This window comes from Oreochromis aureus, linkage group 19, assembly GCF_013358895.1.
Source record: "Oreochromis aureus strain Israel breed Guangdong linkage group 19, ZZ_aureus, whole genome shotgun sequence".
Lineage (NCBI taxonomy): Eukaryota > Metazoa > Chordata > Actinopteri > Cichliformes > Cichlidae > Oreochromis > Oreochromis aureus.
In genome coordinates, this window is record NC_052960.1 from 29,952,162 (window position 1) to 30,074,057 (window position 121,896).

Here is a 121,896-nt window from a genome sequence, read left to right on the forward strand (position 1 = left end):
TGAGTGCGGTGAGTAGTAGGGTTTTAAATGAATGTTTAAGGTGTGAAATATATTTCTTTTGTGATGTAAAATAGGATGTTTTAAAGTTTGAGAGTGCTTTTAATTCAAGAAACGCATGAGTGATGGTATGAGAGGTTGAGTTTCTTTTCTCTCAGTTCAAAAACACATAAGTATATACACTTGGTACACCCACTCAAGAAATTATTGTGTGACTGATGCTACAAAACTGACCTAAGGAATGGTGATGTGTGTGAAGAAGTGTTAATTGTCCTGATGTTTGAAAGAGCTCTATTTAAATGTGTGTGAGTGAAATGAAGGTGTATGGTTTTAGATCAAGATTTAGTAGAATTACTGATTGTTTGTAGACTGTGAAATTCAAAGGGAGACAGAGTCTGCAGAAACAGGAAATGTGTGTGTGTGTGTCTGGGACAGGAACTTTGCATGCCCATAAAAGGGAAACTCACTGTGACGCACCCAGAGAAGAGAGACAGACGAGTTAAACTCGAGGCAGATGAAGCAAATGAAGGTTTAAAAAAAAAAAAAAAAAAAGAAATGAAAAGAATATTAATTCTATGTTTTAGTGTGCCAATACAGGTGGACTTCTCTCAACATTGGAACCTTGAGTACAGCGACATAACAATAGATTAACAGAATTGGGAGAAAATGAGCCAGTCTTTGGCTCGAAATTGTCTTGTGTTTGATCTCTCACTTTGTCCCTGAAACTGAGAAGAAGCTCAAAGGACAGTCAATCTCCTGATGAAGACCGACAGAACATCGTGGACTCGAATACAGCAGGCAAAACGACAGTGCCCCTGATCCATTAACACTGATGACGACTGACGACCAGCAGAAGCACGTGAAGAAAAGCAAAGCTGTAATATGTGCTGTGAATTACAGGCTGGGCAGTTGAACAGTGGGATAAAGAATTGTGGAAGAGCACTGGACATTGAGTGTCATATTTGCCATGCTTGGAGTAATTTTGGAAGAGAAGACTGAAGAGAAGAATGGAGAAGAAAAAGAGAAGGAACAAACTGTGTTTGCTGGAGCTTTGAAGCCCGAACAGGACACTGTGAATGAAAACAGACCAGTGAGAGGTGAACCTGCACGAGTCTGACTGAGAGAATATAGGGTAGAATTGGATTGAAAATTGAAGCCGGAACTCATGATTGTTTAGTGATGTCCACCATATCACATTTAAAAGAGGTAAACATGAATTGAAAACACACATACACAAATTGTTATATGTGAGATTATCTTTGAAACGAATCAGAAGTGAGATAGTTTGAATCTAAAGCTCAGTGAAAAGATGCATAAATTAAATATGAATACATAAAAATGCAATGAAGAGCACAATATAGGATGCAATGAAGATGCAGCTTACACTCAATTAACATGAAATGTAACGAGAAGAACACGCTTATATTCATATTCATGAAATACGCATGACATCATTGGGATTTGTGACAGGAAAGAGAGAGAAGTGGGTCGTTTAAGCACTCGTGATAATAATGAAAATGTCTTAGTTTTGGTTATTTTCAGGAGCAAAGCAGACCTGGACCAATTCTCCAGATGTAGCAGTCGGAAGGAAATTATAGGTTAACAGCAATGGATAAGTTAAGGCAAGTTTCTGGTTGAATTGTTCACAGCATGATGTGTCCATGAACCTGAAAAGCAAGCCCCAACACCTGGCTGAAGACCAGGAGGGCTGTTATTTAAGGTGGGAAATCAAAGTTTGGGTTAGTAATTCGGGAAGGAGAAAACTGACTGTTTAAGTGGAGAATTGTCAAGGAGTCTGAAATACTGCAAAGCAACATATGCAAAGCCACACATACAAACAGAGAATGCACTAACCTTACAAAGACAAGCTCATGAAGATTAATGCATAGACATTGATTAAGAAACAGAGCGGTGACTGGGGAGGACTCATAGGCGAAATATATAATGGTAAAGTAACAGGATAATTGAGTACGGTGGGCTGGTCTGTTCAGAGGGTGCAGATTTGGACAGAAATTTATAATTTAGTGATGATACATTGTTGAAATCGGTTTATATCTTATGCTGAATGAAAACATGGCAGAGTGAGGAAGGGAGACATTGTGCAAACGGTATTTGATCTTTGACGAGGTCCAGGTTGTAGTGTCTGGGTGAACTTTGAGATTGTTTCAGATTTTGAGGCTGTTGTTTCTATTTCAAGAGAGGAGTTTGATTAAATATAGATATGTCTGAGAGGGGCCCGAAGTTTGTAGAGAGCACTCAGAAAAACCTGTCAGGTGATTTTTGTTTTGTACTTTGATGAGCTAATAATCAGCTCTCTTTTTCTCATTTTTGTTCTAAGCAGGCCTGGAAGAGAGTGAACTGACGGCGCTGACAAAATTACCGAGTACTGAAAAATCAGGTGGGCTTTCCAGATCATAATTGGCGGCGGAGGAGTCTCACCGGTGGAGACCTGATTGGTTGTGAGTCTCTCGTCTAAAAAGGATTGCAGCGATTCAATCCAGTCAAATGTATGGAGAACTATTTTCCTAAAAAGGAAAACGAAAATAAAACAAATGATTGAGCTCATTTTGGTGATGTGGAGCATCTGATGACGCGTGCAGAAGGCTGCAGTATCAGCAAAAATATCATGTGTGAAATGTATGTGAGTGAAATGTGAGTGACTGGACTAAGGTGGGGATGAATAAATATGGACAGACAATTTACCATGCCAGGAAGTGAAAGGGGATGGTTTCTTCTGTTTGTCTTGCTTTTTGCCATGAGCAGGACGAGTGGGAGACTTAAATCTGGGGATGTTGATTTTTGGAGTTGCTGATGTTTTGCTTTGAGAAGAATTTCTTTTTACTGGGGTTAGATTATGGGATTACATTATATTGTTGGGAGAATGCTAAAATGCTAAAATGGGACAAAAAAGCATAAAAAGCATAATATTTTAAAAAGTATAATAGTTAAAAATACCAAAAGTCATAGCGATCATTAGCAGAAATAGCAGAATAGTTTAAAATTTGAACGGTGAAAATCGGCTGAAAATTGTGGAAGTAGAAAAGTGCCAAAAAAGTACAAAAAAGTGGCAACTAGAATAATAATAATAATAATAATAATAAAGTATAAAGAATAAAGAGAAACAGGAACTCAATAGTGTGGATGCCTAAAGCATCCACACAATAAAGAATAAAGAGAAACAGGAACTCAATAGTGTGGATGCTTAAAGCATCCACACAATAATAATAAAGTATAAAGAATAAAGAGAAACAGGAACTCAATAGTGTGGATGCCTAAAGCATCCACACAATAACTAGAAAAATTTGCATTTCCTGCGAAAATGCAGTGTGGATGCTTTAAAGCTGAAGCTGTCTGCTGAAACTAGCTGAAAAAGCTGAAAAGTTGCAGAAATTGTAAAAACTTTGCAGAAGCAAAGGAACTTTGCTAAAATGCAGTAACTTAGCAGAACTGTAATATCTTAGAGGAAACATAATACTTGGCAGAAATACAATAGCATAGCAGAACTTAGCAGAAATATTGTAACTTACCAGAAACACGATAACTTCTCAAAAATACAAGAATTTAGGAGAAATAGTATAAGATAACAGAAAGAATATATTTAGCCAAACATTCTTGAACATTACAGAAATACTGTGATTTAGAAAAACAGTACAACATAGAAGAAATGCTGTGATTTACCAGAGACACTGTAATATACTATGAATATTGTAATTTTATATAAATACTATGTTTTAGCAAAAATACTCCAATTTAGCACAAATATTATAACATAGCAGAAATACTATTCTATAGCAGAAATGCTATATTTAGAAAGAAAAATATAATATAGTAGAAATACTATGATTTAGCAGAAATCCTACAATATAGCTTAACACTAGAATTACTGAGCCTTTTTCCCCTGGTGCAAGTCCCTACTACTAGATTTACTGGCCTGCGCAGATTTGCGTAAATTCCCCCCGACCTTAACACCTCTTGGCACCCCGCTGAGATTTTCACAGGTCGTCAGCTCCATTGTTCTCCTGCTTTTGTTGTGCAAACACACCTCCCCAACCCCCAACCATGAGAGATTCAAGTTTTTCCTTCCTGCAAGGCTGCTTTCCTTCCTTACCTGCCTGCATGCCTGTCCATAAACATATATACACAGAGTTGTACATATATTTATATATTTATATAGCCACACCTTATATAATATGCATAAAGTCTAGTTATACACACAGACACATCTATATCATATACACACACACACACATATATATATATATATATATATATATATATGTGTGTGTGTGTATATATGATATAGATGTGTCTGTGTGTATAACTATGTATGTGTGTGTATAACTATGTATATATATATATATATATATATATATATATATATATATATATATATATATATATATAAAAAATGTTTGTATAGTGCACTTTCTATACCGTGCTCTGTCCACTTTTTGCATTGTCATTCCACTTGTGGGACAAATAAATGCAGATTTGCTGTGTGTGTGTGTGTGTGTGTGTGTGTGTGTGCGCGCGCAACATTGGCATTTGTTTACTCAGATCCAAGGCAGGCCAAACCTCTGTGTTACAACCTAGATACAAAAGACAGACATTCACAATATATGGGTACACAAGTCTGTTTTATTTCAAAGTGTTTCAAACTTTACAGTGTTTGCAGACCCAGTGTCCATCATCCCTGCATTTGGCACAGGTGAATTTCTTACATGTTGCACAGGTAAATCTGCTGCGATTCCTGTTGCAGCTCTCTTGCACCTGGCACTGCGTTGTCTTTACAGTCCCTGGCACAGCAGCTGCAGCAGCCTGCCTCTGTGCTAAGATTTCCTTGTGCTGCATGAATCGGCAACGAAGTTGCTGAGCTAGAAGACGCAGAAACAATCTTCTTTGCCTGTCCACCCTGTACATGCCTTGTACAAAATGTAGGCATTCACTGCCGCCAGGTCCAGCATATTGTAGAAAACCGCTACTGGCCACCTGCGTGTTGCTGATCTTACAGAATACATCCGTGCCATTTGGTCCAACACGTCTACACCACACTGTAAAAGCAGAGCGAGAGAGTCATGAGTATATGTTTTTTTTATAGGCCTGTATAGCACACATCAGAAAACATTGTAGCACTGGTGTAAAATTGTACACACATTCACATACCTTCATGTGGTTGTAGTCTGTGATCGTGTTGGGTTTCCTCTTTCTGCAGTCACCGATCATCACGTCTTGGTGCATGGAACTTAGAACACACACAGTCTTGTTTTTTAGGTGCATAAATTGTCAAGGACACACTGCCACTTCTAAGCACTGAAGTGGAGAATACCTCTCGCTTTGCAGTATCTTTTGCAAGTTGAGGAAGTTCACGCGGACTTTATTCACCGTGCCCAGTAATGTTGTTTTGCGCTGCAGCAGTCTGTGCGACAGTGACAGTGAAGTAAAGAAATTGTCCGTTGTGACATTTCTTCCATCATCCAAAACGGCTCCATCAGTTTCATGACCACGTTCTCTGCCAGCCTCTCCTTCTGACGACTGGGGTCCTTTCCCAAGTAAGGAGATGCACTGCAGACATATTTGGTGTCCAAATCCGTGGCCATCCAGAACTTGATCCCAAATTTGTCTGGCTTGGTTGCAATATACTGGGTGAATGGACAACGAACCTTGGTAGGGAACAGCTGTTCATCTATGGTCATGTGTTCCCCTGGGTGAAACTCTTAGCACAGTTCTCGTTGAAGCGTGTCCAGATGTCGGAGATCGCTGCAAATTTGTCTGTTTTCACCCGTTCTGCCCGCGTGTCCCTGTCATCAAATCGAAGGTGTTGCATAATTGAAATGAATCTATCTCGGGCATTGTCTCTTTGATTAGTAGCACCAGAAAACTTTCTGACCAGCAATCCACAATGGCACCAACAGGACACATGATTGCTCTTACAAACAGGATTGAAATGAATGCCATAAGTTCATGAACTTAAAGCATAAAGTCTAGTTATACACACAGACACATCTATATCATATATATATATATATATATATGTATATATATATATATATATATATATATATATATATATATATATATATATATTCTGATTGAACTACCAGAAGGCAACATTGCAGACATAGAGGACAGTTACAAGTACCTGGGGATCCCACAGGCGAATGGGAACGATGAAGAGGCCGCTAGGAAAGCTGCAACCACCAAGTACCTGCAGAGGGTCAGGCAAGTCCTGAGGAGTCAGCTGAACGGTAAGAACAAGATCCGGGCCATCAACACCTCGCCCTGCCCGTGATCAGGTACCCTGCTGGGGTAATAGGCTGGCCAAAGGAGGAGATAGAAGCCACTGACATCAAGACAAGAAAGCTCCTTACCATGCATGGAGGGTTTCACCCCAAGTCTAGCACCCTGAGGTTGTACGCTAAGCGGAAGGAAGGGGCCGGGGACTGGTGAGTGTCAGCACCACAGTCCAGGATGAGACAAGAAACATCCACGAATACATCACGAAGATGGCCCCAACTGACAGCGTGCTCAGTGAATACCTCAGGCAACAGAAACCCAAGAAAGAGGAGGAAGGCGAGGAACCATCATGGAAGGACAGGCCCCTGCACGGTATGTACCACCGGCAGATAGAGGAGGTGGCTGATATCCAGAAATCCTACCAGTGGCTGGACAAAGCTGGACTGAAAGACAGCACAGAGGCACTAATCATGGCAGCACAAGAACAAGCTCTGAGTACAAGATCCATAGAGGCTGGGGTCTATCACACCAGGCAAGACCCCAGGTGCAGGCTGTGTAAAGATGCCCCAGAGACAATCCAGCACATAACAGCAGGGTGCAAGATGCTAGCAGGCAAGGCATACATGGAACGCCATAACCAAGTGGCTGGCATAGTGTACAGGAACATCTGTGCCGAGTATAACCTGGAAGTTCCGAGGTCAAAATGGGAGATGCCCCCAAGGGTGATGGAGAATGACCGAGCTAAGATCCTGTGGGACTTCCAGATGCAGACGGACAAAATGGTGGTGGCTAACCAACCGGACATAGTGGTGGTAGACAAACAGAAGAAGACGGCTGTAGTGATCAATGTAGCGGTTCCGAATGACAGCAATATCAGGAAGAAGGAACACGAGAAGCTGGAGAAATACCAAGGGCTCAGAGAAGAGCTCGAGAGGATGTGGAGGGTGAAGGTAACGGTGGTCCCCGTGGTAATCGGAGCACTAGGTGCGGTGACTCCCAAGCTAGGCGAGTGGCTCCAGCAGATCCCGGGAACAACATCGGAGATCTCTGTCCAGAAGAGCGCAGTCCTGGGAACAGCTAAGATACTGCATGGGACCCTCAAGCTCCCAGGCCTCTGGTAGAGGACCCGAGCTTGAAGGATAAACCGCCCGCAGGGGCGTGCTGGGTGTGTGTATATATATATGTGTGTATGTGTGTGTATGTATATATATATATACATACACACACACACACACACACACACGTAGATAGATAGATATCTGTGTGTGTGTGTGTATACATACACCAATATTTTTGAATACACGTGTCCATATTTATGTTTCCAGATTGTTTGTATAGTGCACTTTCTATACTGTGCTCTGTCCACTTTTTGCAATGACAATGCAGATTTTCCACTTGTGGGACAAATAAATGCAGATTTGCTGTGTGTGTGTGTGTGTGTGTGTGTGTGTGTGTGTGTGTGTGTGTGTGTTTGTGCAACATTGGCATTTGTTTACTTAGATCCAAGGCAGGCCAAACCTCTGTGTTACAACCTACATACAAAGACAGACATTCACAATATATGGGTACACAAGTCTGTTTTATTTCAAAGTCTTTCAAACTTTGAAGCGAACCTTGTAGGGAACAGCTGTTCCCTACCAAGCATTCTTGCAGCTGGCAACAACGGTCGTGCATTCAGTATAGTTGTGACTTCCGCAAAAATGTGGTCAAAATCTCATAAGTTGAAGCATTTCTACCAGGCATTTCTGAAAGTTGTAACACAGAGGTTTGGCCTGCCTTGGATCTGAGCAACTCTGAGTGAGCAAATGCAAATGTGCCAGGCCTCAAGGACAATGGGTGGTTTGCACAACAAAAGCTGTAGGAGAAACAAGCTGACGACCTGTGAAAATCTCAGCAGGGGTGCTTAACACCTCGGGACTTGCACCAGAAAATAAAAAAGCCAGTAATTCTAGGGGGTATTGGGTTTAGGGAAGTTACGCAAATTTGCGCAGGATAGTAAATCTAGTGATAAACGAAAAATAAGTCCAGCTAAGACACAGACCCTTGCCGAGCGATCGGGCGATTAAACAAATTTTAGCCACCTCACTATCAGCCAAGCCTGGGTGGTTTTTCACGAAGGGTCGCTAGCCGCGCTAGCTAGCTAAGCTAGCGGCGCTAGCTAGCTAGCTAGCCAGCCAGCCGGCTATCAGCAACACGTAAGAGAACTGTTGCTAAATAAACTACACCTAAACTCGGTTTATATCTGACCCAAATAGAGTGCAGGTCATAACTTCTTACCTGAAATTCAGTTCACCTCACGCTCCTGCCTTCGCTTTCCCTGATCCACGATTGACCTCCGCGTTAGCAAACACCGGACGATCGGCGGTAGCCTCACCGCCTTGTATGTCTCGTTCGCGGCATGTCCTTTCTGTCACACACGGTGGATAGCTGCCCTCTGTTGTAGCTCCACCACCAAACAACTCAGTTATTTTTTCCACATCGACCAGCATCATCGGCCCATATAAGCGAAAAATAAGTCCAGCTAAGACACAGACCCTTGCCGAGCGATCGGGCGATTAAACAAATTTTAGCCACCTCACTATCAGCCAAGCCTGGGTGGTTTTTCACGAAGGGCGCTAGCTAGCTAAGCTAGCGGCGCTAGCTAACTAACCGACTATCAGCAACACTTAAGAGAATTGTCGCTAATATGGGATGTCTTGATAAAACGAGCAGATATTTGAAGTTTACACACCTACATTCTCACCTGAAAATATGTTAAAAGTGTATTTTGTGACCTAGAAACACGAATAAAAGACATATAAAACGGTGGTGTCCGCCATTGTTTGACTCGGTAGAGGCATGCTATGAATTGTGGGATATGTAGTTTTCACCAAGCATGGCGCCCTTTAGGCCGTACTACTCCCGTATACCACTAGAGAGAGCCAACACACCACAAATGAAGTCTGTTTCTATGGTGCCAAAAGCAGAATCTTTCTCAGGAGCCTAGAAATTGGCCTAAATTTGCACTAAAATCTAAATATTTCAAAAACTATAAAAGTTATAAACACCAAAAGTCACACCATACTAGCCCAGCTCCAGCCGCACAAAATGATGTAACATATGTACCCCTATTGTCAAAACTGTTTGGCAGAGGAGCGCGGGAAAATTTTCACTAAAATATTAATATTTAAAAACTATAATAGTCATAAACACCAAAAGTCATAGCACACCATTCCAGATCCAGCCGCACAAAATGAGGTAACATATATGAAGCTTTTCTCAAAACTGCGGGCGTGATACGTGCGAAATTTAGGCGGAAGATGGAGAATAATAATAATAATAATAATAATAATAATAATAATAAGAATAATAAATCCGACGAATAGTAATATGTGTGCCTCTTGGCATAGGCACACATAATAATAAATCCGACGAATAGTAATATGTGTGCCTCTTGGCATAGGCACACATAACTAGAAAAATTTGCATTTCCTCGAAAATGCTGTGTGGATGCTTAACGCTGAAGCTGTCTGCTGAAAAGCTGAAAAAGATGAAAAGTTGCAAAAGTTGTATGGTGGTGAAAAAAACTTTGCCCTGAGCAGGATTCGAACCTGGCCCTCCTGGGAACAGGGCGGCTACTTATTTCACTGTGCCAAATTCACTCTCACAAGGTAAGAGATGGAGAGACTGACAATTATGGTGAAATGAGCAGAAGCTGCTGAGAATTGTGCTGAGAAGAGGTGAAAAGGCTGAAAATTTTGCAGAAAAGAGGTAAATCAGCAGAATTTCTGCAGAAAAGAGGCAGAACAAAAGAAAACTGAAAACAGGTTTTGCCATGACCGGGATTTGAACCTGGCCGTTCTCATCTCAAGGCAGCTGCTCATCTCACTGAACCAAACTCTTTCTCTCAAAAAAAGAGATGGAGAAACTGACAATTTTGCTAAATGAGCAGAAGCTGCTGAGAATTGTGCTGAGAAGAAGTGAAAAGGCTGAAAATTTTGCAGAGAAGAGGTGAATCAGCAGAATTTCTGCAGAAAAGAGGTAAAGAAGCAATAAGTTGCGCGGAGATATGACGAGAGAAGAAACTGCTTCATTTTAAGAGTTTGAAAACAAACGTAATTTATGGCTCAACAGTAAGATGACAGTAAAAACTGCTCCAACCGTGAGTGTCAGCAGTGTCTGAAGATGAATTGGCACAAGCCTCTCATCTTAACTTTGCTTTATTAAAATTATTGTGGCATGCAGATGAATCTTGCAAAGAAGCTCACAGGGAGAGATTGAGCCTGTATTTCCACCCCAAGCTGGTAGGGGAGTTTTTTTATTGAACATACTTGCTTGTGTCACAATGTGCTTCAAGGGTCAATAACAGCATAACAGAACTCACTTATGGTACTGCATTCTTCCTATAAAACAATAACTGTCAGTGACTTTGTACCGTAGTATAAACACAACATTCAAACAACAGTTAAAAGTAACGTAACCATAAACAATGAAACAAGAACATCTCAAATGCAGCACATGTCCCAAGGCATGATGGGAGAGAACTAGCTGTTCCCCAACACGCCACATTATTTATGATTTATGATTTGGCAGAAACACTGGGACTTGGTATAAATACTATGACTTACATGAAATACTTTGACTTAGCAGAAATTCTGTAATCTAGCAAAAAGCACTTCAGCATAGCAGAAATTCTATGATTGAGCAGAATTACTAGGATTTAGCACAAACACTATGATTTGTCTAAAAAAAACCCTTTATTTTGCAGTTATATTGTGATTTGGCAGAAATACTATGCTTTGGAACAAATACCAAGATTTGGCAGAAATACTATGAGCAGTAATAATATAACATAGCAGAAATACTGTTATTTTGTGGAAATACTATGCTTTGGCACAAATACCATGATTTGGCCAAAATACTATGATTTAGCAGAAATACTAAGATGTAGTAGAAGTACTTTGATTTAACAGAAATACTATTATGGAGGAGTAATACTTTAACATGGGAGAAATATTGATACAGACACACAAACATACACATACACAGAGCCTAAAGGGAACAGTGGCTGTTAAGAGTCTGGGCTTGGTATATCTAGGTCAGTTAAATTAGCTGCACCTGCTGTAATCAGCCCTTACACACACAGACACAGAGAGAGGTATAAGTTTTCTGCAGTGTATTTCTCACATTCACATTCAGGATTCCCCTCGAACCTCCTGGTCTCAAGGCAGCTACTCATCTCACTGAGCAAAACTCATTCTCACAAAAAAAGAGGTAGATAGACTGACAATTGTGCTGAAATTATCAGAAGCTGCTGAGAACTGTGCTGATAAGAGGCAAAAAGGATGAAAATTTTGCAGAAAAGAGGTGAATCAGCAGAATTTCTGCAGAAAAGAGGCAAAGAAGCAGAACGTTGCGCTGAAAAGAGGTGAATCAGCAGAGTTTCTGCTGAAAAGAGGTTTTTTTTCTGAAAACCGCCAAAAAGCTGGAATTTGTGCTGAAAAGGGGTGAAAAAATGAAAATTTTGCTGAAAAGGGTGAAGAAGCTAAAGTATACCAAATCAAAGTGTTTGTGCCAAAACATGGTATTGCTGCCATATTGTGGTATTTGCGCCACAAAAGTTACTACATTACAACATGAATACGGATTAAAGATGAAAGAAACTGGCAACAAATTCCTCCACTACAAACCAGTCTGATACCACTTCTTTGCAGTGTTTACTAAGGGACTACCCAAAGGCGCCACAAGAGGGCACTCCAACACAACAGATGACCTATGTACACTGATGCACTTAGTAACAGTCAGCCTCCTACTTAGCCACTACGTAATACAGCGATATTACAGTGTACAAATTCACATAAATTTGCAGGGGAACAAACAAAGCAGGAACAAGCCCAAAACAATCAAATAACTGTGCTGCCATAGCTATCGCTAACTAGCACATACGCTAAAAGTAACTAAAACCAATACACACAAGTAGCAGGGTAAACATCTTAAGCATGGAACATTAACTCACGTTTATGTGACACACACCATCCCCAACAAATACAGGATGGGCTATTTGCTCCCCTTCCCAGCAGCTCTCTCCTCAATCGTAACCACAGGAACGAAGGAAGACCATCTAGCTCAGAAGTCCCATGAATTCCCTCACTGCTCAGAGGCTGCTGGGTAATGTAGCTCACACTAACACAGGTTTTTCTACAAGCACAAATACTATAACATAGCAGAAATACTGTGATTTTGTTGAAATACTATGCTTTAGGACAAATACTATGATTTGGCAGAAATACTATGTTTTGGTACAAATGCTGTGCTTAGGCACAAATATTATGATTTGGCAGACACGATGATTTAGCAGAGATAATATGATTTGGCAGAAATACTAAACTTTGGCACAAATACTATAATTGAGTGCAAGTACTTTAAGATAACAGAAATACTATGATTTAGCAGAAATAAAATGTTTTTTTGCAGAAACACTGCAATTTCACTCAAATACTTTGAAATAGCCGTAATACTATGATTTGGCAGAACATAACAGAAATTCTATGACTTAGTACTAATACTATAACATAACAGAAATATTAATTGGGCACAAATACTATAATTTGGCACAAGTACCATGTTTTGGCAAAATCCCATAATTTGGCACAAATACTATGATTTGGCAGACACTATGATTTAGCAGAGATAATATCATTTGGCAGAAATACTAAACTTTGGCACAAATACTATAATTGAGTACTTTAAGATGAGAGAAATACTATGATTTTGCAGAAATACAATATTTTTTGCAGAAACACTGTAATTTCACTCAAATACTATGAAATAGCAGTAATTCTATGATTTGGCAGAAATACTGTACTTCGTACAAATACAATGCTTTGGTACAAATACTATATTTTGATTTAAATACTATGATTTGGCACGAGTAGTATGATTTAGTACAAATACTACGAATTGGCAGAAATACTGTGACCTAGTAGTAATACTATAACATAACAGATATACTATGATTTTGCAGACAGTCTATGTTTTTGCACAACTAGCACAATATGGCAGAAATACTATGATTTGGCACAAATACTATGTTTCAGTACAAATACTACGATTTGGCAATAATACTGGGTTTTAGCACAACTACTGAGATTTGGGTGAAATACTATGATTTAGAAGAAATACTATGACTTCGTACAAATACAATGTTGTGGTTCAAATAATATGATTTCCAAAAATACTATGATTTGGTACAAGTACCATGATTTAGTACAAATAATACAATTTCGGTCAAATACTATGAAATTGCAGTGATACTATGATTTTGAAGGAATACTATGATTTGGTAGAAATACTATGCCTTAGTAGTAATACTATAACATAGCAGATATAATGTGATTTTGCAGACATAGTATGTTTTGCACAAATACTACGATTTCGCTCAAATACTATGGAATTGCAGTAATACTATGATTTGGTAGGAATACTATGCCTTAGTAGTAATACTATAACATAACAGATATACTATGATTTTGCAGAAATTCTATGTTTTTGCACAAATACTACAACAACTACTACTACAAATACTACAAGAAATACTATGTTTGGGCAGTAATACTATTATTTGCTATAAATACTATTATTTGGCACATATACTATAATCAGCAGATATACTATAACATAACAGAAATTCTACGACTTAGTAGTAACACTAGAATATAACAGAAATTTTAACTGGGCACAAATAACATGATTTGGCACAAATACCATGATTTGGCAAAAGATACCATGATTTGGCACAAATATGATCATATTGCAGAAATACTATGATTGGGTACAAATACTATGATTTGGCACAAGTACTATGAATAAGTACAAATACTATGATTTGGCAGAAATACTATGATTTAGCAGAAATACTGTTTTAACATAAATAATATCTTTTCAAAGAAATTTCTGCTAAAGGTACTATTTCTGCTTTTTAGCAGAAATACTGTAATTTTGCATAAATACTATGATTTGGGATAAATACTATGATTTGGCAGATATACTATATTCAGCACATAAACTATAACATAACAGACATTCCTCCACTTAGTAGTAATCTCATAACATAAAATAAATATTATGGTTCTGCCCCAAAACCATGATTTGGGACAAATACCATGATTTTTCAAAAATACTATGATTTAGCAGAAATACTATGATTGAGCAGAAGTACTAAGATGTAGTAGAAGTACTTTGATTTAGCACAAATACTATTATGGAGGAGTAATACTTTAACATGGGAGAAATATTGATATACACACACACACACATAGAGCAAAGTGTACAGGGGCTGTTAAGAGTCTGGGCTTGGTATATCTAGGTCAGCTAAATTGGCTGCACCTGCTGTAATCAGCACTTACACACACAGACACAGAGACAGCTATGAGTTTTCTGCAGTGTATTTCTCACATTCAGGATTCCCCTCGAACAAATGGCCATAATTTCCTAACCGTAGGGGGCTAGAACGCTCATTCTGACACCGATTTGTTCAGAAGAGATGGGGAAAACTTCAGGCCTTCATAATTCAGAGATAAAATATAAATTATTGAAGATATATGACTTGTAATACACTGTAACTGAGTAGAGGCGAAGCAAAACTGCCTTGACTTGCCCTCAAACAACGTTTTGTAACTCTTAATCTATATGGAGCATCAAAATCATTCTTTCACCGTGAAACAGCAGGCTTTGGTGAACAGTCATGGAAATTTTCAGGTCTCTGTTGAAATCAATCAAAAGATATGACGAGAGAAAAAAAGTGCCTCATTTCCAGAGTTTGAAATCTGAACAGATCTGAGCGAGGGACAAATTTCCTACCCTCAAACAAGTGTAATTCATGGCCAAACGGTAATAGGTGAGGAAAAAATTCTTGAATTGTGAGCATCAGGGATGTCTGAAGATATATTAGCACAAGCGTCATGTCTCAACTTTGTTTCGTTAAGGAGATATGACGATTTGAAAATGCCTCTCATTAGAGAATTCCAGCGCTGATTTTGAAGAAACTCTCCATTGAGTTTCTGTGGAGAGTTTTGAGACTTTATGTTACTCTGAGGAGATTTGCAAAAATCTATAAGTCCCACAACAATGATAGTGACATTTTCTGAAAGCCAGCAAAAATACCTACGTTTTGATGTATAATTTGTGGGGGTTGAGTGGAAATTGAGCGAGTAGCAAGAAGTTGTTCAGACATGAAGAGAAAATTCAGAAAGGACGAGTGCACACTCTGAGTTAATTGCATAGCAACCATAACAACGCATGTATTTTCTGAAAAATCACAATTTTGCAACTGAAAACTTAAAGAGGTATAAAATTAAAACGGTAGAAGATCTGAAAAAGCTGAATCAGACAGGAATAGCCCAATAATCTGAGAACATTTTAAAGTTTGAATGGAGTTTCTAGGTGAAAGTATGACAAAGTAGTTAAGTTTCAAAGACAAGCAAGTTTTAGCAGAATTGTGGAAGTTTTCCATTCATTTCAATGGGACAAATTAAAGGAAAAAAGTGTAATATTTTAAAAAGTATAACAGTAATAAACGCCAAAAGTCATTGCCGGAAAGAGCAGAAAGAGCAGAACAGTATAGAGTTTGAACGGAGAAAATCGGCTGAAAACTGAGGAAGTAGTTAAGTGCCAAAAGACATAAAGACCTGGATGGCCGCTAACTTTCTGCTTCTTAATTCAGATAAAACTGAGGTTATTGTACTCGGCCCTGAAAATCTTAGAAATATGGTATCTAAGCAGATTCTTACTCTGGATGGCATTACCTTGGCCTCCAGTAACACTGTGAGAAACCTTGAGTCATTTTGACCAGGACATGTCCTTCAATGCACATATTAAACAAATATGTAAGACTGCTTTCTTCCATTTGCGCAACATCTCTAAAATTAGAAATATCCTGTCTCAGAGTGATGCTGAAAAACTAGTTCATGCATTCATTACTTCCAGGCTGGACTACTGTAATTCATTATTATCAGGAAGTCCTAAAACTCGCTGAGAAGCCTTCAGCTAATCCAAAATGCTGCAGCAAGAGTACTGACAGGGACTAGAAAGAGAGAGCATATTTCTCCTGTTTTGGCTTCCTTCATTGGCTTCCTGTTAAATCCAGAATTGAATTCAAAATCCTGCTCCTCACATACAAGGTCTTAAATAATCAGGCCCCATCTTATCTTAATGACCTTGTAGTACCATATCACCCTATTAGAGCACTTCGCTCTTGCACTGCAGGCCTACTTGTTGTTCCTAGAGTATTTAAAAGTAGAATGGGAGGAGAGCCTTCAGTTTTCAGGCCCCTCTTCTGTGGAACCAACTTCCAGTTTGGATTCGGAGACAGACACTATCTCTACTTTCAAGATTAGGCTTAAAACTTTCCTTTTGCTAAAGCATATAGTTAGGGCTGGACCAGGTGACCCTGAATCCTCCCTTAGTTATGCTGCAATAGACGTGAGCTGCCGGGGATTCCCATGATGCATTGAGTTTTTCCTTCCAGTCACCTTTCTCACTCACTATGTGCTAATAGACCTCTCTGCATCGAATCATATCTGTTATTAATCTCTGTCTCTTTCCACAGCATGTCTTTCATCCTGTTTTCCTTCTTTCACCCCAACCGGTCGCAGCAGATGGCCGCCCCTCCCTGAGCCTGGTTCTGCCGGAGGTTTCTTCCTGTTAAAGGGAGTTTTTCCTTCCCACTGTCGCCAAAGTGCTTGCTCATAGGGGTCATATGATTGTTGGGTTTTCTCTGTATTTATTATTGTGCTATCTACTGTACAATATAAAGCGCCTTGAGGCGACTTTTGTTGTGATTTGGCGCTATATAAATAAAATTGAATTGAATTGAATTGAATTGAAAAAAGTGTACGGAAGCAACTAGAAGAATAACTAGAAAAATTTGCATTTCCTGCGAAAATGCTGTGTGGATGCCTTAATGCTGAAGCTGTCTGCTCAAAAACTGAAAAAGATGAAAAGTTGCAAAAGTTGTATGGTGGTGAAAAAAAATGTTGCCTTGAGCAGGATTTGAACCTGGCCCTCTTAGTCTCAAGGCGGTAACTCATCTCACTGTGCCAAAGTCACTCAATTACGCAAACTCATTTTCACAAAGAAGAGGTGGAGAGACTGACAATTTTGCTGAAATGAGCAGAAGCTGCTGAGAATTGTGCTGGTAAGAGGAGAAAAGGCTGAAAATTTTGCAGAAAAGAGGTGAATCAGCAGAATTTCTGCTTAAAAGAGTTTTTCCTGAAAACAGCTGAGATTTGTGCTAATAAGAGGTGAAAAGGCTGAAAATTTTGCAGAAGAGGTGAACAAGCAGAATTTGGGCTGAAAAGAGGTGAAAATTCTGCTGAAAACAGTTCAGTCAGCAGAAGTTCTGCTGAAAAGTGTTCTGCAGAACTCTTTTCAGAATTCTGCTGAAAAGATGTTTTTGCTGAAAATAGCTGAAAAAGCTGGGAAACTGAAAATTTTGCTGAAAAGGGGTGAAAAAGCTGAAATTGAGTTAAAAAAGTTTCTCTGCGTAAAACAGGTTTCTGCTTAAAACAGCTAATAAGCTGAGATTTGTGCTGAAAACAGGTGTTCAAATCCCATGACCAGGATTTAAACCTGGCCCTTCTGGTCTCAAGGAAGCTACTCATCTCACTGAACTAAACTTGTTCCGACAAACACAAGAGATGGAGAAACTGACAATTTTGCTAAATGAGCAGAAGCTGCTGAGTTTTGTGCTGAGAAGATGTGAAAAGCTGAAAAATTTGCAGAAAAGAGGTGAATCAGCAGAATTTCTGCAGAAAAGATGGAAAGAAGAAGAACATTGCACTGAAAAGAGGTAAATCAGCAGAATTTCTGCTGAAAAGTTTTTTTTTTTTCTGAAAACAGCCCCAAAAATGGAATTTGTGCTGAAAAGGGGTGAAAAAAATGAAAATTTTGCTGAAAAGGGGTGAAGAAGGTAAAGTATACCAAATCAAAGTATTTGTGCCAAAACATAGTGTTTCTGCCATATTGTGGTATTTGTGCCACAAAAGTTACTACATTACAACATGAATACGGATTAAAGATGAAAGAAACTGGCACCAAATTCCTCCACTACAAACCAGTCTGATACCACTTCTTTGCAGTGTTCACATTTACTAAGGCACTACCCAAAAGGCGTCACAAGAGGGCACTCCAACACAAGAGATGACCTATGTACACTGATGCACTTAGTAACAGTCAGCCTCCTACTTAGACACTACGTAATACAGCGATATTACAGTGTACAAATTCACATAAATATGATTTGGCAGAAATACTAAACTTTGGCACAAATACTATAATTGAGTACAAGTACTCTAAGATAACAGAAATACTATGATTTAGCAGAAATACAATGTTTTTGCAGAAACACTGTAATTTCACTCAAATACTATGAGATAGCAGTAATACTATGATTTGGCAGAAATGCTACGTTTTAGTACAAATACTATGACAAAGCAGAAATACTATGACTTAGAAGTAATACTATCACAAAAGGGATTCCTCAAAATACTGTGAAATTGCAGTAATTCTATGATTTGGCAGAAATACGGTACTTCATACAAATACAATGCTTTGGTACAAATACTATATTTTGGTTTGAATACTATGATTTGCAACAAATACTATGATTTGGCACGAGTAGTATGATTTAGTACAAATAATACGAATTGGCAGAAATACTGTGACTTAGTAGTAATACTATCACATAACAGATATACTGTTATGTTGCAGACAGTCTATGTTTCGAACCTGGCCCTCCTGGGCTCAAGGCGGCTACTCATCTCACTGTGCCAAACTGACTCTCACAAGGAAGGAGATGGAGAGACTGACAATTATGGTGAAATGAGCAGAAGCTGCTGAGAATTGTGCTCATAAGAGGTAAAAGGGCTGAAAATTTTGCAGAAAAGAGGTAAATCAACAGAATTTCTGCAGAAAAGAGGAAAGAAGCAGAACATTGCGCTGAAAAGAGGTGAATGAGCAGAATTTCTGCTGAAAAGAGGCAGAACAACCTGGTTCTGCTCAAATTCACCAATCAGAGGTACTGCTTCTGTCTGCTTCATCAGGCTGTTTACTTGTATGTATTTCTGCCATGTGGTGTTGACAAGAATCTGAGGTCCATATTAGAAAAGCTGCTAAAATCATAAAACTTTGCAGAATTGTAATAAATTAGCAATATAAATTACAGGTCTGTGATAGTGTATAAATTTGTAGTGAAAAAAAAAAAACGTGGACCAAGGTGGGATTGAACCCACGACCTTTGAGCTGCAGAGCCGTGTCATTACTGATTGCGCCACCTGGAAAGGGGCGGCGGTCTGAAAGACAGATACTTGGGCAGTCAGAAATAGATCGCGGTGAGAGGCGAAAAACGCCGTTTTTTGGAGTTACAAAACGTCGTGTAACTCAAAAACTAGGAGGGCTAGCAGCATAATTCTTGTACTGGGTGAATCAGCGGACTTTGGTGTATTTTGACTGCGATTTTCATAGCTCGTTCTACCTCCGTCGCGGAGATATGACGAGAGAAGAAACGGCTTCATTTCCAGAGTTTGAAGACTGAGAGAAGGACAGATTTCCACCCCTCAAACAAACGTAATTCATTGCTCAACGGTAAGATAATTGTAAAACTGCTTCCACTGTGAGTGTCAGCAGTGTCTGAAGATATATTGGCACAAGCCTCATGTCCTAACTTTGCTTTGTTAAAGAGATATGGCGATTTTAAAATGCCTCCCGTTACAGAATTTCAGCTCTGAATTTCAAAACCTCCCCATAGACTTTGAATGGGGAGTATTGAGACCTTGTGTCACTCCGAGGCAAATTGCAAAAAAGTAAATCTCACAATAAAGATAGTGACATTGTCTGAAAGCCAGCAAAAATACCTACGTTTTGATGTATAATTTGTGGGGTTGAGTGGAAATTGAGTCAGTAGCAAGAAGTTGTTTAGACATGAAGAGAAAATTCAGAACGGACCAGCACTCACTCTGACTTAATTGCATAGCAACCATAGCAACGCATGTATTTTCTGAAAAATCACAATTTTGCAACTGAAAACTTAAAGAGGTATAAAATTAAAACGGTAGAAGATCTGAAAAAGCTGAATCATTCAGGAATAGCCCAATAGTCTGAGAACATTTTAAAGTTTGAATGGAGTTTCTAGGTGAAAGTATGACAAAGTAGTTAAGTTTCAAAAACAAGCAAGTTTGAGCAGAATTGTGGAAGTTTCCCATTCATTTCAATGGGACAAATTAAAGGAAAAAGTGTAATATTTTAAAAAGTATAACAGTAATAAACACCAAAAGTCATAGCCGGCATTAGCAGAAAGAGCAGAACAGTTTAGAGTTTGAACGGAGAAAATCGGCTGAAAACTGAGGGAGTAGATAAGTGCCAAAAAGTGTACGGAAGCAACTAGGGGAATAATAATAAAGAAGAAAGAGAAACAGGAAAACAATAGTGTGGAAGCCCTTTAGGGCATCCACACAATAAAGAGAAACAGGAACTCAATAGTGTGGAAGCCCTTTTAGGGCATCCACACAATAAAGAATAAAGAGAAACAGGAACTCAATAGTGTGGAAGCCCTTTGAGGGCATCCACACAACTAGAAAAATTTGCATTTCCTGCGAAAATGCTGTGTGGATGGCCTTAACGCTGAAGCTGTCTGCTGAAAATGACTGAAAAAGATGAAAAGCTGCAAAAATTGTATGGCAGTAAAGAAACTGAAAAATTATGCTGAAAACAAGTGAAAAACAGAAACTTTTGCTGAAAAGAGGTGAAAAGGCAAAGATTCTGTTTCAAAGGGGTACAGAAGTTCAAATTTGTACTGAAAAGAGGTGAAAAGGTTTCCTCTGAAATGAGCAGAAGATACTGAGATTTGTATTGATAAGAGGTGAAAGGCTGAAAATTCTGCATAAAATAGATGAATCAGCAGAATTTCTACTGAAAAAAAGAGGTAAAGAAGTAGAACGTTGCACTGAAAACAGGTGAATCAGCAGAATGTCTGCTAAAAAGAGATTTCTGTTGAAAACACCTGAAAAGATGGGATTTGTGCTGAAAAGGGGTGAAAACACTCACAATTCTGCTGAAACGGGGTGAAGAAGAGGTGTTAGGCTGTTGAGAAGAGTTAAATAAGTTGAACTGATATGTTTGAGTACAAATACAATGATTTGGCAATAATACTGCGTTTTAGCACAACTCCTGAGATTTGATTGAAATACTATGATTTAGAAGAAATATTATGACTTTGTACAAATACAATGTTTTGGCACAAATACTATGATTTGGCAGAAATACTATTATTTAGTAGAAATACTATGATTTACCAGAGTACAAGGTTTCTGCAAAAATACTATGATTTTGCAGAAATACTATGCATTAGTAGTAATACTATAACATCACAGATATATGATGATTTTGCAGACATTCTGGTTTTACACAAATACTATAATGTGGCAGTATACTATGTGTTAGCACAAATACTATGATTTGCTATAAATACTATGATTTGGCACATATACTATATTCAGCAGAGATACTATAACAAAACAGAAAGTCTATGACTTAGTAGTAATACTATAACATAATAGATATACTATGATTTTGCAGACAGTCTATGTTTTTGCACAACTAGCACAATGTGGCTGAAATACTGTGATTTGGCACAACTACTATGATTTAATACAAATACTCTTATTGGCAGAAATACTATGCCTTAGTAGTAATACTATAACATAACAGATATACTGTGATTTTGTTTTTTCACAAATACTACGATTTCGCTCAAATACTATGAAATTGCAGTAATACTATGATTTTGAAGAAATGCTATGATTTGGTAGAAATGCTATGGCTTAGTAGTAATACTATAACATAACAGAAATATTAATTGGGCACAAATACTATAATTTGGCACAAATACCATGTTTTGGGAAAATCCCATGATTTGGAACAAATACTATGATATAGCAGAAATACTATGATTGGGTACAAATACTATGATTGGACAGAAATACTATGTTTCAGTACAAATGACAGGAATACTATGATTTAGCAGAAATACTGTGTTTTCACATAAGTACTATTTTTTGGGTACTATTTCTGCCTTTTGGCAAAAATACTGTAATTTGGCATAAATACTATGATTTGGGGTAAATACTATGATTTGTCAGATATACTATATTCAGCATATATACTATAACATAACAGACATTCCTCCACTTAGTTTTAATACTTTAACATAACAGAAAAATTATGATTTGGCCCCAAAACCATGATTTGGCACAAATGCCATGATTTCGCAAAAATACTATGATTCAGCAGAATTACTAAGATGTAGTAGAAGTACTTTGATTTAGCAGAAATACTGTGATTGAGGAGTAATACTTTAACATGGGAGAAATATTGATACACATATACTATATTCAGCACATATACTTTAACAAATGATTTAAAAGAAATACTATGACTCCATACAAATACAATGGTTTGGCACAAATACTATGATTTGCTATAAATACTATGATTTGGCACAAATACTATATTCAGCAGATATACTATAAAGAACAGAACGTCTACGACTTAGTAGTTATGCTATAACATAACAGAAATGTTAACTGGGCACAAATACTATAATTTGGAACAAATACCATGTTTTGTCACAAATACCATGATTTGGCAAAAATACCATGATTTAGGCGCAAATACGATGATATGGCACAAATACAATGGTTTGGCACAAATACTATGATTTGCTATAAATACTATGATTTGGCACATATACTACATTCAGCAGATATAATATAACAGAACGGATCGTCTACGACTTAGTAGTTATGCTATAACATAACAGAAATGTTAACTGGGCACAAATACTATAATTTGGAACAAATACCATGTTTTGTCACAAATACCATGATTTGGCAAAAAACCATACCATGATTTGGCGCAAATACGATGATATGGCACAAATACAATGGTTTGGCACAAATACTATGATTTGCTATAAATACTATGATTTGGCACATATACTACATTCAGCAGATATAATATAACAGAACGGAACGTCTTTACTTAGTAGTTATGCTATAACATAACAGAAATATTAATTGGGCACAAATACTATAATTTGAAACAAATACCATGTTTTGTCACAAATACAATGATATGGCAGAAATACTATGATTGGGTACAAATACTATGATTTGGCAGAAAAACTGCTTTTAGCACAACTACTGAGATTTGATTGAAATACTATGATTTAGAAGAAATACTATGACTTCGTTACAAATATGATGCTTTGGTACAAATACTGTTTTGGTTTGAATACTATGATTTGCAACAAATACTATGATTTGGCACAAGTAATGTGATTTAGTACAAATACTACTGAATTGGCAGAAATACTGTGCCTTAGTAGTAATACTAAAACATTACAGAAATACTGTGATTTTGCAGACATAGTGCGTTGTTGCAAATATAGTACGATTTTGCTCAAATACTATGAAATTGCAGTAATACTATGATTTTGAAGGAATACTATGATTTGGCAGAAATACTATGCCTTAGTAGTAATACTATAACAACAGATATACTATGATTTCTTTGTTTTGCACAAATACCACAATATGGCAGAAATACTATGTTTTAGCACAAATACTATAATTTGGCACAAATACCATGATTTGGCAAAACCCATGATTTGGTACAAATACGATGATATGGCAGAAATACTATGATTGGGTACACATACTATGATTTGTGAGAAATACTGCGTTTTACCACAACTTGTGAGATTTGATTGAAATACTATTATTTAGAAGAAATACTATGACTCCATACAGATACTGAAGCTTTGACACAAATACTATGATTTAGTACAAATACTATGATTGGGCAGGAATACTATGATTGAGCAGAAGTACTAAGATGTAATAGAAGTACTTTGATTTAGCAGAAATACTATAATTGAGGAGTAATACTTTAACATAGGAGAAATATTGATACACATATACACAGAGTGTACAAATCAGTACAAATACTATGATTTAGCAGGAATACTATGTTTTAAAATAAATACTATTGCTTGGAAGAAATTTCTGCTAAAGGCACTATTTCTGCTTTTTAGCAGAAATACTGTAATTTAGCATAAATACTTTGATTTGGGATGAATACTATTATTTGGCAGATATACTATATTCAGCACATATACTATAACATAACAGAAATTCCTCCACCTAGTAGTAATACTATAACATAACAGAAATATTCTGATTTGGCACAAAAAAGCCATGAGTTGGCACAAATACCATGATTTGGCACAATTAGTATGATTGAGCAGAAGTACTAAGATGTAGTAGAAGTACTTTGAAGTACTATGATTGAGAAGCAATACTTTAACATAGGAGAAATATTGATACACACACACACACAGAGGCTAAAGTGAACAGTGGCTGTTAAGAGTCTGGGCCTGGTATATCTAGGTCAGTTAAATTAGCTGCACCTGCTGTAATCAGCCCTTACACACGCAGACACACAGAGAGAGGTATGAGTTTTCTTCAGTGCATTTCTCACATTCAGGATTCCCCTCGCACAAATGGCCATAATTTTCTAACCATAGGGGCTAGAACAGTCATTCTGACACCGTTTTGTTCAGAAGAGATGGGGGAATCTTCAGGTCTTCATAATTCAGAGATAAAATATAGATTATTGAAGATATATGACTTGTAACACACTGTAACTGAGTAGAGGCGAAGCAAAACTGCCTTGACTTGGCCTCAAACAACGTTTTGTAACTCTAAATCTATATGGAGCATCAAAATCATTCTTTCACTGTAAGAAACAGCAGGCTTTGGTGAATAGTCATGGAAATTTTCAGGGCTCTGTTGCAATCCATCAAAAGATATGATGAGAGAAAAAGTGTCTCATTTCCAGAGTTTGAAATCTGAAGAGATCTGAGCGAGGGACAAATTTCCTACTCTCAAACATATGCAATTCATGGCCAAACGGTAATAGGTGAGAAAAAAATTCTTGAATTGTGAGCATCAGGACTGTCTGAAGATATATTGGCACAAGCCTCATGTCTCAACTCTGTTTTGTTAAGGAGATATGACGATTTGAAAATGCCTCTCATTAGAGAAATCCAGCGGTGATTTTGAACAAGCTCTCCATTGACTTTCTATGGAGAGTTTAGAGACCTTGTGTTGGTCTGAGGAGATTTGCCAAAATTCTATAAATCCCACAACAATGATAGTGACATTTTCTGAAAGCCTGCAAAAATACCTACATTTTGATGTATAATTTGTGGGAGTTGAGTGGAAATTGAGCGAGTAGCAAGAAGTTGTTCGGACATGAAGAGAAAATTCAGAATGGACGAGTGTACACTCTGAGTTAATTGCATAGCAACCATAACAACGCATGTATTTTCTGAAAAATCACAATTTTGCAACTCAAAATTTAAAGAGGGATAAGATTAAAATGGTAGAAGATCTGAAAAAGCTGAATCATTCAGGAATAGTCCAATAATTTGAGAACATTTTAAAGTTTGAATGGAGTTCCTAGGTGAAAGTATAAGAAAGTAGTTAAGTTTCAAAAACAGGCAAGTTTTAGCAGAATTGTGGAAGTTTTCCATTCATTTCAATGGGACAAATTAAAGGAAAAAAGTGTAATATTTTAAAAAGTATAACAGTAATAAACACCAAAAGTCATAGCTGCAATAAGCAGAAAGAGCAGAACAGTTTAGAGTTTGAACGGAGAAAATCGGTCAAAAGCTGCTGAAGTAGTTCAGTGCCGAAAAACGTACGGAAGCAACTTGAAGATGAAGAAAAGATAAAGAATAAAGAGAAACAGGAACTCAATAGTGTGGAAGCCCTTGAGGGCATCCACACAACTAGAAAGGGAAAATTTCAGAAGAAATTTTATGTGTGCCTATGCCGCTGGTAATCAGTGTAGTTTGCCATTCATACAGCTACAGAGAGCAAAACTCAGCAGAGCAGCCATTCTCCACCATGAACTATGGTAAAAACAAACACCGCTCGCGCCTCACAGATGACAGCTTACAGTTTTGGGTAAAGATGAAGTGACTTCGTACAGCGCCGATTTGCAGACGCTGTGCACACAGGTTCATGAGCAGAAGTCCCATTGTACCACGGCAGATCCGACAATGTTTGCATGAACACGCTTTGAAGCATTACGTTATGGACCACTTTTCACACATGGTTGGTGTACCCAAACAGCCGGCTGTAGCTTTTCAACTCACAGCCCGACACACACCCAAAAACAGCCGAGAGAGCACAGACTACGCCCGAGGCGTGATTGCAGGTGCCGCTCAGGTGGGTCCACCTCCCCTGCAGCGGCACTGCAGACCACGCCCGCCACACACATGAAACACGTAAAATAAATATTTATGCACTTTTGCATTCACTTTTTGTTTTTGTTATTTTTACACAGTGTTCTGAATGATGAACAATGGTCTACAGCCAATCTTGTGTATTATTATACAAACTTTGGTTGTAAGATTCAGATAACTATTTAATAAAAGCTAAATATTATATATGAGAGTAAGAAAGAAAAGTATATCTTTGTGTCCACCTTTCTCTGTTAATGCCCTACCTGGCCCCCTGGCAAAAGCTTTGCTAGATCCGCCCCTGCACAGTTACCAGCTGTCAGCTACACAAAAAAAAGGAGCTTGGTGTATATTTGTCTCTCAGAAACAGTTCATAACTTCCTTCAACTCATTCATGTCACCTAAGGGTAAACCTGTTTCTCCATCACCTGTTCAGCTCTGATGATTCAGTAAGGACATCTGGTTTGGAACAGCCGTTTTTACAGCTGTGGCTGCAGCAAACATCAGCTGATACTAGAAATTAAAAGCAAATGAATTCTAACAACAGCTGATCAAGCTTAAACATGCTGCTGTTGTTTAGCGCGATAAACAAACAAGAGAGAAAAGCCGATCATTGATCAGTTTCATGACTGAAGTTTCAACAGGCGAGAGAATGACAGGGGAGGCTGTCATAAAGTTCAACATCGGTAACATCGGTAACTTAGCGCGCACACAGCTGTATACAAACTCCCTCGTGCTAGCTAGCACGCAGTACAAGTTATTGTAAGTGATTGAAAAAGTCAGCACAACGAAAATAAACTACACCTAAACTCGGTTTATATCTGACCCAAATAGAGTGCAGGTCATAACTTCTTACCTGAAATTCAGTTCACCTCACGCTCCTGCCTTCGCTTTCCCTGATCCACGATTGACCTCCGCGTTAGCAAACACCGGTCGATCGGCGGTAGCCTCACCGCCTTGTATGTCTCGTTCATGGTATGTCCTTTCTGTCACACACCGGTGGATAGCTGCCCTCTGTTGTAGCTCCACCACCAAACAACTCAGTTATTTTTTCCACATCGACATCAGCTGATACTAGAAATTAGAAGCAAATGAATTCTAACAACAGCTGATCAAGCTTAAACGCAGCTGTTGTTTAGGCGATAAACAAACAAGAGCGAAAAAGCCGATCATTGATCAGTTTCATGATTGAAGTTGCAACAGGCAGAGAATGACAGGGGAGGCTTCAGAACGACAGAATAAATCGTAATATTTTCTCTGAATGTGGCACGATTCCGTTTGTACGGCAACTCTACGAACGAACCCTTATGAATAAAATAAAGTCCAACGTCAGTAACTTAGCGCACACAGCTGTATACAAACTCCCGTCGTGCTAGCTAGCACGCAGTACGATTGTAAAAAGTCAGCACAATGAAAACAAACTACACCTAAACTCGGTTTATATCTGACCCAAATAGAGTGCAGTTCATAACTTCTTACCTGAAATTCAGTTCACCTCACGCTCCTGCCTTCGCTTTCCCTGATCCACGATTGACCTCCGCGTTAGCAAACACCGGTCGATCGGCGGTCGCGGCATGTCCTTTCTGTCATACACCGTGGATAGCTGCCCACTGTTGTAGCTCCGCGTTATAGCACCACCAAACAACTCAGTTATTTTTTCCACATCCAGCTGTAACTCCGATTCTGTGCGAGCATTTGCGAGAGACCAGGAGGTGAAACGACAGAGAGAGTCCCTCGCTATCCATTTGCAGCCAAGTGCGGCAGCTAGCTAGGTAGCCGGCTAGCTGTCAGGCAGGACCGAGGTCGTCAGAGCACTGTCGCTAAATATGGGATGTCTTGATAAAACAAGCAGATATTTGAAGTTTACACACCTACATTCTCGCCTGAAAATATCTTAAAAGTTTATTTTGTGACCTAGAAACACGAATAAAAAAGACATATAAAACGAAGTGGTGGCCGCCATTGTTCACTCTGTAGAGGCGTGCTATGAATTGTGGGATATGGAGTTTTCAACACAAGGATAAATCTTTTCGGCTGTACTACTCCCGGTATACCACTAGAGAGAGCCAAGACACCACAAATGAAGTCTGTTTATTTGGCGCCAAAAGATGAATTGGCCTAAATTTGTACTAAAATATTAATATTTAAAAACTATAAAAGTCATAAACACCAAAAGTCACAACATAATAGTCCAGCTCCAGCCGCACAAAATGATCTAACATATGTAATCCTAATGTCAAAACTGTTTGGCAGAGGAGCGCGGGAAAATTTTCACTAAAATATTAATATTTAAAAAACTATAAAATTCATAAACACCAAAAGTCATAGCACACCATTCCAGATCCGGCCGCACAAAATGAGGTAACATATATGAAGCTTGTCTCAAAACTGCGGGGCGTGATACGTGCCGAAATTTAGGCGGAAGATGGAGAATAATAATAATAACTAGAAAGCGAAAATTTCAGAAGAAATTTTATGTGTGCCTATGCCGCTGCTATTCAGTGTAGTTTGCCATTCATACAGCTACAGAGAGCAAAACTCAGAAGAGCACCCATTCTCCACCATGAACTATGGTAAAAACAAACACCGCTCACGCTTCACAGATAACAGCTTACAGTTTTGTGTAAAGATGAAGTTACTTCGTACAGCGCCGATTTGCAGACGCTGTGCACACAGGTTCATGAGCAGAAGTCCCATTGTACCACGGCAGATCCGACAATGTTTGCATGAACACGCTTTGAAGCATTACGTTATGGACCACTTTTCACACATGGTTGGTGTACCCAAACAGCCGGCTGTAGCTTTTCAACTCACAGCCCGACACACACCCAAAACAGCCGAGAGAGCACAGACTACGCCCGAGGGCGTGATTGCAGGTGCCGCTCAGGTGGGTCCACCTCCCCTGCAGCGGCACTGCAGACCACGCCCCGCCACACACATGAAACACGTAAAATAAATATTTATGCACTTTTGCATTCACTTTTTGTTTTTTGTTATTTTTACACAGTGTTCTGAATGATGAACAATGGTCTACAGCCAATCTTGTGTATTATTATACAAACTTTGGTTGTAAGATTCAGATAACTATTTAATAAAAGCTAAATATTTTATATGAGAGTAAGAAAGAAAAGTATATCTTTGTGTCCACCTTTCTCTGTTAATGCCCTACCTGGCCCCTGGCAAAAGCTTTGCTAGATCCGCCCCTGCACAGTTACCAGCTGTCAGCTACACAAAAAAAAGGAGCTTGGTGTATATTTGTCTGTCAGAAACAGTTCATAACTTCCTTCAACTCATTCATGTCACCTAAGGGTAAACCTGTTTCTCCATCACCAGTTCAGCTCTGATGATTCAGTAAGGACATCTCCTGATTTCATCTTCATGCTCCAGCAAACATCAGCTGATACTAGAAATTAAAATCAAAAGAATTCTAACAACAGCTGATCAAGCTTAAACGTGCTGCTGTTGTTTAGCGCGATAAACAAACAAGAGAGAAAAGCCGATCATTGATCAGTTTCATGACTGAAGTTTCAACAGGCGAGAGAATGACAGGGGAGGCTGTCATAAAGTTCAACATCGGTAACATCGGTAACTTAGCGCGCACACAGCTGTATACAAACTCCGTAGTGCTAGCTAGCACGCAGTACGAGTTATTGTAAGTGATTGAAAAAGTCAGCACAACGAAAATAAACTACACCTAAACTCGGTTTATATCTGACCCAAATAGAGTGCAGGTCATAACTTCTTACCTGAAATTCAGTTCACCTCACGCTCCTGCCTTCGCTTTCCCTGATCCACGATTGACCTCCGCATTAGCAAACACCGGTCGATCCGCGGTAGCCTCACCGCCTTGTATGTCTCGTCGCATGTCCTTTCTGTCACACACCGGTGGATAGCTGCCCTCTGTTGTAGCTCCACCACCAAACAACTCAGTTATTTTTTCCACATCGACCAGCATCATCGGCCCATATAAACGAAAAATAAGTCCAGCTAAGACACAGACCCTTGCCGAGCGATCTTGCGATTAAACAAATTTTAGCCACCTCACTATCAGCCAAGCCTGGGTGGTTTTTCACGAAGGGTCGCTAGCCGCGCTAGCTAGCTAAGCTAGCGGCGCTAAGCTAGCGGAGCTAGCTAGCTAGCCAGCCGGCTATCAGCAACACGTAAGAGAACTGTTGCTAAATAAACTACACCTAAACTCGGTTTATATCTGACCCAAATAGAGTGCGGGTCATAACTTCTTACCTGAAATTCAGTTCACCTCACGCTCCTGCCTTCGCTTTCCCTGATCCACGATTGACCTCCGCGTTAGCAAACACCGGTCGATCGGCGGTAGCCTCACCGCCTTGTATGTCTCGTTCGCGGTATGTCCTTTCTGTCACACACCGGTGGATAGCTGCCCTCTGTTGTAGCTCCACCACCAAACAACTCAGTTATTTTTTCCACATCGACCAGCATCATCGGCCCATATAAACGAAAAATAAGTCCAGCTAAGACACAGACCCTTGCCAAGCGATCGGGCGATTAAACAAATTTTAGCCACCTCACTATCAGCCAAGCCTGGGTGGTTTTTCACGAAGGCGCTAGCTAGCTAGCGCTAGCTAGCTAATAACCGACTATCAGCAACACTTAAGAGAATTGTCGCTAATATGGGATGTCTTGATAAAACGAGCAGATATTTGAAGTTTACACACCTACATTCTCGCCTGAAAATATCTTAAAAGTGTATTTTGTGACCTAGAAACACGAATAAAAGACATATAAAACGAAGTGGTGTCCGCCATTGTTTGACTCGGTAGAGGCATGCTATGAATTGTGGGATATGTAGTTTTCACCAAGCATGGCACCCTTTAGGCCGTACTACTCCCGGTATACCACTAGAGAGAGCCAACACACCACAAATGAAGTCTGTTTCTATGGTGCCAAAAGCAGAATCTTTCTCAGGAGCCTAGAAATTGGCCTAAATTTGCACTAAAATCTAAATATTTCAAAAACTATAAAAGTTATAAACACCAAAAGTCACACCATACTAGCCCAGCTCCAGCCGCACAAAATGATGTAACATATGTACCCCTATTGTCAAAACTGTTTGGCAGAGGAGCGCGGGAAAATTTTCACTAAAATATTAATATTTAAAAAACTATAATAGTCATAAACACCAAAAGTCATAGCACACCATTCCAGATCCAGCCGCACAAAATGAGGTAACATATATGAAGCTTTTCTCAAAACTGCGGGGCGTGATACGTGCCGAAATTTAGGCGGAAGATGGAGAATAATAATAATAAGAAGAAGAAGAATAATAAATCCGACGAATAGTAATATGTGTGCCTCTTGGCATAGGCACACATAATAAGAACTAGAAAGCGAAAATTTCAGAAGAAATTTTATGTGTGCCTATGCCGCTGCTAATCACTGTAGTTTGCCATTCATACGGCTACAGAGAGCAAAACTCAGAAGAGCAGCCATTCTCCACCATGAACTATGGTAAAAACAAACACCGCTCACGCTTCACAGATGACAGCTTACAGTTTTGTGTAAAGATGAAGTTACTTTGTACAGCGCCGATTTGCAGACGCTGTGCACACAGGTTCATGAGCAGAAGTCCCATTGTACCACGGCAGACCCGACAATGTTTGCATGAACACACTTTGAAGCATTACATTATAGACCACTTTTCACACATGCATTCACTTTTTGTTTTTGTTATTTTTTTACAGTGTTCTGAATTATGAACAATGGTCTACAGCCAATCCTGTGTATTATTATACAAACTTTGGTTGTGAGATTCAGATAACTATTTAATAAAAGCTAAATATTTTATATGAGAGTAAGAAAGAAAAGTATATCTTTGTGTCCACCTTTCTCTGTTAATGCCCTAGCTCCCCCAAAAAGCTTTGCTAGATCCGCCCCTGCACAGTTACCAGCTGTCAGCTACACAAAAAAGGAGCTTGGTCTTTGTCTCTCAGAAACAACTCATAACTTCCCTTCAACTCATTCATGTCACCTAAAGTGTAAACCTGTTTCTCCATCACCAGTTCAGCTCTGATGATTCAGTAAGGACATCTCCTGATTTCATCTTCATGCTCCAGCAAACATCAGCTGATACTAGAAATTAAAATCAAAAGAATTCTAACAACAGCTGATCAAGCTTAAACGTGCTGCTGTTGTTTAGCGCGATAAATAAGAGCGAACAGCCGATCATTGATCAGTTTCATGATTGACGTTTCAACACGCGAGAGAATGACAGGGGAGGCTTCGTAACGACAGAATAAATCATAATGTTTTCTCTGAATGTGGGACGATTCCGTTTGTACGGCACGCTCCTGCCTTCGGTTTCCAGCATCATCGGCCCATATAAACGAAAAATAAGTCCAGCTAAAACACATACTGTCGGCGAGCGACCGGGTGCTGACACGAGTTTCACCCGCCTCAATATAAGCCAAGCCTGGGTGCTTTTTCACGAAGGGTCGCTAGCGGCGCGAGCTAACTATGCTAGCGGCGCTAGCTAGCTAGCCGGCTATCAGCAACACATAAGAGAACTGCTGCTAAATAAACTACACCTAAACTCGGTTTATATCTGACCCAAATAGAGTGCAGGTCATAACTTCTTACCTGAAATTCAGTTCACCTCACGCTCCTGCCTTCGCTTTCCCTGATCCACGATTGACCTCCGCGTTAGCAAACACCGGTCGATCGGGCGGTCGCGGCATGTCCTTTCTGTCATACACGGTGGATAGCTGCCCACTGTTGTAGCTCCGCATTATAGCACCACCAAACAACTCAGTTATTTTTTCCACATCCAGCTGTAACTCCGATTCTGTGCGAGCATTTGCGAGAGACCGGGAGGTGAAAGGAGAGAGAGTCCCTCGCTGTCCATTTGCAGCCAAGTCGCGGCAGCTAGCTAGGTAGCCGGCTAGCTGTCAGGCAGGACCGAGGTCATCAGAGCACTGTCGCTAATAATGGGATGTCTTGATAAAACAAGCAGATATTTGAAGTTTACACACCTACATTCTCGCCTGAAAATATCTTAAAAGTTCATTTTGTGACCTAGAAACACTAATAAAAGACATATAAAACGAAGTGGTGGCCGCCATTGTTTAACTCGGCAGAGGTGTGCTATGAATTGTGGGATATGGAGTTTTCCACCAAGCATAGAAGCCATTGTGTTTACCGTAACTATTCAATGGTTCGCGCAACCTTAAAACCTCAATGGTTCGTGAAAGCAGCGAGGCTGTGCGCGCCATTGATATTGTCATCATTACGGTATCCAAATAAGGGTAGACAGGCTGTACCACTCCCGGCATACCACTAGAGAGAGCCAACACACCACAAATGAAGTTTGAAATTTGTTTCAATGGGACCAAAAGATGGCGCCAACACACCACAAATGAAGTCTGTTTATTTGGCGCCAAAAGATGAATTGGCCTAAATTTGCACTAAAATATTAATATTTAAAAACTATAAAAGTCATAAACACCAAAAGTCATGACATAATAGTCCAGCTCCAGCCGCACAAAATGATCTAACATATGTAACCCTAATGTCAAAACTGTTCGGCAGAGGAGCGCGGGAAAATTTTCACTAAAATATTAATATTTAAAAACTATAAAATTCATAAACACCAAAAGTCATAGCACACCATTCCAGATCCGGCCGCACAAAATGAGGTAACATATATGAAGCTTGTCTCAAAACTGCGGGCGAGATTCGCTGCAAAATTTCAGGCGGAAACTGGAGAATAATAATAATAACTAGAAAGCGAAAATTTCAGAAGAAATTTTATGTGTGCCTATGCCGCTGCTAATCACTGTAGTTTGCCATTCATACGGCTACAGAGAGCAAAACTCAGAAGAGCAGCCATTCTCCACCATGAACTATGGTAAAACAAACACCGCTCACGCTTCACAGATGACAGCTTACAGTTTTGTGTAAAGATGAAGTTACTTTGTACAGCGCCGATTTGCAGACGCTGTGCACACAGGTTCATGAGCAGAAGTCCCATTGTACCACGGCAGACCCGACAATGTTTGCATGAACACACTTTGAAGCATTACATTATAGACCACTTTTCACACATGCATTCACTTTTTGTTTTTGTTATTTTTACACAGTGTTCTGAATTATGAACAATGGTCTACAGCCAATCCTGTGTATTATTATACAAACTTTGGTTGTGAGATTCAGATAACTATTTAATAAAAGCTAAATATTTTATATGAGAGTAAGAAAGAAAAGTATATCTTTGTGTCCACCTTTCTCTGTTAATGCCCTAGCTCCCCCAAAAGCTTTGCTAGATCCGCCCCTGCACAGTTACCAGCTGTCAGCTACACAAAAAGGAGCTTGGTCTTTGTCTGTCAGAAACAACTCATAACTTCCTTCAACTCATTCATGTCACCTAAAGTGTAAACCTGTTTCTCCATCACCAGTTCAGCTCTGATGATTCAGTAAGGACATCCTGATTTCATCTTCATGCTCCAGCAAACATCAGCTGATACTAGAAATTAAAATCAAAAGAATTCTAACAACAGCTGATCAAGCTTAAACGTGCTGCTGTTGTTTAGCGCGATAAATAAGAGCGAACAGCCGATCATTGATCAGTTTCATGATTGACGTTTCAACACGCGAGAGAATGACAGGGGAGCTTCGTAACGACAGAATAAATCATAATGTTTTCTCTGAATGTGGGACGATTCCGTTTATGCACGGCACGCTCCTGCCTTCGGTTTCCAGCATCATCGGCCCATATAAACGAAAAATAAGTCCAGCTAAAACACATACTGTCGGGCGACGACCGGTGCTGACACGAGTTTCACCCGCCTCAATATAAGCCAAGCCTGGGTGCTTTTTCACGAAGGGTCGCTAGCGGCGCGAGCTAACTATGCTAGCGGCGCTAGCTAGCTAGCCGACTATCAGCAACACATAAGAGAACTGCTGCTAAATAAACTACACCTAAACTCGGTTTATATCTGACCCAAATAGAGTGCAGGTCATAACTTCTTACCTGAAATTCAGTTCACCTCACGCTCCTGCCTTCGCTTTCCCTGATCCACGATTGACCTCCGCGTTAGCAAACACCGGTCGATCGGCGGTCGCGGCATGTCCTTTCTGTCATACACCGTGGATAGCTGCCCACTGTTGTAGCTCCGCATTATAGCACCACCAAACAACTCAGTTATTTTTTCCACATCCAGCTGTAACTCCGATTCTGTGCGAGCATTTGCGAGAGACCGGGAGGTGAAAGGAGAGAGAGAGTCCCTCGCTGTCCATTTGCAGCCAAGTCGCGGCAGCTAGCTAGGTACCGGCTAGCTGTCAGGCAGGACCGAGGTCATCAGAGCACTGTCGCTAATAATGGGATGTCTTGATAAAACAAGCAGATATTTGAAGTTTACACACCTACATTCTCGCCTGAAAATATCTTAAAAGTTCATTTTGTGACCTAGAAACACTAATAAAAGACATATAAAACGAAGTGGTGGCCGCCATTGTTTAACTCGGCAGAGGTGTGCTATGAATTGTGGGATATGGAGTTTTCCACCAAGCATAGAAGCCATTGTGTTTACCGTAACTATTCAATGGTTCGCGCAACCTTAAAACCTCAATGGTTCGTGAAAGCAGCGAGGCTGTGCGCGCCATTGATATTGTCATCATTACGGTATCCAAATAAGGGTAGACAGGCTGTACCACTCCCGGCATACCACTAGAGAGAGCCAACACACCACAAATGAAGTTTGAAATTTGTTTCAATGGGACCAAAAGATGGCGCCAACACACCACAAATGAAGTCTGTTTATTTGGCGCCAAAAGATGAATTGGCCTAAATTTGCACTAAAATATTAATATTTAAAAACTATAAAAGTCATGAACACCAAAAGTCATGACATAATAGTCCAGCTCCAGCCGCACAAAATGATCTAACATATGTAACCCTAATGTCAAAACTGTTCGGCAGAGGAGCGCGGGAAAATTTTCACTAAAATATTAATATTTAAAAAACTATAAAATTCATAAACACCAAAAGTCATAGCACACCATTCCAGATCCGGCCGCACAAAATGAGGTAACATATATGAAGCTTGTCTCAAAACTGCGGGCGAGATTAACTGCAAAATTTCAGGCGGAAACTGGAGAATAATAATAATAATAATAATAATAAATCCGACGAATAATAATATGTGTGCCTCTTGGCATAGGCACACATAATAATAAATCCGAGGAATAGTAATATGTGTGCCTCTTGGCATAGGCACACATAATAAAGAATAAAGAGAAACAGGAACTCAATAGTGTGGAAGCCCTTTTAGGGCATCCACACAATAAAGAGAAACAGGAACTCAATAGTGTGGAAGCCCTTTGAGGGCATCCACACAACTAGAAAAATTTGCATTTCCTGCGAAAATGCTGTGTGGATGCCTTAACGCTGAAGCTGTCTGCTGAAAAGCTGAAAAAGATGAAAAGTTGCAAAAAGTTGTATGGTGGTGAAACAAAAACATGTCGCCCTGAGCAGGATTCGAACCTGGCCCTCCTGGTCTCAAGGCAGCTACTCATCTCACTGACCCAAACTCATTCTCTCAAAAAAGAGGAGGAGAGACCGACAATTCTGCTAAAATGAGCAGAAGCTGCTGAGAATTGTGCTGAGAAGAGGTGGAAAGGCTGAAAATTTTGCAGAAAAGAGGTAAATCAGCAGAATTTCTGCAGAAAAGAGGCAGAACAAAAGAGAAAACTGAAAACAGGTTTTGCCATGACCGGGATTTGAACCTGGCCCTTCTCGTCTCAAGACAGCTGCTCATTTTACTGAACCAAACTCTTTCTCTCAAAAACAACAGATGGAGAAACTGACAATTTTGCTAAATGAGCAGAAGCTGCTGAGAATTGTGCTGAGAAGTGAAAAGGCTGAAAATTTTGCAGAAAAGAGGTGAATCAGCAGAATTTCTGCAGAAAAGAGGTAAAGAAGCAATAAGTTGCGCTGAAAAGAGATGAATCAGCAGAATTTCTGCTCAAAGGCGGCTATTCATTTCCCTGAGCCAAAGTCATTCTTACAAATAAGAGGTGGAGAGACGGACAATTCTGCTGAAATGAGCAGAAGCTGCTGACAATTGTGCTGATAAGAGGTGAAAAGGCTGAAAATTTTCCAGAAAAGAGGTGAATCAGCAGAATTTCTGCTGAAAAGAGTTCTGCAGAACTCTTTTCAGAATTCTGCTGAAAAGAGGTTTTTGCTGAAAACAGCAGAAATAGCTGGGATTTGTGCTGAAAAGTGGTGAAAAAACTGAAAATTTTGCTGAAAAGGGGTGAAAAAGCTGAAATTGAGTTAAAAAAGTTTAACTGTTAAGTGAAAGAAATGTTGCCATAAGCGGGATTTGAACCCCGGCCTCCCAGTCTGAGAACGGATGCTCATCTCACTGAGCTAAAACACAGGTCATCCCGGCAAGGAAAATCAATGAGGCCACTGATAATATATGGCAAAATGGGCAAAAAATATTGCAAAAAAAATTCAATATCTCAAAAAGTATAGAAGTTATGAGCACCAAAAGTCATAGCAAACATTAGCAGAAAGAGCAGAATTTTTTAAAGTTTGAACTGAGAAAATCGGCTGAAAACTGAGGCAGTAGTTAAGCGGCAAAAAAAGCGTCGGAAACCCCAAGAATAATAAAGAACTAGAAAAATTTGCATTTCCTGCGAAAATGCTGTGTGGATGCCTTATTGCTGAAGCTGTCTGCTCAAAAACTGAAAAAGATGAAAAGTTGCAAAAAGTTGTATGGTGGTGAAAAAAAAAACCCATTGCCCTGAGCAGGATTCGAACCTGGCCCTCCTGGTCTTAAGGCAGCTACTCATCTCACTGAGCTAAACTCACTCTGACCAAAAAAAGGTGGAGAGACGGACAACTCTGCTGAAATGAGCAGAAGCTGCTGAGAATTGTGCTGATAAGAGGAGAAAAGGCTGAAAATTTTGCAGAAAAGAGGTGAATCAGCAGAATTTCTGCTGAAAAGAGGCAAAGAAGCAGAAAGTTGCGCTGAAAAGAGATGAATCAGCAGAATTTCTGCTCAAAAGAGTTTTTCCTGAAAACAGCTGAGACTTGTGCTAATAAGAGGTGAAAAGGCTGAAAATTTTGCAGAAGAGGTGAATAAGCAGAATTTGGGCTGAAAAGAGGTGAAAATTCTGCTGAAAAGAGTTCAATCAGCAGAATTTCTGCAGAAAAGAGTTCTGCAGAACTCTTTTCAGAATTCTGCTGAAAAGATGTTTTTGCTGAAAATAGCTGAAAAATCTGGGATTTGTGCTGAAAAGTGGTGAAAAAACTGAAAATTTTGCTGAAAAGGGGTAAAAAAGCTGAAATTGAGTTAAAAAAGTTTAACTGTTAACTGAAAGAAATGTTGCCATAAGCGGGATTTGAACCCGGGCCTCCCAGTCTGAGAACGGCAGCTCATCTCACTGAGCTAAAACATGGCTCAACCGGCAAGGAAAACTAGTGACCCCACTGATAATGTGCAAAATGGGCAAAAATATTGCAAAAAAAAATTCAATATCTCAAAAAGTATAGAAGTTATGAGCACCAAAAGTCATAGCAAACATTAGCAGAAAGAGCAGAATTTTTTAAAGTTTGAACTGAGAAAATCGGCTGAAAACTGAGGCAGTAGTTAAGCGGCAAAAAACGTACGGAAACCCCAAGAATAACTAGAAAAATTTGCATTTCCTGCGAAAATGCTGTGTGGATGCCTTATTGCTGAAGCTGTCTGCTCAAAAACTGAAAAAGATGAAAAGTTGCAAAAAGTTGTATGGTGGTGAAAAAAACAAAAATTGCCCTGAGCAGGATTCGAACCTGGCCCTCGTGGTCTCAAGGAAGCTACTCATCTCACTGAGCTAAACTCACTCTGACCAAGAAAAGGTGGAGAGACGGACAACTCTGCTGAAATGAGCAGAAGCTGCTGAGAATTGTGCTGATAAGAGGAGAAAAGGCTGAAAATTTTGCAGAAAAGAGGTGAATCAGCAGAATTTCTGCTGAAAAGAGGCAAAGAAGCAGAAAGTTGCGCTGAAAAGAGATGAATCAGCAGAATTTCTGCTCAAAACAGTTTTTCCTGAAAACAGCTGAGACTTGTGCTAATAAGAGGTGAAAAGGCTGAAAATTTTGCAGAAGAGGTGAATAAGCAGAATTTGGGCTGAAAAGAGGTGCAAATTCTGCTGAAAAGAGTTCAATCAGCAGAATTTCTGCTGAAAAGAGTTCTGCAGAACTCTTTTCAGAATTCTGCTGAAAAGAGTTTTTTTTGCTGAAAACAGCTGAAAAAGCTGGGATTTGTGCTGAAAAGTGGTGAAAAAACTGAAAATTTTGTTGAAAAGGGGTGGAAAAGCTGAAATTTGTGTTGAAAAGAGTTAAAAAAGTTTAACTGTTAACTGAAAGAAATGTTGCCATAAGCGGGATTTGAACCCGGGTCTCCCAGTCTGAGAACGGCTGCTTATCTCACTGAGCTAAAACACGGCTCAACCGGCAAGGGAAAACTAGTGAGGCCACTGATAATGTGCAAAATGGGCAAAAATATTGCAAAAAAAAATTCAATATCTCAAAAAGTATAGAAGTTATGAGCACCAAAAGTCAAAGCAAACATTAGCAGAAATAGCAGAATTTTTTAAAGTTTGAACTGAGAAAATCGGCTGAAAACTGAAGGAGTAGTTAGACGACAAAAAACGTACGGAAGCAACCAGAATAAAGTATAATAAAGAACTAGAAAAATTTGCATTTCCTGCGAAAATGCAGTGTGGATGCTGTAACGCTGAAGCTGTCTGCTTAAAATAGCTGAAAAAGCTGAAAAGTTGCAGAAATTGTAAAAACTTTGCAGAAGCAAAGGAACTTTGCTAAAATGTAGTAACTTAGCAGAAATGCAATATCTTAGAGGAAACATAATACTTGGCAGAAATACAATAGCATAGCGGAACTTAGCAGAAACATTGTAACTTATCAGAAACACGATAACTTCAAAAAATACAAGAATTTAGGAGAAATAGTATAAGATAACAGAAAGAATATATTTAGCCAAACATTCTTAAACATTACAGAAATACTATGATTTAGAAAAACAGTACAACATAGCAGAAATGCTGTGATTTACCAGAGACACTATAATATACTATGAATATTGTAATTTTAAATAAATACTATGTTTTAGCAAAAATACTCCAGTTTAGCACAAATATTATAACATAGCAGAAATACTACTCTATAGCAGAAATGCTATATTTAGAAAGAAAAATATAATATAGTAGAAATACTATGATTTAGCAGAAATCCTACAATATAGCTTAATATCAATGAATTACAACAGATACTATGATTGAGCAGAATAGTAATAACTTAAGTGAAAATATTGGAAAGGTAAAATGACAAGCTGAATAAAAGGAACATGGTTAAGTTCGCTCAAAACTAATTTTTGTTCACCTGTGAAAAATAAAATAAAAATACATTAAGAAAAAAAACAAATAACAATAGCCAACAGATACACACAAAATCAAATATGGATACACAAATGTACAGAGAGAGACACACACACCAGTCAACCAGTCTGAATATATATTTTTATCCAACAATGAGATGCTACCCTAAAAGGGTCTTTTGTGTGTGTGTCTTTCTCTCTCTCTCTCTCTCACACACACACACACACACACACACACACACACACACACACACACACACACACACACACACACACACACACAGCAGCAGCAGCAAGTGAACAGGGGCTGTTAACAGCATGTTTCTAGGTCAGTCAAACAGCTGTGAGCTTCTCAATTTGAATCCACCAATCAGAGAGGCTGTGTGCTTTTTCCCGCCAAAACTGGTGCACCAAGTGCAGGCTTTTACACATGCAGCACAGAGAGAGACAGGATTTTTGCAGTGTATTTATCATAGTCAGGATTCCCCTCAAACAAACAGCCATAAATTCCTAACCGTAGGGGGCTAGAACAGTCATTCTTAGACCGTTTTGTTCAGAAGACATGGGGAATCTTGAAATGTTGACCATTTAAAATAAAAATATGAAATATTATAGATATATGACATAGATGATTGGCTGGCTGGGAAGCCATGAAGGCCCCAATATGCAAATTTGAATGTGCCAGCCCTCAGATATGATTGGCTGGCTGGGAAGCCATGAAGGCAACAATATGCAAATTTTAATGTGCTAGCCCTCAGATATGATTGGTTGTCTTAGAAGCCATGAATGCCCCAATATGCAAATTTGAATGTGCCAGCCCTCAGATATGATTGGCTGGCTGGGAAGCCATGAATGCCCCAATATGCAAATTTTAATGTGCCAGCCCTCAGATATGATTGGCTGGCTGGGAAGCCATGAAGGCAACAATATGCAAATTTGAATGTGCAAGCCCTGAGATATATGATTGGTTGTCTTAGAAGCCATATAAAAAGCAGTAAAACTGTACTATGATTTGGTAGAAAAACTATAATTAATCAAAAATACTATATTTGGCAGAAATACTATTTTTTTTTGGCAGAAACACTATATTCAGCACAAATCTTATGAAATAGCAGAAATAGTATGATTTAGCAGAAATGCTGTATTTAGCACAAATCCCATAAAATAGCAGAAATAGTATGATTTAGCAGAGGTGCTTTATTTAGCACAAATACTGAAAAGCAGCAGAAATGCTATGACCTAGCCTAGCACAATAGTAATAACTTAAATAGAAAAATTGGAAAAGCAAAATGGACAGCTGAAAAATCCTGAACATGCTAAGGGTCCCTCAAATTTAATTGTTAAATGAAAAAAATCAGCAAAAAAAAAAGTATAACAGTCACACAATCACAAATATGTACACATATGGAAGCACACATGTACAGAGAGACACACACAGGATCAAATTCAGTCAACCAGTCTAAATATATTGAATTTAAATCATACAATAAGATGCTCCCATAAAACTCTCTCTCGCCTCTCTTTCTCTCTCTCTGTCACACACACACACACACACACACACACACACACACACACACACACACACACACACAAAAAAAATACTATGATTTTGCAGAAATACTATGCCTTAGTAGTAATACTATAACATCACAGATATATGATGATTTTGCAGACATTCTATGTTTTTGCACAAATACTACAATTTGGCAGTATAATATGTTTCAGCACAAATACTATGATTTGGCACATATACTATATTCAGCAGATACACTATAACAAAACAGAAAGTCTACGACTTAGTAGTAATACTATAACATAATAGATAGACTCTCTGCAAAATCATAGTATATGTTTTTGCACAACTAGCACAATATGGCAGAAATACTATGATTTGGCACAAGTACCATGATTTAGTACAAATACTACGAATTGGCAGAAATACTGTGACTTAGTACTAATACTTTAACATAACAGATATACTGTGATTTAGCAGACATAGTATGTTTTTGCACAGATACTACGATTTCACTCAAATACTATGAAATTGCAGTAATACTATGATTTTGAAGGAATACTTTGATTTGGTAGAAATACTATGCCTTAGTAGTAATACTATAACATAACAGATATACTATGATTTTGCAGACATAGTATGTTTTGCACAAATACTACAATTTGGCAAGAAATACTATGTTTGGGCACAAATACTATGATTTGCTATAAATACTATGATTTGGCACATATACTATAATCAGCAGATATATACTATAACATAACAGAAATTCTACGACTTAGTAGTAATACTATAACATAACAGATATACTGTGATTTTGCAGACATAGTATGTTTTTGCACAAATACTACAATTTGGCAAGAAATACTATGTTTGGGCACAAATACTATGATTTGCTATAAATACTATGATTTGGCACATATACTATAATCAGCAGATATACTATAACATAACAGAAATTCTACGACTTAGTAGTAATACTATAACATAACAGAAATTTTAATTGGGCAGAAATAATATGATTTGGCACAAATACCATGATTTGGCAAAAAATACCACCATGATTTGGCGCAAAATACAATGACATGGCAGAAATACTATGATTGGGTACAAATACTATGATTTGGCACAAATACTATGATTTAGCAGAAATAGTATGTTTTAACATAAATAATATCTTTTGACAGAAAGTTCTGCTAAAGGTACTATTTCTGCTTTTTAGCAGAAATACTGTAATTTTGCATAAATACTATGATTTGGGATAAATACTATGATTTCCCAGAATTACTATGATTGAGCAGAAGTACTAAGATGTAGTAGAAGTACTTTGATTTAGCAGAAATACTATTATGGAGGAGTTATACTTTAACATGGGAGAAATACTGATACACACACACATACACAGAGCGCAAAGGGAACAGTGGCTGTTAAGAGTCTGGGCTTGGTATATCTAGGTCAGCTAAATTAGCTGCACCTGCTCTAATCAGCACTTACACACACAGACAGAGAGAGCTCTGAGTTTTCTTTAGTGTATTTCTCACATTCAGGATTCCCCTCGAACAAATGGCCATAATTTCCTAACCGTAGGGGCTAGAACGCTCATTCTGACACCGTTTTGTTCAGAAGAGATGGGAAATCTCCAGGTCTTCATAATTCAGAGATAAAATATAAATTATTAAAGCTATATGACTTGTAACACACTGCAACTGAGAAGAGGCGAAGCAAAACTGCCTTGACTTGCCCTCAAACAACGTTGTGTAACTCTAAATCTATATGGAGCATCAAAATCATTCTTTCACCGTAAGAAACAGCAGGCTTTGGTGAACAGTCATGGAAATTTTCAGGGCTCTGTTGAAATCCATCAAAAAGATATGACGAGAGAAAAAAAAGTGCCTCATTTCCAGAGGTTGAAATCTGAAGAGATCTGAGCGAGAGACAAATTTCCTATCCTCAAACAAATGTAATTCATGGCCAAACGGTAATAGGTGAGGAAAATACTCTTGAATTGTGAGCATCAGGAGAGTCTGAAGATATATTGGCACAAGCGTCATGTCTCAACTTTGTTTCGTTAAGGAGATATGACGATTTGAAAATGCCTCTCATTAGAAAAATTCAGCGGTGATTTTGAACAAGCTCTCCATTGACTTTCTATGGAGAGTTTTCAGACCTTGTGTTGCTCTGAGGAGATTTGCAAAGAATCTGTAAATCCCACAAGAATGATAGTGACATTTTCTGAAAGCCAGCAAAAATACCTACGTTTTGATGTATAATTTGTGGGGTTGAGTGGAAATTGAGCGAGTAGCAAGAAGTTGTTCAGACATGAAGAGAAAATTCGAACAGACCAGCCCTCACTCTGAGTTAATTGCATAGCAACCATAGCAACGCATGTATTTTCTGAAAATCACAATTTTGCAACTGAAAACTTAAAGAGGCATAAAATTAAAACGGTAGAAGATCTGAAACAGCTGAATCACACAGGAATAGCCCAATAATCTGAGAACATTTTAAAGTTTGAATGGAGTTTCTAGGTGAAAGTATAAGGAAGTAGTTAAGTTTCAAAAACAAGCAAGTTTTAGCAGAATTGTGGAAGTTTCCCATTCATTTCAATGGGACAAATTAAAGGAAAAAGTGTAATATTTTAAAAGTATAACAGTAATAAACACCAAAAGTCATAGCACCCATAAGCAGAAAGAGCAGAACAGTATAGAGTTTGAACGGAGAAAATCGGCTGAAAACTGAGGGAGTAGATAAAGTCCAAAAAAGCGTGCGGAAGCAACTTGAAAAAGAAAAATAAAGAATAAAGAGAAACAGGAACTCAATAGTGTGGAAGCCCTTTGAGGGCATCCACACAATAAAGAGAAACAGGAACTCAATAGTGTGGAAGCCCTTTTAGGGCATCCACACAATAAAGAATAAAGAGAAACAGGAACTCAATAGTGTGGAAGCCCTTTTAGGGCATCCACACAATAAAGAATAAAGAGAAACAGGAACTCAATAGTGTGGAAGCCCTTTTAGGGCATCCACACAATAAAGAGAAACAGGAACTCAATAGTGTGGAAGCCCTTTTAGGGCATCCACACAATAAAGAACTAGAAAAATCTGCATTTCCTGCGAAAATGCTGTGTGGATGCCTTAACGCTGAAGCTGTCTGAAAGATTTGACAGATTTCCACCCCTCAAACAAACGTAATTCATTGCTTAACGGTAAGATAATTGTAAAAACTGCTTCCACTGTGAGTGTCAGGAGTGTCTGAAGATATATTGGCACAAGCCTCATGTCCTAACTTTGCTTTGTTAAAGAGATATGGCGATTTGAAAATGCCTCCTGTTACAGAATTTCAGCTCTGAATTTCAAAACCTCCCCATAGACTTTGAATGGGGAGTATCCAGACCATGTGTCACTTCGAGGCAAATTGCGAAAAAACGGTAAATCTCACAATAAAGATAGTAAAATTGTCTGAAAGCCAGCAAAAATACCTACGTTTTGATGTATAGTTTATGGGGGTTGAGTGAAAATTGAGTGAGCAGCAAGAAGTTTTTCGGACATGAAGAGAAGTTTCAGAAAGGACCAGTGCTCACTCTGAGTTAATTGCACAGAACTGTGGAAGTTTCCCATTCATTTCAATGGGACAAATTAAAGGAAAAAAGTGTAATATTTTAAAAAGTATAACAGTAATAAACACCAAAAGTCATAGCAGTCATTAGCAGAAAGAGCAGAACAGTTTAGAGTTTGAACGGAGAAAATCGGCTGAAAACTGAGGGGGTAGTTAATCGGCAAAGAACGGAGCAACTAGAGGAACTAGAAAAATTTGCATTTCCTGCGAAAATGCAGTGTGGATGCTTTAAAGCTGAAGCTGTCTGCTGAAACTAGCTGAAAAAGCTGAAAAGTTGCAGAAATTGTAAAAACTTTGCAGAAGCAAAGGAACTTTGCTAAAATGTAGTAACTTAGCAGAACTGTAATATCTTAGAGGAAACATAATACTTGGCAGAAATACAATAGCATAGCAGAACTTAGCAGAAATATTGTAACTTAGCAGAAACACGATAACTTCTCAAAAATACCAGAATTTAGGAGAAATAGTATAAGATAACAAAAGAATATATTTAGCCAAACATTCTTGAACATTACAGAAATACTATGATTTAGAAAAACAGTACAACATAGAAGAAATGCTGTGATTTACCAGAGACACTGTAATATACTATGAATATTGTAATTTTATATAAATACTATGTTTTAGCAAAAAATACTCCAGTTTAGCACAAATATTATAACATAGCAAAAATACTATTCTATAGCAGAAATGCTATATTTAGAAAGAAAAATATAATATAGTAGAAATACTATGATTTAGCAGAAATCCTACAATATAGCTTAATAACAATGATTTAGAACAGATACTATGATTGAGCAGAATAGTAATAACTTAAGTGAAAATATTGGGAAGGTAAAATGACAAGCTGAATAAAAGGAACATGGTTAAGTTTGCTCAAAACTCATTTTTGTTTACCTCTGAAAAATAAAATAAAAATACATTTAGGAAAAAAACAAATAAGAACAGCCAACAGATACATGCAAAATCAAATATGGATATACAAATCAACAGATACACACAAAATCAAATATGGATACAAAAATGTACAGAGAGAGACACACAGAATGGGTCTATGCCAGTCAACCAGTCTGAATATATTATATTTTTATCCAATAATGAGATGCTGCCCTAAAAGGGTCTGTGTGTGTGTGTGTGTGTGTGTGTGTGTGTGTGTGTCACACACACACACACACACACACACACACACACACACACACACACAGCAGCAGCAGCAGCAGAAAGTGAATAGGGGCTGTTAACAGCATGTTTCTAGGTCAGTCAAACAGCTGTGAGCTTCTCAATTTGAATCCACCAATCAGAGAGGCTGTGTGCTTTTTCCCGCCAAAACAGGTGCACCTGTTTTTACACACACGCAGCACAGAGACAGGATTTTTGCAGTCTATTTCTCATAGTCAGGATTCCCCTCAAACAAACAGCCATAAATTCCTAACCGTAGGGGCTAAAACGGTCATTCTTAGACCGTTTTGTTCAGAAGACATGGGGGAATCTTGAAATGTTGACAATTTAAAATAAAAATATGAAATATTATAGATATATGCCATGAAGGCCCCAATATGCAAATTTGAATGTGCCAGTCCTCAGATATGATTGGCTGGCTGGGAAGCCATGAAGGCAACAATATGCAAATTTGAATGTGCCAGCCCTCAGATATGATTGGTTGTCTTAGAAGCCATGAATGCCCCAATATGCAAATTTGAATGTGCCAGCCCTCAGATATGATTGGCTGGCTGGGAAGCCATGAAGGTAAAAATATGCAAATTTGAATGTGCAAGCCCTCAGATATGATTGGTCGTCTTAGAAGCCATATAAAAAGCAGTAAAACTATACTATGATTTGGTAGAAAAACTATAATTAATCAAAAATACTATATTTGGCAGAAATGCAATTTTTTTTTTTAGCATAAACACTATATTTAGCACAAATCTTATGAAATAGCAGAAATAGTATTATTTAGGAGAAATGCTGTATTTAGCACAAATATTGAAAAGCAGCAGAAATGCTATGACTTAGCACAATAGTAATAACTTAAATAGAAAAATTGGAAAAGCAAAATGAACAGCTGAAAAAATGCTGAACATGCTAAGGGTCCCTCAAATGTAATTGTTAAATGAAAAAAAAATCAGCAAAAAAAAGTATAACAGTCACACAATCACAAATATGGACACATATGGAAACACACAAGCACAGAGAGACACACACAGGATCAAATTCAGTCAACCAGTCTAAATATATTGAATTTAAATCATACAATAAGATGCTCCCATAAAAACTCTCTCTCGCCCTCTCTTTCTCTCTCTCTCTCACACACACACACACACACACACACACACACACACACACACACACACTAGCAGCAGCAGCAGCCAAACAGCCTGGGAGCTGCTGAATTTGAATCCACCAATCAGAGAGGCTGTGTACTTTTTCCCGCCAAAACAGGTGCACCTGTTTTTACACACGTGCAGCACAGAGACAGGATTTGTGCTGTCTACTTTTCATAGTGAGGATTCCCCTCAAACAAATGGCTATAATTTCCTAACCGTAGGGGCTAGAACAGTCATTCTTACACCGTTTTGTTCAGAAGAGATGGGGGAATCTTAAGGTGTTAACAATTTATCTTGAAAATATGAATTATTGAAGATATTTGACTTCTAATGCACCATAACTGAGTAGAGGCAAAGCAAAAACTGTCTTGACTTGCCCTCAAATAATACTTTCTAACTCTAAATCTATATGGAGTATCGATATAATTCTTTCACCGTAAGAGACAGCAGGCTTTGGTGAACAGTCATGGAAATTTTCAGGTCTGTGTGGAAATCCATCAAAGAGATATGACGAGAGAAAAAAGTGCCTCATTTCCAGAGTTTGAAATCTGAAGAAATCTGAGCGAGGGACGAATTTCCTACCCTCAAACAAACCCAATTCATGGCCAAATGGTAATAGGTGAGAAAGAAATTCTTGAATTGTGAGCGTCAGGAGTGTCTGAAGATATATTGGCACAAGCCTCATGTCTTAACTTCGCTGCGTTAAGGAGATATGACGATTTGAAAATGCCTCTCATTAGAGAAATCCAGCGGTGATTTTGAACAAGCTCTCCATTGACTTTCTATGGAGAGTTTTCAGACTTTGTGTTGGTCTGAGGAGATTTGCCAAAATTCTATTATACAGAAATACTGTAATCAGCACATATACTGTAACATGACAGAAATTCCTCCACTTAGTAGTAATACTATAACATAACACAAATATTATGATTTGGCACAAAAACCATGATTTGGCAAAATACTATGATTGAGCAGAAGTACTAAGATGTAGTAAAAGTACTTTGATTTAACAGAAATACAATTATAGAGGAGTAATACTTTAAAATGGGAGAAAATATTGATACACACACACATACACAGAGCCTAAAGGGAACAGTATTTGTGCCATGGAGTGTTAACAAGAATCTGAGGTCAATATTAGAAAAGCTGCTAAAATCATAAAAGTTTGCAGAATTGTAATAAATGATCAATATGAATTAGTGGTCTGTGATAGTGTATTAATTTGTAGGGAAAAAAACATGTTGACCAAGGTGGAATTGAACCCACGACCTTTGGGTTGCAGACCTGTGTCATTACAAACTGTGCCACTGGGAAAGAAAATGAGGGACTGGAAAACAGGGTGATGAGCAGTCAGAATTAGATCGCGGTGAGAGGCAAAGAGCGCCGTTTTTTGGAGTTACAAAATGTCATGTAACTCAAAAACTAGTGGGACTAGAAGCATAATTCTTGTACTGGGTGAATCAGCGGACTTTGGTGTACTTTGACTGTGATTTTCATTGCTCTTTGTACATCCGTCGCTGAGATATGACGAGAGAAGAAACGGCAGACCTCAGATATGATTGGCTGGCTGGGAAGCCGTGCAGGCCCTGATATGTAAATTTGAATATCTCAGTCCTCACAGAGGATTGGCTGCCTGGGGACCTGGCAGAAATATATAGTAATAGTATGATTAAGCATAAATACTACATTTAGCAGAAATACTGTATTAAGCACAAATCCTATAAAAAGCAAAAATACTATATTAAGCAATATAAATATCCTATAAAAATCCTATAAAAAGCAAAAATACTGTACTATGATTTGGTAGAAAAACTATAATTAATCAGAAATACTATATTTGGCAGAAATACTATATTTAGCACAAATCTTATAAAATAGCAGAAATAGTATGATTCAGCACAATAGTAATAACTTAAACAGAAAAATTGGAAAAGCAAAATGAACAGCTGAAAAAATGCTGAACATGCTAAGGATCCCTCAAATGTAATTGTTAAATGAAAAAAAAATCAGCAAAAAAAAGTATAACAGTCACACAATCACAAATATGGACACATATGGAAACACACAAGCACAGAGAGACACACACAAGCACAGAGAGACACACACAGGATCAAATTCAGTCAACCAGTCTAAATATATTGAATTTAAATCATACAATAAGATGCTCCCATAAAAACTCTCTCTCGCCCTCTCTTTCTCTCTCTCTCTGTCACACACACACACACACACACACACACACAGGGAGAGACAAGCAAGTTTCTAGGTCAGTCAAGCAGCCTGGGAGCTGCTAAATTTGAATCCACCAATCAGAGAGGCTGTGTACTTTTTCCCGCCAAAACAGGTGCAGCCGTTTTTACACACTCAGCACAGAGAGAGACAGGATTTCTGCAGTGTATTTCTCATAGTGAGGATTCCTCTCAAACAAATGGCCATAATTTCCTAACCGTAGGAGCTAGAACGGTCATTCTTACACCGTTTTGTTCAGAAGAGATGGGGGAATCTTAAAGTGTTAACAATTTATCATTAAAATATGAATTATTAAAGATATTTGACTTGTAATGCACCATAACTGAGTAGAGGCGAAGCAAAAACTGCCTTGACCTGCCCTCAAACAACGCTTTGTAACTCTAAATCTATTTGGAGTATCGATATAATTCTTTCACCGTAAGAGACAGCAGGCTTTGGTGAACAGTCATGGAAATTTTCAGGTCTTTGTGGAAATCTATCAAAAGATATGACGAGAGAAAAAAAAGTGGTTCATTTCCAGAGTTTGAAAGCTGAAGAAATCTGAGCGAGGGACAAATTTCCTACCCTCAAACAAACGTAATTCATGGCCAAATGGTAATAGGTGAGAAAAAAAATCGTACACTGTGAGCGTCAGGAGTGTCTGAAGATATATTGGCACAAGCCTCATGTCTTAACGTCGCTTTGTTAGGGAGATATGACGATTCGAATATGCCTCTCATTACAGAAATCCAGCGGTGATTTTGAACAAACTCTCCATTGACTTTCTATGGAGAGTTTCCAGACTTTGTGTTGGTCTGAGGAGATTTGCCAAAATTCTATAAATCCCACAACAATGATAGTAACATTTTCTGAAAGCCAGCAAAAATACCTACGTTTTGATGTATAAATTGTGGAAGTGGAGTGAAGATTGAGCAAGTAGCAAGAAGTTGTTCGGACATGAAGAAGACTGCAAAACTTTCAGTGGCACACTGAAAGCCAAGTGCATAGCAACCATAACAACGCATGTATTTTGTGAAAAATCACAAAATGAAACTCAAAACTTAAAGAGGGATAAGATGAAAACGGTAACAGATATGAAAAAGCTGAATCATTCATGAATAGCCCAATAATTTGTGAACATTTTAAAATTTGAATGGTTGTTCTAGGCGAAAGTATGAGAAAGTAGTTAAGTTTCAAAAACAAGCAAGTTTTAGCAGAATTGTGGAAGTTTCCCATTCATTTCAATGGGACAAATTAAAGGAAAAAAGCTTAATATTTTAAAAAGTATAATAGTTAAAAATACCAAAAGTCATAGCGATCATTAGCAGAAATAGCAGAATAGTTTAAAATTTGAACGGTGAAAATCGGCTGAAAATTGTGGAAGTAGTTAAGTGCCAAAAAAAGTACAAAAGTGGCAACTAGAATAATAAAGTAGGATAATAATAATAAAGAATAAAGAGAAACAGGAAAACAATAGTGTGGATGCCATGAGGCATCCACACAATAAAGAGAAACAGGAACTCAATAGTGTGGAAGCCCTTTGAGGGCATCCACACAATAAAGAGAAACAGGAAAACAATAGTGTGGAAGCCCTTGAGGGCATCCACACAAGCTCTCCATTGACTTTCTATGGAGAGTTTTGAGACTTTGTGTTGGTCTGAGGAGATTTGCCAAAATTCTATAAATCCCACAACAATGATAGTGACATTTTCTGAAAGCCTGCAAAAATACCTACATTTTGATGTATAATTTGTGGGAGTTGAGTGGAAATTGAGCGAGTAGCAAGAAGTTGTTCGGACATGAAGAGAAAATTCAGAATGGACGAGTGTACACTCTGAGTTAATTGCATAGCAACCATAACAACGCATGTATTTTCTGAAAAATCACAATTTTGCAACTCAAAACTTAAAGAGGGATAAGATTAAAATGGTAGAAGATCTGAAAAAGCTGAATCAGACAGGAATAGTTCAATAATTTGAGAACATTTTAAAGTTTGAATGGAGTTCCTAGGTGAAAGTATAAGAAAGTAGTTAAGTTTCAAAAACAAGCAAGTTTTAGCAGAATTGTGGAAGTTTTCCATTCATTTCAATGGGACAAATTAAAGGAAAAAGTGTAATATTTTAAAAGTATAATAGTAATAAATACCAAAAGTCATAGCTGGAATTAGCAGAAAGGGCAGAACAGTTTAGAGTTTGAACGGTGAAAATCGGCTAAAAACTGAGGCAGTAGTTAAGTGCCGAAAAATGTACGGAAGCAACTTGCAGTTGAAGAATAATAAAGATAAAGAATAAAGAGAAACAGGAACTCAATAGTGTGGAAGCCCTTGAGGCCATCCACACAATAAAGAGAAACAGGAACTCAATAGTGTGGATGCCTTTGAAGGCATCCACACAATAAAGAGAAACAGGAACTCAATAGTGTGGAAGCCCTTGAGGGCATCCACACAATAAAGAGAAACAGGATCTCAATATTGTGGAAGCCCTTTTAGGGCATCCACACAATAAAGAATAAAGAGAAACAGGAACTCAATAGTGTGGAAGCCCTTTTAGGGCATCCACACAATAAAGAATAAAGAGAAACAGGAACTCAATAGTGTGGCATCCACACAGTAATAATACTAATACTAATAATAATAATAATAATAATAATAATAATAATAATATGGCATAGGCACACTTAATAAATCCGCCGAATAGTAATAAGTGTGCCTCTTGGCATAGGCACACTTAATAATAATAAATCCGACTAATAGTAATAAGTGTGCCTCTTGGCATAGGCACACTTAATAAATCCGTGGAATCGTAATAAGTGTGCCTCTTGGCATAGGCACACTTAACAATAATAATAATAATAATGATAAATCCGACGAATAGTAATAAGTGTGCCTCTTGGCATAGGCACACTTAATAAAACAGGTAGCTGCTTCAGTGTTTCTGTCAATTTGTGCAGATCTTGACTCATCAGTAATGTTTGTAGGGTGAGTGCATTTTTAAAACAATTTGTGCAAACTGCACTACAAGGTGGAATATTTGCAAAATCATGACTACCTCATGATATTTTGTCTCAAAAAATAACCCTATGAATATGTCAGTACCATTAGGATGAAATTACTGTGTCACCAACATTTTAATGTTAGACATATAATTTTAACAGCCTCTGTAAACTAATATCCTGGCTTGCCTGAGGCTGCCGTTTTCTCTGACAGTTTCAATCAAAATTAGAAATGCTACTCTGAGACTGAGATAACTAATAGTAATAAGTGTGCCTCTTGGCATATGCACACTTAAATAATAAATCCGACGAATAGTAATAAGTGTGCCTATGCCAAGAGGCACACTTAATAATAAATCCTGTTGTGCAGTTAGTTTCCAAAACACGTTATTCATGGTTACATACAATTTTAGACTGATGTGGGCCAAAGCCTAGCATAGCCTGTAACGTTATTATGATGGACACATTTTATGAGTGAACTTGACTTTAAGTGACTTACAGGTTTCTTTGAAAAATACTTTCTTATATCCAGGTTCTTCCTTTTTGCTGCCATCCTCCTCTCCTCCTTGCAGGTCCTCACAGCGCAGGCTTGTCGCTGCTAAAACTAAACAGGCTCCCTGAAAGGCACAGCCAATCACATTGGCCATATTTGTCACATGAGGTAGGACTCCAGTAGAGAACGTAATTTAACTCTTTCTGCACTGCTAGGTGAATGAGACGTTGACAGATCGTTTTTTTTTTCTTTCTATCGGTTTTGTTTTTCTTTACTCGAAGAGATCAAATTATTGGTGGGAACAATTCAATAATCGCTGGATATTGGTGGGGACATGTCCCTTCTGTCCATGCTAAATCTACGCCCTTGGGGTTGCCCATCTCTGCGTCAGAGTACCAAGTTTAGCTGACTCAAGTACACCAAAGAATTATCATCTGCATAAACTATAAAGTTCAGTTCAGTTCAGTTTTATTTAAGTAGCACCAAATGACAACAATCGTCAGACAGAAGACAGCCAGAGATGAATAATTATTCTCTGAAACCAATAGATAGATTCCTTGGCTGTGTTTGGAATCACTGTTTTCCTTCTCTCTCCCCAACCGGTCACAGCAGATGGCCCCGCCCCTCCCTGAGCCTGGTTCTGCCGGAGGTTTCTTCCTCTTAAAAGGTTTTTCCTTCCCACTGTCGCCAAAGTGCTTGCTCATAGGGGGTCATTTGATTGTTGTTTTTTTCTGTATGTATTATTGTAGGGTCTACCTTATGATATAAAGCACTTTGAGGCGACTGCTGTGATTTGCTGTATAAATAAATTTAAATTGAACCATTTCATCTTCATCATCCTATTAAATAGCAGCAGATTTTTTATCAAGAGCATTTTTCGATTCATCCTTCCTTCAGTTATTTGAAGCATGCCAGTGCTGTATGCTGAACATGTGCCTGACACCATGATGCTCCCACTTGCAGTGCCTTTCGGTTGAGTGCATTATTTATTGTTTTCTTTGAAACAACTGTACCTGCTGATTCCAGGTCTTCCTGTAACTCTGCATAAGTGGTCCTTGGCTCTTGGACAACTCTTTTAATAATTCTCTTCACTCCTCTGTCTGAAATGTTGCATGGAGCAGCTGGTCGTAGTCAGTTTATCGTGAAATTGTTCTTTCCACTTCTGGATCATAGACCCAACAGTGTTCACTGGAACCTTCAGTGGTTTAGAAATTATTCGGTGACCAGTGCTATCAGTATGGCTTGCAACAATAAGGTTGTGAAGGTCTCAAGAGAGCTCAGTGGTTTTAGCCATCATGAGATGTTTCTTGTGTGACACTTTGATAATGAGCAGTGATGGGACGTACTGCGCTGAGGCTTCTGTTTCTTAAAGTCGTTCAAGTGTTGGTGTGATTTATAAAAGTATAAAAGCATTCATGCAGAGTCACCATCACTCCAGTCACAAGGTCTGACCAGCAGGGGGGGTTGGTGTGCACCTTAGGCCTCGAGAAATGAACCTTTTTCTGAACCACTTGGATGGCCTTATGGGTTTATGAGGTTTCATCTGCCTATCACTAGTAATGAGGTACCTTTTTATAGGCTATCAGTTATATATATATATATACATATACATATACATATATATATACACACACATATATATATATACACACACACACATATATATACACACACACATATATATATATACATATATATACACACACACATATATATATATACATATATATACACACACACATATATATATATACAAAAACAAAAAAAACACCCAGCACGCCCCTACGGGCGGTTTATCCTTCAAGCTCGGGTCCTCTACCAGAGGCCTGGGAGCTTGAGGGTCCTGCGCAGTATCTTAGCTGTTCCCAGGACTGCGCTCTTCTGGACAGAGATCTCCGATGTTGTTCCCGGGATCTGCTGGAGCCACTCGCCTAGCTTGGGAGTCACCGCACCTAGTGCTCTAATTACCACGGGGACCACCGTCACCTTCACCCTCCACATCCTCTCGAGCTCTTCTCTGAGCCCTTGGTATTTCTCCAGCTTCTCGTGTTCCTTCTTCCTGATATTGCTGTCATTCGAACCGCTACATCGATCACTACGGCCGTCTTCTTCTGTTTGTCTACCACCACTATGTCCGGTTGGTTAGCCACCACCATTTTGTCCGTCTGCATCTGGAAGTCCCACAGGATCTTAGCTCGGTCATTCTCCACCACCCTTGGGGGCATCTCCCATTTGACCTCGGGACTTCCAGGTTATACTCGGCACAGATGTTCCTGTACACTATGCCGGCCACTTGGTTATGGCGCTCCATGTATGCCTTGCCTGCTAGCATCTTGCACCCTGCTGTTATGTGCTGGATTGTCTCTGGGGCATCTTTACACAGCCTGCACCTGGGGTCTTGCCTGGTGTGATAGACCCCAGCCTCTATGGATCTTGTACTCAGAGCTTGTTCTTGTGCTGCCATGATTAGTGCCTCTGTGCTGTCTTTCAGTCCAGCTTTGTCCAGCCACTGGTAGGATTTCTGGATATCAGCCACCTCCTCTATCTGCCGGTGGTACATACCGTGCAGGGGCCTGTCCTTCCATGATGGTTCCTCGCCTTCCTCCTCTTTCTTGGGTTTCTGCTGCCTGAGGTATTCACTGAGCACGCTGTCAGTTGGGGCCATCTTCGTGATGTATTCGTGGATGTTTCTTGTCTCATCCTGGACTGTGGTGCTGACACTCACCAGTCCCCGCCCCCTTCCTTCCGCTTAGCATACAGCCTCAGGGTGCTGGACTTGGGGTGAAACCCTCCATGCATGGTAAGGAGCTTTCTTGTCTTTATGTCAGTGGCTTCTATCTCCTCCTTTGGCCAGCCTATTACCCCAGCAGGGTACCTGATCACGGGCAGGGCGTGGGTGTTGATGGCCCGGATCTTGTTCTTACCGTTCAGCTGACTCCTCAGGACTTGCCTGACCCTCTGCAGGTACTTGGTGGTTGCAGCTTTCCTAGCGCCCTCTTCATGGTTCCCATTTGCTTGCGGGATCCCCAGGTACTTGTAACTGTCCTCTATGTCTGCAATGTTGCCTTCTGGTAGTTCAATCCCCTCAGTTCTGACTACCTTCCCTCTTTTTGTTACCATCCGACTACACTTCTCCAGTCCGAACGACATTCCAATGTCATTGCTGTATAGCCTGGTAGTGTGTATCAGTGAATCGATGTCTCGTTCACTCTTGGCATACAGCTTGGTGTCATCCATGTACAGGAGGTGGCTGACAAGCGCTCCGTTTCGTAGTCGGTATCCGTAGCCAGTCTTGTTAATGATCTCACTGAGGGGTTCAGGCCTATGCAGAACAGCAGTGGGGACAGAGCATCTCCTTGGTAGATCCCGCACTTGATGGTGACTTGTGCTATGGGCTTGGGTTGGCCTCTAGTGTTGTACGCCACATCCCCATTGAGTTCCTGATGAAGGCTCTTAGGGTCCTGTTGATCTTGTACAATTCTAGGCATTCCAGTATCCAGCTGTGGGGCATTGAGTCATAGGCCTTCTTGTAATCAATCCAGGCAGTGCACAGGTTGGTCAGTCTGGTCTTGCAGTCTCGGCTGACCGTTCTGTCTACCAGTAGCTGGTGTTTTGCGCCTCTGGTATTCTTGCCAATCCCTTTCTGTGCCCCGCTCATGTATTGACCCATGTGCCTGTTCATCTTAGCCGATATGATGCCTGACAGGAGCTTCCATGTAGTACTGAGGCAGGTTATTGGTCGGTAGTTGGATGGGACCGGTCCCTTCTTGGGGTCCTTGGGGATCAGGACCGTCCGACCTTGATTAGCCATTCCGGTGTCTCTCGTTAACTAGCAGCTGGTTCATTTGTGCTGCCAGACGCTCGTGGAGTGCATATATACATATATATATATATATATATATGTGTATGTGTGTGTGTGTGTGTGTGTGTGTGTGTAAGGCTTTTTCAAATAAACAGTTCATGTAAGAGCACAACTGTTTTATTGACAAAGTTAAAGACAAAAAGTCAAAAGGATTAATCACCCATGTAACTGTCACTGTATATCAGCAGAAACATTAACTCAGTTTGTGTGAAAAGCAGAATCTGTGCAGGTCTGAGATCAGCAGCTTTCTGAAACACCAGAGTGTACTCAGCTGCATGAAGAGCACATGAGATTTTCTCTGACAGCATTAAATAAAACCAGGTGGAAGGTCAAACGTCTTCAGTTGTATGTTGAACTAAAAGTTTAATCTGTAATTCTTTCACCTGTGAAAAGCACAGGACCTACTGGAGGATGTCAGATCCTCAGGCCACACTCATGAGGTCGTTTTCTGATTGTTTGGTAGGAGAGACGGGAGGACCATTCCTGTTTTGGGGCTCGTCTCATTGTTGCTCCTTTAGTGCAACGGTTGTTAATTTAACACCAAAGCAGCTGGAACGGATTAACACCTCTCCTACTTAACTGACCAGGTCAATATACCAGCAGTTCAACTAACTTGATAAACACTTTATAAGTGTACCATTTATTTATTATTATATGAAAATTAATGGCAAAATTAAAACAAACAAACAAACTTAATACTGTTCAACAAATCATGCCCAGCATCTTACATGTCATCATTACAAGGCTTTGAATGGATGACTGAATGACTTGGAATGAATACTTTGAGTAATATCAGAATCAGAATCGCATTTATTGGCCAAGTATATCTCACCTCATGTTGTGCATTTTCATCATTTTTCTAATCAGCCTACCTCTCTGACCGGTCTCCCCAATGTTTGTGTAAAGTATGTTTGGTCGCAGGGTTCTTTTGTGAGCATGCGCCAACCAGCATGCTGCCTGCTGTAACCCATAATTTTCTTTCGGGATTAATAAAGTGGCTACATTCATCTTTAGTGTTAAACAAGCTGAAGTCCAGTTCCTACACCTCAGTTTTCCCCCAGGTTCCCTTGAGAACGCTCTTCACAGCTACCTCACACAGGACACAATGTAGACATGTGCTACACGTTTTAAACAGCGATTTTGGAATAAACTTATGTATCTTTATATGTATCCCATTTCTTCTGCTCAAGAGAATATTTTAGTATGGAGATGATTTCGGTTGGGGACTGAAATGACTGGCCCAGAGCAGAAACCTTTAAAAACTTTATTAGAAACAGAGAGCACTCATTGTGCACACAGTTCCAGCATGGCTTCTGTTCTTGGGAGGAAATGTGTTTTCGCCCCTCCCCCCCATCATTTACAGTCAATGCTCTCTTTAAAAGCCACTGGAAAACAGTTAAAAAAACAAAAGAAAGAAAAAAGCTTCATAATATAACAGTACAAACAGTCTTCTCTTAAAAATATTAGAAATTATTCTTTACAGGCATGTAAAATGTAGTTCTGAAATACAGGGTGCGACTTTTTCTTTACTCAGAGCTTTTTATGTACACGCGCACGCGCACACACACACACACACACACACACAAGAGTCAAGGACTTGAAATCAGCCTGTCTGAGCTGAATGCAGACAGCAACTCAGAAGAGACCAGAGATGAAGTGCAACAGAACCCTCCAGAACAATGCCACCATCGAGCTTAGAGACCCAACACATGGAAGAACAAAAATTATAACCTAAAATTAATAATTTAATGAAGTAGTGAGGAGTTATCAGGGCTCAACCCCCCCCCCCCCCAAGAAACCAAAATCATGTTCACCAGCATCATGTTTAGAATTTGTTCAGATACTTCACCATCAGATCATAAACATATTTTAAGACAACTGAAGTCAAAATTCTGAATCCATAAAATTGTCTGTAGGAAAACTTTGTGACAATAGTTACAAAGGTAAGTACTTACATTTAAATCCCATTTGAACTTGTGTGCAAAAACGTGACCAATAAGTCTGACTTGATGCCAAAAGATTGATGGAGTCACCCTTTGGTGCAAACGTGTGACTAAGTAACTTAAGTGAATGTTTAAATCGGACAATTTTATTAGAGAATTCTGAGATCAGCTGTTTGAAGCTCAGATTTCAGAAGTCAAAGTCACAACTACCCACAACCCCCCACGTTCACTGTGCAAAGGAAGAAAATGTTCAGTGAAATTAACTCCAACTTTTTACTGGTTGATGGAAAACAATTCAGCTGAATTTTAGATTTTTTTTTTTTTTTTTTTTTTAAACTCTAAAGATGGATCACATTTAATGTTATTATTGAAATCAAAGCTACAATACTGAATCACAAGTATGGCAGTTTGAGTAAAACTAAAAATCCAAATGTTAAAACAAAAAACTGGTCTTTTAACATAAAATGGAATTTATAACTTATGAGAATCTCAGCTGTGAGAAATCAAACCCAAAACTTTACATCATAATTTCACTTTAAATAAAAAGAACTGAACAATGTTTATGACTGGCATTTTCACTCACTGTGAACAAGTTTAAACAGAAAGTCTAAATGTTTTTGAAAGAAACAAAGTGAAAATCTTTGAGATTTGCTGGTAAATATTTGGACTCCCCTGGTCTATTTTCTTGGCAGTAATGATCTTCCATACAATTCCAAAACTGACCTGCTAAACTTCAAACTCAAAAATAACTGAAGGAGCTGAAGAGTTGAAGTATTTTACACACACACAAAAAAAAAAAGCTCTTCAACAAATATCTTCTTTTTTCTTCTGCTGTAAAAATCAAAACATTTTTCTGTTTTTAACCAAAATAAAAGCTCTAATTCCATTTAAAAGAGACCAAAAACACTCACAGTAGAAAGTGAGGACAGTTTTTCTAGAGAACATATGAAATAGAGATGTGTGCATAATCAACAGCTTCACGAATCTGTTCCAGCTTAAATAATTCCTATAAACCCGTGACCTCTGACCCCTGCAACCAGACCAAACAGGGGAGGGGGGGAAAAAAGCACTAGAACAAAGTGGAGGGAGGGAAATAAAATAAAACAAAAACCAACCAAAGAAGGAGCTCTGTGGTGGCTAACAGAAAGTTTCTCATGTTTCCTTAAACAGGAATCGAGTCCATAGGTGTGGGGACGGCGCCCGTGGGCCATAACTGATGGAGTGACGAGATTCCAACAGTACGAGTCGACACTCACAGGAACAAAGTGGATGGAGTTTTGTAAAGTTTTTGTCTTATCGTGCCCTCAGAGGAGACACTGGGTGGAATCCGTGGTAAGAGGGAACAAGCTGGATAAATAGGCTTGGGTGGGCGTGTCATCACCTGCACTCCACAACCACAGTGTTCTGAGTGGGCGAGGCCGATGACGGACTCATACCAGTGTCTGAGGAACCTGATGAGGTGGATGCCATTGTGTTGGTAACTGAGACAGAAGGACAGAGACAGACAGAAAGACACCTTTTAGTAATGTAACCCTGATAAGCACATCACAGCGAATGGATTCATCAATGAAAAGCAAAATTATTCAAGACTGGAAACTGAAAGTCTTTTCTAAGAAACTACATATTTCAAACAAAAATTGGGGCTAAAAAAGTTCATCTTTGAACAGCTGTACGGGAAAAGCGTCTCAAGAATGAGAAAATACTGGAGCGTCCAGCACTAACCCTCAGCCTCCTAGTAAATCCACCACGGTACTTCAAAATACGATGTCGCCTTGTTCTCAAGTTTACTGCATTCACCAGAGTTTCTGAAAACTTGACTTCTAACTCAATTTAAAAGCTTCACCACGGGGATCTGAACTCATCCGAGATCTTTAGTAGATGCACGTATAGTATAAATGTGACAATCCTAGGTGAGTTTGCTTTTGAGTTACAGCATTTACAAGATCTTTAGAAAACGTGACTTTGAGGTCAAACTCAGATTCGAACCATCCACTTTTTTCAGCAGCTGAACCTACGGTTTCAATTTCGAACTCCTACATCACTTGGTTCTCAAGATATCTAGTTCACAAACTTGTGTCTGGCCTCCAGTGGGACGATGACAACACCCCACGAACACGGAGTAAAAACCTATCCATCCATTCTCTTCCACTTCTCCTTTTCAGGGTCGCTGGAGCCCATCCCAGCTAGCATAGGGCAAGAGGCTGGGTACATCCTGGACAGTTCGCCAGTCTGTCGCAAGCACGGGGAGAACATGCAAACTCCACATGGGCAGGAAAACAAGATTACATTAGCCATATAGCTCCACTGAGTCACATTCAGTGATGACTATATCAAGTGCACCCTGCTGTGCCCACCACTGAATTTCTGACTTCCGTAAAGGAGTCACTGGAAATGGAATGGCTCTCCTCGACTAGTCTAACAGACCTTTTCCACTTAGGTCGGCTCTATTTGGTGGTAGTACCTGGTACCAGGTACTCTTTCTGTACCTACTCAGCTGGGATTCCAAGTGATCCGAGGTGATTCAAAAATGTGATGTCATGCCACCGATTGGCTAGTCGGTGGCATCACTCGATAAGTCATGAGAGCATCTCCTTCACAAAAACCAAAACTGCCATTTTTAAAGACCTGGCAATGAGAGAAATGGCTACACATAAGAACCAACACTGAAACCGAGTCAAGCAAAGTAGGTACTGGTGTAAAAGAGCTCTAAGCAAAAAGGAAGCAGATGATGGTCAGCATTTGCCTGCAGGCCCCCTCCTACCTTCTCTTTCCTTCTTTTTTAGTCTTTTCCTGCGTCTGTCAATAGAAGCAACCTCAGACTTCAGGGTCATGTAGTACTTTCTGATCTCTTGTAGCTTTTCCTGGAGGAACGAGATCCTTTCTGTGCTTGACATGCTGTCCAGCTCATCTGAGGAAAAGTCAAAGTGGACACAGATCAGATTAAATCTCGATTTTAAAAAGAAAAAGAGGTCCAACAATTTAAAATTGTTTAGAATCTCTCAGAGCATCCTTCAGCATCAACATGAGGTTAAAGTTCAGGTGGAAGCACTCTGTTGTGTTTACGTTGTGCCGTGAAACATAAGTTTGCCCACAGTGGCCTATAGCTGTGTCATTTGACATGTTTGAATTGTCAGTTCATGAACTGACAATTCAGTTCAAAAGTGACACTGCAGTGTCACTTTTTAAACACAGGGCGCGTGTGTGTGTTCGTACCAAGTTGGAAGGTCCACTTGTAGGTGCGTTGAGGGGTGGAGAAGCTCTGTTTGTCTTGTTTGTGAGAAGACGGAGATGAAAAGCTGGGCCGAGACTTCTGAGACTTTGACAGAGACGAGAGACGAGACTGGTCCTCACTGTCACTACTGTGACCTGGAAACAGTTTACAACAGTTTGTAATGCAGTGGATTCACAGTTCTACTGTTAATCGGTTGGGTCACATTAACTCAGCAATGAAATGGCTACAAAAAACAACGACGTGCTCCCAAAGTGTGACGAAAAGCCACAAACAGAGGGCAGGTATATCGCCGACTCGCCTTTATTGTAGCGTTCGTGTTGCATGCAAGTACGTCGCAGCACACTCAGACATGTTGCTATGACAGCGACCACGCACATCAGGAGGTACTGAAGTGTAATGGAAAACCAGTCGATCTGAGTAGGCACTCATGGAACGAGGCTCACGTTTGAGCGGTTAACCATGGATCTGATTGATTATGTATGGAGCTCAGAAAATTAGAATAGTGGAAGAAAAAGTCTTTTTTGGTAACTTAAGGTAAAAGGTCAAATTTCATACGCTATATTAAATATACAGTGAGTAAAATATTTGATTTTTTATATTTATGATAATTTATAAGCTCATGAAAATCAGAAATGACAAAGTATTAAAAACATTTCTTTGATTAATCAAAAGGACTTAAAATACAGAAATGTTCACTGAGACTTAGTACTTGGTTGGAGCTTAATAATAAATGACTACATAAATATGATGTGGAATCATTCTGTGGTTTTAGGGAGCTTATGGCACTGCTGAGGTGTTACTGCAGCACAGGTAGCACCAACACTACAACTTCCAACGGGGTCACTGTAGATGATAAACTTTGACAGTTGTGCTTTTACAATAATAAATATGTGTATGTTACATTTTTGTGTCCAGTCAATTAAAAAGTCAATTAAGTCAATTAAACAATAAAATAAAATAGGAAATTAGCAGTTCAGTCTGTTTCACACCGAGTGTTTTAAGCACAGCTAGTGCCTAAAATTAGCCAAAATTCATTTCTACCTTTTCATAATGTTCTTACTTCGTAATATTTAATTTATGCTATTTCCTACGTCATTTGTTGTGCCCTTTATTAGTTTAATGTCTATTTTAACTTCATGACCTGTAAATGAAGTGACCTTTAATTTTAGTGGTTTCATTAGTTGTGGTTAAATGATTAGTGTTACATACTTGTTCTGCCAAATCTAAAAACTGTTCACAAAATCTGACCTTAATATGAACATAAATTCAATTTAATTTCAATTCAATTCAGTCAGAGATTTGAACTTGTCTGAGACTGTTAGTAGATGCACTGATGTATCAATTTGAAATTCCGAAGTGACATTTTTCTGAAGTTATTGCGTTCACAGAGGCAGCGTGGGTGTCCACTGTACCCCATCAGCCTTTCACAGCTGGTGCTAAAAACTTAAAAAATAAATGAAATACTAGAGACCACCAGTGTTACTCCTCAGCCTCCTAGTAAATGCAGCCGTGGTATCAAACTCCTACTTCAGTAGGAAGTAGGGTACTCCATGACCTGAATGTGCTTCTTTAGTTGTATTGGGATATTGTGATGCTGGAACTGAAACCATCCATGACCCATCTTCAGTGCTGCGGCTGAGGGAAAGAGGTTCTTGTATATGATCCACTGGCCCCTAAGTACAATTGTCCTGTTCCCTTAGCAAAAATACAGCCGCCAAAGCGCGTTTCCATCCCCAGTTTGCCCAGTGTGAAGAAATGGATTCTGTGGACAGTCTTATACATACTACTAGTTGAGTATCCAATTGACTGATTGTGGTCTGTGTGCCCATGTTCTGTAGGAATTTGGCTAGGTTGTAGTGGATTCAAATACTTATTTCACTCAACGACATGCTAATCAGTTTATAAATTTTGTGACATGTTTTCTATTCTCTCTCTGCATTGGAATAAAAACACTCACACACTGTTCACTTCTTTGGAAGTGAGCAAACAGAGGATGAAATGATCATAACGCAACTTTAAGAGTTCAGAATAACAGCAAGATTGGACATTTCTAAATTAAACAGAGCAAACTTCATCTGGTTCAACCTGCAGAACAAGTCTTCATTTGATATTTACAGTGCAGAACCACAACTGACCTGCTCCGTTCTTCTCCACCCTCCCAGGTGTTTGTGGTCGTTTCTGGTTCCGTTTTTGTTTCTTGGCTGACGGGCTGGAGTTACAGTCAGTCAGCCTCTTCTGACCTGAAGGGTCAGAAGTCATATCTTACTTGTGATACAATCCAACTGATAAGGTCGCATTTCTGTCTGTTGTACCATTGTGCTCTTACCTCTGTCTTTATTTTCCTGCAACGAGAGAGAGGTGGAGGACGAGGAAGCACTGCCATCAAAACCAGGGCTCGAGTCTCTCTCCTGCTCACCCTTTACCACACACCCCTCCTCCTCAGTGTCACACTTACGTAGTTGGTGCACCTCGATGGGAGTGACTTCTGGCAGAAAGGGCCTGGCCTGAGGCTGAGGGAAATGAGGCGTATGAGGGGAGGGGAGGGAGGAATGGATGAGGTGGGGCAGTGGAGGGGGGGCTTGTTGCGACTCATTGACTATAGGGAAGTGATGATCCAAGGAGGGGATGGGCTTCTCCTTCTCATCTGTATCATCCAGGTCCACCTCATGGCAGACCAGTGATTCTGGATCGATCTGTGGTTCCAGCTCCTCTGTATACGCCGGCTCCTGGGTTTCCAGAACAAGCGAAGCTGTCCCAGAAGGCATGACTGGTACCTTTGTGGCTCCACCTGTAAGATGCTCCTTTGACACCTCTTTCTGTGGCTCTTCTGCTGGGTGAGGCTGTTCCTCTGCTATCACCACTCCCTCACTGCTCTTCTCTGAGTGGAGTGGTAAGGGGAGAGCTTTTGGGGAAGCTCCTGCAACCATTTTGGTGGTCTCCTCCTGCCTTCTGTCAGGACGGGGTTTCTTTTCTGCTGTCTTTTGGTCTCCTGCCTTACGCTTGAGTGCCACGCTGCTTCTTTCCTCTGCCTCCTCCTCCATCTCCTCTGCTTCCTCCTCTTCAGTGGCAGAGTCAGTGTCCGAGTCAGCAGTAGACGCCTCAGGCAGGAGGTGTGGGGTGGGGAGACAGTGGAGCACTACCATTGGCTCATCTTGCCTCTTAAAGACGCTGTGAGAAGAAGGTGATAACGCTGGTGCCTGAGAGCGGCTGGCAGTGGATGCAGGGCTGGGGTTGGAGAGGGGGGCTCTAGGGGGTGTTTCAGAGCCTGCCTCCCTGATGTTGCTCCTACGACCTTTCACTCTTGGCGAGGATGCAGGAGTAGTACAGTTGTCCTCATCGGTGGAGGAAGGCAGAGAGGAGGGCACCTGCTGCTCCCTTTCAGGAGGAAGAGGTGGTGGGGTCCTGCTCAGACACATCTCAGGAAGTAATTCTTGCCTTAGAGACATTTTGTTTTCGTCTTGGACAGACGCCGTCTTTGTGACTGGTGACATTTTGTTTTCTTTGTCCAGATCAGCTGGCAGCACTGCAGCTTCCTTTGCAGGATTCTCCCCCTGCTCTGCCTCCTTCCTCTCTGATTGGTTTAATTCTTCATGAGCGTTCTCCTCAGGCATACTGGGACACAAGGCTAAGGCAGCATCCGGGAGCTGAACTGCTGCTGCACAAGTTGCTGTATTGCTGTTAGGAGATGCCATGACATTAGCTAACCCACTTGCTTGCTGCTCCTCTTCTGCTTCCTCTGCCTTGGAAGGTGAGACTTCAGCTCTGCCTTGCCATGGCGATATTTTTTTGTCAGAAGGGTCTTCTGATTCACTTTCATCTGAGGAGTTCCCAGAATCCTCTGCAGGATGGGCATTGGTTGGTTAGTTAGTAATTACTGAATGGATCAATTACTATAAACAGAGCTGTTCTCACCGTTGGATGCTCTGTCTGAGTCGTACATGCCAGAAGTCCTTCTGGTTCTTTTCTGGGGAGTGTCTGCAGAGAGAATCACACATTAGACACAGAGACAGACACCTCACTGTGATGGTCAATTCAAACCGGACAAATACAGCTTTTCCTGACACGTTGGATGTGTGGCATCTTGTGACATGAACATACACTATTGCCAAAAGTATTCACTCACCCATTGTACCACTATAGACCTACAAACCTCATGAGGCCTTCAGATTAGCTCAAGGACAGTGCTTAGAGACAGCGCTCCATGGAATAGGTTTCTCCATATCACCAGGTGCAGTGGTGTATCTGACGCCACTGCATGATGAACTGGGCCTTTAGTTCCAGTCAAAGGAATTCTTGATACTTTGGGATACCAAGTCATTTTAGATAGTTTCATGCCCCCAGCTTTGTAAGAACCGTTTGGGTATGGACAAAGCATGCTCATGAGGACATGCATGAGCAGGTTTGGTGTGGAAGAGCGTCACTAGCCTGCAAAGTCCTGATCTCAACCCACCAGAAGACCACTGGGACGAATTAAAGTGGAGACAGCGTGGCGAGCCTTCTTGTCCAACATCAGTGCGCTACCTCATAAATGTACACTACTGGTCAAAAGTTTTGAACACACCAATTTTCTAGTTATTTATTATAATTCATGTCGTTCCAGTCCAATGAATGTCTTCAAATGGTACAAAGGTAAGTGGTGAACTGCCACAGGTTAAAAAAAGAAAAAGCTAAGGTTACCCAAAACTGAAAAATAATGTACTTTTCAGAATAATAAAAAAAAAAAAAAGGCCTTTTTCAGGGAACACAGCATGGGTTAACAATTTAAACTGTTCTGCAGCAATGGACGTTGATCAAGCCTTGAAAACTGGTGCTACTAATTCCTACAGCTGTCCCAACTTTTATGGATTACTTCCCCCTCTATCTGCATAAAAGCAGTGTTGGATCACACTGTGGTACCATACCCTCATCAGCATTAGTCGAACAGTGTTGTACTGCAGAAAGTAGTGTGATGGTACAAACATGGTGAGAAAAAGGCAATTAACAATGGAAGAGAGACAGACCATGATAACACTTATAAATGTAGGTCTGTCCTACAGAGACATTGTAAAGAAAGTCAAAGTGTCAGTGAGTACAGTTTCCTTCTGCTCTCAGAAACAAACTGTGACAGGAAGAGGTCTGCAGACCCAAAGACACGACTGAATCAGAGGACAAGTTTCTGAGAGTTAACAGGTCGTGTGATGGCGGCTCACAGGACAACAGCTTCAAGCAGCTTAATAGTGGTCGTAGTAAGCAAGTCTCAGTTTCAACTATGAGGAGAAGACTTCAAGCTGCAGGTTTGACAGGACGAGTTGCAGCGAGAAAGCCAGGCAAGACAAAGAGGCTTGTCTGTGCCATGAAACACCGACACTGGACTACTGAAGACTGGAAGAAGGTATTACGGACTGATGAATCAAATGTGAAATCTTCAGTTCATCTCAAAGGAGCTTTGTACACCGTCGAGTAGGTGAAAGGATGTGGCATCCAACTGTCAAACATGGAGGAGGAAGGGTGATGGTCTGGGGCTGTTTTGCTGGATCCAGGGTCGGTGGCTTGTAGAGTGGGAGGCACCGTGAACCAAAACAGCTACCACAGCATTCTGCAGCGCCATGCAATAAGACATTAAGCTGCATAATTTTCAATTACAAAAAAAAAAGAAAAAAAAGAGAGAAATTGGGGTTTTCTAAAACTTTTGCCTGGTAATGTCCTTCTGGGAGAATGGTCAAAAACTCCCATAAACACATTCCTAAATATTGTGAAAAGCATTCCCAGAAGACTTGAAGCTGTTATAGCTGCAAAGGATGGGCCAACATCATATCAGACCCTATGGACCAAGAACTGGATGTCACTCAAGTTCATATGCTGGTGAAACCAGATGAGGGAACACTTTTGGCAATAAAGTGCACTACTGAGCGGATTTCTTTGGTATGGGCATGCTCTGTACAGCTTACTGTCTCCGTTGGCCATACTGGAAGTGTCAGTCCTGCTGCTTCTGCAATTGGATCGTCCTTCGCTACTTGAAGTTTTGCTACGCCCAGTGGAGCTGTTGGGTGTAGTCCTGATCTGAGGACGACCACGTTTCCCTACAGTTGGCCTGACAGCCGCCATCACTGCTGGCTTCTCTTCTTCCTTATCGAGCTCGTCTTTGTCTTTGGTCTGTTGAGTGGAAAGAAAACAGTGCGATGACAATAAAAAGGATCTTTGTCCTTATGATCTCCGTTCATCTCAGAGTGAAGCTCATCAGGCTTTGGTCAGAGAGTCAAGGTAATTCGACATCACAGGACACCTGTGCACCAAACAAAACCTCTCAGCTTTAACACTCCAGGCAGTCACACAGAAACATTCAGCTTTTATTCATCACATGAACCAATGGTTACTTTTCACCTGTATTTAATGAAGAAAGCTTTTGATCACATTGAAACTCCATAATTATCCATCCTTCAATTTCTGACATGGCATCTCACCTTCACCTTCTTCTTCTGCCTCTTCTTTGTTGCTTTTTCTACAGGCCATATAATTCGGTCAGCCTTCACCCACTCATCATACCTGTGCATCAGATACACTTGTAAGGACACACTCAAATACCACCAGGTCACACCATCACCTAACATCCCTAAGCACCTGTGACACCAACTTTATTTTATATTTTTTCAGAGTTTAACTGTGGAGCATCTCTGCAAACATAAAATATTCTAAAAGTCTAAACAACAATAAACAAGAAAAAAAAAAAAAGCAATTTCATGGCCACCACAAGATCATTCAGCAACACCATGTAAACCACTCAAAAAACTATATGGCAGCACGTGGCTGTGAGAGCAGCATCAGTGTGCTGGGAGAGATTAGTGAAATGGAGACTGTGCTCAGTGTGCTTTTCTACTCTTTTATTCCTAACGTGTGTTAAAACAATGAGGTGACTGCTAAATGTCACAGATACTGGCCAAAGAGCTTGAAAAGCTCAACTGCAATGTCAACACTGTCTCCATGGAGACAACAGGAGAAGCGATACACCACCTGTTCCAGGTAAATATTTGTTAAAGTTGTACAAAAAACACCTGAGGCATTTCCTGCATTTTTAGGTAAATAGTTTTATATGATTTTGTTTTTCGCAACATTTTTACACGACTTTTCGAAATTTTAAATTTACATTTCAAGTTATGAAAATGATTCATTAAACATGTTCGAGGTTTTCACAGTGAACAAAAAGCTTTTCCTACTCTGATTTTTGTTTGGTTTTAGGTCAACTATATTAATGTAATATGTAAAAATGGAAAAAAATAACTAAAGTCAGAGATGTGAGGGTGTGCTTAAAAAAACAAAGGAAAGGCACCATACGTGGCAAAGAGCTTTTAAAGGTGAAATAAAGTCAAAAACAACTGTCCTACACTGGTAGTATTCATATGCAGTACATATGTAGTATTCACTGTACACAGGCACCGCGTGTCTGACAGACTGACCTGACATTCCAGCCGTAATAGTGAACCAGGTAGAACTGTTCACCATTGTCATTGTCAGTCTTCTTGATGTGGGCCTCATAAATCTTCTGAGTCTTTCCTCTTCCGTACTTCACCCTGACCTTTGTTCCAGTTACAGTGTCTCCATCTTCTTCATTCTCACTCCTGACACACACACACACACACACACACACACACACACACACACAATATCAGCAGCCAACATCAGTACATGCCTGTATTGTATTATTAAGACTACTTTTAGCCCTTTTCCACTACCACCTACTTGGCTTAGCTTGACTCAGTTTTTAGGGTTTTCCATTAGGTGGTGTTGCCTGATACTAGGTATTGTTTTAGTGTCTGTTAGGTCGGGGTTCCAAGTGAGGTCAGTCAATCCAAAAATGCTTTTCAACAGACTACATGTCACTGACTGGCCAGTCAATAGCATCACTTGATGTGTCGACGGCATCAGAAAAATCAAAACCAATTTTGAAACCCAGAAACGAGGGAAAAAAAAAAAAAAAATAACACTGTGGTCCCCGAGTCTGACAAAAACATACAAATGATGTCAGGGGCCGTGGTGCTGTAATGAGCCCACGCACACTGAGCTGACAGAGTCAGGTCAGCAGTGGAAAAGAGGCTTTTGTTACTGTGTAACATTATAATAAAAGAAAACGTATTGTATGAGCTTATATGATTGAAATTAATGAACATATCTTGAATATAATAGAATCAATATAAGAATACTGTGATGCCATAACGTACAACAACAGAAGTTTAGCTTCTGTTAATATAAAAACAGTCTGAACATAATAGCATATTTAAATCATTTCAGATAAAACTCTCTCCTTCACATTTTTCACATTTCTGCATCAGTACAAACGATATTTTTCTTTTTTAATTCAAGTGTAACTTTTGTAATTATGTTTTTACACCAACTTCATTTTCACCTCATCTTTTTTACTCATACCCATGTTTTGGTTCCTATTATTCATTATTTTTTGTTTTTACCTGTCTCCTCTCCTCCTCTCCCCCTCCTCCTCTTCTTCATCGTCCTCATCCTCCTCGTCATCGTCAGAGCCTCTCTCAGAGTCATCATTTCTTCTGTTGCTGCGTCTCCTCACCTCCCTCTGCTGCTCCTCGCGGTTCTCTCCTTCTCCTGGTCCTCCTCTCTTATCCAGCTTGGAGGAGGTCTCTCTCTCTGCTTTCACCCGACTCCCCACGCACCTCCTCCTCCCCTGAGAAGAGACGGGGGGAGAAAACATTTCATGTGCTGAAATACTGCTTTGTTAGCTCAGTGTGAGCTTATGCAGCACACACTGATTTGAGGTGTCAGCATTTCTGTTGGTGTTGAAGAAATCTCTCACTCTTGGGGATGACTGTCTCTCCTTCACGTCTTCCTTCTCGCTTTCACTCTCTGACTCCACCTCCTCCTGTTTGTCAACAACTGTCTCCACCTTCACCGTTGGTGTAGAGGACTCTGTTAACGCTGCCCCTGCTGCCTTTTGACTGGCTGGTGTGGCAGGAGGGCGGGGGTTGTTGTGATGGATGGTTCTGAAAGTAATGGCTGCAGAGCGGCAGTACTCCTCAAACCCATAAAGGTACCTGACGACACAAATAAAGGGTCAGTGGTCTGTGTGGCATGAGTTTTGTACCTTCCTGTTGTGTTCGGGTCAAATCTGACCGATTTACAAATTAAAAAACTCATAAATATTGTGTTTTACATCCGATTGCCTCGAGGCCTTAGGTCATCCTCCACACTATGCACTTGAACATATAACAGTGATGAGCACCTCTTTCGTTGAATTTTGAGTGTTTTAATCAACTTTGTCACATCTGTGGTGTTCCCGGTCAAAGGTGACCACCATAGGAAATGAATGGGAATCCAACCCGCACACCCCCCTTTGGCCTCTGACCCCCTGAATGACCCATTGACTCACCCACTGAACTGAATTTGGTGATTAAAAATGTTTCTTATGTTAATTTAAGAGCTGTTAAAACTGACTGGTCAATTTTGACCGGGAACACTAAAGTAAGGGGGTGGGGGGTGAACACAACCGGAGGGTAGAGCGGGGCGATAGAACGATAACGATATGTATTGCGAAATAACTTTTTCTCGATAGAAAAATGAAACTATTGCGATAGGCCTCATCTCTCTCTCTCTTCCTGTCTTAAAAAAAAAAAGAAAAAGAAAAAAAGAACAGCCAATCCAAATTAAGTAGCGCATAGCCGAACCAATCACAGCGTCACGTCACGTGACTTGTTACGTACAGCACAAGTGCCAAGCTGCACATGTGTATTTGTTTGGGAAGCAGCCAGCCGCCGTGCCGGCCGGGTAATGGAGGAGATGAGTTTGCCCGCTAGAGAAAAATCAACCGAGAGCTTGGGTGAGCAGGTTACCGAAGAGAACACAGATGACGGTTCCAATGCCGGAGAGATTGTCGAAAGGAAGGGCCAGAGAAGTTCCGTAGACTAAAAGCGCTAATTCGTCATCGAAAACAACCAGGAGAATCCCTGCGAAGCAACAACAGTCAATTGAGTCGGCTTTCTCCAGCATCTTACCATATGACAAAAAAGCTAAGAGACATAGCGACATAACGAATGCCATAGCCTACCGTCTTGCTAAAGACATGCTACCAATAAACACGGTCGAAAATGAAGGATTCAAGCAGCTAATTGAGGTAATAGCTAAGCTATACAACAAGGAGAGATTGAGAATTTCCTTTTAGTTCTCAGTTTATTTGATATTGACAAAAGTTAGTTTGTTTTACAGAAGAACAGACAAAATTGACTAAGATTTATTTTTAGAATTAATATTTTGTTTCTAAGTGGAATTGACAATTAAGTAGTCCGTTTTGTTTTTTCTATTTTGAAACTTAAATGATTTAGCGGCTGCCTTTTGTGTAGTTTGCAATATTTGCCTTTATTTATCTGAAACTGAAGTCTCATGTTCTTTAAGTACATCTACCCTGTTGAACTTATGATGGGAAATAAATATTTAAATCAAAACAAGCTGCTGACCATTTCACATTTTACTTGTGAGCAGCATTTAAATCTTACAAATATAGTTATTTGGCTTATATCGTGATATATATCGTTATCGCCTGAAATGAAAAAAACATATCGTGATATGAAAAAAATCTTATATCGCCCAGCTCTACCGGAGGGTTAAACAGCCTTCCTCCGAGATAAGACTTTGCTACAAACACCCACACGACAGAGTTTTAGCTGTCATACTGACGGCCTCACATTTAACTATAATACTTTTACTAGGGACTGAAGCACTGAGAGTGAAACCTCGTATCTGTGTGCTTATTGCTGTAAGAAAAATCCGATACAACGCTGTGTCGTACAGCAGCGAGGAGCTCAACAGGGTTTATCGCACAGCGTAACTTCTGACTGACTTGCACTCGTGCTCATAAGAGAAGAGGACGCCGTCTTTCAGAATGCATGAACCTAGTTGGTTCATTCTCTGTCCACAGTTGCCTGTAAAATTATTTGAAATCCAGCAGCAACACAGTAAGGGCAATGTGTCTCACACACTTGGTTTTTCACAGGACCGCATCTCAACATGTCTGTGAAGGTTCTCAGTCATCCAACTCATCACAGTCTAAGGAGCACGGAACGAGAAGTGTCTGGACTTCTTTAAGGCTACATCCAGACTAATGCGTTTTGGTTCATGGAAAACGCGGCGTTTTGGAAACGCTCTCGAAAACACATACATTTGAAAACGGTGCTTTCGCGTCGCAGTGTGAACAGCGAAAACAGACTTTTTGAAAATGATGACGCATGTTAGTCATGTGATGCAGTCATGTGACCAATTAAACTAAGACTGCAAAACTAAGACCAATTAAACTAAGTGTGGACGTAGCTTAAGTTTCCTGGCTGACTGTGGCCCACACCTTTTTTCACACCTTAGCTCGTGATTAGGTAGAGGATCAATAGGGGGTCCACGACCCTCCAGGGGAGACTCTCATATGGCTTAAAATCTGGGACTCTCTGAGAACTCCGAACTCCTTAGAGCAGCACTCGTGCTAATATCACTTTGATAAATCAGCCCATGGATTCCCAATCTCTTCATGTTGTTTCGAAATGGCCTTAAACCCCCTCCCTGATTCATGAGCAGCATCAATCAATCCTCTAGACACTGCTGATGCTTTTACCTCCTTGGCATTATATTAAAACATACCTGAAGGCTGCAGACCAGCAAACTGCCCAAACTGCTTGTTTTACACATGCGTCACACTTACAGGGGATCAATTAACATGTAGTGCATTTGGTTAGCAGCACCTGGCTGCTACTTACCCTCTTAATTCTTAACACACTGTATATGTTAAACACCTTCTGCATATGATGATGTCACTTGTCACATGCTCTTCATGTGGCCATATTCACCTAACTTTATGATCTGCTAAGGACCAGCTAATTTTTTCCATCATGTTCTGATTAGGGATGGGTATCGTTTAGGTTTTATCCAATGCCGGTGCCAAACCGGTACTTTTGAAACGGTGCCGGTGCTTAAATGGTGCTCAAACTGGTGCTTAAAGAATGGAGAATACAAACTTTGTCCAAAAACCTCTCATGTTCAGCTGTTTTTTTTGTAAAAAGATAACAATGTTAGCCTTTTCTGCAGCTATAGGGCATATATGGTCTCACTCTTGGCTGGAAGCAGTGCTTAAAGAATGGAAAAAACACAAACTTTGTCCAAAAACCTCTCATGTTTAACTGTTTTCTACTTTTTCTTTGGTCATTTTAGCCTTTTTGGCCAGGGTGAAGGGAGTATCTGCCATCAAACAAGAAGACAGCCGCATGTAACTACTATGGTGTTTGCTAGTTCACCTTACATGCATTAATGTAATAATGTGGTTAGCCTACTCAATGTAAATTACACACGAACAACGTGAAGCTACTCGCCCAGAGGAGAACGGCTGCTGCTGCCATCATCATCCTCATCATTTCTGCTACGCTGACAGGGCTAGGGGCCAGGACTCTACTCTTCGGGTTTTAGGGGGATGTTGCTAACTCCGGGTCCGATAACAGGCACCACACCCGCAGTAGATGTGCCGGTGTGAGGTCTTGCAGCAAGCTATCAAATACTGTGCATTTCTCGGCTTTTAACAAAATGCTATACGTCGCCAGGTTTCTCATCAGATTCGAGGTGTTACCTCCTTTGCACAGTATCAGCTTAAAGCACTTGTTGCAGGCTGCTGAGTTTGCATCTTTTGCTGTGAAGTACAGCCAGACTTTTGACCGCTTCGCCTTGGGTGTTTTTAATCTGTAGCTCCGCTCAAAAAGAACGTACGTACCTGGGCCCGCCTACTATCCTTGCAAAGGTAAAATGATTGGCTAGAATCCAAAGTGTATGACATCTCAGGAAAAAAAAAAAAGCACCGAAAAAAAGCACCGAAATGTGCGCTGCTTTTAGGTCTGGTTACTACCGTTTATGTCAGAACCGGTACCCATCCCTAGTTCTGATATGATACTGTCACCTCAATAAATCAGCCCATGGATTCCTAATCTGATCCATCTTTACATGGTCAGATACAGAGTCAGCACAGCAGTATAATTTACAGAGAGGAAATATTAGAAAAATATCAAGAGGTTAAACACACAACACTGCCTGAAAGGCACACAGATGCTGCAAGTATGTAAAAACCTTGTATGTGAGAAAAAGGATTTTAAAGTCTTAAATAATCAGGCCGCATCGTAAAGATCTCACAGTACCATATCACCTCGAGCCCTGGGTCAAACCTGAAGTTGCCTTGTTAAGTGCCCAGTTCAGTGTAATGCTGAACAGTGCATCAAATGCAGACCTCGACCCAGATCCAAACAGAATCAGAACCAAAAAGTGAAAATTGCTTTCTGAGCAACTTATTGTTCTTACTTTTTGTAGGCAGTCTTGACATTGTACGACGCAGCAGAGTTGAGGACAGGGATGCCCAGATCTATGTAAACCTGCTTCCACACTGTACCAGACTCGATCTGAAACACATGAGGCAGAGTCACGTCACAGCTAGGCCCACACTCCTTCATGTTCATCAGCTGGACACACAGTGGAACTAATCAGGCACTAAAACAGCCAAGAGGACCATCAGGAGCTCAGTCCAGTACACAAAACCTCTCTCTGGAACAGCACTCACATGACCCCACACTCACATCAGTCATACGATCTACAGTGATGTGCACTGGTAGATGTATGTGTGTCACTGGCTTGACCTTCTCACCTTGTGGCAGCCTCCCAGGTGATAGACCAACCTGTAGAGCTTGAAGAGGTTAAGGTCTTTGTAACCCAACACTGGAGGCTTGTTGATGGGAGTCCCTGAAAGAACCAGAGACTGTTAGAGCCAAACATCACAGTTTTAGTATTTACAAGGAAACAAGACTAAAGACTAAATCAAAACTGACAAAATGTTTAATAGGTGAGCCAAAAAAAACCAAAAAATTATTAGAATTATTAGTTTGTTTTTTTAAAGAAACCTTATGATCACACCCAAGTAAGTGAAAAAGAAAGCACAAGGTTTGTTTTATCAGGACAACATAAAAACATATCAGGTTCAGATAAACACAACATTATTTAACAAAAATGAAGCCAAAATGGCGAAACAGTGCGTTTTAGTCAGTGAACACAAATCAGTAGGTCAGTACTCTCACTGCTGCATTTTGGATCAACTAAAGGCATTTCAGGGAGGTTTCAGGATGATGTGACAATAATGAATTACAATAATCAGGCCTAGACAGAATAAATGCACAAACTAGTTTTTAAAGCATCATCTTGAGACAGGATGTTTCCAAGTTTTAAGACATTTCTGCTTGAAGTGACAGCGTTTTAAGTAATGGTTTAATTACTGCCACCTTAAAGGCCTGTGGGATATGGCCCAATAACAGAAAGACACTGCTCATATTTAACATTAAGCATTCATTAATGGTTGGATTTCTTTGGGCAGTCGTGTAGGAACTGGCTCTAACAGACATGCTGAAAGTTTAGAAGAATTAATCATTGAAGGCAAGTATATGGACTGGTTCTTACACAGTGCTGAGCACTCAAAGCACTTAACACAACATGCCTCCTTCACCCATTCATACAAGTGCTGTCTGTGTACATGTCACACTCCAGTGAACGTATCAGAGAGCGTTCAGCATCTCGTCCAAGGATATGGTGGCATGCAGACTGAGCAGGCAGGGATTGAACCACCAACTTTCCAATTAGCAGATGACCTAACTTTTCTAAGCTACAGCTAGACCAATCAGAGAGAAACAGTCTAAATGAATATCAGCAACACTAAAAGTAGCTGTATGTGATGATTCCTTTATGGAAGGATTTTCCTGGCTAAACTACTGCAGCTATTTCCTTCCTTGTTTCACTTTATAGTAATGCTGAAAAGCTGTTTCCAATCAGATGCTTTATAGATGGTCCTGAATCAAAATCTGATGGTACTATTCAGCATTCATCACTGGCTGAAATACAGCCCCAAACCACGTGTTTACTGATGGCTACAGATAGGGCTGCTCAATTAATCGAATTTTAATCTCGATTACGATCTGGATTTTCAACGATCATTAAAAATGACTGAGCCGATTATTAGCACCTCCCTCGTGCTTTACTCTCGCGCTGCTCCGTGTGGCAAATCGAGCGCACCTCTCTGCGTTTCGAACACGCGTCACAACAATTAAGAGGACCCGAGGGAAGCTCGGAAAGCTAAGCAGAAGTTATTTGGAGAGGAGAGGATAATGGCTGCTGAAGAAAGAATGCCGTTGGTTGAAAAGAGGTAAAAGCGACTTCAGTGGTGTGGAAACCAATGTTCCTCTAAGCTGCGCCGTGCGCAATTGCACACTGTTGGCACGGTCTCTGCGCACAGAAAATCTGCGTTGCGCACAAAAAAAATCTAACCTGAATTGAAATTAAAATTAAAACTTTAACAATCCTGTTTTGCAGTGTTAGTCAGTGACTGGCTGCTCCTGTGTGGGATTAGAACGATGCCACCTTATCCTATAGTCCAGCCAATGATGCGATTCACATTCGTATATACGCAGCCAATCAACGTCGCTGACAGGCTATGACAGCGTCCTTATGTGCCGACACCGGTGTTTTAGCTAGCAAAGCGGCGTGGCTGATGTGCAGTGAAGCCACGTTAATGACAACGTGTCCAACCATTGGAGATGTGAGCAGAACAGACGGAACAACTGATGGAAAAAGTGTGGACTTTATACCAGTTTTTAAATTGTGTTGATCGGCCACGTAAAACCAGAGTTATGATAAAAATATCTGCAATGTTTGGTTTTCTTCCTGAATACTATTGTTGTTTATATTTACTGCGGGAAGAAACGGTAAAAACGGCGTTTTATAAGGAAAACGCTGGAAAGCACTCTCCGCCTGTGAGCAAAAACAAAACCAAAAAACCCCCCTCCCTTTCCTATTGGTCGAAAAAAGTACCGTGTTGACCAATCAAAAATGATATAACAGCGTGGCATCTAGTTGTTAAGAAACGGGGGAAGTTTTAGGAGTGATGGTGTTCTGAGATGTGAGAGATTTGAGGCGTTTAGCGCAAATCTTGTGTAGTTAGTGTGTAGTTAGTGTGTAGTGTAGTCAATAGTTTTGTTGTGTGTGTCAGAACAATGAGGCGGCTGCTGAATGTTACAGGTGTTACAGCAGTGATACATCTCCTGTTGTCAGGCCTGCAGGTATCAGGCTGTTGTTCTCCTTTATCTCATAGTGGACAGAAATTATCTTTTGGAGTGGCACAAATAATTTGTGTGGCATCAGATTTGATGCAGAACAGCTGATTGTTCTGTAAATAGTTTGAAATGTTTATTTAAAAAAACCTTGGCTGCATTAAAAAAAAAATAGCTGCAAAAACTTTGTTGTTTGCCAAACTGAGTTACTTTTTGAAGTAGTAACTATATAATTAATTGCCCAACATTGGTCATTATATACTGTATTTTGCAGACAGAGTTACAGACTCTCTCCCAGACCACAGACTCATGATACAAGTCAGAGCTTTATGAAAAAAAAGAAAAGAAAGTTTTGTTTTCAAAATTGGAGTTCAAGTTATTTTTACTTCCAATAGTGTTAACATACTACACAGGTCATGAACAGGATTTTTTACATTTTCATTGTAAGTGGGCTAAAGCAGTTAATTAAAAGTAGTCTAACATAAATGTAAATGCTGTAATTTGATTATTTTAATAAACCATGTAACTTGGATGGATTCGACGCTGGCGTGACCACAGCGCACACGTCTGATGTCGCTCACAGTGGTCCAAGGGACGCTCAGGGAGTTTGTGTGTTCGCTCAGACACATGAAATATTTGAGGAACATTGGTGGAAACATTATGGGTTCGCAGAGTCAGGCGTGGATCAAATATTGTGCAGTATTTTGAAGTTCACTAAACATAGATGTTTACATTTTCATTTATTTTTATATTGCAAACATTTGCACTGTAATCAGTATTTGCACACTATTTTATATTATTTTTTGACAATCTTTAAAGCCATTATTCAATACATTGTTATTGTTAATAAATATCGTCAAATAATCGAGATCTCAATTTCAGTGAAAATAATCGTGATTATCATTTTTGCCATAATTGAGCAGCCCTAGCTACAGACATTCACTGTTGCAACTCTCTCCTGACTTTGTCTTGTGAACCATAACCTTCAAATTCAGATTGATTCAATTTGTATTTATTTACCTTGAGGTGACTATTTTTAAGGTAAAGACCCTACAGTAATACAGAAAAACCCCAGCTCCGATTGGTTGAGAGTGAGGTGAGAAAACCTGTGGCCACCAATTTCCAGTTCAGGCTTCATGTAACGAACAGTAGATGGATCACCTGAAGGGCCAGATGCATCTCTCAGGTCTTTTTTTTTTTTTTTTTTTTTTTTTAAAAAAGGCCTCGCACCACACCATACCAAGGTATGCTAACTTTAAGAGAATTGGCTCTCGGGGAATCCCCTGATTGGTGCAAAAATACAGTTTTAAGCCTGACAAACTGGGTTAATTTCGGTTTAACTAAAAGAACGTTTATGCAACAGAATCGAATAACCCTAAAGATACAATTTAAAACTGTTTCTTTGCGAAGTTGTTCCAGTTCAGACATAACATCAGTTCATCTCTTGAGTTTGGTGCATTTTTTTATGCTTGACAGATTCATAGGTCAGCGTTAAGCAGCTCAACAAAATAAATGGGTACATGAATAGGCCAGCCAATAGTAAAATAGTAGTTTCAATATTGATTTTGATAAGACTAAAGTCTTCCACTGTCTCACCTCTGTCCTCCATGAATTTGTAGAGCTGCTGCAGGAAGTGGTCTCTCTCTTCTGGATCTGGCTCCTCCTCTGGCTGGATGGACAGATGTAGACAGACATGGAGAGTCAATAACAGCACATTAAGGTTTTGAATGAAACGACCCTCATCTGTGTGACAGCATCAAACTCACCTCTTCTTTTATACGTTTCCTTTTCTTCTCCTCTTCATCATCCTGCTCCTCTTCACTCTCCTTCTCCTCTTCATTATCCTCATCTTCACTGGAGGACGAGTCCAGGATCTGGCTCATATCCATTTTCCACAAATCTGGAATTTCCTTGCTGCTCAGGAACATCTGGGCTCCTTCTACACCTGCAGAGAGGGAACAGGGGAAGACAAAGAAGAGGAAAGGAAGAGGTAGAGAAAGGACAAGACGAAGAGGACAAACAGCAAAAAAAACAAACAACAGAAGATGAAAAAGGAATTTAATGGGTAGAAATGTGGTTAAAGAGGTAGACGGGTGGGAAAAAGGGAGACAGAAAGAAGAGAGGAGGGAGAAGAGGTGGAAATATATTACAAACTGTCAGAATGAATAATATTAATTATTATTAATTACAAAATTAAAAATGCTTGCAGCTGTCATTGCCACCTGTCAGCCTCCTAGACGAAACACCTATGGTATTAATTTAAAAAATACTGTTGTCTTGTTCTCAAGGCAGAGCATTCACAAACTTGTCAGAAACTTGACCTCTGACCTTTAGGTCAAGGTCACCAAGGCTCAACCTTGTCTGTTATCTGTTTGAAGCTCCTATGTCACCTCGTTCGGACAACAGTTTCCCACTAGCCTTTTACAGCTGAGGGGTGAAAAGCAGACTGAGATAAGGATGCAGATGAATCTGGTAGCTTTAAGCTGTAACTACTCACCTCTTCTGTCGGAGAACTCAGAGATGCTAATGGCACTAATGAGGTGGACGTGTCTCCTGGCCACAGTGTAACTTAAAGAATCAAAAAGAAGGACCAAGAAGAGACGAGTTGAGACAAAGTTCATGGTGAAAGAGTTTCTGAGCTCATGATTTCAAACATTATTTTTAAAGATGAGTGTTTGGGTGTATAAAACTATATGAATGGAGCTCGGGTCAGATTCATATTAGTTGCTAAGTATATAAAATAGGTCTAGACATGTCACATGCCTACTGATGTTACATCAGCAGAAATTTGAAATTTTGTTATTCGGACCGAGTAGGCAATCTGAATAACAACACTTTCCCCTTCCTTGACTTTCCCTGCTCATTCGGACTGAGAAGGCAGGGCACCACTGCTCTGGTTGGCACGCTTTCTTCACGAGGTCATCTAGCCAGAGGGCCCATCTGTGTGCTGTGTGCATGTTCTTCCTGTGTCTGCGTGGGTTCTCTCCACATACTCCAACTTTCTCCAACAGTCCAGAGACATGCAGTTAGTGGGGTTAGGGTAACTGGTGATTATAAATCGCCCATAGATGTGAGTGTGAGTGCAAATGGTTGTCTGGTTGTTGGCCCTGCAAGAGACTGGCAACCTACCCTGCCTCTTGCACTATGACAGCTGGGATAGGCTCCAGCCCCACACGACCCTAAAAATCGGATAAGTGGAAGAGGATGGATGGATGGATGGATGGAAGAAGTCATGGAAATGGAGTAACCAGACACAGCTTATATGGGATGCAGAACCAGATTTGTGTTCGGCAAGAATTACATGACCTCACAGACTTCATGTGAACCTTGACTTGTGACCATGACTCAATAAATATCAAAGTGGACTCACAACTTGCCGTTGCAGAATGACCTGACCAGACACTGATCCTTCTTCACCACCAGCTCATCATTACAGCTGGGAGACACCACCTGCAGACAGACACACCTGATTGATGGCTTTGCATATCACATACAGAGATTCTACGGAGATTTCATTTGTGTCAGTCCAAGTCCACACAGGAAGCAGTGAGGGATTCTGGGTCGTCTGTAACAAGAGTTTATCGTTGCTCATCAGACTGATTGTCCTATATTCTGTCTGTGTGATTACAGCCAGTAGAAAACGGCGGTGAGATTTGAAAACCTACATGGCAGCAACATGACTCTCACACACATGCACACAAAAGTGACAGCCTCTGACAGACACACACATCCTTTCATGCAATCTGATTTGTTCCTCCCTTAAAGTGCAAATGAAACACTAAATGTATAAAAGGCAATAACCAAACAACAAAGGACCACTGACTGTTTAAGTGACAGTATATCAGTATATCCTTATTTTTAACATTAACCCTCTGGGGTCCCGGGTATAATTGGCCGTTTTTGACTACTTATGATTTTACCTCTATATTTCACCTTTAAAATATGTTTTTCTTGCCTTGTTTGGTATCATTATTTTCAGCACAACCTCAAATATCTGAAATTTGAGTTATTTTTTCATTTTGGTATACTATATTAGCACAGTTGATCTAAATTCAGACAAAAAATTCAAAATCCGAGTAGAAAAAAGTTATATTTTTTACTATAAAACCCACAAACATGTTTAACGAATCATTTTCATAACTTGAAATGCAAATAGAAATTGTACATTTCTAAAAATTATGCACAAGTTTTGCAAACAACAAAGTTATATGGTACTATTTACCTAAAAATGCAGCCAAGGCCTCAGGCGTTTTTTTATATAACCATTTAAATCTATTTACAGAACAATCAGGTGTGCTGCATCAAATAAGAAGGCACACAAATTATTTGTGCCAGTTCAAAAAATGTAGTTTGTGTTCAGTATAAGACAGAGGAGAACACCACAGGCCTAAACCCTGCAGGTCTGACAGTAGAAGGTGGATCAGTCCAGTTTTCCATGTGGGAACAGCGTTTACACTGGAATCTGCCTTTGACAGCTTTTTTAGAGCAAATATGAAATTTAGCAGTCTAACTGACACACAAAACAAGACAATAACTACACAACACACTAACTATAGCCTCCAAACACGCTAAACGTCACTAATGTCTCACATATGAAAACTCGCTCTCTCTCTTTCTTTCGCTTGCCCGCTTTCCGTCGCGGGTGTCACTCCTAAAAACGTCCCCTTCTCCCTAAACAACCAAGTGCCACATGTTGCCATATCATTTTTTTTTTTTTTGAATTGGCTGACATGGTAAACTCTAACACCAATAGGGAAGGGGTATTTTTTGTTATTCTTTTTTCACTCGCAAAGGGAGAGTGTGCTAGCGCTGTCTGTAGAAAACGCCATTTTTACCGTTCTTCCCGCTGTAAACACCACTGTTTTGTTCAGAAAAAAACATCGCGTGTATTTTTTATCGTAACTCTGGTTTAACGTGGCCCATCAACACAATTCAAAAACTGGTATGTAGTTTGGAGTCCGCACTTTCGACCCAAGTTGAAATGGAGACTCTGACGTGCTGCATCTTGTAGCTGTGTCGTCTTAAATTGGTCATGTGGTTTTGATGTGCCGGCGCGTCCAGCGACCCCAGAGGGTTAAACTCATTGCTGCAGCATAGAAGCGATCCCCTTAAATTGACTTCATTTCGGTCTCCTTATATTCCCCTGAGTTACTGCCTCTGTTACTAGTTGGCTAACATAAACTAGTGTAAATCTATAGATGGCAACCAACCAACCAGGTGATGTCATGTTTCGTACTGACAGAAGATGGCGCAAAACATGTTTTAAAACTTCTTTCTTAAATCCAGCTACAGAGAAAGTGTTACATCTGTCAGGTTTTAAGCGCAGAGCTCCGTGGTTTAAGTTAGCCTTCATACAGTTAATGTTTCACGTCCACTTTAAAACAGGTTTGCCAGTATTTTCCATGAACTGATATTTGTTTTATGTGAAAGACATGCAAAAGATTTAACAACAATCTATATTTCACATGTGGTGATGCTAATGTGTTGCAGTTTATAACACTTTAGACAAGTTAAATTTGGAAACCAATTAAATTATTTAGCTGATTGTGGATTTGCTTTTTTCTTGTTTCTTGATTCTTTGTTCTGTTTATTATTAAGAGCACACTGATTTGTGCCATTATATACAACTGTAATACATTTAAAAATATTCCTAATATTTTGTCAGGGTGCATGAAAGCATGAAATTCCCAATAAAAATAAAGATGTGCTGAGAGAGCAAAACAAACAAAACAAAACCCACTTTGTGGCCAAAGAGGAAGAAATAAGATCAAACGAGAACGATGAACATTTTAAATAATGGACAAAGTAATAAAACCTTCAGTCTAACTTACTGTGTGGACAGTCTTAATCTTCACACTCCATCATTTAATCTACTCTATTCTTGTGCTGTTCAGTAATCCTGTCTTTCAACACTTAATATCCTCACACCTCAGCTGACCTTCTGACAGCAACTAAACTGAGTCCAGGGCTCGCAAAATCGCTAGCCCGACGTGCCGGGGCTAGCGATTTTTCCAGTCGGGCTACCAAAATCTATCTCAGCCCTGCCCGTCGGGCTATCATAGGAAGGGAAAATATATGTCAATGCTTTTGCATTCTTTCGAAAATGTAGCTGAGTAATTATGTCATTGGCATCGATGAGCCGCTGCCAATATGTGACATATTGAAATCGCGTTTGAATTTGTGCTTGTTTTTTGCTTTCACTTTGCGATCGCGCGAACGGTGTATAGAGAGCGGCAGCACTGATTGGTGAGTGACGATTAATTGCGCACCAATTCTTCTGACATCGTCTTATCACTCATTAACTACTATTCAAACGTGACAAGTGAAATCTCCCACAGCAAGCTTAAAACATGTGAGAGGTTGATTGCGCAGAGAATCGCTGACCGTTATGTAAGTACATGTGTAAAAGCAGCAGGATTTACGCCGGTATTTTAGTTCTGCTGAGCCAAATAAGACAGGTCAGGGTGAAGAAGGGGCAGCCAATGAAAAGCCGACCACAAAACGGAAAAGTTATGACAAATCAGACTACGAGGCAAAAAGAAGGCGCAGCTTTTTTGGTTTCATGGACAAAAGAATTTCTGTGGCTGGAATATGACGAGATAAATAACATGATATTCTGCCAGGTGTGTCGAGAGTTTCATTTCATTTGAGTCGACAAGCGTCTTTGTTACTGGGACCAGTAATTTTAAGAAAGACCCCATCAGAACCCATGAGAAATGCAAGAAATGTATTATTGCTCAGTCTGCAATATCTTTCCCAGAACAAACAGCAATTGCAAAAAACATACTAAAAATAAACCAAGCACAACAAGAAGTCCTGAAAAATCTTTCAAAAGCGTACTATGTTGCAAAGAGTGAACTACCATTGTCAAAATGTAGCAGTCTTTGCAAACTTCAAAAAGCAAATGGCCTCGATCTTGGTTCCCCTTACCTCTTACCCGTGACTTCAGTGGAAATTTCAGATTCAGGATCTGACACAGACTGATTCATGTTCTACACAGTTCTTACAAGTTCATAGAAATTTCTGTTCAATTAGAACCAAGTATTTGAGTTGATGATTGTGATTTTTATACAGTTGTTGTGATTTGTATTTTAACAACTTTCTGATTAATTTTTGTTTCCGTTACAATATTATACTTTAATGTATAATATTGTAAAGGAAACAAAACATTAAAAAATTGCTCTCTTTTTTATTTGGGCTACTTAAAAATTTTTTGGGCTACCAAAAATTGAAGAGTGCCTGCCCGAAGGGCTACCAGAGATTTTGAAATTTTGCGAGCCTTGGAGTCTTCCCACTTCAATAAGGTAACGTGGATGTTTCACCTGCAGTGGTTAGTGATCACATACATGAGGCAGTTATAGCACTACCCCCACTTTATACAGTAACTGTGTGAGTTTACCAGAGCCAAGAACCAGGTGCTCGACTCTTCGTCGTTTTCAATGCTGCAGACTTGTCCCAGCAGCTCGTCATTTAGCCTCCTCCTGTCATCATCCTCATCTTCACTAGATGAAGACTCATTGTCTTCATCGGCCCTGAGACACAAACGCAAAAATCAGAACTTGTTCTGCAGCTGGTTTCACAAAGACCATTTCAAATGTCCAACAGAGGGAGATGACACATCAACACTCACACAGCCTGAGAAGAACGCCGTCCACCGCGGTTTGACTTCTTGCCGATGACTGGAGTGCCAAAATGTTCCGGGTTTGTCAACGGCAGCTGATCCAGAGTCTGCAAGACAGTGTTGAGAGCATCAAATACATTCAGGTGTTTTTAGGGTTATGAAGACCTTGGCAAAGTGATCCCATCCTGAGAGGACTCACCTCACTCTCTGCAAAATGCCTCTCTCCCTTCAGACAGAGAGATGTTCGACGGAGAGTCTTCTCATCACCATCGTCAAACACTGAAAGACACACACAGTTTGTAAACCTAATCGACACCACCAATTTCAATGTTCACTGAAATTGCCTGACATGTTTGACATGTAAAGTCAAATGTCTACAGTTTGCATTCGATTCACAAGCATCCGGCTGGAAGACTACAGATACCCGAGTGTTCAGCTCAACAGCAGAACTGGTAAAGCTGCTGACAGAGCTTATTCTGTAGCTTTCTGAAGTGTGACATGTGATTTGTTGCTTTAATACTGCAGATACTAAGAATTATCATATGATGAATAAAGACAGATGTTAGGTCTTCCAGTTCTCCCCTGCTCAGACTGGCAGTGAACTCAAGACTCAGTTTATACAAACCTTGTAACACTACAAAATGTTCAAACTTGAGTCACCAAGGGAGCAGCACTTTGAAATAATCAAGTAACATAGCTGCTTATAAAGATTATAATCCCTGTGGGTAAGAATAGAACTAGTTCTAAAATATAATCCAGACCTTAGATCACTGTGTGTCTGCACTGCTTTGATAACGTAACAGATTCATGTTGTGGCAACCTGTGAACGCTTTGTTATATGATGATGTGTGAGGAACATGAGGAAACACCAGACTCACCCACAGTGTAGAGGCTGGCATCGGTCAGTTTACTGATGACAGCCTCACTGCATATACCTTCACTGGTCTTCACCTCCACTGTGGAGCCCACCTGAAGCACAGAAACACCAAATTCAGGCCGCCGCCGCCGATGACTACGACTACTACTACAACAACAACTCCTTTATCGGCAGTTTGACTGTGTTTATTTCAAGTCATCAGGGCTCACAAGGACACTTTCTACATATGCCGGGTTCTGATCAAGTGATATTTTCATTCATCACGATGGTCGTTTCAGACAAAGTGAGACAGGGCAGGCTATACATTTCTCCACAGGGAAAGAGGCACTTAGCTAGATCCAAAAAAAAAATGTAATCAATGGCAACTGAAGACAAGATGATTTTCTTTAAAAACAAACAACGTATTATTCATAAAGCACTCCAGAGCCACAGTCAGTTTTTTAATGAAATCAGCATCCTCCACCTTCTGGATCAGTATACTGTCAGGATGATTGAACACGACTGAACTAACACTTCAGGTCTACTGCTTCTTATAAACCAAGAAAATACACAAGAACTCTGATTTGTGATCAGAACTATAAAAACCCATCATAGGCATGAATATCATAGTAATTTTGGGCTTTTCATGATTTCTTAAACTGGTTTCCAGGTTGGAATGACGGTACCGTATACAGCTTTATTTCAATTTAAATAGATCCAAATCACAACAGCAGTTGCCTCAAGACACTTTATTCTGTAAGCTAGAGACTGCACAATAATACAGAGAAAACTCCAACAATCAAACGACCCCCTTTGAGTAAGCGCTTGACAACAGTGGGAAGGGAAAACTCTTAACAGGAAGAACCTTTTGTCAGAACTAGGTTCAGGTGAAGTGCAGCCATGTTGGAGGTGATAGGAGAGACAGGACAAAACACTGTGGAACAGTATCGTGGACATCATGTTATTAAGATTTTTGGGCCAAGTCAGGTTTGTCTGAATGTCGAAGCAGGAATTTAGAGATTATCTACATCTTTGTGTCCTTAACATACGAAAAAGACTCCCTATTCATGTGAACAAGCTGAGTCTGAAATCTTTGTTACTTAAAAACAAACAAACAAACAAACAAACAAACAAACAAACAAACAAACAAACGAAAGAACTGGGTGCTCAAGTTTTATTTCAGTGAGTTGGATCTCCACCAGATGCTTTTGGTAGCCATTAAACCTCTGGGATACTCTGGCCAATACTTGACCACTGGCAGAAAGAGTTCATTTCAGTTGGAAATTTCCTGTAATGGACTCTGTGAGGAAACCAACTGGGTTTATTGTGTAGTTCAGAAATAGGGCTGATGTTGGGGCATGGAGAGGCCATTCCAGAAGCTCTGATGTGTATCTGAGATGGCTGCAGCTGCACATTTCAATGGACGGCTTCTGTCGTGGCTGACAGGTTCTCAGTCAGTGGTGATGAAAAACAGTCTCTCTGCTGTTCCAGCAGATTCCAGTTCATGGCAGGCTTGAGATTTGCTTGTTCTTAAAAATCCTACCAATTTCCTATCGTCGTGGGTTTTCTTTGGGACCTTGTGAAAGTGGTGAAAAACATGTACTTATGTGGAGCTGTTTGAGCGGACCATCTTGGAATCTGCAGTTGTTGAGAAACGGCTCCAAGACATCTTTCCAACTGGTGTTAATCTCTCCTTAGAGCTGCACTGTGCTCCTTGGACATTTACCAGTTGGTAAATGGTAAATGGACTGATGCTTTTCTATTCTGAAAAGAGTACACAATCTGCCTCATTCACACAACCACTTTTTTCTGTGCTCTTTCTACACAACGTTCACAAACATTCATACTCCAAAGGATGCATCGGCGAGCAGCTTGGGTATCTCGCCCAAGGATATTCGGCATGCAGACTGCAGCAGATGGGGGTCGAACCACCAGCCCATCGATTGGTAGGCAACCTGCTCTACTACCACCCCTAGTAATCATATTATTCATATAACCCAAAAAGTTGATTCTGTTCAACTTTGACGTTTTCACTGGGATAAATGTTTCGCCACTCATCCAAGTGATGACTTCAGTCTCCAGACTGAAATTTTAGCAAGAGGGGGACGTTTTGGGAGTGACGGTGGAAAGAGAGCGCAAGCGAGCGAGAGAAAGAGTTTTGATGTGAGAGATTTGTGATGTTGTGGTGCTTGAACTGTATAGTTAGTGTGTAGTTTTTTTGTGTGTCAAAACAATGAGGACACTGCTGAATGTCACAGTTGCTGCCAAAGGCACCAAAGGCAGACTGCAGTGTAAACACAGTCTCCAGGTGGAAAACAGGAGCGACACACCTTCACGCCTGCAGGTATCAGGCAGTGATGTGCTCTTCTGTCTTATAGTGGACAAACACTTTTTGGAGCAGCACAAATAATTTGTGTGGTCTCCTATTTGATGCAGAACACCTGATTGTTGTGTAAATTGTTTTAAATGGTTATTTTAAAAAATGTGCACAGTTTTTTTTTTTTTTAACTTACAATTTCTATTTGCATTTCAAGTTATGAAAGTGATTGGTTAAACATGTTTGTGGCTTTTACAGTAAAAGAAAATTACAACTTTAAACTCTGATTTTATGTTTTTTTCTGGTTTTAGATCAAGTGTGTTAATATTGTCAGAATGAAACAACTGTAAATTCAGACATGTGAGGCTGTGCTGAGAAGAATGATACCAAACAAGGCGAGGTAAACAGTTTTTAAAAGTCAAATAAAGAAGTAACATCCAAAGTAGCCAAAAACAGCAGTTTTACCCTGGAGCCCAGAGGGTTAAGAGTTCAAGTGAATAAGTATCAGAATAAGTTAACAGTTCATCTGCATAATTTAATACTATTTCTGAAGGCTTACTGCTGATTCTTTCACTGTGTAATAAAAGCCTGGTGGATGGAGCAGGTTTTTTTCCTCTGCATGTCAGAGTTTTTTGATTAGGTGCTTTGATGAAGGACTCCCCCTTAGCTTTTGCCCAGATTTTAATAGTGATCACAGGAACAGCGCTGCTCTTTTGGATACTAGAAACATGTTTTCTTTCACTCAGCACCTCAGTAACTGCACCTTTGCTCTTTACAGTGTGTGAAAACAACTCCGGCTCCATGTTAAACTTACAAGCATAACCATCCCTGCTCCTGGTGTGCTGTCGTTCTTCTTGTTGAAAAGCTGTTGCGAAACCTTTTACTCACTGCTCCTAAATGCATTTCTATAGCAGATCTGTTTTTAGTTGCAAATGTGGGTGAAACCATTTCCATCGTTTAATATATCTGCGCGCTACAGGGCCGTGTGTTAAATGAAGCATCAAAGCAAAGAAGTTGCGTCGATGACTTTTTATAATCGAATTACTCGATGAATCGTTGCAGCCGTAAATTAAACCATTACTTTACCAGGTTACCAAAGTAGCTCTACAGGGTTCCGTACTAAGACCATTTCTGTTTACATTATAGATGCTTCATGTAGACTGTATCATTTAAAGGCACAGGATGCACTTTCATTGCTATGCATGACACCCAGCTTCAACTATCCATGGACCATCTGTATCTATGACAGCCAGATCTCAGACTGGCACTTTGTTTTCAGACTGCGGTGGTTCCTTTGTGGTTCCTAGAGTATTTAAAAGTGGAACGGTAGGCAGAGCCTTCGGGGCCCTCTTTTTGGAACCAGTTTGGATTTGACAGACAGTCTTTTTACTTTTGAGATTAGGCTTAAAACTTTATTTAAAAAGCATTTTTTGATTAAGGTGTCCTTGAATCCTCCCTTACGCTGTAATCCATGGTTTTCATGAGAGCTAATGGGACACACCAATCTAGTGGGCAAAAACAGTACTGCAGTCCTTCTTCCTCCCGCCATCCTCCGACTGTCTTCGCGTTAGCCAAACTACCAGAAGGTTGCTCTACTATATGATCCACTAAGCCACAGGTGTCGAACTCCAGGCCTCGAGGGCCGGTGTCCTGCAGGTTTTAGATGCGTCCTTGATCAAACGCAGCTGATTAAAATGGCTAAATGACCTCCTCAACATGTCTTGAAGTTCTCCAGAGGCCTGGTAATGAACTAATCTTTTGAATCAGGTGTGTTGACTCAGGGTGAGAACTAAAACCTGCAGGACACCGGCCCTTGAGGCCTGGAGTTCAACACCCCTGCACTAAGCAATGTTTATTTACAGCTACAGGGCATAGAGTATGGCATTGACCTTTGAACCCTGCCTTACAGGCCAAACTGTACCAATCCCTGCTTCTTCACAGCAACTGCGGCTCTCAGTTACCACTCATTTAACCTGATATTAAAAAGATTTGGTCGACTTTATTGTTATGACACATGAGCTTTTATGCTGAGGCAACAGTGCTAACCACGGCACCACTATTCAATCATGGGCTGAGATTTTCCACACACTAGTGCAGGGGTGTCAAACTCAATTGCACAGGGGGCCAAAACTCAAGGCACACTTTAGGTCGCGGGCCAAACAAGATAAACATTTATTGAACACACTAAAACAATGTTTTTTTTAAACATAAATATGAATAAAAACAGACAGGAATATTATTCCAGATTAAATAAACTTAAAAAAAAAACACTTTAACTTTAAATATTTTGCTCCTCATAAAAATATATCCTGTCAAAATTAAGCAAGTTAGAAATATGAACATGCTGCCAAAAACCCCAGAAAAAATAAATGAAAGCAAACACAAGGTTGGAGCCGCATGTAAAGAGCTGGGGCATTGCTTCAGGAATGGAACTAATAAACTGTGCGGGCCATTCAGTGTCGTACTTTCCCTTGAGTGTATCCTTACACTGCAGCTCCATCTGAATCTGCACAGGTGCAGTTCAGCAAAGTCCGCTGACTTGGTTCAACATTACTTGGCAACAGGGAAAGTGAGGCAGGTTGCACTGGTGCATTTGTGACAGCTTCACTTGAAATGCCTTCACTGCATCATACATGCCATGTCCATGAACTGACAGATTTCCTTGCTGAGCTCAAAAACTCGATTGAGAACTTTTATCACAACTCAACCAACGGACCTCTGTATGATAAGGAATGTCGGCAAACTCTGAATCTATTTCCCACATAAAAGACTGAAATTGACGGTGATTTAAACTTTTAGCTCAGATAAAATTTACGGTTTATGCGTTACGGTGATCATTACATGCTCCAGTTTTAGGACTTTACCACACAGCCTTTCCTGGTGTATGATGCAGTGATATGCTGTTAACTCACCGGTACAGTTCTCCTCCTGCATCTTTACTTGCATCCTGCTGACTAGTCCGCTTTTTCACCGCACACAACACCGGCGCTCCATCTGTTTGTCCCAACAAGTTTGTCCCAGGGCAGTTTCATGTCGGTTACACTTTGACATACGTTTTAAAAATGTCTTTTCCTGTCGTTGTCCCGTACATCGATTTAATGTTCAATATTTCCTCTCCACGGATGAAGATGGCCAGCTGTGCAATGTCCATCATGTCTATACTTTCATCCACAGCAAGAGAGCATGCAATAAAGTTTTTGCTTCTTTCACACAACTGTGTTCTTAAATCAGTGGCCATCTCACAAACCCGATCAGCAATCGTATTTCTCCTCAGGCTCATATTTGCCAAAATCTGCGTTTCGTCTGGACACAAGGCGTCGCACAGCTTCATCATGCAGCTCTTCAGAGTGGTACCGGGCTGATTTGACTGTCTCCTCTGCTACAATAAAACTTGCTTTCACAACAGCTTCACTTTGTGATTTTGCTCTGATGAAAAAGTCTGCTGAAATGTCAGATTCTTCTTTAGACTTCTACTTTCTTTAGTTTCTGCTCTGCATTTAGGTTTTCAGCTAATCCCGACGTTTTGCCTCTAGTGCGGTCTTAAATTAAATTCCTTAATTACAGCCACATTAGCTCCACTAATAAGACACACGGGTTTACCAGCAATGTCTGTAAACATATATTCAGTCACCCATCGGTGCTGAAAGGCTCTGCTTTCAGAATCAACTTTTCTCTCCACTATTGTGAGCGGCTAGCTTCGCAATAACAGAAGTTTGACTTGATTGACTCGGGAATGTTCCCAGTTAGCCTAGCGTTCAGCAAGGAGGCTGCAGCGCTGCATTATGGGATCTGTAGTTTGTATATTATTAGCGCCTCATATCGCCGGGCCATGCATAACAATAATAGTACATCTATATAAAATGACCTCGCGGGCCGGATATAAATGTACGCCGGGCCGGATGTGGCCCGCGGGCCTTGACTTTGACACATGTGCACTAGTGTATTCTGTATTCTGTATTCTGACTTAGTCTTTGTTAAATATTGACACAGTATAAAGTATCATGTTGTTAGTCATCTGAGGTTGCATTAGCATAATTTTAAGACCCATTAGGTGTAGATCAGGGGACTCAAACTTAAATGAGCTGTGGGCCACTGCTGGCACCGTCATCTCACTGGAGCACCACTTTAGTGCTCAAGTAGTACAAAAACAAACCAACAAGAAAACACCCACAAATATTTCTTAAAATGTAGTTTTAGGAAAAAGTCACTTCAAGAGCCAAACTGCATTAGATTTCTCCACATCAATATACAGGCCGCAAGTGGCCCCTGGGCCACGAGTTTGAGACCCCTGGTCTAGATTGTTTTTCATTATGTCCTGATATCGAGGAATCTTTTTTCCCCCCGGCTCATTGTTGATATCTGATCCAGCTTTCTGGGTCAGTATTACGCTAATATTGAATTAGATCATACTGCTGCCACCACACATTTTAGCCCATGGCCATCTGCACAACAGTAATCAGGTAGCTTTACGTTTAATCAGTGTGGTTTAATTGTGAACATTAAATTAAAAAGGACTTAAGCAAATCTGAAAAGTCAAAATTACCAGTAGCAATAAACGTCATGATCATCTTACCCTCAGAGATCCTTTGACCTGGTCGTCTTGCACTACCTGGGAAGTACTTTCACCTTTTAGAGTCACCTGAAGACACAGAAAGAGACGAAGAATACTGATGATTTCTGAACAGAGATGAAGAAACAATGATGCCACAAGACTTTCCCCCTATATGTTAAAAATAAATAAACTAGGATAAGATGAGCTGAAGCACCCTGTTCTTTATGTCCCTAACAAGAAATCTGAAGCTGGAGCACGTGCACAGATGTTTGAATAAAAGGAAGATTTAGCAAAAAAAACAACAACAAACTGTCTATTGGCATCACCACTCAGGCAATATTGTCATGTCAGCATTGACATAGGAAGAGAAGAGAAGTGAAAACTGGAAGCAGACTTTGCAGAGTGTTTTTTAGCAAAGTTTTTTCCACAGAGTCAAGTTTTCAAACTGCTGCAACATCACATCTATACATCTTTTAGCTTCTGTACTGGAACATCATTAACCTCCTAAGACCCGAACTCTTCCATGGCATGCATTTTTAATTTCTCTTTGATATTTGGGCATATTGGGACCCGATGAATGTAAAAACAAAGAATTACCAGATTTTTTTTTTTTTTACCTAATTTTTGTTTCTAAGAAAAATGAGAGCCACATATGAGGATATTCGTTTAAAATTTCGATAGAACAGTAGCAGTATAATGTCCTCGTAAGTGGATATCAGGCGCTTGTAGAGTAAAATTGAGTATTTTGGTCTAAATAACCCAAAATGTGATGTCCACATATGTGGACGCCAGGTCCTAGGAGGTTAAAAGGGCAGTAAAACTGACACGGTCACACACTCGCATCCTCAACCGGGCTGTGGTGGTCGCGGTGCACACACCAGGCTACAAAAGTCGAGAGGTGCACAACTAGCCAGCAGCTGCGACATGGTTTTTGGTGTGCAGTGAGTAAAAGTAAAGACTCCTTTATTGTTGCCGTCCTTACATTTCAGCAGACTAGCATGAATGCATTGTTACATGTTTTCACTCTACAGAATAAACTAGCAAATATAATAATATTGCAAATGTAATAAAATACAGAAAATAGTAAAGTAACAAATATAAAAATACAGTTCTGCTAAAAGGATATTACATTTGTTCGTAGCCATGGACTGTGAGTGATAATGAATACTGATCCACGATATGCTAGTGTTTTGCACTGTGATGTAATATCACATACAGGAGCATTGTAAGGACGTCATACTGCATGTCACACAGGGATTTTGCAGGTAGGGGCTGGTGAGTGAAGCTCACCAGGTCCATTCACCTACGTTAGCCCTCAGTGTTCTGACGGCCTGGCTGTACCTGATGCCAGAGGTCACGGCTTTAACCAGGTGCTGTCCAGGGTGAGACAGTCGGCAGCAACAGCAACTTTCTCAGCTCAAGGACGGGAACAGGGAACTGGTTCTTCTAAGTGTACTTGGGACAAATTCTTGTAGAGAACTTGTTCTCCTTATAACTTTGCTACAATCAGCAATTAGTACTTAGTTCATGTTAATAACTGACAAAAGTTTTTTGGGCAACATAACATTCTTTCCATCTCCCTAATATAGAGTATCACTTAATGATTTCTATTATTACATCAATGTGTTAACTGTTTAAACTGGACATGTCCTCTGATGATAGGACAAACTCAGATCTCTTAGCTGACAGCCACAGACGCATTATGGGATGTTTAACCTTGAGATGAAAGCCTGCATGCAAAAGAGTGGATCGATATACGCCTAACGAGTAAAACATCTGCCACATTTGAATGAAATAGTTAAGCAGTGAGTTAATAAGATAACTTCCTAAATGAATGGTTGTAGCCTCGTTCTAAAGTAAATAAAAGACCTGGTGTGTAGGCCCAACAGGTTGATGTTCAAGTAATATACTGCTGGAAATCCTGGTCTAATGTTAGAATAAACTCCAGGAAGAGCTGCTGTCAATAATCATCCAGGCTCAAAAATACAAGAATGGTATCAAAATAAAAACTAGCAGTGAGTAAGCTGTGTGTGACGTTCACAAACAGGGACAGGATTCGAGAACTGGTTTTTCAGTAATCATCCCAACTTTGATCACAACAAAGAGGGGAAAAGCCTCCAACAGTGAAACATTTGACCTCACAGCAGGCAGTTACTTTGCACAAATGAAATGTTTATTTTTTGTACAACTTCTTACTTTCACTTCCTGCATTTTTAAACTAGTATCTGTACTTTCTACAGATATTTGTAGAACAGGCTTGTTACTTAAGGTTTAATGAATTTGCAGAGAGTTATTTTTCACGTTACTGCGTGCCATCAAACTGATTTGAGCCTAAACGGTAACGCATGAAAGGCGATCCTGTTCACATACTAAGACCTATTTTATCCAGGCCGCATCTTGAAACGGTAATCCATGCTTTTATTTCATGTCGTCTAGATTACTCTAATGCACTGTATTGTGGAGTTAGTCAGCATCTTCTCTCTCGTCTGCAGCTGGTCCAGAATTCTGCTGCACGACTTTTAACCAAAACTCGTAAAAGAGAGCACATAACTCCCATCCTGGCTTCACTCCATTGGCTGCCTGTATACCTTAGAGTTCATTTTAAAATCCTCATGTTTGTGTTTAAATGGTCTTGCCCCAACTTACCTCTCTGAGCTTCTGCATCCTTACTCACCCCCCAGGTCTCTCAGGTCAGCTGACAAGCTGCTCCTGGAGGTACCCAGGTCCAAGAGGAAGCTCAGAGGGGACAGGGCCTTCTCGATTGCTGCTCCTAATCTGTGGAACAATCTGCCCCAGCACATTAGAGAGGCCCCTTCACTGTCCACTTTTAAAACATGTCTTAAAACCCATTTTTACTCCTTGGCATGTGACACAGTCTGACCCTGATTTTATTGATTTGTTTTGATCTAATGTGCTGATTTTATTGTTTTAAATGTAATTCTCATCATCATTTTTTATACTATTTTATTATTGTTTTTGCTATTTGTGCTAATTTTATTTATTTTAATGTCATTTTAATAATCATTTTTATATATATATTTTATTTATATTATTATTTTTCTTATTTTTTAACATGTTCAATGTATCATTTTGGCATGTCAAGTGTACAGCACTTTGTGTTCAGCTGGGGGCTGATCTGAAAGTGCTATATAAATAAATTGCTTGCTTGCTCCAGGGGATGTCACATGAATCGTGATGACGTGTAACAGTCAGTAATCAAGTCGGCCGATGTTTTTCTTTTTGGTTGGCAGAACCGGAGCGACTGCAGGTGTCAGTGAGCACTTCAGCATCTTGCTATCGCTACAACAGAGGGGCGGGCATAAAGGGAGTAATTTTTTGTTTAGGTGGGGGGTAATGTCAAATGCAATGTTTTTAATCAGCAAACACACAAACTGTTTGTGTCTGCAGTTTGTCTCACGGTGTGTTGCTAGCGAAAGGTCCAACTGCTGTACTTCAGAGATAGAGGTGTGTACATCCACAAAGAGCAGTAAACCTCAGAGCAGCAGTAGCCCAGATCAGATCAGCCGATCACAGTCTGCACGCTTAGAAAAATCTACTGGAGATCTCAATAGAAATGACTGATTCCCACACTGAGCCACTACAGCCCATTATAGGGTACCCCCACCTGCTGAATCCCACTTTAACAATTGACTGTGCTCATTTTCTTATGCAGGAGCAAAGTCACCCTCTGCAATGTGGGACAAGAAAATTTAAAAAAAATCTATTTTTGTTCTTTTTCTTCTGATTGAAGCAGAGTATTAAAAATGAGACTAACCGTTTGTATTCATCTTCTAATATTATTTTATCATTGCATTAAGGCACGTAGCTCAGTTAGCTTTGCACAAAACTAGCTAGTAGAAACGTCATCCAAAGACCCACTCTTTACTTTCTTACATTTCAGAGCCTGTACTTTTAATCTTTTACTTCCACTTCCACTTTTACCGGAATATTTTTTAACACTAGTATCTGTACTTCTACTCGAGTACAGAATGTCTGTAAGGAATCAAAGCAATAACAGAATCTGAATTTCTTCTTATCAATCCCCATCCCTACCTACAAGACTTGTGGGTTTGTTGTGGCACAGTGTGTGAGAGACGTACCAGCACACTGTTGCAGTATTTGCTATAGGGGAAGAGCAAAGTTACTTTAGTCAGCAGTAACTGTGCTGTATAAAAGACGTGGGCACAGCCACTGTGATGTCACCGCAACTAAAGCGGATATAAAGAAATTCTGCATTTGCTCCACTTTTATAAACTGGTGGTTATATCCACTTTCTACATTCAGTCTGTGGCTTTAATGTGTTACATCTAAACAAACTTTACAACAGCAGGTGCCCAGGTATACTGAGACTCACACAGCTGCTGGCAACAGATGATACCGGCAGTACATCTTTGTCAGGTGACATCAGCCTGGTGACTGCTATCAACCAGATGATGTTTAATACTGGAAGCTGTCGTACACTTCTTAAGCTCTGATTAATTACTTAAACGACACAATGACAGGGAAAAGCCCTTACAACAGAAACAAAACGTTTAAAGTTGTTATAGTCATTGGCCAAATTGGTGCATCCCTAACACTGAAAGGCTGCGATCTGATTTCTTCACAGAGCTATGGGACACATTGTTTACCATGAAGTAAGTAGTGGAACATATTCACAACACAGGACTAGATTCATATCCAGGTTTTGAAGGAACTGTGGTAAGTAGGCCACTGTTAAGCAGAATTGAAAGCTTAATTAATTAAAAACTATTCCTTTGAAAAATCAGTCCACCCCGTTTGTGTCTGACATGTACTCGGGGTCAGAAAGCACAGTGACCCAATGATATTAAGTGGGAAACACTGACAGACCAGACTGTGGTCCTTTATAATTCCTGATGCTCATGAGGATGAAATTTCTGCTAATCTTACCTTGACTTTCACCATGCGCTTAACAGTCTTGATCTTGGCCTCACAGAAGGCTCCTCGGTACTTGGCACTGACATCTGTCCCCACTGTCAGGTAGGCAGGCTCATCTGCTGCCTGAAATGCCAATACAAACATACACATAAGCAGCAGCTCTCAAGACTTTGAGTTGCATTTGTGAAGTTTGTGTGATGGTTTCACTTTGTCAGTCTGTCATTTGTCAAAAGCCTGGAGAGCACATCCTTGAGTCCTGGGTCTAATTCCAGTTTTAGGAAAATGGATCCTTTAAAAACTGATTACTGACGTACCTGTTTACACAATGAAAATGGCAACCAGTTCCTGACCATTTGTGTGAAGTGGTTTGTCATCTCGACCCTTACCAGCTTACCTTTTTCTAAACATCAGCTGCTGCCTACATGTTATTTTGTCTCATTTGTGTTGACACTTTTCATCTAACTCTTGATGTAATCAGTTTGGTTCAGAAATGTTTCTTCCAAGAAACCCAAACCTCAGATAACTTTCCTACCAGATACATAATGCGAGTGAATGTAATTAGCTTTTTATTAATGGCAATAACAGCAAATCAAACTAATCAATCTAAAAACCAGAATAAGACATGTACTGATTAGGTGTTTCAGTCTGTCTGTCTAAATATGCAGCCGGTCACCAAACACCTAGTTATATAGTGCTACTTGTCATAGCTCCTGATCCTTATCATGTAGTTTTACAGGAATAATAATGTTGTTGCATCTGATTTAAATCAATCATATTTTTAGGTTAAAAAAAAACAACAAAACAAATCCCCCACCAAAAAACTCAAAGGGATGAGTGGTCTTTGGAATATTAAAAAAGGGTCTTTAAATAATTTGCAAATCAGAGACAGTGTTGTAATTAAAGCAGTGGAAATGCGTTTACATTGTACAGCAATTGTCGGAATCCTGCTTAGGACTATAAACATTTGGCTCATCACTATAACACCACAGCACAGATCTGCCATGTAAAAACGATAAACCGACACAGGAGTCGGAACTGGAAAAGCACAGTTTAAGTCATCTGTGTCTGGTTCCATCTGGGTCTCTGAGCAGGGTTCAGACATGGTGCTTAGACCGAGAACACCATCTTCAGTTTGTGTCGCAGGTCAAACACTCACCTTCATTTCTTCTCGGCTATTTGAGGGAGTCCAGCTCGAAAGATTTGGGATCACTGAAAGACAAACAATGAGCCGACAGATGAGGTTAAAGCTTGCGGTGGCACTGAGGACAAACAGGGCATAAAGAGTCAAACAGACCAGTCCAGTTTGAAAATCACGCTAAGCTAACCGACTAGCCACTCACTTGTGTTAGCTCAGGCATTCTTTTCTAGCTCGGTCAACCCACTCCCTCCCTCCCCTCAAATCTGCCTACTCGTATCAGTTCAAATATGTGGCCCAAACAGCTCGCAAAAATTTAGCTAGTAACCTTTACTTCCAGTGAACACCGGGTCCCCGGTTTGAAGAAGCGTCGCTGGTAGCTCGGTGATGGGCACGGTGCGTGAGCGGGGCCGGAGAGGGGCGCCTCTTCCCGCTCCGCTCCCAGCCCCTGTGAGTCACGTCGCCATCACAGCTTGTCATGTCAGCTAGCTGGGCTAACTTTATCACATCCACACCAAATCCGCTTAATAGCGACCAGCTGCTACCACACAACCGAATGCCAAGACGAACGAAGTCCAAACAGCAGGCGAACGGGACAAGCTGCTCTTCGCTTCGTAGCTACGTCTAGCTAGTTGGCTAACTAGCGACTCAACTAGCTAGTTACGGAGATTTAAACGGTCCGCTAGCAAATGAGCAGCATAGCTAGAGTCCACTCTAGGTCCCACTTGGTTACGAGGTCAAACTAAGTTTTTACTAAACAGTGTGAATCAGTGACACTAGACGTAACGAGAACTGCTGTAGATTTATTTATTTAATAAACGGTTCCTCCACAAAGGCGCCGGAGCTTCACATTTCTTCAGTGCAAAAACAACCCGACTGCCATTCAATTCAGACAGCCCCGACGAATAGCGAGCAAACGGACATCTCCCGGTCTCTCCGCTGACGTCTAGCTGCCCTCGGCCTACCGACAGTTTAAACTGTTCAAAGTTTTAGCTTTGTTCTAGTCAAAATATGAAGGTTTTATACTTACATTCACGGACACAGCAGCTTCCCCTCTCGCTCGGGCTGCAAAGCAATATACGAACAACAAGCTGTTGAGCCTCAAGCTCCGTTTCCTGAGAACACGATTGGCTGTGGTGACAGCAGTGGTCGCAACACAGAAATTTGATTGGTGGATCGATTTCTCAATTTCAATAGGACAGTCTTCACGCGGTATCGCTATGGGCTTATACAAACGCGGCGCCACTAGGGAAATGACGGCACCTGCAGGCCAGTGGTGTAATCAGAAGCGAGTTCAATAGAAAAAAATACACAGGGCGATCACAATTGGCCGTCCACGCTTTGTTCCTCGCTGTAGCGCGTCTCTATTGGCGGAGCGGTCTTCCTCGTCTGTAGCGATATAACAGGAAGCCTTGCCGTGCTGGATTTCTGAGCACCATATTCAATTTACAGTTCATACTACTTATTTGTCGACTGGGCTGACCAGAAAAATAACACGCACGATTTTGTCAGATATAAAGTTTACACGGATTTTTACATAACCACAAACAGCGGGCGCTGGTGTTTGATCGCTTTGTATTGCCGGTAACAGCGAATCGAAACAACCGGGAAAAGGCGCTTTATGACGTACTTACGTGTCCTTCTGTTGTTATATGCAGTGTTTTCACATGTACGCGGAAATCAAAGAGACCGTCTCCTGCCCCCTTCTAATTCGCTGGTAACTCATGACTTGAGAACATACAGTGCACACTTTATTAAATGTGATTTGGTTCCACATCTGAGACGTCACTGTGTGAACCACGCTCTACAGCCTTTGGCACTGACAGCTTTACTGGATAGATGAGCTGCAAAGACAAAACGGTAGGCGTTTGTTTGGAGTACCGACGCCACAGGAAGACAGCACAATCATGTCATGGTGGTCACAGAGAAAGTGACGCTGTCATAGGTCCAACTATACCAAATCATAAGCCACTAAACAGCAAACACGTACAAATACTAAACAGTTTGTTATGATTTGTTAAAAACACCCCAAAGATATTAAAACATCTCATTTTACCTGCTAATCATATTTTGCATTCATTCTTCATTAGTTTAGAAAGTGAAATATTTTTGTTCAAAATGATCTCACTTTGTGATGAAGGTCTTGTATAAACCTACTATAAAACCACTAGTTAATAATATTCATGTGGTTGGAGCTCTGCATGCAAACAAGTTTGTTTTCCGTTGTTGTTTTTCGTGTTTAACCAATCAGCTGACTGAAACACTGAAAACTGTTTGCTCTGTAGCAAAAAAGTATATTTGAAAGGTGGAATATGGCAGTATTAAAGATTTACAATCACTGTTCATCAACACTCTCCCCCCCAAAAAAAGTAGTGTGAACTTTCATTCAACTTTTATTTTTAAAGCTGAAATTCAAACCAAAAACAAGACAATAGATGTGAAAGATTATCAACTATAAAACCAACAAAAGAAACAGATGCGCCGGTAAGCAGAGGATGAGTTTACATGTTGTCTTCATCCGAGTCGTCCTCTTCTTCCAGAGAATCCTGAAACACAAAAAGCAGTCACCTGAATGTACTGCCCACCACAGGAAAGTAGAACAACTATGGAAATACGTTCTCTACTAAAGTCAGACATGAATATCAAAGTCGTAAAAATGAAGGCTGGTTCCAAAAGAGTCGATCCTTACACATTCGCACGTTATTAGGTACAAGTTCACGGCGTGTCTCTACCTCCATACAAAAAACTGTTTTGGTCTGTAAGGATCATTTCTCCCTTCCTAACAAGTGTGTGGGAATACATTTACTGTAGAACTCACACATTTAGGCTTTAATAAGAATGCAGCTTCTTCAACTGTTAGATTTTCACAATGGTTAAAATGAAGCCCTCCACAGTCTGACAACTAATATCTGCTGTGAGATCCAGCTGTCCGAGACGTTTGTGGCCAGACGCCAACGGGCGACATGACAGCAGCGTCACAGTGGCTACATCTGTTTGTCTTGTATCGTCTCTATCTGCTACAAAGGATTATCACCCACCTTGGCATATTTCTCTGCTTCCTCTCTGACATCTTTGGGTACCAACTCGTGTCGTCCATTTGTGACTGTAAGAGAAGATATGTCACCAGGGCAACCAAAGTACTAATGAAGAATTACTTAGAGTTTTTTGCCAGTTTGTCAACATTATTCTGCATGTTATGCTTCTTTATTTGTCTGTCTCATTAGTTTAATGTGGCCGCATGCAGCTCATGGATTGGTCAGACAGCCAAGAGGCAGTGACATCACAGGAACTCAGTCCAGTGAGCGAAACCTTCTGGATTGTCATCATCCCTACGCGATGAAGGGCGTCAGCTGACATCACTGTTAAGTCTAGAAGCTTCACACTAAAAGTAGAGACAGACAAATGAGTGGACAAGAAGAGCACTGATGGTGCTTACCTTCTCCAACCCAGCTGAGCTCCAGCTCAAAAGCCTTATCCTTAACCTCATCGTGGACAATGTAGATTCTGCAAACATCAAAATACAACAGACTTTAGGCAAAATACAGATACACCACGTGTGCAATGTACTTTAGACTTGCACTTTACACAGTTCACTTGCAATTTTTCTGCATTACATGACATGGGAGTTTTAGTTCCCATTTTCCACACACACACACACACACACACACACACACACACACACACACACACACACACACACACACACACACCTCTCTTACAGGTGACACAGTTCAGGAGTTCAGAAAAAATGAATTTGGAAGTTGCTCACTCACATTTTGGCGACCTCTTTAACCAGTTCTCTGCATGTCATGTCCTTCATCTGAGACACACACACACACAAACACATACACACACACACAAAAACACACACACAGAGGGAAAAAGCAAAGATAGTATCAGGCACACTGATCTAGATTAGGAGACTAATATTAACTATTAATCTGATTTTTTCTTTTACAATACAATTTTCCCAGAAATATCAGAAATGTAATTGAAAATGTTTTTTTAACTAAACATGTAAAAATGCCTTTAAACATTCCTAAAATGTCAGTGAAGTATGTGCAGAAAATGTTTTTTACATTTTAAAAGAAAAAAATAAGCAATTAAAATATGCAGATCTCAGAATTGCAAAGAAGAGGTTGAAAATAGACATTTCTTTAATAATTATGTTGGAAAATGTGTCCCCCCCAAAAAAAAAAAAAAAAAAAAAATGATGCCAGAAAAACTTTTTTTTTTTTTTTTTTTAAATATACTGGTGGTGCCAGTGCTACACTTCAACTCCCAGTAGATGCAGCTATGGAAGAAATGTGAAAATCCCAGGTGATTTCAGAAAAGCTGACCTCTGACCTTGCAATGACAGTCACCAGGATTCGAACCTGTCTGAGATTTTTTTGGTGTTCTCACCCTGACCTTGAGGTCAAGGTCACTCGACACATACCTCATCAGCCTTTTATGGCTGCGGTTAAAAAGGTCAATATCAAAATTACATCTTGAAACTACTTGAAATTGTTTTTACATGAACCTCAAACATTATTAAATTGAACCTTTTGACTTTTTTTTAAACCGAGTCACAGTTGAGTTCAGGATCAGCTGCTTTACAGACACTGATGCCACCAGCTCACATGTATTAAGGTGACACGTCTTCATTAACAGACGATCTTTCTTATCTTATTAAAGATTTGTGCTGAAGCTAAAGTTGTGGTTATTTAACAGATGAAGAACTGGATCTAGAATAAGAGTGCTAACAGAACTAAACTGGACTCATGTGAATGTTGCAGGTTCAGACTCACCTGCAGTTTTTCAATCTCAGTCTTGGCAGCTTGTTTTGCCTTTCCGATGGCACATCCCCAGTAACCCTGCACACAAACACACACACAGATGCACACACAGTGTTGTTACTGCTGCTTTAGCCAAGGTTCTACCTGGGTTCCCACCATATACAGATGTGAGAGCAAACTCACGTATGAGATGCCGGACGGGTCGACCATGTACAGCTGGGGACCGTCGTCTTTGTCGTATGAGCCAAGGATGAAACTGAAAGAGAAACAACCAGAACACAGACATGAAAGCATCGATTTATTACTGTGCTCCTAGAGTGAAGGAGGGGGACCGTGAATAATAATAATAATAATAATAACAATAACAATAATAATAACAATAACAATAACAATAATGATGATGATGATGATGATGATGATGATGATGATGATGATAACAACAATAATACATTTCATTTATTATGTTCCTGAACCTACAGCTTCCTGTCCACTCCATTCAAACTCACTTTTTTTTTTTTTTAAATGTCAGAAAGTCTTTTCTTTTGGTTGGCTGATGTATACAACAAAGAGAAAAATACCTCCCACATAAAACTAGAATCCTTTATACATTTTGGGTAACCCTGTGATTTCCGGAAAGACTAACTGCATTAGAGTTTTTAAAATGGATATTTTGTTGCTTTAACCATTACAATGTGAACATCCATATATTCAAGAGAAGGCAGACATCTCAACGGCACATACGTCCAAAATTAGGTAAGACACCAGAACAACTTAGACCAGGGCTCTCAAAGTCGTGGCCCAGGGGCCACTTGCGGCCTGTATATTGACGTGAAGAAATCTAACGCAGTTTGTCCCTTGAAGTGACTTTTTCTGTTACTGAGGATTTGTTGTGTTAGTTCAGTGACAGAGTCACACACTAATGTGTACACTTGATTTTGTTACATACGAACACAATGACAGCAGAAGTGCTGCCACGTGTCTGTCCAGAAGGAGAGGACCAATCATTTAAGTTTGAGACCCCTGACTTAGATGAATAAACACCAAAGGAAAAAATAAGAAAATCCACTTCTGGAGCAAGTTGTCCGTTTAAATCACCTCCAACTGTTTGATAAAGGCTTGTATGTGAAATATACGCTGCTCCCCCTATATGTTTCCTCACCCTGATGGCCTGGAGAAATTCTCTCGACTCTCAAAGATATACTTAAGAATGAGAGAATCCTTCACAATGGGAAAGAATTCCAGGTCAAGTGTGAAAATGGAAATAAGGAAAACATACATTTCCATAAGGAGAGGCTCTCTCTGTCACTGATCTACGTCACAATCCTCATCTTTTATTGACATGCACATCCACACAGGTAACCAACTAATGCATGACTGTGTGCTGTACACAGCACAACACTAATATGACAACACTGATCGTTTACTCTGAACACAACACTGAGCTGTGGTCCTGAACACATGACTTTGAGCTTTGACAATGAAAAGAACACAGACCTGAACTTGAAACAATTACAACTTTGAATCCGTCAGGCCTAAATCAGTTTTTCCATTTAGAACAAAAGTTGTGGATTTGTGGGCGTGTCCCTGAGTTTAAGGTAAATACAGCAAAGGGAATAATCTGACAGTCAACAGGAAGTGACATCATAGAAGTCCCCCCCCCCCTCGGGTACGTACTTGAGTCAGTCATCGCTGTGATATGTGTAGTTAATTTGGATCATTTTTTAAAATAATACATATGATAATTATTATTATAATATTTGTACAATACTTTACATCACCTGAGCTGTAAATGAAGTTTGACTGTTGACGGCTCGAACATTAGAAGAATACAATATGAAAAGGAGTCATTAAATGCAACAGCGGTCTTTTCTAGTAAGAGGGTTTAATCAGGAGCCGTAGGATGACAGCAAAGCTCAGGAGCGTGTAGCGACATAAAGGGTACCAAGCTAAACTTTAATGCTATCTGATGTGACTGTGTGAATGATGAGACTGAACCGTCTTTTTGACAAAATGACTCCGGCTCAACAGGAAGGGAGGAGTCAGACAGAAGCTCAGGGTTTATTTAAAAATGCTGAAGGAACAGAAGACGTGACGGCAGCTCCGCTCCATGTTTTCATAATGTTAACATAATTACTGAAACTCACCTGCAGCCAAACGGCCTCACAGCGCTGTACAACGTATAGGCATGGACATACATGGCCACTCTGTCTGAGAGGTGCTGCAAGGAGAGGAAATACCATTAGATTAAAACCATTCAGATCCCCATTCTGTGGCCCCAGACACAAACAAACAAACACGTGGTATTTGCTAAAATGATTTTATATGATCGATCAACCAACTGACCAGCTGTTTTAGATGAGAGGCATTGTAAGAAATCCTGCAACTATACTAAGAAAAAATGATACCATATATGCAAAGGCAAAGTCCCTAATAGCAGCTTAAAAAGAAGGAAGTTAGAACTGTAGCAAATTTGAATGGGTTCCTTCGTTTTACAGACGTTCACTGGGTGAAAATGTCTCGTTGATGCCAAAAGGTCATTTCAACCAAGCTATGTAGAAGAACATGTCTGAATACACAGCACATTCAGCTACAGCAGATGAGTTAAAGCTGCACAAGCCCACACCAGATGCCACTCCTGTCAGCTAAGAACAGGAAGCTGGGGCTCCAATCAAATCAAAATGGCCAATAGGAGGGAAGTGTTGCCTGGTGAAGTGTGAACATATGTTTCACTTTAATTTATGCTTCTCTCATGTACGCGCTTATTACTTGTTGTGATTCGATGTCCCAACACTGATTTCCTAGCTCAGCTGATCAGTAGCTATTAGGGGACAACTTTTTTTGTCCAACTGAAAACTCCATGTGCTTGACAACAATCTGGAGGCAGAGCATTTATAAGTTTGATTTTGTATTTCCTCAGCTGGTTCCTATAATACAGAACAAGAAATTTAGAACACAGAAGAACTGACAAAGACTTTTTAAGCTTCCAGGGACTGCTGTTTAACGCATCGATCCATGGCAAATACATTGTTCCTCCAAGCATCCATGCTAGTAACATAGCTGTATGGGTATGTCACATGATACAGCAGAGGAGCAGTTTTTAGTTTTTTTTCTTGTACAACCTGGAGTTTCAGACATTTGGCTGCAGAGCCACATGTGACTCTTTGCCCATCTTCAGTGGCTCCCTGTGGCTTTACCAAAATAACTAGACAAATATGAATACGGCTTATCATGTAACATTTGAAATGTTTATCCGTCACTGTTGCAACTCTTTACATTATCTTACTTTAAAACGGAATAAGCTATGATTCCAAAGATCCTGTTTTATTAGTAACATATAGTTACTATTTATTTTACAGCTGGAATTTCATGAATAACACTTTATTTTATTATTATTACAATGACAATACAAAATTAAAATACCTGATCATAGAGAAAAAAAAAAAGGTAACAAAAAACAACAGGAAGCTGATGCATTACCTTCAGAGGAATGTCGTGTCCGTAGTTTGATCTGAAGTTAGAAGCTTCTTCTCTGGCAACTTCAGCGAGTGAGCGAGCATCAGCTAATAGGCCAGCTACTGCCTGTTGAGAGAGAAGCTTTACTTACACATATTCATGTCACAATAAGTCTGTGAACACACAAAATAAAATGTTTCACAAACAGAATGTGGGGACCATTTCAGAAAGTGATATCCTGCAATTTCCAGGTACAAACATCTCTAAGTGAGACGGTGAGCTGCAGATGGAGTGGGTCAGAAGAAACAGCGTTTCGATCTCATCAAAAGCTTCAGTATGTTCAGCATCTTCAATATCCAAAAGATCATTTGGAACGCAGACTGGAGCAGCTAGGGATCGAACCACCTTCAGATTAGTAGATGAACTGCTCCACCTCCTGAGCTCCAGCTACGCCATTTATCCATCTATCACAACTGGTCCAAGGAAGGAACAGGGGGACAGGAAAGGCTGGCCTCTGTTTCAATCCAACAAGCGAGCTATTGTAGCTCAAACTGCAGAAACAGTTCATGCTGGTTCTGATACATGCCGAGCACATCCACTGCTCAAAGTACCGGCCATGGGCATGTGAGCATCAGAACCGGACCACGGTTTCTTTTACACCACATGGCTGGCTGGGATCGTGGCACCAGGACACACTACGAGAAAAAGGCAAGCTGGCACAGGCAGTGTGACGCTTTGGGCAACGTTATGCTGGGGAACTTTGGGTTCTACCCTCTACAGCACCTTTTCCACTACTAACTACTCAAATCAACTCACCATGGCTCGCCACGACTCGGATCAACTGGTTTTCCATTACAATCAATTACCACCTAATGTGCATGGTCGTTGTCATAGCAATGCATGCCCCGTGATATAATTAACGCTACAACAAAGGTTGATATCGAGGCAAGAATATAGCTGCTGCTCGGTCACACAACAAAAACCATCAAGCTGGTGCTGCTGCCACCACAGACACCAAGTTAGCCAAGACAGCTGAAAGCTTATCACTCTGTGCCAAAGGTTGTCTTCTTAGTCTGATCTATGAGGCAATGTCGCTTTTGACACTATCCACAAAAAAAAAAAAAAAGAAAAAAAAAGATGAGCATGAGGACAGTTTCTTTTGAGCACCGATGTACACATTTATGTAGCACAGCTGAATAGACCTGAAATATGTTTGACGGCTTGTGTGGTTACCATGCCAATGTGTCTGTCGATGTTAAAGATCCGTTTGTTGGAGCCCTCCTCGTACAGTTTAGACAGGACTAGCTTCTCCACCCCGAACACCACCCCGTCCTTACAGCGGATTCCAATGGCTGTGCTGAACATCACAACATGGAGACATACATACTTGAAAATTTGATCATGACATGTCTGGAAACTAATCAGAACTATTAGCACCATTAGCACTCTGGGTTAAAAAGTCAGTTGGTTAACAACACTGTAGAAAAACAAATTTTTCTTCATATTTACCCACCACATCACATTCAGTGGGGTCTGGTTTTAGTTTAAAAAACATGGAGACTCTGACCTGCTGTTCTCTACAGCCTTCATGGCATACTCCACCTGAAACACTCGACCATCTGGAGAGAAGGTTGAGGCCGACAGGTCATACTGCAAGACAAAGCAGAAATAGCAGCTTCCAATATTAAACTAACAACTGATATTAGTAGCTGGAAAGAACAGGTGTATAATCAAACTCACACTTTCATGTGGCCTTAAAGTTTTAATTAATTTTAAAAAAAGAGGGATGACTGACTTGTAGTCTAAAATCATTTGCACATCATTTGCCCAACTTGTGTTTTGGGTAAACATGTGCAAAATATATTCAGGGACTGTATTCCTGAACCTCTGAGGACTACACCCAGACTTAGCTTGGTGTGTTGGTAGAATTCAGTAAACTAAAGTATATTTCATTCTTTGTGTGAACTGGACTACTTATATTCGCTTTCACCTCAGGTGTACCAAACACCTAATTGGTACCCTGCTCTCTGACAGTTCCAAGGTAAATGTTTATGTTTTAAAAAAATAAAGTTTGTTTTAGAAAGCCTTTGTTAAATAAAATGAACCCCAGTGATAAACTAAATAAAAAGTTACTCTTCTCATGGAGAGAATTTAGCTGGCACGCAATTCTGAGTCATTCTAAATCCAGTTTGATGGAGGCTAACATCTAAACACATAAATATCGTGAATTCCTGTAATTACAGTGATAAAACGAATAATTAATGCCACAGTAGAAAGCTTTTTTAATTCTTATAAATTGTTAAATTGACTAAAAATCCTGAATCGGGACTAAATTAAACTACTTTCAATTTCAGTTTAGCTTCTGTTAGCAGGCCTCGTTGTGACTCAGCAGGCTAACACTCTAGCTAGCTGCAGACTGAACTGAATGAACATAATTTTAACTATAAAAGCAGAATATTTTCCGGAAAACAGGACTAAAGGCAGACTCATAAACAGAGTGTACGTAAGTTAACGCTTCTTCTCAAAAAGCACTTAAACACTCACCCCAGTCCCGATAGAGCTCATTTTAATACCGACTGTAAATCCTATGCATAGGTCCCATAAAGCGCTCCCAAACCACTCTTCCGGTGCCTCCTCACGCGTTTCACACAAACTTCCGGGGACAGACTTCAAAATAAAAGCTTAACTTACATTAAATATAGTTTATAAAGCACCACGGTTAGGTGTATTTAAAAAATAAATGTCTGACAGATGATAGCTAGATATGGCATGACGCTGTAGTGATTCATAGACTCAAGATGAAATAGTGAAAATAAATAAGTAAGCATTTCTGGAGGATTTTAAATATATTTAAAATAGTGTAAAATACATGTGGCTTTAAATATAATTTTTAACAAACGATTATCTTATATTACAACAAACTCAGAAGAAGATTTTTATTTACCATCTAATTTTTGTAAATCATAAGATAAGATAAAATGCTTTGAAGGGGATTTTCTCTTTCAAAGAAACAATTCTATAATCATCCATCCATTCATTCTAGTCTTCTGTGGTCTTTTAAAAAAAAAACCTTTTTAAGAATTGTTTGGGAATTTGGTCATTCCTAAAAAATTTTCTATCGCTCTCATAAGTTTCTTTTGGTTTTTGTCAACCAAATCTCTTTGACTTTGGACCTCATATTAAGAGTTTAGTTCAGTGAAAAATTATCAAATGCAAGTTCAACAGTTGGACTAAACTCCAAGTCTGTATTTTAAATACATTTCGGCTTGTATTGGGCTGAAGCAAAAACAGCTGAATTTTTGCTTCAGCATTGCTACATTTATTTTTGTTTCAACATATCTGAAAAATTCAGGATCTGCCATGATTAGTGCCTCTGTTCTGCCTTTCAGTCCAGGTTTCTCCAGTAGGATTTCTTAATATCGACCACTTCATCTATCTGATGACATGTACAGGAGGATGCACAGGCGCCTGTACATGTTGTGCAGGGACCTGTCCTTCATGATGGTTCCTCTTCTTGCTCCCCTCTTTCCTGGGTTTCTACTGCCTGAGATATTCACCTACAGTAATAGTTGCGGCCATCTATCTGATGTACTCATTGATCTGCTGTTTCATGGATTCTGGCCACCTTCCGCCCACTTAGCGTATGGTTCAAGGGTGCTGGATTTGGGGTGGAACCCTCCAAGCATGGTAAGGAGCCTTCTTGTCTTGATGTGAGTGACTTCTGTCACCTCCTTTGGCCAGCTTATTCTCCCAGCAGGGTACCTGACGATCAGCAGGGTGCAGATGATTGCTCAGATCTTGTTCTTCCCATTAAGACATGTATCTGACCTCCAGAAATCCTACCAGTGATTGGACAAAGCTGGACTGAAAGACAGGCAAGACAAGACACAGGATCCATACAGGCTGGGGTCTACCACACCAGGTAAGACAACAGGTGCAGGCTGTGCAAAGGTACCTTTGAAACAATCCAGCAGGAGGGTGCAAGATGCTAGCAGGCAGGGCATACATGGAATGCCATAAACGTGAGCATGGAAGTCCCGAGGTCAAAATGGGACACACCCTTTTTATTTCATTTATATTATAATGGATACAAATATTACGTCTAGCCAATAAAAACAAATTGTTCAGAGATTATTTGTAAGAAAACTGTAAAGTTTTATTGAGTCTCAGTACGATCAGGGTGGATTACAGACCTGCTGAAGTTTAAACAACTAAAATGTTGTGAATTTTATAATCATCTTTTATTATTTTTCTGTTTCCATCTTGAATCAGCAGAAGCAGCTTTGGTCACACAAGATTGAAAAACATTCGTATACAGTTCATTAAAAAATAGGGATAAGAACAGAAACGGTTTTCATTTGGTGACTTAACTTTTTCTTATCAATGACCCATGAGGAGCCACCGATCAACGTTAAGGCAAACAGAAGCTCCGCTTTCGATTAGAGTGACAAACGTCTGATAAGTGAACAAAGAATCTACGATAAGTGATGAAGATCGTTAGCGTTCATTAGTCAACTAATACAAACATGTACAAGTTTGTGGTTTTTTTTCTATAGTGAATTTACACTTTAACAGGAACAGAGAACTGGACTCAAAACGCCGTCACACAGTAGTAGCAGCGCCACAGGAAGTCGATACACATTAAAATTCCCCCTGGACACAGAAGCGCCACCAAAATAAACAGAACCGAAGAGGCAGAAAATGCAAACAGCAAAACAACAGGTGAGGCCATGTGTGGCACAAAAATAAAACCGAGCACACACACTTGTCTTTTACTGACTACTTTTGTCTGTTTTTGAGTCTTTGAACTTTCAAATAAAGTCAAAAGATGAATCTTGTTTCCAGATACTTTAAAACACTGATAGAAGTTCAATGAAGAGCTACTAACCGGACACTGTGGTTGACTGAGGATGACGGTTTTTTAGAGCAAATTTAAAAAAAAAAAAAAAAAAAAAAAAAACTAATAGGAGTGCAGTGCATCACAATAGAAACCAACAGTAATACAGCTCGATACAATCAGCATCTGCATTCACCAACGAAAGGTTTAACCAAAGGGAATAAAGGCTGTTTAAAATTTGACTTTAGCATGTCACTTTTTAGAAATGTTGTCAATTTTGTTTTTAACTCCCTCAAACAAACGAGGACAGTTAAGTCATGATCACAAACTAATTTTTCCTTCTCTGGTTAAAGCAGTAAGCTTGTTGAGCTAAAGTTATGCTGCTGTGCACTAAATAAGACTCAAAAAAGACAGAAGCGGCCTTGAGATGGAGGTTGGTCACCAGCAGAGACAAACTTGGACCCGTGAGTACAGATGCAGCAGACCGGGTCAGTATCCCTCCAAGAGTGACCTTCACTAGTTTCTGTTTTGACCTAAAATCTTTATTTACGTTTTGAAAAGGTGACTGAATTTTAGACTGAATCTGGTTTATTTAACTTCACAAATTTACAAAAAGTACAGAATGTCCAATCAAATCCAGTTACACCAGAATCAGACTGAAACCACAGAAACAGCTAATTTATTAGGACCTCTCAGAGACCAGCCTTACTCTGCTGGTTATGGTGGCTCAGTAGGGCCAGTACAGGCGCTGCAAATCAGGCAAAAGAACAGTAGGACCAATACTTATGCTGCTAGAGAAAGAGGAAGATGATGAACAGGAATCAGGGCATTAAACAAAAAAAAAAAAAAAAAAAAGACTGTCTTGTTAGTGATGATGACAACAGACTTCCTGTCTTTTTTATTTCAGACTCTTTCCATTTGTCTCCAGGTCCAGTTATCTTGGCGTCGGTTTTCTGTCCTTTCAGGTTTCACCCATGTGACAGGATTGTCCAGCTGGAAATGGGCGGGACAGAAGCCAGGGGGCATCCAGCTGGATGTATGCAGTATCAAACAGTTAAGTGTTTCCTTTCAGGATGCCCAGACAGCCCTGCAGCAGCTGGAGGTTCCCCTGCAGGTGAGACACAGTAACAGGTAAATGGACTGGTTCTTATAAGGTGCTTAATACTACAAGGATGTAGACTGGAGAGGCCAGCCAACCTTTCAATTAAGAAGGCAGCCTGCTCATCTCCTAAGCTACAGCCACCTCACATAATAAGATCAGACACTCCTGAACAGTAATGCAGAAGAGGACTTCCCTGAACAGCTGAAATGCTCTTTTAATGGCTGGTTTCTCTGTATACTCAGTACCTTGGCGTGTTTGAGCTCAAGCTCGGCCAGCTCCACCAGGTTCTTCCTGAAGGCTGCCACTCGCCTTGTCTTAAAGTCTATGAGCTCTGTGTTTAGAGAAGAATGCACTGTGAAAGCAGACCGCACACACATCCAACACTCCTTAACCTATACGCTGACATAGGAAAGACAAAAAAATGACCTTGCTTGGCAGACTCGGAGATTTTCTCAAACTTGTGGCAGCAAAGCTGCTGACTGGTCTCGGCCTGCAGAACATCTCTGTTTTTGGCTCGAGCCTTATCTAGAGCCTTGTTAGCGTTCTCATAGTCGACCAAAGCCCGACTCCTCCGGTACAAGAGATCCTGTGAGGAGAGACATCATCACATAAATTGCCATATTTAACAAAGCCAGTTTCTTAACTGGTGACTTCAACTGTCAGTCAGACCTTTGCAGCCTGTGACTCCCTCAAATAATATTTCAGCAGGTCGGCCAGCTTCAGGTCTTCATCTGCTGCAATGCGAGCTTCAATTTTCTGTTTAAAAAACCCCCAAAAGATGGTCCCAACATTAGAGTTACTGGGATAATATGATAACAAGGCAAACTCCAAATTTGATCAGACATACCCGAGTTTTCTCGAACAACTCTGACACTTTGAGAAAGAACCTTAAGGAAGAAAAAAGGAACAAAATAACAAGACAGATGTGACGCAGGTATGTTTACAACCTGGCTCTGATCAGGACCAAATACAAGTGTTAGCAAAAATCCAGATACTCAAAATGAAATGTTCATCACATGAAGGCAGCTCCGGGTAAAGTCCAAAGACAACATTTGTTCATACTTGCAGAGGTCTGTGGAGTCCTGTGTTCCTAATGTGTAGAGAGATGAGGCAATTCTGTTGATGTCATCAGCAGCATCTAAACAGAAAACACAAATATGTAGAACATCAGTGTCACACAGTTTTCCTTTATATAAAACTCCAAGTCTCTGTTCAATGAATTACTCGAGACTCTAAAAAAAAGCCCTGAACCTTTCAGCTCATGCCAGAGACACAAACACCACATACAAAAGAAAAACAGATTATTTTTAGTATGGTTCAAACTTAAAACAGATCTTACTTTTGTGTGATCGGATCATTCTGTCAGACTTGGCTGAAGCATCCTTGACTCTGTTGTGATATTCTAACAGAAACGTCTTCTCGTGCTCAAAGAAATCATCCACATCCTACAGGCACAAAAACAGCAACTATGAAAAAACAGAAAACATGGAAACAACATTTGGATTAAGGTGGAAACTAGTTCATGGTTCTTCACCTTAACTCCAGCCACCAAGACACCATCTGCAGACTTCACCACATTTTTAAAGAAATCTTCCAGTTTTTCCTTCTTGTTCTTCCCTCGTACACTCAGCTGTTGGCAACAAGACATGAAAAAAAAGAAATATGGACAACACAGACAGTTAGCAGGTATAAAACACCTCCGTTTTCTGTCGACCTGTTTGTTATTCCTATGTGCACCACAAGGTCCTGTGCTGACTGATGACTGGCTCTTCGAGCTGCTCATAAATCCTAAAAATGAAATGAATCTGGTGTGATACTTACATCCTGGTTATACTCCAGGAAGACATGGAAATTGAGGTCTTTCCTGAGCACAGGATGAGCTGCCACACGACATAAGAAGACCTCGTGCATGGCTACGGTTTTCTTAAAGATGGCAAGGTACTCTCTGTGCAACAACACAAAACGGGCGATGTGGTGATTAATCCAGCACGTCAAACAACTGTGGGGACAACAGCTGCTGTCTGTGCTCACTCACGCCTCGAGCTCCTGCTTCATCTTTGTGAACTCCTCTTTAGTCATGGATCCCTCGCCCTCGCCCAGCTTCTGCAGCTTCTCTCTGGATGCATCAAAGTCTGGTCTTGGAGGTGCTGGGGGGATCTGCAACAACAACACTTGGAAACAACCAGATGCATACGGCTCTACAGTGAAGCCTGCTCACACGCTTTCTGGTCTCTGATGCGGGTTTGATAACTCGGTTGCACATGCCTGTCTGCTTTTTTGGCAGTGGTGATGTAAGCTGGTCCATCAGTTTCCAGATATTGAAATATGCAGCATTGTAATTCAGATACTTGTACAGGAAGATGTTAAACCTTTCACTGTCAGATAACTAAATTTAACAGAGAATTTGGCAGGTTAAGACTAGGAACCCTATTACTAAGGTCCTGGGCTTTTTCTCTTTTACTCTGCCTACAAATAGAAACCTTTATTGGTTAAGAACAATTGTGCGTCTCGCCTGGATCTGTTTACTTGTTCTTTTCAAACTTGAGCCTCGTTTATTTATATTCTGATAGAAAGTTGGGAAGTAGGCAGAGCGATTTGAACACGTGGAAACAGAAATTAAAATATAATAAATAAGAAAAAAAAAAACAGCCTGTGCAATTCAACAAGCTTGGTATGATGACCTTTATTCAACACAGCCTGGAATGTCTTAGGCAAACATTCCTTCCTTTAAGTAGCCGTCAGGAATAGTTCTCTGGGCAACTTGAAGGGCATTCCTCTTCTTTTCTGGATGTTTCTGTTTCACCATCTGTCGAGATGCTGTCACACTGCTTCAATAATTTCAGCAATACTCAGCAATTCTCCTTTTCTGACAATATTGTATTTTATTCTGTTGTATATACATTTATCCTATTCATATTCTTACTATCTAATCCTACTACAGTGTTTTTTTCTCAATTTTGCTACTGTAACTTTGCACTGTCCACTTTCTGCTGTAACAAAACAAATGTCCCACGTGTGGGACTAATAAAGGTGATCTTATCTTGTCTTATCTTAATTTGAAAGTCCAGGCTCTGGAAGTGCCAGCCTATGAGTGGGTGTGTTTCAGTGTGTGTCTCTCTGTTTTTGTGTAATTGTGGTGCCTTTTTATACTTGAATGATCGATAGGGGTTAAGGTCAAGTGGCTTGACCATAAAAACCCCAAAACACAAGAAAACCCCCCCAAAAGAGTGTGTGAGTGTGTGTGTAATGGCTCAAGACTAAAGCTGTCTTTCTACATCTCATTAATGAGACATAGGATAAAACGCAGGCTCATTTAAAGTGACGACTTAGCTTAACGTTATTCTAAGTCTTAGAATCGTGACTATGAGTGAAGTCCTCTGTGCGTGCTGTTCTTACGATGTATCCTGCGTATTCTTCATTTTCGACAAAGGAGTCATGCAGCCAGATGAACTCCTCATGCTGTCGGACCACCGAGAACTCGTTCTGCTTAAAGTTGGGAAGCGTGCTCTGTGCAAAAAGGAAGTACATCAGCAGTGTGCAGGGTCAGGAGCCCGTCTGTTACGTGTTATTGAAGTTCAGGTCTGTCAGTGTATCTGACATCAGTCGGTCTCACCTTGGTGTGAACGGTAAATTTGACCTTGTCTCTCTCACTCAGGGCATCAGATATGTCAACCTGCAGCATGGCATCTGTTTGAAGGTCCACGTTGACTGCACGTGGCTGCAGGAGGACAGACATCACGTGTCCGACAACGCAGTGAGCAGTACAGACACACAATGAAGCCAGCTGTCAGTTACAGTGGACTCTTCACCTACATCATACTGTGTCACAGTACAGATCTTAACAGGTACTTTCAGGATTACTCACATTAGGAAGATTGCTTTAATTAGTACTGGATTTCTAAAAAAGAATCTATCTGAAAGCTCTACAGGAGCTGTACTTGGACCTTAGCACTGTTCTGCACATTAGCTGAAAATGCAGAACATTAAATACAGAGGACTACCCCAGGACCAATGTTCATATTAAACATCACCAAAATTTCACATAATGACGTCAATTTAAGTAAAAAATAATCAAGGAGAAAAAATAATGTGACTGCTCTGTTTCACAAAGTTTGTTCTACTGATTGCCTTGCATACATATACCATGGTCTCAGCACACAGCTGGAGCAGAGAGGATCTACCCACCAGATGTTTGAAAAGTAGTCTCACCCAAAAGGGGCAAGAGCTAAAACCAATGAACTGAGGCGCTGCATCGAGGCCCAGTGTAAAGTAAAGAAACTGAATCACTAAAGAAAGAAAAAAACAAAACTATGCAGCGTGAAAAAGAGTATACCAGATCACATTTAAGGCCTCATATGGAGAAGAAACAAAAAATACAGCTGTGTCACCATCCCAGTTTAACAAACGTCCTGGGACACTGCATTAAACAATACTGTAACTGGACTCTGCAATACTGCACATCCATCCAATCGTGTATTATTGGATTGACACCTCAATTTCACTTGGCAACAATAAATAAATGACATAATTAGACAGTGACAAGTATCTCACACTCGAGCTACAAAAACTACAGCACACACCTTTCTGACAGGTGTGATGGGTTTACCAGTTAATCCAGAAGCTGCCACGGTTTTAACAAGGACCAAAAGTACACAGCATAGAAGTCCAGTTATAACACCAGTGTCTTAATAATATATCTCTGTTCTATTTCTTATCCACAAGCCAGAATGTAGGTCTGAGACACTTGGATCTCCTGACTGTGTGAACCTTACTGCCCTCACAGAACAGCTACATTATAAACTGTTCACAGAGTCTAAACTAAATATACTGAAGGTGCTCAGATGGGAGTAAATTCACAACTTTGCTTGCATTTTTTTGTCATTTGTTTGTTCTTGTACAACAGAAATCTTCTGTTGACTCAAGCCAGGTTCATGACTCATTTTCCTTTGTCCCATCTTTCAGAGGGGATCCTGAATTTCCTCTTTTTGAAGTTCATAAAGCACAACATACTGAAAAGCCTTAAAAACATGGCATGCACACCATGTTCTTAGGAAAAAAATCTATAAATCAAGCTGTGACTGATACATGAATCAGACACTTCTGTAAAAGACTTATATAATTTAATTTAGTGTATGTAACTATATACATGTGCTTCAGAGTAAAACAGCCTTTAAAAATCATTTTCTAGCTTTACTAAATGATATTACCATAAAACTTCCACAGTTCTTTACTCAACATGCAGCAACAACCTCAGGATGAAAGAAAAGATGGAATACAAATCACCTAAATTATTTACAAGATAATATTTAGATTTGAGGGACAGCAGTGGTAGTTCAACCAGACAGTTGTACCTGAACCACAAGCAAAGTGCTCAGTTACCAAGTAGGTTCAAGAGCACTGAGTAAACTACATTTAAGGTTGACTTTGGGGTTTTGTTTCGTTCCATCTCTTTGGATTTTAGATTGGTAGTCACTGTGATGATGAAAGCCATGTTGTCTTTCTTAGAATTACAGAAACATGGACACCTTTATCCAAAATTCTGTAATTCTGGGCTGAATCTTCCTCGTCGAGCTTCATTGAGAATAACACAGATTATCCAATTAGAATCAGAGCAGCGTGTATGTATGCGTTTCAGTCATGTGACAGCTGATGGTAAAACAGCACAGCGCTAGCAGCACGTACCATCAACATGAACTTCACTAAGTCAGTGGTTCGTTAGCTGCCATTTAAACTTCCACTATTACCGTTAGCCTTGTTAGCTCTCGGTAAAGCCCAAAGACTGCAGCCGGGTCATCATCTGTACTCGCGGTTTGGAGAACCAGTCTGACCACAGCTGACAGGCTAACTGCCCATTAGCAAGAAGCTAAAGTTAGCCTGGACAGCCAACTTCTCTAGAAAAATGAGCGAGCAAATGCTACCCAGCTGATTTAGCTGAATCAAAGACCGAAAGGCGTCAAACTCCAACACACAGGCAGACAGGTGAAAAGACACAAGGTGAACAAACAGACAGGCAGGCGGACAGCACTCACTCCCCGGTCCTCCTCGGAGAGGAAGTCGGGTCCGTCGTCCAACCCTTCCTGCTACGAAGACAAAGAGCACAGGGTTGTTTGTTTAGTTACACACCGACCGTAACACAAACGCAAATACAACACAACAACCGGTGGAACCTCTCGAGCTCACCGAGCAGACAACACAGGAAAAACAGAAGAGACAGAGAAACCTACCATCATGGCTGCAAATGGGTGGAGACCGGAAGTGGAGTGACGTCAGAACAGTCAGGCGTCGTCAGGCGGATTTCATGAATTTAATTCAAAACAAAATACCTTTAAAGAAAACCTACTTTAAAACAAACTAAACTAATATTAGAAAACTTAAGTTAAAATAAAAGCTATAAAAAGATTAAATAAAAAAAAGGTAGAGCCAGCATCTTCTGAACACGTTCCCTCACATGTGGAAAGTTCCTCTTTTTTAGAAGAACTTTGTCACCAGTTTTGTTCATAATATTTATGGACATAATTTCTATGCATAACCAAGTGACGACGGAATTTGGTGGCTTCATAATCATCTCTGCTTTTGCAGATGATGTGGTTGGTGTCATCAGGTGGTGGCCTCCAGCTCACACCGGACCTGTGAGTGGCCAAGTGTGAAGTGGTGGGAATGAGAATTAGCACCTCCTGGTCTGAAGGCCATGCCCCTTAGCCAGAAAGCATGGAGTGCACACACAGACAAGTTGCTGGAGGAGTTTAAGTATCTCGGATCATGTTCATGAGTGAGGGGAGTAGGAGATTGACAGACAGACTGGGGCCATGGTTGCAGTGATGCAGACGCTGCAACCTTCTGTAGTGGTGAACAGAGAGCTAAATGTAAAAGCAAAGCTGTCAGTTTACGAGTCGATCAAAGTCCCCACCCTCACGTAGGATCGTGAGCTTGGGTAGCGACCCAAAGAGTTGAGATCACTGATACAAGCAGGAGGAATGAGCTTTCACCGAAGGGCGGCTAGTCTCTCCCTTAGAGTTAGGCAGAGGCCAGGAGTTAAGCTATTTGAGAGGAGCTCATAGTAGAGCAG

The 121,896-nt window shown here is 40.1% G+C and overlaps 3 protein-coding genes and 1 non-coding gene across 4 annotated transcripts; all 4 read right to left on the reverse strand.

The window, feature by feature from the left end:
• Positions 1-59,261: 59,261 nt before the first annotated feature.
• arid4a (AT rich interactive domain 4A (RBP1-like)) lies at positions 59,262-101,897 on the reverse strand. The gene is made up of 25 exons (XM_039603787.1): positions 101,691-101,897; positions 100,682-100,734; positions 99,538-99,648; positions 94,651-94,716; positions 87,783-87,873; positions 87,104-87,183; positions 86,914-87,011; positions 86,683-86,815; positions 82,654-82,733; positions 81,781-81,851; positions 81,050-81,228; positions 80,880-80,952; positions 76,838-76,932; positions 76,498-76,595; positions 71,981-72,218; positions 71,625-71,851; positions 70,617-70,778; positions 69,627-69,708; positions 69,114-69,318; positions 67,099-67,161; positions 65,513-67,024; positions 65,322-65,426; positions 63,168-63,320; positions 62,716-62,862; positions 59,262-61,435 (listed from the first exon to the last, which is right to left on the reverse strand). Exons 2-25 carry the CDS (start codon positions 100,685-100,687, stop codon positions 61,332-61,334), a joined length of 4,179 nt encoding a protein of 1,392 aa, XP_039459721.1. The 5' UTR covers positions 100,688-100,734; positions 101,691-101,897; the 3' UTR covers positions 59,262-61,331.
• A 1,138-nt stretch (positions 101,898-103,035) lies between these two features.
• On the reverse strand, positions 103,036-111,568 carry psma3 (proteasome 20S subunit alpha 3). The gene is made up of 11 exons (XM_031737032.2): positions 111,436-111,568; positions 110,459-110,541; positions 110,125-110,248; positions 108,916-109,017; positions 107,583-107,656; positions 105,622-105,694; positions 105,451-105,516; positions 104,434-104,480; positions 104,097-104,164; positions 103,699-103,763; positions 103,036-103,206 (listed from the first exon to the last, which is right to left on the reverse strand). The coding sequence occupies exons 1-11, from the start codon at positions 111,454-111,456 to the stop codon at positions 103,162-103,164; spliced, it is 768 nt and encodes a 255-aa protein (XP_031592892.2). The 5' UTR covers positions 111,457-111,568; the 3' UTR covers positions 103,036-103,161.
• On the reverse strand, positions 103,913-103,992 carry LOC116318110. The gene has a single exon (XR_004199298.1). It is a non-coding gene; the product is annotated as a small nucleolar RNA SNORD53/SNORD92 (small nucleolar RNA).
• Positions 111,569-113,022: 1,454 nt separating the features above from the next.
• On the reverse strand, positions 113,023-121,133 carry snx6 (sorting nexin 6). The gene is made up of 14 exons (XM_031737020.2): positions 121,055-121,133; positions 120,860-120,910; positions 118,444-118,548; positions 118,227-118,337; positions 116,866-116,987; positions 116,652-116,775; positions 116,365-116,460; positions 116,170-116,275; positions 115,893-115,968; positions 115,678-115,717; positions 115,500-115,586; positions 115,257-115,416; positions 115,076-115,161; positions 113,023-114,836 (listed from the first exon to the last, which is right to left on the reverse strand). The coding sequence occupies exons 1-14, from the start codon at positions 121,058-121,060 to the stop codon at positions 114,783-114,785; spliced, it is 1,224 nt and encodes a 407-aa protein (XP_031592880.1). The 5' UTR covers positions 121,061-121,133; the 3' UTR covers positions 113,023-114,782.
• Between the last annotated feature and the right edge of the window lie 763 nt (positions 121,134-121,896).

What these genes read in the sequence shown, in the direction of transcription:
- arid4a (XM_039603787.1), bottom strand. An exon ending in TGCCAGCCTCTACACTGTGG is followed by an intron (nt 87,184 to 87,782) that starts GTGAGTCTGGTG and finishes TGTGTCTTTCAG; the next exon opens with TGTTTGACGATGGTGATGAG. An exon ending in CGGCGTTCTTCTCAGGCTGT is followed by an intron (nt 86,816 to 86,913) that starts GTGAGTGTTGAT and finishes TTTGTGTCTCAG; the next exon opens with GGCCGATGAAGACAATGAGT.
- psma3 (XM_031737032.2), bottom strand. Translation starts at nt 111,456, where the DNA reads ATGAGCTCTATCGGGACTGGG. An exon ending in AAGGCTGTAGAGAACAGCAG is followed by an intron (nt 110,249 to 110,458) that starts GTCAGAGTCTCC and finishes TGTGATGTTCAG; the next exon opens with CACAGCCATTGGAATCCGCT. An exon ending in GTTAAAGAGGTCGCCAAAAT is followed by an intron (nt 104,165 to 104,433) that starts GTGAGTGAGCAA and finishes TGATGTTTGCAG; the next exon opens with AATCTACATTGTCCACGATG.
- snx6 (XM_031737020.2), bottom strand. An exon ending in AATTTACCGTTCACACCAAG is followed by an intron (nt 118,338 to 118,443) that starts GTGAGACCGACT and finishes CTTTTTGCACAG; the next exon opens with AGCACGCTTCCCAACTTTAA. An exon ending in AAGAATACGCAGGATACATC is followed by an intron (nt 116,988 to 118,226) that starts GTAAGAACAGCA and finishes TTGTTGTTGCAG; the next exon opens with ATCCCCCCAGCACCTCCAAG.